This window comes from Melozone crissalis, unplaced genomic scaffold (assembly GCF_028551555.1).
Source record: "Melozone crissalis strain CALT ecotype California unplaced genomic scaffold, PUWL_Pcris_2 ptg000012l_1, whole genome shotgun sequence".
Lineage (NCBI taxonomy): Eukaryota > Metazoa > Chordata > Aves > Passeriformes > Passerellidae > Melozone > Melozone crissalis.
This window is the reverse complement of record NW_026535790.1, coordinates 6,814,348-6,941,305: the sequence shown is the minus strand read 5'-3', so window position 1 is coordinate 6,941,305 and position 126,958 is coordinate 6,814,348. Positions and strand designations below refer to the sequence as shown.

The 126,958-nt window shown below is 39.2% G+C and overlaps 1 protein-coding gene and 1 non-coding gene across 5 annotated transcripts; both read left to right on the top strand.

Annotated features, from left to right (window-relative positions):
• Positions 1-13,834: 13,834 nt before the first annotated feature.
• MRTFB (myocardin related transcription factor B) lies at positions 13,835-81,340 on the top strand. Of its 4 annotated transcripts, XM_054270594.1 has the most exons (17): positions 14,745-14,763; positions 16,852-16,896; positions 30,647-30,820; positions 54,542-54,607; positions 55,589-55,644; positions 56,210-56,285; positions 56,795-56,956; positions 57,471-57,655; positions 61,748-61,888; positions 63,310-63,557; positions 65,129-65,285; positions 67,386-68,408; positions 69,765-69,920; positions 72,225-72,383; positions 72,678-72,815; positions 74,188-74,248; positions 75,911-81,340. In XM_054270594.1, exons 3-17 carry the CDS (start codon positions 30,667-30,669, stop codon positions 76,447-76,449), a joined length of 3,321 nt encoding a protein of 1,106 aa, XP_054126569.1. In that variant the 5' UTR covers positions 14,745-14,763; positions 16,852-16,896; positions 30,647-30,666; the 3' UTR covers positions 76,450-81,340. The 4 variants fall into 4 exon arrangements, with proteins under 4 accessions (XP_054126567.1, XP_054126569.1, XP_054126570.1 ...); XM_054270592.1 differs by lacking the exons at positions 14,745-14,763; positions 69,765-69,920 and adding an exon at positions 13,835-13,870; XM_054270595.1 differs by lacking the exons at positions 14,745-14,763; positions 16,852-16,896; positions 30,647-30,820 and adding an exon at positions 41,482-41,722.
• A 4,181-nt stretch (positions 81,341-85,521) lies between these two features.
• On the top strand, positions 85,522-85,593 carry TRNAT-CGU (transfer RNA threonine (anticodon CGU)). Its single transcript has one exon. It is a non-coding gene; the product is annotated as a tRNA-Thr (tRNA).
• The last annotated feature ends 41,365 nt before the right edge of the window (positions 85,594-126,958 follow it).

Sequence of the window (126,958 nt, the reverse complement as noted above, 5' to 3'; positions counted from 1 at the left end):
GTTTTGTGTAGCATAAAAGAAGGAAACGTTTGTGAATATGTGCATTGTTAAATTATATATTCTACATTGAACTTTGATACAACTGTGTACAAACTGCCATTGCCAAAAGGGTTGGTCCAGTGTTATTCCATGCTAATGTATTTACATTTGTTATTTACAAAACCTTTATCTATGACTTGCACATGTATTTATATGATTCTAATGGGAACAACAGACCAATATTATCTCCTTTGTGAAAGAAGAAAATATTTTTTGTGTTCAGGTTTGGTAAAAACTGTACTGTGAACTTTCAGGTAAAATGTTTATTGTGCATTTTAAGTATGAATTATGAATTGTTAACTTTAATCTGTGGTTGAGCTATAACAAATTTCCAAGGGAACATTTTTCTGCATATGCAAATTTTAGTATTAAATACACCCATAATAAGATTAAAATTTGTTCATTATCTTGTTTTGCATTTGGCTGTATTGATATCAAAACATTTATATTTTTAGTGTGTGGTTTACAATCCAGATCTTTGGGTTTCTATTGCTCTAGATTCTAATTTATTTAATATCAGAAGAAGTCTTTCCATTTTGACTTTTGCTGATTCAAACTAATGTTGTCAGATGTGCAGAGGGTTGAGAATGCTGTAAAGTGGTGCTAAGAGAACTGGAAATCAGAGTAAGATCCAAGTGTCCTGAGTGCATGGCCTTGGAGCCTGATTGAGAAAAGGGCAGCTGAGCAGCCTTGGAGAACAAACATTGCTTGTGCAATGGGCATTATGGTGCTCCATGAACTGTGGCTTTGGGGTTTTTCACAGATGCTGCCTCAGCTGTCAGTGAGGTTTGGAGTTTTTGCATTGATGTGTATGGGGTGAAAATGAAGGGATAGTAATGGGTGATAAAGTTGTAGCTTTGTGTTGTGTGCTAGATCAAAGTTACATCATGAAATTAAATAATTATTTGCTAAACATTTTAATGAAATTGCCTTTTGATTATAGGTGTGGAATTTTCCTTTTTCCTTCTCTATGCAGGATTTGCCCCTTTTCTCTAGAACAGCACAAGTACATGTTGTTGTATGTTATTATTGCTCCTGTGCTTTGGCATTTCACTGCATTAGGTGTGGTGGCCAGTGAGAGCTGTGTCCTCCTGTGTCCTGTGTCCACAATCAGGACTGTGCTCCAAGGGGGGGAGAGGTCCTGTCTCCTGAAACCACTTACACCTGAAATCATAGAGCCCAAGGCTCTGCCTGAATGCAGTCACACACAGGGCTGGGTCAATGATGAAAACCCTCTCTTTGACCAGCAGTCATGGAATTTGTACATCTTGTCATTGCTGATGTTTTAAACTTGTGCTTTTTTATTAAAAAAGCAAACACCCCCTGCCTTCAGTTTTGGAGTGTCTCAGCTTCTTGCTTGTCCCCAAACCAAGACTCCATGTTCCCAGGTCCCTCAGTAGGTGAAGCCTCTCTGTGAGGGGTTCACATGCTATAGAGTTGCCAAGTTGCTCCTTTCTGCAACTTCTCCTGGGCTTGGATCACTGACAGTTCTTTTGGAATAACCACACAACCTTTTAGAAGTAAATGTAGCTTGTATTACCAAATCTATTTAGCCCAGGACCCTTTTATGTGCTTCATAAGTCTTTAATATTTTGTTAACTGTTAGGTACCTTCTTGCACTGAAAATACACATACCAATAGTATCTGCACCTTCTTAATTCACGTCTTGATAAGGTTTTGCAAGGAAATACTCAAATGTTATGAGTTTCAGAGCCATTTTTTATTTTGAGTACAAAATGTTAGGAACTCATCTCCCAGACTTTTCAATACAAAGAGGCTGATTGTTTTTTTAATTGAGTTTTGATCTGTATTTTGAAAGCTTCTCCTCAATAAATTAAAGGGAAGAAATATCCTCTGTCAAAGTCTTGAAAACCGTGAAGTAGCTTGGCTGGCCAAGACTTAGCTGAGAGATGGATTCTTACTGAAGTTAGTGAGGGTAACCAGGGCTGCTGCACTGCTATGGTGATTTCTTGTCTAAACAGAAGATGCTGCTGCAATATGTCAAAATGGGCCTGTGTATGTGCTAAGTTTAGCATCATTTTTTTTAAAGCGTGATAAAATTACCTTAATCCACAACTTCTGTAAAGCAGACTTCCTAGGAATATGTAATCAGGGCTAAATAGGTACCAGTTTCTCAGCTTGCATTTTACCCTTGTTCTGTCTGTGAGAGCTTCCCTCTATAAATTAAAGCATAGTTTTCATTTCTAGGGTCCTCAGTTCCTCATTGTTACTTCTTTTTTCTTTCACCTTAATCATCTCCCATCAAAGAGCAGGAGCCTGGAATTATTAAACAGCTGACATTGTTTCCAAGCTGGCATTTTCAGTCAGCTGTGCAATCTTGTTCTTGCACTCTCAGCTTCCTCCTCAGCTCCCAGAATGACACTTAGACCATTCTTATTTTTATTGGTTTTTGTTTAGGAAAACACGGTGGCTATGTGACAAAATCTTTGGAACTGACTTGCCTTTTTTAATGTAACCTTTCTCATGTAAATTCTGATCACAATCAAAAGTCAGAGTAAAACCACATGCAAGTCTTCCTGTTTATGAGATGCTAAGGTGCTATTGTCCACAGAAACATGCTAACCTTCAAATTTTAGCATCAACATAAAAACCATCTCCCAAGTGATCCAAAGGCCAGGAGTTTTCCCAGTGAAATTGGCACAAGAAGCCTAAACTTGACAAGGCTGCATTTTAGCCCCCTAAAAATAGGCAGCATAATTCTAATCTGAGCTCTTTGCACAGAGCCCTGCAGTTCCATGAGGATACACAGTGAGACATGTGCAGTGTCCCTCCCCTGAACATCCTGGGGTGAAGGGGATGTCCCAGCAGTGTCCCTCCTCTGAACATCCTGGGGTTAATGGGATGTCCCAGCATTGTCCCTCCTCTGAACATCCTGGGGTTAATGGGATGTCCCAGCATTGTCCCTCCCCTGAACATCCTGGGGTTAATGGGATGTCCCAGCAGTGTCCCAGCATTGTCCCAGCTGTGCAGCTGCAGTGGAGATCTGTGAGTCCTGTACTCACAGCATCATTTAGCACGGAATTAAGTAACATTTTACAGTTTCTTCATCACTTTTTTTCTTGTGAAAATGTAAACTCCTGTGAATTTACTTTATTGTGAGATTCTCTATTCAACTTTTATCTTTCTTCTATTTTTCCTCTGGAATTTTCTGATTTATTTCTTTTTTACATCTCTTATCCTAACCATGACTGTCTGTATTCTTGTCCTTTTGTTTCCCCTCAAGAATGCTGCTGAAATATTGTGGCAATTTGTGATATCTGTTGAGCACAAATAACACTGAATTCTTTGCAAGACTGGCTGCACTGGAGCCTTGATCATAAGTGTCCAGCACTTATGATCAAGGGGATTACATAAAAAAAGTATTGTACTTTGCTTTCATTTTGGCCCCAGCCTTGAGGCATGTCACATTTGGAAAACTGACACCAGGGAAACGAGAGCAGCAGGTTGGCAGTTCTTGCAACATTAAATTCTTGGATTTGCCTTACATTTCTTTTGAAACAGATTAAAAGCAGTCCAAATAACAGATACAATAAAATAATAATCAGTTGATTTTATAAATTTTTCCCACCCTGGAAAAATTTTGAAGTATTTTTTACATGTCACAAAATTCTTGGAATCTTATTCATAGATAGCAAAAGTTGGAAATTTTCTTGTGGCATTTATATCTCACAACCATTTTTACATATTGCAGTACTACAATTGGCAAGTTCTCAGATCCTGCAAAAAGTCTTATGCCATGCTTAAGCATTTACATTAGGGTGTGGGAGATCTGCAACAGCAAAAATATTAACTGCATGTCTTCTACTTTTGTCTAATTTTTCTTTATCCCCTTCTCTAACTCCTCCTATTGTCAAAATATGCTTTATTTCTGCATCATCTTAAATCTCTGAATGCTGAGTGTTAGGAAGAACTCCAGTCTATAAAATCAACATGTATTTGTGTTAAGCTATCACAATTCTAACTTCTGGAGTCTCTGTAATGCTCTTGTTTCATTTGTTACAGAAGCATTTGGAAATCTATCAATCCATTTTCCCTACAGCCTACACAATGTCTTCCCAACATTGACAGCAAGGGGGGCAGACACTCCTAACAAAAGCTGGCCAGGATGGAAATGTTCAGGTCACCTTTAGCTATAGCCCAACAGCAAAATCTAGAGACCCTTCAAGAAAAGTCCTGCCCATACTAAATACGAAAAAATACCTGAAATCTGAAGGTAGACACGTCCTGTGCAAATCTTGGTATACGAAACACTGTCTATACAGACAGTCCTTCAGAAAATGAAGATGTCTCAGACAAGCCTTGAACTGCAGCAATAAATCTGGTGTATTACAGTTCATATAACTATTAAAGTTGCCATTTTCTTAAATATTTGCATTATACTGCACATCACTAGCTGACAGAAGTCACAACCAAGTTCTTCTTTTTCACTTTAATATTTACTTGACAGAAGGTCTGAATCACATACTAAGGTATCCAAGTTCTTTTCCACAAAGTACTATTGGTATTAAAATGAGATTTGGGGTTTTTGGTCAGCCCCACCAGCTCCTTAGGGATCTCTGACATATTTCTAGTGGCTTCAATAACTCTTGTGCTATTACCCAAACAGGAATTTCAGCTGGGGTCCACCAGGAATGCCTGACTTTCCTGGGGCCATTCCCACCTTCAGCACCTGCAGGGGCACACACAGAGTGCCTGCAGGAGGGGACACAAGCCTCACATCTGCAGTGACCCTGAAAAAGCCAGCTAAGGCCATCCCCCGTTCTATATTTAAAACTGTTTGTTTAATTGGTGGAGTGCACCAAGAATAAATAATGAGCTAATTCTGAAGATCATTCCCAGAACAGTCAGCTCAGATTTTTTTTCTGCAAGTCAGAACTCTTGCCTCTCCTTTGTTTGGGTTTTCTGGATTTTGGTGGTTTTAGTGGATTCATTATCTGAAGGTGAACAGCTTTATCTAAATGCAATTGTAGGAACAGTACAATATTTCAATCATGAAGCATTCTGCACATGAATGATGTTTTGCAGTGTTTTTTTACTGAATACAAAAATAGTTAAAAGTTCAAATTTCAAATTCTAAAAACTGGATCAAAGATTCTAACCAGATTGGAGATGAAATTTCTTCCATTAACAAAAAAAAAAAAAAAAAAAAAAAAAACACCAACAACAACAACAAACTAAAACCAACCCAACAACAACAACAAAAAACCAGCAAACCAAAACAAAAGTCAGTTAAGGAATACTGCCACCAGAGTTTTTCCAATGTATTGTACAGACCTTCTTTATCTTCCTTGATAACAGTTAAAAACAAGGAGCTTAACTACAAATTTTATCTCAGAAAAGAATTTTAAAAGACTTAAACAGATACTGAAATTCCTTTTTCAAATTTGTCATTACCTTTTTAGCTGTAATGGGTTATAAAGGTTTGATAATAATTTTTTTAAAACCCTTCTCTTGTATTTTGCTTTGTTCCAATGCACCAGCAGCCTCCCCTGTGGTCTCTGTGTCTCAGTGAGAGTACAGGCAGGGAGATGAGGTACAAAGTAACATACAGAGGTCAGAGTGCAGTGAAATGACTGTCCAGTAACAGAATAGGCTTGCTCATGGCCTCAATGATTAATAATATTAATACAGCAATTAATGACTATGGACATAAGTGGGTCTCATTTAACTTGACTTACTGTGGTTGAAAGAATACAAGCTTTAGTCAAATACCAACCAGGCACTGTGAGAAGAATACTGTGTCTCTTTGCTAGGTTATAAAATAAAGAACTTAATTCTGTCATGCACTTGGTGTTGTATTCATTTTATCTCATAAATAGGGAGCCAAAAAAACTAAAGGCAAAGGGTTATGCCCAAGCTGATAAAGCAAGTCCATGATGAAGTGTGAAATTGAAACTCACCACTGACTCATAGGTCAATTGAACCTTAAAACCTTAAAATCTCATTTCCATATGCATTTTTAGCTCTCATATGATGTTGTTTATTACCAGTTGCAGATGAAATCTTTATTTCTGTAGGAGTGTAGTGATACTCTGAGCAGCTTACACTGAAGTTTCTCTTGATTCCTAGCACTGATGCACCAATTCATTCTGTCACATGCAAAAACATTCTGCCACCTCCAGTGTAGCTTTGGGACACCTATTCCATGGCATGAGCTCACCAAAAAACCTGTCTAGAAGCCAGCTGAATCTTACCTTCTGGGTTGTGTCTAACTACCTGTAAGACAGGAAAGCTGGGGATTAAGTGGTAGCATGGAGTCAAGAACCAAGAAGTTACTGTTTGCTGGTAGAGTTTTTCAATTCAAATCCTTTTTCTAAGAGTGGGTTTTAAATACTCAAGAATACTGAGAAATTCAAGCTGGCAGGCAGGACCCAGTTCAGACCTGGAAAATCTGGATTTCTGAGCAACTGTAATTAGCTTGACCCTTATTTTTAGGGTCACACTGCTTAAACTGGCAGATATCAAAATAGGCTGAGGGCCAAATCAGTTATGATCTGGTTTTATTTATCCAAAAGTCTCATACAGACCTAATTTGCTATTTTGTGTTAAGAAATAATGAGTAAGTAGAAAGGATTACGAACACATGTTTGGCATAGAGAGGAAGAGAGAATGCAGCCATAACTTCAATTTGGGAATGTCTTACTTCATCATAAGCTTAAGTTTCAAAGCTGACACAGGGATTTTGGTACATAATGCCTCATTTTCAACTAATTCCATCTTAACTGAACACTGAAACCTTCAATTTGGAAGCTCAAATTAGCAGCTATATGGTGGTAGTTTTTTTCCCAGGTTGTGTGTAGATGCCAACTAGAGGATATAGGCACATGATCAAGTCTTTAAATGTGGTTTTATAAAGTAATAAGAAGAATCAATATATGGTGACAGTTTTTACAAAATAAAACTTCTAGTCTGCTGTCTTATCCCTAGTCAATATCTTGAATAATTTACCCTGAAGTTTTCTCAGCACTCTGTAGAGAAAACCAGTACCCTTCCTTGAAAGTGCCTTGCTATTCAGCTAATTGAAAAAAAAACCAGAACAAAACAACAACAAAAAAATGTAACTGTTCTAGGTAATTCCCATGCTACATTGTGTCCAAACTGCATTTGAAAAGTTGAAGTTCCTCCAGGGAAAAGTAAAACCATCCCTGGTGGCATATACCTGTTAAATATGAATGCAAATCACTGCTTCCTCAACTATTCATGCAAATGAATCCTTCAGTTGGGTATGAGATGTTTATCCTTTAAGCCTACCAAGTTGATTAATGACTTGGTCAACATAAGCCTTGGTTCACAGGGAAGGCATCTGCAGATAAATAAATCAAACACTACTTGTCAATTTATAATATTGTATTTATACTTCTACCCTGTGCATGCTGAATGATGGCAGTGGCACATGAACCAAATGGGTTCTTTACAGCTTCCCAAATGCCACAATCTGCCAATTTCATTAGCAATGCCATAAAATAATTTTTTCAATCTGGGCAATTTCCTAGGGAAATCAAACTTAGAAAAGAAAAGCCACCCCATGCTCTTTGAAAGTATGAAAAAGACATAAGAAGTCAAACCACTGGAGAACAAGGTGTGAGAAGTGAGAAGTTGCAGAGGGGGAGATGCACCAAGGGCTGGTGGTGAACGGCAAACAGAGACAGATGTGTGTGCTTAGTGAGACCATCCACAGACACTCCTCAGTCTGAGACTCCTCCCTTCCTTCCCTCCCAGCCGCTCTGGCTCCCACTCCCTGGGGATCAGCAGGAATTGTGTCCAGCACCAGCTCAGTGCTGCAGAGAACTGGAGCAGCCTGAGCCAGAGCTCTGCATCCCCAGTGTCAGAGTGAGAATGGGGGATGGCAAAGCTGGGTTACATGGCTGAGCCTTCTCACAGCCCTCAGCCAAGAACAAGCACGACAGGGCATGAAAAGGATGGGACTGAAAAGGCAGACTGAACATGCATAACTAATTTTCAGGGACTGCAAGACAATGTGATCACCTTCAGATTTTCCCCATCTGTTGCTAAGCAGCATTCTTAAGTCACAAGCTTTGCCTTACAAAATGTACAGCAGTCTCCTCACATTTTGCTGGTTTTCCATTTTACGCAGTTCTTTTGCCAAGCTTGCATTTTAACTATATTTCAAAATGCTTTAAAACAAAGATGAGCACTAATCTAGCTGCAATCTTTGGGAAAAGGTTTCAGTTACTACCTGGGACTAGCAGTCCCCAAAAAGGAGTTAGAAAAGCCTCCATCTCACACATACCAAAGGAACTGCTTTCTGCCTCTCATCCCTGAGCTTCACATGAGAAATTGAACTTGCATCATGGAAAAGGCAAGAGTATCACACATTTAGGGTTGTATATTCATTATCAGCCTCAATCTGTATAAACAAAATCTTAGAATTTTTCCTGTGGTGGTAGTAAATTAATTGTATTTATTCATTTGATCTGCGCTAAGGACGTTGTTCCAATGATCAAACACCCATTCAATGCTCTGGGCGTTCTGACAAAAATTAAAATCAAATCAAGGAGCTCTCTCTGTTAGAAATTTTCTCTCATTTAATTAGAAGTAAAGGGCTGTCTGCCAGTGTTCCCAAAATAATACCAAACATGCCCACTGCAAACACCCTCTCCACAAATTATTCACAGCAGAAATTTCGGAAATCATCATTCTTGAAGACCAAGAGAAGTAAGTGACAAAGAGTTCAGGATCTTTCAGCAACTGTGGGGAATTAATTCCTCACACTTAGATCCCACATGTCTGCAGTTTAACCACTCTACACTGTTAGCTCAGTTACACAAAATGAGCAATCATTTTAAAGGGCAAAATGACCAGCAGCTCCATTTCCAATATTCATGAAATGAACAAATCATAAAGGTGAATAACATAGGTGATCCTGTGGAGTACGCTCAGCTCTCTAGAGCATGTACCCTCAGCTCTCCAGAAAAACATTTCCCAAAGGGATAGCCCAGAAGTTTCCCAAGTCTCCTTGGCTAACTGCAGCAGCCTTTAGAGCCCCACAGCCAACAAATGCTTCTCACACAGCCCCTGGCCCAAACCCACACACACTGGTCTGTGACTTTTGTATCCTTCCAGATGCCTCAGCACTGACCAAAGCACCAATTCTACCTGGTCACAGCCCTAGTTACAAACCCCAAACTTGAAGTAGCTGCACTGTTCTGCCACTGATTAAACCATCGCTGTTTTGGCAATGAATATTGCTTACTGAAGAAGATTTTTGTTTCACATAAATTCAGATATAAACAGAATAGCTTTAATGTCCTGGGCATTTATATTCACCTACTGCCCGGGAGTGGCTGGGGATCTCTACTTTACATCTACACAAGGATATGTCCAAAGCCAAATTTGTTCCACTAGCTCCAGCTGACAGAGCATTCCCCACTCTTTTTGGTATATCTGTAGGAAAGAGATAGAGATAGTGGCTTCGGGTATTTTTTTTTCCTTTTTTTCCTTTCATCTCTTTTGTCTCTACCAGGTGTTAAGTAAAAGGACAGGGAGCAGGTAACACAACCTGCAGCCTAGGGGTAGGTAGGTAGGCATACTCCTGTTGCCAACTCAATCTCCTCCCTGCAAGCCTCCAATTTCTGCAAAACTGCAGGGCTGTGGCTGAGCCACAAAAGAACAGCAGTCTCTGGCATGGGTCCTGTTGCTTAAAGGAGCAGGCAAATGAGGAGAAAAGAGGCATGAGGAGGCTGCAGAGATGGAATACACACATATTCAAAGGTGAGGTTGCATCTACACGAGAGGAAAAACAGGCAGAAAGGTCTGATGCAGGCAAAATGCAGGACTGATAGAGGGGATACAGGCACCCCATAGGGGAAAATAACAACAACAACAATAACAAAGAAGTTATTAGGAGAATTAGAGGAAAGAAACTAATGGAAAGACCAAATAAAAATGAAAAAATAGAACTTAAATTCCATTAATAATTATGCATTTCTTGTGACAGACTATCAAAGCTTCAGTGCAAGACTGATTTTACAGTTAGTATGAATAACCACCGTTTGGCAGTGTTAAAACCTTATGCAATAACAGTGGTGATCAGCTATATCATTTTCTCAGATGTAACCTGAAGTGTAATGCTGTTTTCTTTTATGAGGAGCCACTGACGACCTGCAGTGAGCTCCATTCAGCAGGGTCAGCAGGACCACAGCTGGCAATGGAAACCAAAACTGCAGGAAAGCTGCTCTCAGCCATCGAGTCCCTTCTGTAGAATCACTGGGTTCAGATGTTGGCAAATTTCTCCAGGGAATACCAAAACCATTATAGCAGAGATAAGGTCAGCCTGATGTTTCTGACACATGGCTGTTTCAATATCATAATGATTTATAATGCTTATTTAACCGACTAATTTAACTTGTAAGCTGGTGAGAGGTTTTCATATTTTTTGCTTTTGTTTTTGGCTATGATGTTGATAAATGCTACCTTTTCCTCTTTCATTTCCTTGTCAAATAAGAACTGGTTCTGTGGTTTACACTCAAAGTCCATCTAGTCCAGCACGTCCCCTTGAAGAGCAGCCACAACAGGATACTTCACAAAGACATTCCTGTCCTTTGATTTCTGTTGAGCTCAAGGAGTTGTTTCCCTGTGAGAGAACCACCCCTTGTTAACTGTGCTGCCATTTTGTAACTGGAGTGTTAAAAGCTTTTACAAATGCAAATAACGCTGTATCAACAACTCATCCACTTCCCCCTCACTTACAGCCCTTTGGAGAAAGCTCTGTGGAGAAAGTAGTTATTTCTTCCTCGCATAACATGTTTTGTCAATCTTTTGATCTCAGGCCATTAAGGAATATATTGAAACATAATAATTACAAATTATATGACTCCAGGAGAAGCTGTAGTAGTTCTTGCCCTACTTTCAAAGTAACTTGCTCAACTGCAAGCCAACTGCACTACTATTCTGTAATCCTGCAAGTTTATGGTGGTCTTTACTCAATGAATTTCATCTCGAAATTTAATACCCCCATGGAATATGTAGTTGACACTAATACAGAATATATTATAGTATGCCTTAAATAATGAAGTCTTTATTAACAAACCTAACCACAGTGTTTACATCTCTAGAATAATCAATTCTTTATATAAAGCCTGTACTAGAATTGAAAAGCATAGGTTATTTCTGAATAATTCCCAAAAGATATTTGCATTGTTTCATTAAACAATCGTTCCCTAAAATATGCAGCCTGCAATTGCATGATTAAATACATATTCACTATAAATCACAACAGATGTTTTTATTTGTGCATCAATTGGAATATTAAAATGCTGATATTGTATCATTTATCTGCTTTTCATGTTCTGCATTTTCTAACAGCAGAACACTGGTTTGAAAGCGAGAGGGAGAGGGGGGTCCATCCTTTCACTGCAGAGCATTGCATTGTTCTGCCAGCTTCAACCACTGTACAGTGCTTCTTACCCTTATTCTGCTATAAAAAAGGGGAATACAGCATCCATTGTTATTGTTGGAGGCATATGCCAAGGGCTCTTGTTGAACTGTTCTGTAAGGAGAAGGAAGTGTTGTACATGTCCATGCCCAAGACAGGAAAGGTGGTGCTCAAAAGTCAAGAACAATTGTGTGCAGCTGGACAATTTCCATGGAGTGATTTTATGGAAGAAACTGTTTATAAGTCGTTAATTGCCACTTTACATGTGTCTTTTTCATTGACTTCTATTTCATAAAGCACAAATACCTTCAAGAAATGAGCACCATCTGTGTTTTATGTCAGACCCTTTAACACACCTTTGTCTCAGACATTTTTTTCCAGGCTTTTCAAGTTCTATAGTATTCTTTAGCAAGGAATACTCCATGTGTTCTGCAATATGATCCATGTCTATTTCCTTCTAATCAATGAATAGGCAATGCCCTCTAATGCAGCCATTGGAACTACCAGAATGATCTAGGCTGCATTGCAATATCAAAGAGATTTCCACCTCTTGCACAATGCTCTTGTACATTGTTGGTTTTAGTTTGCTTCTGGAATTGGATAAAATCTGATTAGCTAACCATAATCTAGTGAAATATAAGTGACATTTACACTGTTTTACAAAGCTTAACAACAACAAAAAAAACCCTTCCAATCCACCTAAAACAATTTGAGCAAGTAATTCTTTCAATGTCAAAGTATCCATCAGTAGTGAAGTGTATTGGAATGGTGTCTTAAAATCATAAGGAATTATAACTGATTCTTTTTTTGTGCCTGTGGTATCACTGCTGAACAAGTGCACTGAAAAACTCTTTTGGAGCAGGGAACTATGTTTTGCTTGGTCAGCACATAGCATAAACTCAATGCAGTCTCTTAGCAAGCTCCTGGACATCAGCAAATTGCAAATAATAAAAAAGCTGTATTAGACCATAGCACCAAGTGGCAGCTTAGTACTTAATTTGTGACCTAAAAAAAAAATACAACCCAAAAGCAGGGTTGCACAATACTGGGCCTGATGCAGTTTGTACTTACAGAACAGGACTGGCTCGGTATTAGTAAAAGTCAATTTGTTAGATATTTGCTGTGAGCACAGTGTTGCACAATATGTGCAATAAATTACTGCATGCATGCACGATCACATTCTGATCACAGAACAAATGCCTCTGTTCTCTATTGCACATTCTCAAGTGTAAATCATCAGGTTTCCAAAACTTCTTTGAAGAATTTTATCCTCGTGACTGGTTTGATGTTGAATCAAGTTCAGTCACTTCAGACACTGACAGCTAAGCCTGAAGGTGAAATACACGAGGTATGAGTCCCATCTTGTTTGTGAATGTTTGCACAGCCAACATTTGAAGCCATACCCAATCCATCGGCTTCGAATTTCAAATTTGTGTGACTGCAGCACCCCGAGAAGAGACGCTGGCACCCTCAGCCTCCGCCCGCCCCGGACAAAGCCCCGGGGTCGGGTCGGTCCGGCCCTCCCGCCAGGGCCCGGTGCCCCCAGGAAGCGGCGGGGCCGCCGCGGCCAAGGCACCGCTGTGAGGGACGGGGCGAATTGCCTGGGCCTGGGGAGTGATCCCAGAGAACTTTCAAAAATACCTGCACCAGGAATAGTGTGGCCAGCAGGACCAGGGCAATGATTGTCCTGTACTTGGCACTGGTGAAGGCACACCTCGAGTGCTGCATCCAGTTCTGGACCCCTCAGTTCAGGAAGGCCCTTGAGGTGTTGGTGTGTATCCAGAGAAAGGCAACAGTTTGGGAAGGGTCTGAAGCACAACTCCTATAAGGAGCTGATGAGGGGGCTCAGCCTGGAGAAAAATAGGCTCAGAGGGACCTTATTGCTCTACAAGTACCTGTAAGGTTGTAGGGGTAGGGGTCCAACTCTTCTCCAAGGCAACCAGCGACAGGACACGAGTACACAGTCTTAAACTACGCCAGTGGAGGCTTAGGTGGAACGCATGAGAAATTTCTTTCCAAAAAGGGTGATTAGACATTGGAATGGGCTGCCCAGGGAGGTGGTGGAGTCACCGTCCCTGGAGGTGTTTAAGGACAGGCTGGACGTGGCCCTTAGTGCCACGGTCTGGTTGACACGGTGGTGCTCGGTCACAGGTTAGCCTCGATGATCTCAGAGTTCGTGTCCAACCTCAACGGTTCAGTAACCCCGCACCGGAGGCAGCCGGGACCGGCGCCCCCCAGCCCGGCTCTCTGAGGGCGCGAGTGCCCGGATGTGCCGCCCCGCCTCCCGCACGTGCGCGGCGCCAGCGCGCGCGGCTCCCCCGCCCCCGCCCGCGGGCCAACCGCCGGGGCGCGCGCCCGGGGAGGGCGGTCCCGGGCGCAGAGCTCGCGAGAGGAACATGGCCGCGGCGGGCCGGGGTGAGCGGGGCAGTGCGGGCGGGGGGCGCGGGGCGCGCGCGGCCGGGCGCCGCCTCACCGGGTCCGCGCCGCACCGGGCGGCCGCGCTGCCGCGCGCTGGAACGGGGCCGAGCCGGGCCGGGCCGCTGGGCGAGAGCGGCACCGCCGGCAGCCATCGCCGCCCGGCCCCGGGGTGGGCTGCGCGCCGCCCCGCCCGCAGAGCCTTCCGAAGGAGGTTGCGGGGGGCGGGAGTGCCGAGATCGGCGGCCGCCCCCTCTCTGCCGGAGGCGGGCAGGGTCCCCGTCAGGCCGCAGCCGGGCACACGGAGGGGCGGCCCCCCAGCCCCGCCGGGCCGCTCCGGGCCCCGAGCAGGTGGAGGTGCCGGTGTCCGCACCGCGCCCTGGGACGGCTCGCTCCGGCCCCGCCGTGGTGGATGTGCGCTGTGTTATTGTTTGCTAGGGAGGAACACTCGCTCCCGCGGGCGGTGCGGGGCTGCGGGCTGCAGGGCGGCGCTGCGGGCCCGGCCCGAGCCCTGCGGGCGTTGAGATGGGAGCGCCTCGCCCGGGGGAGAGCGGAGCCCTCCGTGTCCCCGATCGCGGAGCTGCAGCGGAGGTCACTGGGCTGTGAGGAGAGCCGCGACCCTTAGAGCAGGGGCTGGTAACGAGTTCGGCTCGTTTTCTGCGGCATGCCTGGATTTAGATGGCACTCGGTCAGTCCATTTTAGCGTGGAATAGGTTGCCCAGGCAGGTGGTGGAGTCACCATCCGTACGGCGTTTAAAAGACGATGTGGCGCTGGGTGATGTGCTTTAGAGGTTTCAGTAGCAGTGCTGGTTCGATGGTTGGACTGGGCCATATAAAAGGTCTCTTCCAAGCCTCATGATTCCATGATTCCAGAATGAGCGCTGTTAACAAGTGTATGTATCCCCAGCACCTGCATGCACAGATCCCTTGGCTGGCACTCGCGGCTGTGACATTCCTGGGGACGCGGGCAGCCAGGTGCAGAGCTGTGCTGCCGTGCCGTGCCTTTTCTGCCAGCACATACATTTGCCTTTGTTCCATTTACGTGGGTTTTGTCTTGGTGTGCAAGTGTGCAGTGCAGAAAATTGCTGTTAGTCAGTCTCAGTGCAGTCAAGAGATAACCAGGACTTCTGCCTGCTGCAGGCAATTGGCTGAAATAACGACTACAGGATTTAAAGTGAAAAAATCCTGTTTGTTTAGCTATAAAGTAAATATCAGGAAAATTATCTTTTTATGAATGTTTCAAAAACATCTCCATAAAGTCTAGTGTGTCAATATGTCTAAAATAGTTAAAACTTAAACATCACTCACCTTTTAAGAAAAAAAGCCAAGATTTTACTGTCCTGTGAGTACAGCATGATCTGAAGTTCTTCTTTATGGGAAGGTGTTCACATTTCTTCCTCATGCTACATCTTTTCCTTCGTGAGAAAAAATGCCCAGGTTTTGAGTTAATTGAGGTTTTAAAACTTTCAACAAAGGCACAGCTGGAATTTCATAAAATTCTTCTCTTAATGTGTGACATTTTATCTTGTCCCTTTCTAAAGTTTTCTGTCCTGTGTTATTGCTTAGGGCAGATGTGACTTTGTGGTCTAACTTGCATTTAAAACTTGACTAGATTGCTGCCTGGTAATGACACCAGCAAATAAAAACACCTGGAAGCTGAACATCCTTAGTACATTGTTGGGAGTACAGAATATCTTTCAGGATTTGGCAGTATTTCGAGAAATGTAGAAATCTGAATTTAATGATGCAAATGAGTTTTTAGAAGCAGTCATACAATAACATGGAAATCGCCTTTATATTTACCTTTTGTTTGTCAGATTCTGTTGAATTATAAGGTAGTATCAAACAGCTTTAATAGTGAGGGTTAATACATAGATATTCAAACAAATTTAGTGATTTATATGCATAAAATACTTAAAAATATTGGATAGGGAATATGCTTAGTTGAGGTTTGGGGTTTTTTAAACAGCGTTTAGATTACTGATGAAATGATTATTGGAAGGAAGAGGGAATATATTTTATCATAGGCCATTTATTTTTGTGGGCCTTTTTGGCTCTTTTTGGCATTTCCGTCTTGTAACCTCTTCCTCTTGTGTGTTTTGCTTTGGTTTTTTGCATGTGCAGCTTTTTAACCTCTGTCACTGACATGTACAGGAACCATAACATCAGCTTCAGCCTTTAAAAGAATTAAAAGTAGTCTGATAGGATTCATCTCTGGGATCAAAAGTAAAATTGTGTGGCTGAGCAGTGTCAGGGACGTTCTAAGTCTGATACCTGTGGGTTCAAAGCCAGAACTGGCAAACTCCATTAGTGTTGCTGTATGAAACAGTGTTTGATAAATGCCAGATTTAAAATAACTGTTTTTAAACTTTTCTAAATACAGTGAGCAGTAGGTTTCTATTGACTTAATCATATGTGTCTGTATATGTATATATGTACACACACAGTCTAAAGTATTCCAATAAATGAAATGTTGATGTTGGAACAGGTCCATTTGACATAGCAGAAAGGCAAAATGTGGATAGGAACAATTTCCTTTTTTGTAAACATTCCATTGTATTGGAATCTATAGAAGACTAAAATGCATTTCTGTTGTATAATTGGCACTTGCAGGTGTGAAGACTTGAAGGAACTAGGGCTGAGTTTGTGTACTGCAGTTGAGCTAAAAGGAGCAGATGATGCACCTCTGGTACTGCTGTTCTTGCCAGAGGTAATTGGAAAGACAAATATCATCTTAGAATTTGAGCAGGTATAAAAGGTGCTAAAAGATGCACATGAAGTATATTAAAATCACTTTACTCTCAGGATTTTAACCTAATAACACACTCTTACATCTGAAAACTGCAGAAGCTGAGAAAGCTGAGCTAGTATTCTTAAGAATGTAATGCTCAGGTAGAACAAAATATGTAACTTTTAAAATAACAAATCCTTGAGACATCTTTGTGATTTTTGTTTTTCCTTTTTACTTTCCAACCAACCAGGAATGTGCTGAAACAGACACTCTACAAGGGTGCTAGAGATACAAGGTAAGTGCTGTAGCTTAAAAAATTTAAACTTTTTAAATAAGTTTTTTTTAATAAAGCTGCTACGCTATTTTTTTACTGAGCATTGTATCCCTTTAAGTTGTGCTTAAGGTTTTATAATCCTGTTAAAATGGAAGGTTTTCCACGAGATCTGTTCCTATACAAACAGAAATTTGGTTATATGTAGTACTTGTATTACGTAAACTGAAGAGCAAGTTATTGTGATTTTATGCTTTGGCCTTTGATGTGAGTGGGTTTTAATCACCTCTTAAGAGTATGACTTAACTACTCATATGCTGATTAAACAATATTTTCTCTTCTTAAAGGACTGTCTTGCTTGCAAGCCTTCATAGATGTTAGCTTTTTTCCACATGTGAATGGTTTTGATATTAAAACTTCGGCCTGTAGAACATTTTGTTTACTTTTAACAGTTTTTCTGCAGTGACTCAGGCTTGTACCAGCACAGCACCTCCAGAGGGACTCCAGATCCTGTGTGGTTTGGTTAAATCAATCCAGTTATAGATGAGGAAAATTCTCTCTCAAAGGGAGTCACCAAGGGTGTTTGCCTCTGCTGACAGTGCTGTTTCAGGAGGTGTTAACAAGGGAAGTCAAGCAGCTCAGTAAAACAAGGAACTCGGGTTATATTGACTAAACATTCTCAGTTCTGGACCTGTGTGCTTCTGGAGTTTGGCTGATCGCTAAATGGTGAAAATTCTGATCCTGCCCTTCCCTCCTCATCTTCAGTGTGGGAAAAAGAGGGTGGGACAGGTTGCCTGATTTTCGGGATAACCAAGTCTTAAAGCCTCTTGATAGTTTCCACTGAGGCCTCCTAGATGAACCAGAGCATTGGTTCCACCTCTACAGAAAAAGCAGACACTGCACACGACTGTCATGGCTAGGAGCTGCTGCAGAGACTGGAAGAACACGATGTGCAGAACTGGATATACACAGAAGGGGGTATGTATCTGTACACTGATGTGTTCCAACAAACCCCAGAACTGTGTTAGGCAAAAAAGCCCAACTAGAAACATTTAAAGCTAGGGGAGCTTCCCCTGACCTGAAGGCAAGGTGTGTGTAGGGCTGTGTGCAGGCTCCATGAAGAGCAGGTTTGATTACACTTGGCAAACCAGTTCACTTTGTGTCCTCCTTTAGTGAATCTACAACCTTTGGTTCTTACTGTGAATAAATCTGCTGCTTTTTTAGCTGCATGTCAAAAAAACAAAGATGAACCACTGAAATTAAGACTATTTGCACTTGACAGCCATGAATGTTTCACGTTTGCTTCTTCAGATGAAGAAATGCTTCTTTTTCCATGCTGTGCTGTATTCCTAGCATTGTTTTGAAACATTTTTAGCACCTGAAGTTCAAGAGCCAGAATTGCCCAGTGTTAGTTACAGGATACAACTTTTTTCAAACTTTCCTTCTGTGGCAAAGATTGATGTCTACCACAAAAATCTGCCATATCCTGAAACTCCAAAGCAAATGCACATTACGGAATTTATTGAAGTGTTCAGATTACTGTTATTAAATCCAGATGTTAATGTAACAGTTTTGCACTTGGGCAATAAACTGGATCTCTCTGGTTGTTGACTCAGTAGAGAGTATTTTAAGATTTCATATTTGGTACTTGGCTTAAGCATTAATTAAATGTTGGAGAAGGGGCTTTTACTTGGGCATGGTGCCAAAAGCAACAAAGGAGAGAGAAGTCCTGGTTACACACAGTTTTGATCTTTCCACCAACTAGTGAAACACAAATTAACAAAACAAAAAATAAAGACAAAAAGGACACCCACTGGTTTGCTATCCTTCTAAGTGAATTTATGACATAGGTGGTCCTAGTTACCTACCTGAGAAGGACACGCAGTTGTGTTCATGTTTCCACATTTTGTGTCTAATACTAGAAGCCTGCTGGAAGGCTAGGGAACAGTTGCTGAAAACTTGTTTACAAATTCTAGAGACATTAAAATTAGAATCTTAGTCATTCTTTAAATGTAAAAGAGGCAGAGAAACTCATTAAAATGGGTTGAAATTGTTAGTGTATTAAGTTATTTCAGGAGTTTTTGAATGGAGTAATAAATCACTCTGAACTATTTTTGAGTGTGTTTTTTCATTATATATCACTTGGTACACTATTTTTTTAGGATTTCATTTTTAAAAATAAAATTTTAAACATATTTTTCCATGGAAAGTACAACTAAGACAGGTACCAAAAAAGAAAAGCCTTAATGTTTGGCTAATGTTTTTCAGTATGTAATTTGTACTCTTTGTACAGTTATACTCTTTATAAGTATACTTACTATATTTATAAGGTTTTTGTTAAAGATTTGTAACCTGTATAAATTAGGAATTTATAGAAACAACTGCAAACATCACCATTTTCTACTTAATGTTTTCAACATTAATTTCATTTGCAGTGTCTGGACTGCAGAAGGTATTTAATACCCACTTTATGAGGGTAGAGCTCACTTATGGTCTTTCTAGTAAATACTTAATTAAAGAGAAGTTACTGCTTTATTTTGCAGTCTTTATTATTTCTGAATTTGTGTGGGTTAATTACAGTAATGCTTCTTTATGTTAATGTCAAATAATACAGCAGCACTCAAATACAAAGTACTGAGCAAATACTGTCAGTTTTTGCAAAATATGAACTGTCTCTATGGTTATGGGAATTACAAGTATTCCTGTGTGAATCAAGCCCTAAATAATTCTCTCTGTATCTTTAGGCAGTTTTAACCAACTTTCTTTGCTTCTGTGAATAACTGAGTGTATTTTGTGATTTCTTCTGGAATCAGATCCTCCCTCCTCTGCCAGATGTTCCACCCTTCCCCTGTTCTGCCAGTTAAACCATTTGATGACTCTTTTACCAGGTCCTGCATCAGAAGCCTAATTTAAAAAACTTGTCGTGCAAAATTGGTAAAAGAGAAAAGTGGAATCTCCTGGAAGGGGTGAAATGCAGGTGGTGAGAACCTGCTGTGGCCCATAGTTCATCCTGGCTGTGCTGGGAAGGCTGTGGGCAGGAGCTCAGGTGGGAATGTGGAGCCAGCCCAGCCCCCAGTGTGACCTGGGGATGGGTAAAACACTGGGACTGCCTCCCTGTGCTGCAGGGAAAGCCACACTCCCAGGAGAGCCTTGGGCACTGTTCTGCACCAGCTGCTCTCCAGTACCTGGGGCAGCTGGGGCCTGAAGGCAGCTGGGGCAGGAGAGAATTCCAAGGTGTCTCCCTGCTGCCTGTGGGTTCTTGGCATAGGTGGGAGACTTTGGAAAGCCTAAGCCAAGCCTTGTGCTGGCTGCCTGAGGAACATGGTCAAGAGAAGGTTGTCGAGGAAGGATGGTATACAGAGCATTTTTGATGGGTAAAACTGAGTTCAGGTGATTTAGTGATAGATGGAGGATAGAAGAAAATAGAGAATACAAGAATAGAAATCAGGAAAGTGGGTATTGAAGTAATCTGGGGAAAAAATAACTATTGTCTGACAGTAGAAAAAGAACAATGAAAATAAACCAAGGGAAAAAACTCCTTGGCTACAGTATTTATATCTGATACCAGATTACATTTAACAAATATCTTGTATTTTCCAACAGAGTTTCTAATAAAGCTTTGTAGTATCTTTTTAAAATATTTTGAGTGCTGCTCAAACTACAAGAACTACAGAAAGTAAATGTGTGACAGCTGCTAAGTGCAGAAATTTGTAATCTACTGTAAACAATTTTATGTTACCATCTATTTCTTACTTATTTTTAAACAAGCAGCTTTGTATGGAATGAAATATTGGAACACAATAGTTTAACAGATAAGACTTCTTTGAAACTGGCCTTAGGCAACATAAACTCTCCTGACCCAGAGTTTCTTAGCTACTTTCAGTAGGGAAGATAGAATTCAAGTTCATTTTAGCTTTGGAGATCGTGAGAAATTGGTTCTTAAAATACTGAGGGCATGGACTGTGGATTATAGCATTAAACTGTTTGGAACATCAGAGTTTTCAGGCACCATACTAATAACATACCTTTTCTGATTATTTTAGAATATGGGTGTTGGTCTGGAGATTAGACTTCATGAGTTATGATCTTGGATCTATATTTATAAAGAAGCAGTAAGTTATATTCCTTCCTGTGGTCCCATCCTGTTCCTTGTTAGAAGAAATGTGTTTGATTTGAAAAGTAAAAATTTGGCTTCTGTTAAGTGAAGAGTGTAATTTTGTCTTTATCAAATAACTTGTTATGCTGTTAGTCATAATACTATGTGTGTGGTATATTTTCTTGCTTAATTTCCAGTGTTTAGGAGTGTCAGGGCTGGGATTTTGTTGTTTGTTGTGGGATTTTTCTTCCTGGAAGTCTGCTTAACTGTATGGAATTCAACATTCTTCCAGTCTACATCCCTATTGTTTCTATTAAAAAAAACCCTGACTTTAATTCTTAGGAAGATGCTGTAAGGTGTAAATCTTGTAGAAGTGATATAATTGCATTCAGATTGTGACTCTTTGTCATTGCTGTATAAAAATGAGGCCATGTAACACAATGTGGGATTAGAAGTAAGAAACAGGAAAGAATATTGTAGGTGAACTCTTAAGCACTTGGTGTTAATCAGGTAAAGAATGTGCAGTAAATTGCTGCTTGCGACGTACCGCAAGTTGATTTATATATTTTTTTAATTAAACATGAATGTGTCACCTTCTAAGTTTTCCTTTTGTCCATTAGCAGATTAAATACTAAAAGTTTCATTTTCAGAAGTTGGGAGCAACAAGTTGACTGGTTTCCATGGGAGCTAATTCAGGTTACTGTTTGCATTGTTAATACATCAAAGTAGCTGTGTTGGTCCAGTCAATATGCAGCAAAAGGTTTGTGTGAGAGAGATTTTCTTAGCTTTCCTAAACTTGTGTGTAGAGACTGCTTAATTGAGGACCTTCTGCACACGTCACTGAATTTCAGCTCAGACATAATGATTCTGATTTTTGCAAGATCCCCTAAATTGAAGTTGCTTGTAATCTCTTAATTATGCTTACATTATTTTGAATAAATGTCTAGTTAACACTTATGTTCTTGCTGAATGTAAATAGTATGTTAAATTCTGTCCAATAGAAATTGATTGCATTTTTAAAGACAAATTTAACTGCAAATATTACAATAATACAATAATTACAATAATTAATAATCAAATTTCAATAATAAAACTTTGCTAATCTTTGTAAAGTGTGTAGATATAAAAATAAGCAAACATAGATTTTTCAAGGAATCTCATCTACTAGAAATGATTGTGCAATCAGTCCCACTTCTGATCTGAGGTAGAAAGCAGCACATTCAATGGGAGGCAGTCCTGCAGTTCCTTCCTCTTTGGTTTGAATCCTTGTGCTTTCCTTGCTTTGTTCAATTCAAGGGCTTGGTTTGCAGGCAGTAAAATAAACAGAGTAGCACCTGCAGCTTAGTCATAAATGGGAACATCTCACAGTATCCAAGCAAACAAATGAAATCATGGAGTCATCTAACCTTTCCTGAATTGCCTTAAGAGCTTTTCCAACATTCATTTTTAAGAAGGACCTCTGTTTTGGTTATCAAAGGTCTCTGAACACACAGGGAAAGATCATGATCCAATTCATTGATAAAAGTTATGAAGTATTGTCTGAGCTACCAAGTGCCTTTATTATACAAAAACAAGCACTTGAGTTTTGATTTTTTCCCATGTTGGCAACTTCAATTACATAAATAGATTCTTCTGGCTACACTTTGTGTTTGCTGGCCACAGAAAATCATGGAGCACGTGGGACCTTACTAATTGCTTTCACAAAGTTCTGTCATAGACCAGAAGAGCTGAACTTGCTTCTGAGCAGGTTAATCTGAGTTGATGGCACAATTACTCAAACACTCCTGCAAAGCACTTCATATTAAAACTGAAATTAATAACTTTGGGATTTTTGCTAATTGGAATTCAAATAAGTGGCTTTGGAAGTCATATGTCACAATGTTTCATTGGAAAAAAACATTATTTAAATATGTAGATATTTATGAAGGTGAGAAACTAGGAGAATCATTTGTTTGTACACCACACTAATGCAGATAGCTGCATTAGTTGTTTGGTTGGTTTCTTTGTTTCTTTGCCCTGCTAAATTTAGGTGTAAAACTGACCTTGTGTTGCTTTGTAAACTCAGCCTGAATGTATTTGTTGCCAGTGTTAATGTCAGCTTCTTAAATTAGAGAATTAAAACAAATTTAGAATATTGGCAATCAACATCATCTTCACAGACTGAAAAATAGGAATGTCAAATTTAGATTTTTCTGACCATTTGCATACAACTTATTTCCTTATACAGTAACACGTAAATAAGACACTACTTCATGTTTTGCCTATCTAGTTTTAAGTCTTTTTATGAAGCTCTTTATTTTAATAGAACTCGTGAGGATATGTGCAATGACAGCTTTGTATTTATTTAATCAAGTGGAACCAGCTGAACCACTTAATGTTGCCTTAAGAGGAGCATTTTTTATTAAGAATATCCACAGAAAATATGAGATTAAATCAAATTATGTCTGGTCATATGGTGATTGAAAGTAAAAAGTTGTTGAGGACTGTGCCTGAAGTCCTTCACTTAAAACAAGTTATGGGTCAATGTCTTCTACATTTCAGGTATTGTGGCCAGAATTCTGCTTGCTGCTAAGTGCTCTTAGGGAAGATGGATTTAGTTGTAGAATAAACAAATCATTGTCTTCTCTTGATTCAGAGTTTTCAGCATAAATCTTTATGAACTCTGCTGCAAACACTGCAAGTTAACACAGCACAGGTTCTGTTTATGAAGTATTGTGTCAGTGGAAGGTGAGTTGAAGGCTGTCCTGGGTTACCAGGGTGGGTTAATGGATGTTTGCTTCCGTGCCAGTCTTAAACAGCTCTCCAGAGATGAGCATCTCTCGTGCAGGATGGAATTGCAGAGCAGTTCAGACTTCTCCCTAAAAATGGAGCTTGTTGACTGGGTGGTACCCTTAAGAGGCAGCTAATGTTAGCTTACTTTTTCTTTGGTCCCTCAGACCAATTTATTGGTTTTGGTGCACACTGCGGAGTTTCTCAACTGTTTCTTAAAGGAAGATGACATAGTTGAACAGTTTTATATAATCAGTAAACAATTTAAACATCACTTCTGTCTGAAGGTATGGGTTCTGTTTCAGTGATGACTGTTGTGCATATTGAACCTTTGCTATATTTAAAATATTTGTAAAAAATTGAGCATTTTGAATAAGTTCTATTATTATCATTTTGAAGCCCTTGAAATGTGAATACAGAAGATAGTTGTAATATTTACAATTACTTTAAACATTTGTATGAAACCTTAAGGTATTTAAACACTAAGCTTCACAACATTGCTATGAGGTAGATGCTTCCCAGTGAAGGTTGATGTGTAGCCCAGATTTCACGAACTCTTGTTTGAGCAGGCAGTGATGTGAGAAAAGAATAGATAAATCATCTCCATGGCCCTGCACAGCGACAGGGTAGGCTTTAGTTTCCCCACACTTTAATGGAGCTGTGGGAGGCTGCCTTTATTCCTCACAGCCCCACTCTGCAGGGTAATTCATTTGCACTTAGCAGGGCTCAGCTCCCATTACCAATTACTTTGATTTTTTTTCCTGCCTGGAGGTAGCAGTGGAGGGAATGAATGTATCATCAAGGATTCTCCTGACTCATCCCCAGCCTCTGTCCAGGTACAAGTAATTCTCTATACATTACCTCATGGACGATGTGCATTTGCCACTGTAGCTTATTCATTTTTCATTTTTGGATCAGTCCAAAGACTTAAGATTTAAAGACTTCCTCTGAAGAATTAGTAAAGAGAATCTCAATGTAGCATTGTCATCAAAATATGCAGAAGTGTTAAATGAGTTTCTGGAGGTCTTTTGGTGTCTGTTCAGTGGTATTAATTTAGCTAGAGCAGACAGTTACAAAAATTTAATCTCAGTTATTTAATAAAAGTGGATATTTTTCTGCAGTATCAACCAGTCCAGGAGGACTCTGCTCCTGGAAGAAACACATTATTCCAGGTACTGGAACAGTGAGAAGCGTGACAGGACCTCAGTTTTGTCAGATACTTCTGCACACTGTTTTTTAAAGAAATGAATAGTAATAGTGAGTTTTTCATAATGCATAATCCAAGGTGATTACTCATGGTTAGTCAGCTGCTATTTCTCATCTTTTTCTGCTTTTGTATAATTACCTTCATAAAAATAGCTGTATGATTGGAATCCTTATTGCCCTGTATTTGACTACAAAACTTAATTAATTAGGTTTATCGACATTGTGTTTAACTGTGAGATTGCAGTTTCTCTTTCAATATGGTGATTAATGTCAGTTTCCATGTCCAAGTTCCCATGCTGCTGTAAGGGGGTGTGTGTAGGAAGGTGTCAGCCCAGCAGAGGTGAGGCTGTGCTGTCCCATCAGGGTTTGTGCCCCCACAGCCCTTGCTGTGTTTCTGACTGCAGCAGCCGCTGGGGCTGAGGAGTGTCACCCTCTGGAGCACAGCCCCTCTTTGGGGTTGCTCCAGGAGCTGATGGAGGTGGAGACTGCAGCCAAGGCATGATTTGTTTGTGTAATTCTCTTTACCCCTGGCTGATAGGCAGCATGCCCAGAGGAGCCATCCTTTAAAAGCCTGTGTCTCTTCCTGTCCTTAGAGTGGTGTTCCATGCCCAGGGCTCCTCTCCGGGAAGTGACTCTGGAGCTCCCAATTCCCGCACTGCAGTGAGCTCAGTGTTCCCGACTGCTTTGTTTATGTTCAGGCCTGATGTGTGCTGATCCTCGGAAGAAAGGAGACACTGAGCATTCCAAGGCTCTGACCACTGGACTGGACTCGTGTAGCCCAGGAAGGAAGTTTGCTGTAGGCTTGTGTAGGCATGGGTAGGTCTGCTGATTCTGAAAGCACAGTCCTTGCCCTTCTTCATGAGAGGGGAAGGGGAATTGCCACGTCAGTCTCAGATTGTGACTGCTCACGTCCTCCCAGGTCATTAGTGCCCACTGCTCAAATGGAAGGAATATTTCAAACTATAACAGCCCCCAAAGTGCTTATGGGCCTCAGTGTCAGAAAGCACTGTTCCCACTGCACAGATCACCAAGTCTTTCCAGGCACTGACAGGGAGACTAAAAAGCTTAATGCAATGGCTGCCTTGGCAGCTGTTGGTTAACCTGCTGGATCTCACACTTTTTGAGGATCTCTTTTAGTGTTTTCTGATACATTGAAGAAAAAGGTAAGAAAAACAAAACAAACCCAACTTTTGACATTTCTAGTATTCTCCCCACTGAAGATTCTGGTATATTACAAACTGCTAGAGTTTTAAATTTTGCTGAGTTTTATAAATGGAGAAACTGAATGCTCATGTTCACACCACGATTCTGAAAATCCTGGAGCTGATATTGCTAATATCTGATGACTGTTTATTCAGTACTGTACTGGGTACAGGTTCCTTGCAGGTGTGAGTAAGTGAGCAGTGTTAATGTCAGCCAGTTGACTTGGCCAAAGCTTGAATGCATTGTCATTCTTGAACTGTTATTTTCCAGCAGATTACTAAAATAAAAGCTGGTTTACTACTGAAGTGTCATCCAGACTTCAGAGCTTGTGCCAAATAAAATACCAGTTCTGGTGTCTCAAGTAGCAGGGAAGTATAAGATGATAAGATTTTTCCAAGGAGATACATTTTGTCTTATGAAGATAAAATGTTTAAAAATAAAAGGAGCGTTTGTCTTCAGCAGTTAAGAAGATAGCAACCACCTACAATCTGTGAGAACACTTACATAAGGCTCATACATTGTACAGGAGTTCTGGTTTGCCAGTGCTGGAGCACTGTTCCTGTGTACTTGTCAGGGAAATGTGAACCGAAGCCTCCTAGCAGTGCTGGTGGAGGTTCTATTTTGATAATGTATTCTAAAGGCTAAGTAGGAATTTTTTTTTAATTTTCACTCTACTATTTAACATTTTGCTGTTTCTATGTTAAAAAAAAAAAAAAAAAAAAAAACAACAAACAAAAACCCAAACCAGCTACCTGTAATCATTTAAGACTGTTGGAACAATTGAGTAATGTGATTTTTAGTTTCTGGAAATAAGTTGGTATTATGCTTTGCAACAGTTCATAAGCAGAAATGGAGCAGAGAAATGGCTCACACAACTTTAACTTCAGGTGTCTTAGTTGCAAGGAAGGAAGTGGAAACCCCTTGAGTGACAACTGATTTTTGTCAGATCAGCCTGGTATAAAAGGTGCTTTCTTGGATTATGTTAGTAGAGTGATGATATGATATGCAAGTAGAGTATTGAAACTTTAGTAGAATGGAGTTTTTAAAATTGTATTTCCCTGTACATGTTTTAACTGTTGAGTTTCAGTTATGTTATTAATATACTTTGTGTGTAGATCTGCTTCAATTCAGGGGTTACACAGATAATGGTTACCATCTGTAAATGCAGATGGCAAATCTGAAATAATTCTTCAGGATTGAGGAGGCTTCAAACAAACGAGAAAGGGGAGGCAAATTGTTATCTTTAATATAAAATGTGAGAGTATCATGGGCTTTATTCTAAATCAGAGGTTTCTTAGTTTTGCAGATGGTTGCTGGATAAAGTGTTGTACAGGGTTTGATTTTAAACAAGGTGAATAAATATTTTCTACTACTCATTTTCGTGTTTGGATTGTTGATGTACAAACGGTTGTATTAGAAACATCAGAATGAAATGGCTTTTGAAGACTGAAAATAGATGGGATATATTCTGCATATATTTAGTTGAGTTTTATGTGAAGTAAATGCTGCTGGTTGTAGCCTGCACCTGATGCTAAAGCAGCTGTGTTCATCTGGAGCTGTTAAAATGAGTGTGCTAGAAAATGGTAATGGTTTGTTATCATACATGCAGCAGTGTAAAAATATGTTTACAGAGATGTTTACAGATGTTTTTTGTCCTCTTTCTTTTTTTTTTTTTTGTTTGGTTGTTTGGAAAGATATTTATAAAAGTTATTTTTAAGTTCCTAAATTAGTTTTTTCAATCAATAAGGAAAACCTTATGCCAAAGGCAAACTATTAATTTCATGGATGCCAAGTTCAGAAAGTTGAACAGCTGAATGAATTCTTTATTAGATTCTAATAAGCCAAGAGATAAGAAACAAATTAATTGTTTATATTATTGTAAGTCTTCAATTTGCCATCTTTCTAATATTTTTTAGAAGTTCTGTTCATTGATTCAGTAAGGAGCTGTAAGAATCCTAGTGTATCTATGCCAGATGTTCATGATGTAGGTCACTGACTTTTTTTCCCCCTACAAAAAAACCCTGGAAATGTTGGGTGGGGATGTGTGTTTTCCTTTCTGGGGAAGGTTAAGAGAATTTGTTGTTCTTAGCTCAGAAATATTTCTGTAGTCTGATACAGCAGCAGTTCATAAGTAATAACAAAAAGAAATGAGAGCAAAATGTGATTTGAGATATGAGTAAAGAATTTGAGGAATTTAGACTTTCTGGGAATTCTGGAGTGTCTTTTGTTCAAAGATTATGTAGCAACATAGCAATAGGGTTGTTCTAAAGTTAAAGGATCATTTGAGAACATATCTGGGTTTTTAGCAGCCTATCTAAAAGATTTAGGAAAAGGGAAGTGCAGTATCTGGGACTTTACTGTGAATTGGAAAGTTCAGAATTAGGGTTAGAGTTCTGCACTGGAGAACTTAGGATTTGGAGGTTTCCTGATGATGACATTCATGTATTGCATGAAACCACAGTGAAAATAGGGCCCTAAGAGTCATGATCAGCAGAAGAAATTCCGTGTGAAGCAGGTGGGCAGAGCATTCATGCTGAGGTTACCCACAGGTGGTGAAATCACTCGCTTTGGGGGTTTCAGAAGCTGACAAGGCAAGTTCCTGAGAGCTGGTAATGCCATGAGATGGGGGGATGGACTAGATGACCTCCAGAAGGTCCCTTCCAACCTGATCTATTAATGTTCAAACCACAGATCAAGCACAAGTCAAACTTGTTTTGAGTTGTGCTGCTGTGCTGCAGTCAACATCATTTAATTGCATGCTGTGTTCTCAGTTGGATCTGGACAATAAACCCATATTTCTGTACATTCCTGAAATAAAAATGAAGGGATGGACATGTTACCAATTCCACAGTGCAGTGTAGATGTGGTGAAAGTCAAGCTAGTTGCATTCAAAGCATGATGTTTACTTACCTGTGATGGGGGAAAAATTTAGTCAAAGCTAGTCTGCAGCATAACAAATGCTGAGCCTTAGTACAAGAAGGTGTTTCTATTAATTTCAACTGGTTCAAAAGCATGAATACAGCTCACGTGGCTTCATCTCTTTGAAAAGTGACTCCAAGGCAACTCATAACTAGTAAATTGTGGATAAAATGCTGTGAATATGAACAGAAAAGCAGCTAAATTTTCAGTTAAATTCTGCTCTGAAGAGACCTGCTTGGTTAATAATGTACTTAATTTGTATGAGTGAGTGGGAGTTTGAGGAGAGTGTAATGTCAGGAAATCGAGTGAGAGCTGAGTAAATTATGCTTCTAGAAGCTTAGAACAAAGAAGGAAAATCTTGCATAACAGTAAGTTAATGTGTCTTCATTTAATGTGAAAGCTCCAGTTGGTAACTAGGGAAAATAATGAAAAATATGCACTTAACCATGATAATTGTTCTGTTTAGGTGTATGTCAAGCAGTACTTGCTTATGTTTCTTATTTTTCAATTCACATTTTTAGAACATCATTCTCTATTCTTTTGTAGTGTAGGCCATTCTTTGGTTTGTCATCTTGGTTTTTTAAATATCATGTTAACACTTGAAATATTTTGGTATTGATCATTGAAACATATATTGCATTTTCCAAATTCTGAATACATACCCCAACACATGTGGTATTTATATTCAGAATATTTGAAGTTTAAGGCTGAGTATGGCAAGCAGTTGTGTTTCTTAAGAAAAATAATATAAGAGTAACAAAAAATCTCACAATAATAAGACATTTCTTGATTTTTGTGGATCTGAGTTGTTAATATTTCATATCATTCAAGTTTCCAAGAGTCCAGGGATAGGACTTCATTGATGTCCATATTGATTTATTGAAATTTTAATGACTTGATAGTTCTGTGAGGCATAAAAATGTACCAGTAATTCATACGTCTGTCTCTCCTTACTGTAGATTAAGTACTACACTAATGATAGAAAGGAAGGCTATAGTAAATTGGGACTTTTCTTCAACTATTCAATAAGTAGCTAGTGTGCAGTAAAATTAATTTTAAAATATTGATGGCCAAAATTCTTCCTTACTGGGGAGAATGAGGATTAACTAGTTCTGATATACTCCTTTGGTGGTGTGAAGTCCTCTATAAATACTGACGTTGATTTGGGATCTGAAGGAGAGTTGTGCAGAGCTTGAAAATATTAAAAGCCATTTGTATGTTAGCATAATATATTAACTCAGCATTCTTCAATGGAAGCTATTGGGAAAAAGGGATGTTGTGCTGATACGCGGGTGGGGACACAGGGTGGGGCACAGGAGCTCCGGTGAGGGTGAGCACGGGGTGATGTTTCTGTCAGTGTGAGCAGAGGAACTGTCCTGCTTTCTGGAAATTGCCTGGGAATCCATTCCCTGACTGTATTTTTGCCAACCCCGAGATCGGTAGGTAACGTCCATAATTCTGAAGGTGAATTTTGGGTGCAAAGGAACTGCCCACAGCCCAGATGTGAATGCAGAGCAGTGTGTGAAGCGTTTGTCGGTGCTGCCGGAGCACAGAGTGACCAGAGCCGCGTTGTTTCCGCAGAGCGCCGAGGCCAGCCCAGGATGGAGCCCGCGGGGCCGGCGGACGCCGAGGACGAGCCCGGGCCCCCGGCGCGGCTGGCGCCCAGCCCGCACAGCGAGGCCGTGGCACACGAGCTGCGGGGGCTGTCGCTGCAGCCCGGCCCCTGCCTGCCGCCCCTCACCGAGCGCAAGAATGGTGAGTGAGGGGTGACCCAGTGCCCGGGGGGACGGGCGGTGACCGCCAGGGACCCTCCTCGCCCGCTCTTACCGCGGCCAGGTGCTGCGCCGTGCTGGCACGTCCATCCCGGGAGCTTCGCCCGCCAGGGCAGCTCTTGGAGCAGCAGCAGGCACTCTGGAACCTGCGATGGAGTTGAGGAGATTTTTAAGTTTTAGTTTAATAACTAAGTTTTAGTTTAAAAACTGCACCTGGTGTATACTACAAGTATTGATGAAATATTTTTGAGAGTTGTATTACTATCAGACAAAAAGGGATAATTTTCTATAATGGGGTTTTTTTCTGCATAAATAATACATAATTTATGTTTTTCATTCTATCCTACAAATTTTAATTCAATATTAGAATACTTCTGGAAAAGGTGTTTTTTCTTAGTTTCCTGTAAAACTGAAATGGATGAGGTAGGTGTCTGTGTCCTGTCAAACCTCCAGAGCAGCCAACCTATTGCTCATCTATAAGTTCAGATTTAGTAAATTTGGTTAATTTGGCTAGAAACAATTTTTTGTAGAAATGATGAAAGTCAGAAGCAAATTTGAACTTTGAACTTGATGAATTCACATTTAAAGTAGTTTAAATAATTTAGTATTTTTACTTTTTACCAAAAATTGGATATTTGCAAGAGTATTTTAGCCTGCCACTACTTTATAAAGTCTATAAGTGTAAGAGATTGCAGTTCACAGAAATGCAGTGGCACTTTAAAAAATTCTGAAATGTTTAAAGGTATTTTTGGTAGGATATTTTCATGCAGGAAGCATTATGCTTACTGTGAGCTCTGGTAGTGATCCTTTAAACCTTTTGTTTACTTGAATGAGTCTTTTGGCAGTAGTCCAGTAGGAGGCTGAACTGTTCTAGTGTTGTTTCTGCGGTGTTGTTAAGCTGACTTGCACAAGTTAGTACAGAAACTTTGTTTCCAGCTTTTCCAATGTCACTGCAAGGGTAGGAGGCTTCTGCTCTGGTTTGGTTTTGTTTACCATGGAGGTAATCACAGCATGCCTGGGTGAGCCAGCAGTTACCGGAGCTGTTACTCCCTTCTCCTTTTTCACATTTTCCTCCTCTCCCCTGCCCTCTGCCCCAGAGATTTCAGTCACAGAGCAAAGCAGGAGTAAGAATTCGGGTGAGCAGAGCCCGGTGGGTTTGCTGCAAATTCTCATGGTTAGCCTAAGCTCCAGTGGAATTACTGTCCCTTGAGTTTACAAAGGAACATTTATATGCTGTGCCAACTCTGTCAAAGAGGTTTTAACTTCCAGCAGAGGATCAATAACAAAACAGTTGGAGTGCATTAGCAGCTTAAGATTTTCTAGTCACTCATTACATGCAGGTATTTACTCCCTGAACAAAGACAAATGGATAATTTTGAGAGGTGGATGTTACATGTCAGTTTCCTGGACTGTCATAATTTTAAGGTTCTTCTATTTCATTTGAGCTGTTTTCAAGTTCATGGCTGTGGGCAATACTAATGACACTAATTTCAGGTTCTCATTAGTCTGCATCTTTCTGGATAATTAGGCAGTACATTCAGTGCATTGATCATGTAGGCATGTGCCCTGTGTATTGCAGTGCTTTTCCATGCCTGTTCTCTGGAGACAACTCTTGCTCCACTTGCTAAAAAGCAGCAAAAGTTCCTATTTCATTGGTTCTGCTCTTCACACTTGCCACCTCCTGAGTGATGACAGAGATGTGTCTGTGATTTCATGGCAGCCATGGGTGTATAGTCCCTCTCATGAGCAGTGGGCCTGCTCACATACATGGAGTTTGGGACAAGGCTCTGCCTTTGCATCCCTGCCTGAAGGAGGCCAGGCTGGGTCCAGGATGTGCATTTTAGGCACGATGCTGTGTCCTTAGGAAGGACAGCTTGGAGGAAAAGTGACATGGCTGAGGCTCTTTGGAAGCAGGAGGAGAAGACTGATACTGGATGTTGAGTTGGGCTCTGGTGGAGGAAGCTGACAAGAGGAGCAGCAGCGTGGCACGGCCCAAGTACCAGTCAGAACAATGTGCTGCCCACACACTGTACCAGAGTTTCATGAGCTGCTGTCTGAGAGCCATGAGGTGGCAAGGGAGGGAAGGATGGGCTGTCTGCTGCTGACAGCAGGAGGGTGGATGGGAATGATGCTGCCTGCAGCTTTCCAACCTGCTGTTTCAGAGCCAAATGATGGGAAGGGATTGCACATGTAGATACCATCAGAAAAAGGAAGCAGTGCATGACCAGAGGTTTTTGCATGCTGAATTAATACTTTTCCAGAGCTGGTGAGCATGCCACTTTGGCTGGAAGAGGGAGCTGTGAAGGGCTGGGTGTGAGGAGCCATGCAATCATTATTTCCAGGTACACATAAAATAGAAAGCTCCTTGTGTATTACAGCAGCCTCTCTTGGCTCTGCAGTGGCTTCCTTGACTATCTCATTGTGCCAAACTCTTCTTGTGACAGTGGCTACTAGTTTCTGAAAAAGAGACATGTAAGTTGCTCTTGTGCAGTTGTCATCCACAGGTGGGAGCCTGGTTATATTTTTGTAAAATGAGTGGGTAAGTGGCTGGCACCTGTCAGGGCCATTGAGGGCCCTTTGGCTCTGCATTTTGGCCATAAATCCTGTCAGAAGGAGAGTGTGTCCATTCCCTGCCCTTTGTGTGGTGTGGAGAAGCAGTTCTGTTCCAGGCAGTGGGATCTGTGAGGTGTCTGCTCCTCCAAACTCACAGCCAGCACAGGAATGGGATTGCTTCTGCTTCCCTTTGGGGTTGTGCAGCTGTTCTCCAGCAGAATTGGGCTAACTGAGAGAAGAACCAAGAGTCTTGGATATTTTGTAGGAAAAAAGCCTTGGGACAGTGAACACCTTAAAGTAAAAGTAAGACTGGTAAAGTCTCAATTAGGAGAAAACTGCCCCTGGCTGTGTAAGGACAGGGACACTCAGGAACAGAGACTGTGAGGCACCAAAGGTCAGGTGAGAATCCTGTGGGGCTGCAGAGCTTGTGGGGTTCTGTGGGGAATTCGGGGGTAGGTGGAACACACACACACAAAACCCAACACAAACCCAAACAAAAACAAATACTCCAAGTGGTGTATATTGAGTCCTCCTAAGGGACCAGTCAAGTCAACTGGGAGACACAGTTCTTAAAATAACTGAATGAAATCCACATCCCACTTAACCTAATGGTATTACTTAAATAAATTTGATGATCCAAGGGATTTTTTCTGGCATCTAAGAGTTGTGGTGTATTATTTTGCCTGTTATCTCTTATCTTCCACTCCCCCAGTATGGAGCACTGGTAACGTGCATTCTTGGCATAGTTTTATGGCTTCTCAACAAATTCTCAATCCTCTGTGCAATTCATAGATTTGAACTGCAATTTTGATATTAGGGAATCAGGTGAGATTTGGGACATTCTTCTTGCATCTGTGTATGACAGGTTTTTCTCCATTCCTCTAAGATCAGTGATTAGGTGTGTTTTTCCCCCTTGTAATGATATATAGGTAGGTCACTGTGCTTAGAATTTTTCTTTAGAGAGCTGGGAGAGACACAGTGTAGAAAAGATGGCTAGTGGAAAGACTAGAGAATAACAAATGGAAAACTTAGTTCTAATTAAAATAATAGCTTGGCAGGGAATGTAATTGAAAAATCATCTTAAAGTCTGCAGTTTCATAATCACTAAACTGAAAGCAGTGAGATCTGGAAAACAGCATGCAGATATTCTGATTAACAGCATTAACAGCACCACCAACAACAATAACATCAACAAGCCAAACATAAAAATCCCCCACAAACCAGACCTCAAAGGAAGTGTATCCTGAAAGGCCAATCTAGATAAAGAAGTGCACAGTTTCTGTAAGCTTACAGCAGAAATGTGTGTGTGCATTTATAGTGTAGTCATAAATAATGTGTGTGTACAGTGGTGGTCCAGAGAGGCTGTGCAATCTCCACCCATGGAAATACTAAAAATCAGACTGGGCACTGTCCTGGGCAAGCCTGTTCCAGCTGACCCTGCTCCAGCAGGACTTGGGCCAGGGGATCTCAAGAGGCTACTGCCAGCCTCAGCGATTCTGGGATTTGTCTTTCCATTAAGGTTTTAAAAACCCATGGAACATCCATTGCAAATATTCTATGAAATAATCTTTGCTAAGAACATGCAGCATATTGTAATTAATGTATATTTGTCTTTATGCTTTGGTTTTTTCGGTAGTGCTCTGTTTTTGGGGGGAGTTTATTTTTGGGGTTTTGTTTGGTTTTGTAACATGTCAGTAGAGAAAAGCAGAAGTCCCTTTGTCTCCCTGTAAATATCTGAATGTCATCCTATCTGTGCCGAGAGGAGAGCGCAAACCGAGTAGGTACTGATTTCCCAGTAGGTCTGTCTTTGTCACTGGTACTGCCAGTTCCCACAATCCTAGCATTCCCAGGCCATCAGTCAGTGTCTACAAGGAACAATTTTCAAATATTAAAGCATGTGAAAAGACACACAAGCCAAAACTCAGAGATCTCTAGGGACGGTGACCTCTTAAATGGAATATATTCTGACATTTTCACAGGCTACATGAAAGAATTCCAGCAGGGTCATTCCATTTGGTAAACTTCTAAACAAACATTCCATCATTTTAGTTTGATTTATAGATATTATTTTTTTTAATTATCTGCTTATTGTGAAGAGATTAACACAGGAGACATGACCTGTGACTGACTCAATTCAAGGCATCTGGTATATGTGAAATCCTGTTTGAGGGCTGGCATTTGAGTGATTACAGGAGATACAGAAAGCATGTTTTCCTTTAAAGAGATCACTTGATCAAACTGTCTTATTCTGACCTTTTTTCTTGAAATTCCTTGTGCATAACTGAATGCATAACTAGAAAAGAATGTTGAGTTAATTTTAAATTCCATTGTATAATTGTTTTAATTTGTTAGAACTAAGTCCTAAGTGCAGATGTTGTCGCTGAAGTGTCAGTTTGTGACAGAGCCACTACGAGAAGGTAACAGGGAGCAAACAGAACTGGTGATTGGTGTGCAGCACTTACTGTAGGCAACTTGTGCAAATCAGAGGTAGCACAGTGGATGACTAAATATTGTCCTCTACAGGATATATATATGCAGTTAAATGTAGATCTGTATAGTTAAACATATACAAAAATGCATATTTTAATGTACTCTATATACACATTTTAAAAATATTTATTAATTCAGATGTGTATATGGGTAAGACCAAATGGAAGGTGGTTTTCATTTAAGCAGTGAACACTGCCAACATATGTCCTCCCTTAAAAGGAATTTGTGTGGGTTTTAGTGGGAGTAGAAGAACATGCAGACTTATAAATTTGACATCACTGTAAGTGGTTGGTATTTTTCTGGGAAGGGTGACTGAGGTAGATAGTGACCATTATTTGTGTTGTTTGGGTCTTTATTGCCACAATGGTGGAGAATTTAGGCAGAACAGATCTCCCCCAAAACAATTCCCCTTAATTAATAATTTGAAGTAATGTTCTTAATGTTTATAGAAGTAATAGAATAAGTTATAATAAGGGTTATGTAAACTGATGCTTTAGTTTGTGTAGTCAGAGCACTATTTTCCTATGTGAAGAAACTATTACACCATGATCAAGAACTTGATTATCCTAACACAATATAAAGCACCAAGATATTCATCAAGGTGTATGTAAAGCCAAGGTGAAATAGATATTTGAGTAATTAGGCTTCTTTCCCACTTGAAAATGTTATTATGGTAGTGAAAGAGTTTAAACACCCAAGGGCATTTGGTTTGGTTTTGTTTTTCTTTTTGATGGGATTGCAAAGGAATGAGTTCCATATGATGTGAAGAGTTGGAATGTACTGTTAAAGCAATTGTTGCTTAGTTACTTGGTGTTTAATGAGGCTGTGAAGCAGCTCCCAGTCAGTGATGTCACTCAGCACATCACTGATGCTTCACCCAGATAAGGATTTGTTGTGAGGGGCAGACAGGCAGGCACTGGGAAGGTACCTGGGGCTGCATTTCTTCCTCCTGTACTTTGGAATTTTAGTTTATATCTACTAGACACTTTCACCTTTTAAATAACACTTTTGCTGTAGGCTGAAGGTTGGCAGAACACTTGGAGTCTGTGCTGCAGAAGAATGGAAGGATCAAGTGCTGATGACCTTAGATGTAAAGCAAATGTTTGTGAAAAACTTGTGCAATACATTGCTCTTAAATGAGATTCTGGCTTATGAAACTGACAGAAATGTTCCATTCTGAGGCCTTTTTTCTTCATTTCACCCACTCTTATGCAGTATATTCAACTGTAATTGAAATTCAAATGAGAGGTACTTCTGCCCTCTGAAAATAATGCAAATTCTAACATTTCATTTTCACTGAAACCAAGAGCTTGTTGTGTGTCTTTTACTTCAGCTTCTGGTTTGGATACACTTATGCAGTTTGTAACAGAGTTCAAACCTGTAACTGAAAAATACAACATGCAGGACTTAAGATTTTCTTTTAGCTGAAAGAGATACTTTGGTTTTGTTGTTTGATAGAAACCAGTCTCTCAGCCACAAGTTTTGTTTCTAGGTCATTATAGGTTTCTCTGTGATTCTCAGTTTCATTTTGCTATTTGTAATGTTAAAACCAGCTCATTTGAAACAGGTACATGCTCAAATTGCAGAGGTTTTATGTCCAATGTTTAGTTTGGAAATGAGTAGTTCTCTCTATTACAAAACATTTTCCATTTAAATAGTCAGCAGCAGAAAGAGAAAAAGAAAAATTTGCAATTTGAAAAAGTTTTCTGCCTGTTTTTAACAATGCCATCAATTTCTAATGACAATCCAAATTCCAGGTCACTTTTAGACACTGAACACAAAATCCTTTCAAACTCTGAGTGGAGTTGTAAGATCCCAAGCTCTTTCTGTCCCTGATTTATATTGTGCAATTCATGGGTTGTTCTATTCACTGTATTACTGCTAAAATAAAGAGTAGTCAAAGAACAAACAAGTTGTTGTTGTTTCAGTAATACTTACACTAGAGGATTTTTTGTGGTAGGCCAAAATGGGTGATTTGAGTGGGAAGGTGTTAAGTTCCCACCTGTAAAGTCACAATTTTAGAAATCATGGTCCTTTAAAACCAACAACAAAAGTAACTGAAATACAAAGCAATTTTATCTGTCAAAACAATCTTCAAGGCAGATACTGCCCAAACACCAGCAGTGTGTTCAGTGTGTTAGTGTGATGGTAGTGGTTCATGACAGAAATTCTGCTATTTCATAATTGCCATCAAATTTGAAAGTGCATGAGTAAATCTCAGGAGTCATTGTGGTGCTTTAGCAGTCACAGGTAAGAACATATGTGAGCCATTCTAGAGGAGTTCCAAATTCATTCCATTTGGCAGGGAAGGAGGAGTCCTTAACTGGCAGGTGGGTGAGCACTGGGGGCAGCAGGCAGCACTGCCTGGGTTCACATGGACCTGCTCATGGAACACCTGGGTACTGGTAGGGAGCAGGGGAATTTGGTACAGGAACATGCTAACAGTGTTTCTGTTCCTTCTGGTACAGCTCTCAGGAATGCTGACCAAGTCCATCATAGGAACAGGCACTTTTCCCATGTTGCAGTGCTGTGGAGCTGGGAATTGTGAGATGCCTTCAGGTGCCTGTGAAGCTGTCCCAGAGTTTTAGACTTTTCCAACAGACACATTGAGATGATGATTAGTTTTTCTTTGAAGCCTTATCACTAAAAATATAAGAACTATATTGTTGCACACTCAAATAACCAGTAAAACCAAGTTATCAATTGAGCTTGGATTAAGGTATATTCAAGACTGCTGGGAAAACAAAAGGTTGTTGGAAGAGGAATATTTTTTCATGATGTGGGAGATAAATGTTATTCTTCATATCCCTGCATATTCTTCATGCAGGGATTTAAGAGAAACTTATCCCTGAGCAGAATATCGAGATATTCTCCATATTCACAGTATAACTGAATCTGGAGCAGAACTATTTCCTTCTTCAAATGCATCTTTTCTTTGTCTTCATTTGTTATGTCTGCCCTCACCCAACTATTCCATATTGTATAGCAAATATTGGCAATGGCAGTATTTGGTTACATGAAAAATGCACAGCATCATTTTAACCTTTCATCTCTCCCAGTCTGTACAAGAATTTCCTCATTCTTATTTTTCATAAAATCTGTAATTCCCACTTTTCATACTAAGGATTTTGCATGTTACTGTTGAGATTTTGATCAGACTTCTTAAAGGTCTTCTAAAATTTTCATCTCTGTTTTAAGCTTGTATTGAACTAAGAGGTGAAATTGAAGCAAAATATGAGGTATAACTTCAAGTAGCTGAAGCAAAAGCACATTGATCTGCTGTGGGGTGGCTACCCTTGGAAAGGGGGAGGAGTGGACAGCACCAACTCCTAGCTAAGATCAACTTTCTGAACAAGAGAAATGCTCCTGAAGGCTTGAACTGCTCCCACCCAGCTGCTGTTACTGTGCTCAGCTTTCACCTGAGCACTGGGCACTCTCAATTTATATCAGGCAGTGTAAAGGGATAGGAATGGACAGAACTTCCTTCAGAAATACGGTGTTTGAAGAATGTCTTTCTCTGGCACCTTTAATTACACACTTCCTCATTAGGGCATGGAATTTTTTAAATTTCAAAATACTGTTTTTTGAATCAATGGGAAATCAGAGTGTGTGAAGTGCACTGTACCCTTTTCATAAAACAATTTGTGCTGTTATATATTGTTACACTGTTAGAATATAATTAATCAATCCAAACAATTAACTTCTCTCTTGGTACAAGAAAAATGTGGAGTTATAATCTGTTATATCAGTAAGTGTGTAATACTCTGTTTATTGACTGTGTCAGAGTTTAATGTGTGTTTAAGTAGTATGTGTTTGTATTCTGCTTGTCTGTTTTATTTTCTGAATGTGTGGAGTTTCTCACCAGTAGTTTTGTTTCTTATGCACAGTAAGTGTTAAGCTGCAGGCAAGTGTTCAGCTGAGGAAGTTAATTTGATTTATGAAGGAGCTTTTCCACAGTATTTTTTCCTTGTGTTCAATAAAAATCACTGCAAAAGCAAATGTATTGGAATAGTCTGTAACTTGTCTTTAAGCACAACATAATTTAAGCTGATAATTTTTATACAAATGATGTGCAGACAACTGATTTTTAGGCTGGGAGAGTGGCCTCAAATCATTCATGCTGCAAAGAGTTTTTTGCCTGTATTGTCAGCTCCTTACATGTCAAGAGGTTGCTAAAGCCTGGTGAGCTCACTACTCCTTGGAGTGTGCTGTTCTGAGCAGATCTAGGTCTCCTTCTCCCAGCAGCAGGCAAACAGGGAGAGGCTTCCAAATCCTGCTGGCTGGGCCAGGCAGCTTCACAGCCCATGGTGTCACTTGCCCTGGCAGTGCACTGTCAAGGTGAACAGTCAGTGCTCAGTGGCTGGCTTGTAGAAACATCCAAAGAGGAAAAGATGGGGGTTTTTTTCTAGTTTCCATTTCTAAAATTTCTGTGTCTCAATGTATATAGGCATTTTCAAATGTGATTCTATGGAAGTGAAACATTTTATCTGAATGGAGATATCCTTTATAATTTCAGGTTGAAGGATTTAAAATACAAAGTAGAGGTGCAGAAATTGTGTGCAATGATAGCATTTTTAGGGCAAAGGGAAGGGAAAATACACCTGCCAGAGTTCCTAGCTGACATGTAGAGACTCTTAAACATTATGTATAGTTTCTTTTCTCTAAGTACAGGAAATTAAATGCAGACTCGTCTGCTGTTCCCTTATGGCCAATGCCAGGTAATTAGAGGGGATCCATTTCCCTGAAATCTTCCAGGTTGACACTGAAGTTGATGACTCATGTAAGATAAATGGGATATGCTGCAGAGAATGGCAGATCAGAAGCTGTGGGAGGAAATACTCCTGAAACTGTTGGGAATAATGAGATGTGTAACTAATGCAAAAAGGAAAATAATAAAATACTCGGGGCTTAGATTTTTACAACAAGGAACAGAGGCTCTCATACTGCAGGAAAGGCATGGAAATAATCACTGGTTTGCCCAGTTACCTCTGCTAGGTACCTGTCTCTGGAACCAGTCCTGGGGTTGATGGGTGGGAGGGTTCCTACCATAACTATAACATTTTCAAATTCCGCTGCGCAGCTTTATTTACGGGTGAAACTTAATGAGTAATGAATGTGCCGGTCAGGCAAAGATGAAATATTTCTGCTGCCTGCAGCAGTGTTCTGAGGAGTGGGGGCAGGGAAAAGGAAGGGGGGAAAGGGAGAGGGACCTCAGCAGTAGTTTGTCTTAGGTATCAGCGAATGCTCTCCAGCAACTGCTGGATTTATTTTTAACCGCTTGACTCATTCTTTGTCAGATGATTGACCACCGAGCTGCACATTGAACACCAATGTGCAGAGGAAGCGAGCGTAACTCCAGGCTCAGGAGGAGTGTCTGCCTGGGAGGAGAGGCGGGCTTTGGGAGTTCGGCTTCACATGCTCGGTGCCCGCGCTGAGAGCGGGCTGCGGGCTCGGAGCGGCCACAGACAATTGAGCCAAGCCGGGCTGGGCTGAGCCGAGCCAGGGTGGGCTGAGCCGAGCCTGGCCGGGCTGAGCCGAACCACGGTGGGCTGAGCCGAGCCGAGCCGAGCCGGGGCAGCGCCATGGGCGGCGCGGCGGTGCCCGGGCTGCTGCTGCCGTAGGAGCCCGCGGCCGGCCCCGTGCGGAGCGCGCTGCACCGCTGCCCACCGCGGCCTGCGATTTTTTCGGTGCTGGATGTTGCCATTCTAAAGGATTCCCACCATGATCGATAGCTCCAAGAAACAGCAGCAGGGCTTTTCCGAGATCTTACCTGCAGGAGATCTTAAGCCACTGAAGGAGAAGGAATGCCTTGAGGGGAACAGCCAGAAAAGTCTCAAGGAAGGTCAGTCGCTTGCTGCTTGGGGGACAGAGAATGCAGAAGTCCTGGGCACGTCCAGTTCACCAGCATGCCTGATTTAATGCTGTAGGTCAGAAAGAGTTTTTGTACATTAAATGAGGTATTGTTTTCCCTCTAAAAAAAAACCCTCTAAAAGCTGAATTTATATTTTACCTGGGACTAGAAAAATAATGATGATAGTTTGATAGGAATTGTAGTATGAAGAAAAATGAGCAATCAAGTAGTCTTTTCAGGGTATCACTTAGTGCTGAATTAATGAAGGACTCTGAAATTGTCCTGTAAATATTGCACAAAGCGCTTCAAAATGTCTCTTGAAATAAATCTAATGAAATAAACATCATTAAATATGGCATGTCAAAATAAAACCCCCCACACCTTTAGTATTAGACATATTGTTACCTCATTTTCAACAGTGCTTTTCTCAGCTCTTTTCTTTCTTTGGAATTCTGTTCTCCCCTTATACTTCAAATTAGATTTGATTCTGGTTTTGAGAAGTGTGCTTTTCAAACCGCATTATGTCTTTTTAAATTATTAGATTTCAGCTGGGCATTAAACTGATAAAATGCACGGGCATTAGTTTCTAAAATAGCAGTAGTCTGAGAATATTTGGAATATCATTCAAAGCTAACAAATAGAACTATATGAGATTCGTTTGAAGTAATCTCTGTTAGGCTGAGGCAATAATGCTGCTGAGACAGGGGAATTGTCTTACTCCTGCGGGCAGGATTCCTCTGCTGGCCGGGCTGAAGGAGGAGAAGGCAGAGACCTCTGGAGGGCGGCTGCCGCCCTGCCCAGAGCCGTCGGACACGGCAGGAGTAACACACCAGGCTCTGGCAGCTCTGGGCTCAGCTCCAGCTGCTTAATCAATAGGACACAAACTGTATTTGTAGTAGACAAAACTCCTGCTTTCCTTTTACAGCACTCTGCTTTGGCTTTTCCTCCAGATATCTCTGGATTGTCTGGTGATTCAGAGATTTCTCCCTTGGTGTGGTGGCAAGAGTTCTATATGAGCTACTGCCTTTATCAGAATTTAAATGCTGGGTTTGTTTGGGGTTTTTGTCCATTTCTTTTTCTAAATTTGGATCTTAATAGTGTTTAAATTGGCAGAAAGATAGCCCATATTCAGTATTAAATTCAGTACCTGACAGGTTAGTTTAATGCCCCCCATTACTTAGCTTTAAGTTTGAGCTAGAGAAAGCCCTGATCTTTGTGCAGGGTACTGGTAGTGAAGGTGTGTTGGTGATCAGGAAGGTACTGAGAGGTTGGGAAGGTACTGTGAGGCTGGGAAGGTACTGTGAGGTTGATGTTGTTGCCTGTGGCAGTGGCTGAGAGCACAACAGCTCTGCCCCCCTTGTGGCAGGGAAGTCCTGCCTGGGAGACAGTGATGAAAGAAAGGGCCAGCAGTGCCTCTGGCTCGGAGTGCTTTTGCCTCCCAACTCAGGGCAGCCCAGTTAAAGCCCTGCTGCTGCTGCTGCTGCTGCTGAGGCTCTGGGGACAGCAGCGAGAGAAGGGAGCCAGGAGGGTCACAGGGGTGGGCAGTGATGTAGGAAAGAAACAAAACCTGTCTGAGGTAAGCTACCAAAAAATCAAGGGCAAAAAAACATGGCAAAGGCAGCAGGGTGGGTAGTGTAGGTGGGCTGATGAGTAACCACAGCAATGATTATCTTCAGGCCTCTTCAAGCATGTCAGTTATGGAGAAAGTGGATGAAAGAATGTACATTACAGTAATGATGGTCTGTCAGAGTAGCAAAAAACCTGCAATTATGGGATACTCTGCCAGTCTAAATTCATTAATATTTTAGAGCTTAAATTATTCACTGCATACAAGAAGATATGTTTTCCATAATCACTATCTTTGCTTCCTTTTCTGTGTTTAGTACCTGTTCTCCATTTTCACTTTCCCCAGTGAATATATCTTATTCTTTTATCTCTCCCAAGTTTGGCAATGTAATGATTAAAATAATGAACCTCTTCTTGAGAGTTTGATTGACTACAGGATCTCCTCTTCCAGCCTTTCCTCCTTCTAAAGCTTAGAAAAACAATCATTTTCTTTCTTGTGGTATATAGAATGAATTATTGAAAACAATCCAAATCTTCTTGATTTACATCTAGAGGGACTAAAACAGAGCTTCATGTTTCCAGTTCATTATGTTATGAAATATGTAGTTCAGACATTTTATAGATTTTTAAAAATTCAGTTGCAGTTGTTAGTTTAATCCTATTTAAATAATACTACAGGTAACAGATTTTACTTTTTGAAAAACATAAATTGTAGGACAACTTATTTTACAGAACAGTATCTTCTAAATTAGCTTGTGCTATTCTGTCTCTCTTTTTTTTGCTCTCCCCTTTTCTCCTCCTTTCTTCCTCCTTAAAATGATGTGGCTGGTTTTGCCACGTGAATTCTCAAACATTTCTTCCTTAGGACACAAAAATACTTAAAAATATGATATATGAATTATAAAACTTGGAAAAATTGTAGAGATCCAATTCAAAAGGTGCCTTTGTTTCATAAGCTACTTTGCACAGGTTTGGTAAATGTAAAAATCCTGAGATAGTGCAGTGCTTATTTCAGCAATGAGTACCTTAAGAGAACTGCAAGATGCAATATTTTTTACTTAGTATTTCTTAATAAGAAAAGGGATTTTTGATGGAAGCAAAACCAATAACACTGTCTTCAGCAAATTAATATTAAGGAGATTAGCAGTTTAGATTGCAAAGCTGAACTTTTTTCTTTCCTTAGGCTATTGATACTCATTATAGCATCCTGTAGCATGGGAGGGAATCCTCTTAATTATCCTACTTAACTTCTTGTAAACAGCTCATATACTGTCGTTGTATATTGTCTTTTTTGTGAAAAAAGTTCTTACTTTTATCTGTCTGATCAAAATTACCTTTTGTATGAGCAAGGAACAAATATATTTTCTGTCTCTGAGGTGAACCACACAGTGCTAACTAAACAGCTTTTTCAGAAATTCCTGTACCATTGACTGTACCTCCTGCAGCATCTTGTAACACTGTCAAGTAAGCAACCAAAACACTTGGAAAATTCAAGTGAAAAGCCTTAAAAGTGCATACAGTTACTAAGGAATATTCAGTGCCATCAAACAGTGCACCTATTGGGACCTGGGAATATATCTGGACTGCAGATTGAAAGGTTTCCAACAGCACTGGAGAGAGTTGAGGAAATCTTGTTTTATACCCTGAGTTGTTTCAGTACAAAGATGGATGAGCTGTATGACCATACAGAACTCCTGAAGACACAGTATTAAATTGGTGAAACAGTTCAGTCTGGTGATTAGGTGGGATTTAAAAGAAGGCTGAATCCCAGTTTGTTTGCACCATATTTTTCATATCATAATCTGAGCTTGAAAGTTACCAGTTGCCTGCAGGCTACTCTAAATTAAAAAAACTAGCCAGGAAGGAAATTTTATTTCCACCTTGAAACACAATTTCTTTCCGGGATTTGTAATGCATTTTCAATTTACTGGTTTGTGAGGAGCTGGAGACTGGCAAGTGCTGGAAACAGGATACAGGGTGCAATGAGTGGATTTCTCAGGTGTGCACTGGAATTGTCTTTGTGCTGCCTGAGTAACAGATTACCAGGTGTAGTCAGGAAGGATTTCTTCCCCTCATCCCTTGCAATCAAATCTGTGTTGCATGAGAATTGTTTATTCAACAGGCTTCCTGCTATTGCTGGCATGTTGAGTATTGATGATGCTCTTGACCTCTTCTGCTCTCCTGCCCTGGCATGATAAAGATTCTGCTCTTGGTTTATTTGGTTTGGTTGGTTTTTATAAAGAAAAAGCTTTAAGTTGTGTTATCTGGTGTTTAGAGGTGTTTTTATGACCCCTTATTAGTGGTAGTCCATCAGGTATGTTTCTTGAGACACAGGTAATGAGAAAAATACTGATGAAAAAAGTGTTATTCCTTTGTTAGTAAAGGAAGCACTGTAAATTCTGTGTAATGATCCTGCAGGGCTGTGCTAAACTCTACCATAAACAGTCTCTTTAATGTCATGGGATAATTGTATGTCGTAAAAGTAAATCAGCACTTACTCCACAGAATTTTCTTCTTCAGTGTAGCACTTAAATTAATAATAAATATATTGTAATACCATTATAATAAACACATGCTTAACTACTTCAATAAACCAAGACTACTATGTACTAATTTGATTTTGTATGTAATCTGTATACAATTAGAAGACGATGGTGGCTAACCAAGAGCTTTTAAAAAACTTGCTATGGCAACTATAAGATTTCTTGAAATTTTTATAGAAGGATTAGGAGTGCTGCTGCCAAGGGCCAGGGGTATTCCCATCCAACCTTACCCTGCTTACTGCCAGCCTCCTTCTCCTGTTGGCATTAGGAGTCACACACTGCCAGCCTCTTTCTCCTGTTGGCATTAGGAGCCCAAAGTCAGTGGCTATTGCTGAAGAGCATTTATTTCATGGTGCTGCCAGGCCAGAGAACAGACCTGGCAGGAGGCACCCCTGCCAGTGTGAAAGCAGCAGAAGCAGCTGGGAGTGGAGGGAGGCACAGACCATTGGCTTTTCATTGGTAATCCTGTGTTAGATCATATTGAGTTATGAAACCGCTCTCTGAAACCACTGTCTGCTTTGCTGCTCTGCTGGGGGATTCTTCTTTCCTGTCACATCCACCACAACACGTGGGAGCCTCAGCCTCCAGTGCAGGGTCCTCCCTAATGCAGCAACTTCTCCATGCCTGTGATCAGCTGGACTCACCCACAGAGCATCTGCAGAGTCTGGAGCTGTCTGCAGCAGAGGTGACTCAGTACCATTGCTCACACCCCCGGCTGCAAGCAGGCAGCTCAGTGCAATCCACCTTGCTCTGCTTTGAATTATTGTGTACTCTCCTGAGGTGGAGAATCTGCTTGGGTGTGCATTTTGTTTGCTGTGCCTAGGAGTAGCATGGACAATGGAGGGGGCTTGGCTGGAAATCATCTGTCATCATTCTGTGTAATACACTCCAAAATATCACAAAGGAAGCTGTAATAGATGTAGAATTTAAACTCAAGTTTCATGAGTCCCTTCACAGTACACTTTTTGGCTAATAGTGGTATTTGAGGAAATGCAGATTATTTTTAAAAAATCAGAGGTCTGCACTAAGCAGAGTAATACTTGCAGATTTAGAAAATGTTATTGTTAATATACTGAAGTTATGCAATTTTACAGAAAATGGTAATATAAGCTTTAGTTTGTTAAGACTTCTCACCCAACATGATGATTTTTCTCATTTTAAAGACATAAACAGAATAATGAAAGGTATAGATTTTGCTTTTTACATATCCATGCACATATATATATGTATATTCATCCCAGCAGACATCCCAGTAATTTGTTTGAAGGCTTGTGTATGTTCTGGCTGGTTTCTAAGCAACATGTTCCATAGCAATAGGATACAATACAGATTGTCCTATATCCTAGTCATTTAAGCCTCTCAGCTAATGATATTATCATAGTTCATGTGTTTGTTTGAAATGTTCAGTTTACATGCAGCTCTCTTTGCCATCTAGGTTTTCATTTTGTGCTTTCAGTGGATGCTGTTCCTGCTGGAGCACTCATCTGAGCATCAGCACTGGCTGCAGACAAAAGCTTTAAATCACAGTGGTGTCATTTGAGAGATCTGGACGTCCTGCAGGGCTCTCCTCCAGAATTCTGGAGAGATGATCTGAAATGGCCCTCAGTAGTCTCCTCTCATGTACTTTACATTTACACAGTACATTTCTAAGCTGAAATGGAAGTATGACCGAATAATTGTTTAAAATGAATATGCAAAAGAGCTGCTTCAGCTTTTCTTAATTATTTTGGATATAGTCTTAGCAGAAAAATCACTTATACAATAATGGAAAAAAGAACATTAAAATTATATAACAAACCAGTAAGGTTTTTTTTTAATGAAAGCAAGATAACTAAATAAAATAAAATAGTTCCTTTTAAAAATTATATCCTGGCATACATGGAAGTTGTGAAGGCATTCACTCATGGTTAGATGATGTCTGATACTTTTTACAAGATGAATTGGTGAGAAATGATTTCTGTTTTAAAATGAAGAGTGTTTAATATGCTGTTGTTACCATCTTCAGGCTGATAGGGAATGAGTACCACAATTTAAAATGCATTTTATCTTAAAATTCCATACAGCTTACTTAGAATCATTTTCAACAAATTAAAAGTAGCTATTTTCATGGTTTTCTCACATCTCCTTTTTTGACATGCCATATAAATGAAGTTATCATTATATTAACAAATTTCTGACTTTGGACTGGTGGAATGTGTAATACCATGTGCAAACTACCATGTTCCATAACCTTCCTGAATTATGTACCTCGCATATCACCTGCTCTTTCTTTTACTTACTACACAAAATATACTTTCTACTATTTTTTTATTTGCAGAGCAAATATTAGTGGGAAAAATTAACCATTTTTTAATAGATAGAGTACAATACCTCATCATAGAGCTGAGGGAGAAATCTCAGCTCAGGAGAAAGCAAAACCTATTTCTGGAAGATTAACCTAGCATAAAGTTAGGGTGTGTAGAAAATCCAGACTTTGTCATGTGAGCAGACTGGCTGTGGGGTGCAGGGCAGCAGTGCAGGATGCCCACAGAGCACTCGGTGCTGTAGGATGTGAGCAATGGGGTGTGGGGTGCAGCGCAGCAGTGCAGGATGCCCACAGAGCACTCGGTGCTGTAGGATGTGAGCAATGGGGTGTGGGGTGCAGGGCAGCAGTGCAGGATGCCCACAGAGCACTCGGTGCTGTAGGATGTGAGCAATGGGGTGTGGGGTGCAGCGCAGCAGTGCAGGATGCCCACAGAGCACTCGGTGCTGTAGGATGTGAGCAATGGGGTGTGGGGTGCAGGGCAGCAGTGCAGGATGCCCACAGAGCACTCGGTGCTGTAGGATGTGAGCAATGGGGTGTGGGGTGCAGGGCAGCAGTGCAGGATGCCCACAGAGCACTCGGTGCTGTAGGATGTGAGCAATGGGGTGTGGGGTGCAGGGCAGCAGTGCAGGATGCCCACAGAGCACTCGGTGCTGTAGGATGTGAGCAATGGGGTGTGGGGTGCAGGGCAGCAGTGCAGGATGCCCACAGAGCACTCGGTGCTGTAGGATGTGAGCAATGGGGTGTGGGGTGCAGCGCAGCAGTGCAGGATGCCCACAGAGCACTCGGTGCTCAGGTTCTGCAGCTCTGGAGCTGCTGCCCTGTGAGGCTGTGTCCCAGTTCCAGGGCAAAGGTGATGCTGGGATCACTCCCGGTGGAATTCTCTGCTCTGTGCAGTGCCACACGCTGGTGTCACCCTTGCCTTAAGGGTCCAGCTGCTTCAGCCCAGGGGACACTTCTGTGTCCCCCCGCAGTGCCGGTGCCACTGCAGCCTGTGCCGGGAGCCTCTGCCCGCTGTGCCCCAGCCTCCAGGGGGCACGGGCTGCAGAAAAGCTGTTGGCAGCTGGCAGAGAGAAATGGAGGCTTTCAGTGTCCCAGCTTTGCACTGAAAGGAAACGGCCGCGGTTCCAGCACTGTCTGTTTCCATGGCAGCCAGCCTAGCAGCCTGCGCTGGAGTTTCTGCCGCTCTTGGAAATTTCCAAGGGGTTATGGAGGAATGTTGGACATTACATTTTCTCATTTCCACTTGCAGTTTTAAGTGTTTAAATAGGTAATATCTGTTGGATTTTAACTTCAGGAGAATAATGAGATTATTACATACAGAACATTAAAAAAATCTCGATGTGTTGTGTTTCTTCCTGCTGCCATTTGAAAGGACTGTGTGGTGTCTTCGGGACCCTGTGTCCACGGCGAAATGTTTGTTTCAGCTGTGTAATTGAGAAATGGCAACAACTATTTGCTGTTTCATAGTACCTTCTATAAAAACATTAAAATTTGATCTTAAGTTAATAGGCTATGTAATGAACTATGTTAGATGTGGAATTATTAGTGCTGGAACTGCTGGAGCTGTGCGCAATATGTGTTCTGGTTTTTTTCAAGGCAAGAAGCAGTGGTGAAAGCTTGTCAATCAGTGTAGATAGCATTGTTCCTGTAGGACAACTATTGATTTATTTTTGGCCTCTTTACATTCCAGTGCTTGTGATTATGTAGTACTACTTTGAGACTGCTCTTCTATAGGATACACGTTACAGATTCGTAACAGGCATCACTTGCTTAGCTCTGATAAAAGCTGTTTGTCGTGGGTGATTCAATAATACACTTTATTTCACTCCTTCTGCCACTCACAGCAAGTAAAACATGCCCAGAGAGCTGTTTGCTGCCTTTCCAAGGTGTACAGAACGTGCTGTGTCTCCTCAAGTGCCTGCTTGTGGCACTTCTCCTGCTCTCACCCCCAGAGCGCTTCAGCAGGAGATTGAGAGCTGCTGGTTCTGGTTATCCTCAGTCTCTGCCCTTTGGGGCACACTGTGTGTGAACCTGAGCAGGACTCCTGGGGTGAGAACAGGGCATTCATTGGCTTTATAAAAGTTGCTGCTTTACAGAAATACACTTCCACATAACCAAGTGCATTGGTTAATGGATGAGCTCCCCTTTCTGCACCACCATCTCCATTCCCTGGTCAGAAGTGTTGATTCCCTGGTGTGCTGACACTGGAAGGAGCTGCAGAGTGGAGCACCAGCCTCTGGCACTCAGCTTTTGTGCTGGCTAAACACTCTCCCTCCAGTGCAGTCACAAGACTTCTGCTGACTCTGAGAGTCAGATAACCAGATGTTCTTACTGTGAGCAGGGATTATGCTTTTTTGTTTTGTCAGTAAGTATTAAATAAGCTATTCAAGCTTTAATGATCATTTTATTGACTTAAGAAAACACATGGAAATTTTGGAATCTCTCCACCTGGTGTTCAAGTGTTAAAATCGTATGTTTAGTTGAAAACAAAAAAGAATATCCTCCCTTCTCCCTCGGTCAAAGAAGGAATTGGTCTGACCTCTCTGTGCATGGCTTTTATTCAGAAGCAGTTCACAGACAATTTTTAGAGTTGCAGTGGTGTGAAGGAGGATTCCTGCCAGATAATGTGAAGTGCAAAATATTTGTACTGTCTTTTAACAACTACATTTGCTCAGTGGTGTTAACACTGCCCTTCTTTTACATATGTACTTTAAATAGGAGGAACAACATTAACAACATTAGTCGTTTTTCAACATATGTAAATATTTGTTAATGCTGTGCCTTCATTTTGGAGATCACTTATGATTTTAGATGTTATGAAGGTAACTTCCTGATTTTAAAAGTGTAAAAGTGAAAGGTAAACTATCTGGCAGCAAGCTGAATGGATTTACTCTGATAAGAACCATCTATAAAACACAATGTTTGAGTAAACACCATTCCAAGGGCAATTTTTCTTTGTAGTACCTCCACCTCCTGTCTTTCGAGTTCTCCCTTCCCCACACTCTATGATGGTTTGTCTGTAAATGTTTCTTTAAAATAAAGGGGAGGGAGAAAAACAAAAGAAGAAAAAAAAATCCAAACCCCGACCCACACTAGAACAAGAGTAAAATATATAGATGCATATATAATATATATGTATGTATATATATATATATATATATATATATATATATATATATATATATATATATATATGTTGTATTTGGGTAATGCTTCAGTGATTTTTAGATTTTTTTTTTGGTGGGTTTTTTGTTTGGGTTTTTTTTTTTAGGCTGTGTCTTCTTATCTCAATCCAGCTTTACTAGATTTAACACTCTGTGTGTTACTGACTGTTCTAGAAATCTCTTGCTCTATGGATTTTCATATATATCATAAGTAAAGTTTGTATTAGCTTTAATTACATTAGATTTAAACCAACCTGTGTTCTGTTCTAGATAGTTTCTCACAGAAATAAATGAGCAATTCTTTGCCATAAGTGGAATTCTCATATGGCTCATCCTTGTCTCTGAAGATAATTTCATTATATTTTCCCTATTGAAAACGTGTGATTCAGTTTCCATGACTCCCATCCTCCTGTCAGGCTGGCTGTTCTTGTGAGTCCCCATTTCCTCCTGAGCTTTTCACAGACCTCACTGCTGTTCCCTTCCCTCATACCCACAGCAGGCTCCCCTGCAGGATAGAGACACATCTGGCTGTACCTGCAGAGACAGTGAAGGGTCACTCCTGCCTGTGCTGTGACTCCTGCTCTGACACCCTGACCTGTAACCCAGGTGTGCTCTGACTGTGAGGTTTTGCAACTCACAGACAGGTTCTTCTGCTTCATCCTTATAAACAGCTCTGCTTTTTACTTTGTGTCACTGTAGGGGCTGAAAGTATTTTAAATCCTTTAGATCCTTGTATGTTTTTCATAGAGATATCAATATTGGCATTTTTTCTGATGGATTTGCTTTGGAATAGCAAAACCTTTTTAGCTTTCCAACTTTAAAAAATAATACATTTAGGGGTTTTATTCAAGATTGCTTTCTATTTGAAAATTTTCTATTTAATAATGCATTTGACTGCTCAATATTTATCTTTTTAAAAAGTGTAGCTGTGAAACACTTTTTCAACGTTAGTTTTGGAGTTGATTGCAAAAGCAAACATCTGGTTTTCATCCAGCTTGGTTTCTGTTTAACCTCCTTGCTCTGGTCAAGTCAAAATCTTCAGTTATTATCTTATACCATCTTTCTAACTATGAGTCATCTCTTCTTTAGCATTCCCCTGCAGTGCTTTCCTATTAGTCATGCTTCAGGCTGTCCTTTCCTTATTATGTAATATATAAGTTCATGATATTTATCTAGTAAGTGAATAACTACATGTTCTATATCTTCTATATCTCTAATTTTCTCACTGTTTCTATGACTTGTCCAGATACAGATGAGAAAACTTCAAAATCTTCCCTTATTGCTTTGTAGTGCCCAGTGTAGATGAACAGATGGTGGGCAGACAAGTAATGTTATGAGAGATAAAAAGGTTTGTTACATTTTTTCTTAAAAAATGCTGAAGCTTCACATGTGAGCACACAAGGTTTATGTGCAAGTACATTCTTACTGTTCTCTCCCTTTTGCTCTAGTCCCATGTATGTTCCCTTTTTACACTGTACATTGTTTAGGATATGGCTCTGTTTTTAGTCTTTCTGTAAATCTTAAGCCAAATATCTGACCATAAATGAAGCCACAAATCATAGATACATTCCTAAACTACACAGCAGGGCTTCCTATCATTTATATTTAGATATAATGTTCAGTATAATATATTCAATAATAATGTTCTTTCCCACTTGTGATTAGTAATATTGAAAGCACATCCCTAGCAATGCTTAGGTAGTTATAGCTGAACCAGCTCCACCTACAAAACTGGCTTTATGAGAAAGCTTGGTGAAGAAAAAATTGTAATAGAAAATTGTAAAGTCTGAACAGATCTGCTGTGCCACAGCCCTGAAATGTTTGTATTTGAACTCTCAATGTTTGTGTGACGCAAGAAAATAATGTCCTTGTTTTCAGGACTTGCTATTCCCGGTCTTAATGCTTTAGCCAGAGGAATATCCTTCCTGTACTGCAGAACAGGAAATAAGCTGGTTCCTTTTAAATTCTGGAAACAATGAACTTTGTCCTTAGCTTAATTTTTTAGAAATTACATTCATTTTGATGTTTTGGACAATGCATTAGCTTGTTTTGCTTCCTTGTGAAATACAATAGGAACAGCATACCATAATCATACACCCATAATAAGCTCTCAAGTGGGAATTTCAGCATGTAAATATCACATCTTTAATGTGATTTATACTCTGTCTCTTAACTGTCCCTTGTTCAGAAGATGAAATTTCACTTTGGGGTAGTAGCTATATGTGTCAAGGAGATAATGAAGCATTATGATAAATTGATACAGAAACAAGGGGATGGGAGGGGTAGAAGAAAGAAACAACTTTTTTTTCCCCCTTGTTTTTCCCGCTGGCAACAAAAAGCCATAATCTTTAAAAATATAAATCTTTTATGTCTACCTCTTCCCCCAGGTTTTGTGGTTTCTGGTGTAGCATTTGATATATGTCACATTGGTTGACACACAGAAATGTGTGAGAAACATTTAATTAAATGTAATGAAATGTAAGAAGTTACCTCTGAAGCTTTATAAGCTGTTTTTCCACATTTGACAGTACTGGATATATTCTGTCCTTTAAGTAATTATGATAACACATATCTCAGTCCAAAAAACCAACATTTTCTGATGTTCAGAGAGAGAATAAGGTGTGTTCCTGATTGTAACACTTTTTTGTTGTTTTTAAATAAGGCAGATAAAATTCTGCTTATCTTCAGTTTCTTGTGTTTCAGCAAGGTTTATTTAATGTACAGTCAGTCTTTATATTTAAAAAAAAACCTTAAGAAGAAGCAATCAGCAAGACACACACAGACCTTTTCTTCTAAAATGCTCTGCACAGTTCATTTCTATTTCAGCCCAGTGAAGTCATGTAAGATTGGCTTAGGACAGGCAGTAAGGCTCTGTAATCATTATGGGCTCCAGTTTATGGTTTAAACTCTTTCTACCTCACGGTTTTCTTGATGTAAGCTCAACACTCCTCATGAGGCCTGACTGGTGGGAAAAGTGGATGCACATGGGAAATACAGTCCTGGCATCAGGGATGAGATTGAGAGCAAACTCCAGGGAAAGTGGGGATGGAAGTCATCCCTGGGAACTGTTAACAGCAGCTGTTCCTAGGATGGCTCCTGGGGGTTTCTGTCAGGGCTGAAAACACAGCAGAAAGGATTTCTAAGGCTGCAGTACTTGGCATCATTGGAATGGGGGTTTTGCACTGGATGAGGAGACTGTGCTCACACAGGAATCAATGTTTTCTCTTGTCAGTACTTCAGCTGAGGCTGCAACAGAGACGGACACGAGAACAGCTGGTGGACCAGGGCATCATGCCACGTAAGACTTACACCTATAATTTGTACTTCTGTAGTGTTAATTATGAATTGAATATATAAAATGATGAAGATAAGCATTTCTGTGAGATCATTAAAAATAACTTTAGCATTTGAAAAGACTTGTGGGATCCTTTTGATAACCTAAGTAAGCATGTAGTGAATTGACTGTGCTTCAGTGAATTCAAGTGCATCATGTTTCAGTTAAAATAGCCATTGTGACAGAAATGCAGGGATTTGTAGACCTAGTCTGATTCTGCTTTTATTTTCTCTACTTAAATAATTATGACTGATTTACTAAATAAACTGAATTACTTAAATGAGTTGGCATTATTAATAAAACCAGCAGTTTTTAAAGAGTAGAATGACAAAGGTTTCCAAACAAATGAGAGGTGCACAGGAAACATGGAGGATCTCTAAGTGGATAGCACTAAGATGGAGCACTCTACAATTTATGTTATTGCTAGGTTAACAGTGGTTTTTTACTCTTTTTGGTTATTTAGTAGCTAGACATCATTCTGTTTTCTAAGATGAACATTTAACTCCTCCACATTTTTCTATATCATTTTTAAATCAACACATAGTTCTAAAGGGAAGGTCCAGTTCTCTCTAATAACAGGAAGTATGAGGTATGGACAGCCAGAAAATTCAGTGGAATAAATTAAATTAAATTGACATTTTGGCATTCTAAACCTTACCTCACAAAATTTCCACTGTGGGACAGTTTTGATAACTAAACAAACACCTTTGTAGATGGTGAAAAAGTTAACCATTACATGGTAATAATCTGTTAAATATTCCAGGTATTCTATAAAGGAGTATTGCTCATCTCTGCTAAATATAGGTGGATACAACTAGCACAAATCAAATGTAATCCTGCAAACACAACTCTGGGGTGGTGTTAACACTCATACACACATTATGGTTAGCATATTTCTTTAGAAAATTACTTCCTGTCCATTTAACTCTTCCTCTCCCTTCACAGCTTTGAAAAGTCCAGCTGCATTCCATGAGCAGATAAAGAGCCTGGAGCGAGCCAGGGTAAACCACTTTGTGTAAACTTGTGATTAACATCTGGAAATGGAAAGTCAGTTTTTTGTGATACTAAATTCTCTGAGTATATGGAAAAATTCTTACCATTACAGTAAAAATGTGTGCTTTTATTTTGAGAGAATTTGTTAAAATAAAATATCAAATCTGAGAGGAACTTCTCTGAGCCTTCACAGATCAGTGGGGATTAAATTTATGGGGGGTTAAAACATATGGGGGGTTAACCTCCAGTTAAGGATTGGATACTTGGGGAAATTATGCTTCAGCAGTTTTTTTCTATGGCAAATCTATACTAGTGTGATTATGTGGTGGTGTGGGATCAAACCAGAAACATTCCCATCTTGCCTGAAGAAGTTGGAAATCCATCAGCCCTGCTTAACTGCTAGGAAAACAGAACAAAGCAGGAGGAACCCCTCTACTGCCTGTGTTCTGACAGTGCTAACCCCCCATCTGAATGAAACTGCAACTACTCATTGATTGGACGTGGCTGATTTGTCAAACTGCTTTGAGTTTTTAAGTGAACAGTAGCTAATGGTGCTTCCTCCTCTCTTTTAAGACTGAAAATTTCTTGAAGCACAAGATCCGGAGCCGGCCGGACCGCTCGGAGCTGGTCAGAATGCACATCCTGGAGGGTACGTGCTCACAGCTGCATCTGGAGCCTGCTCAGGCTGCTCACAGCAGGGCCTTGCTTTGCTCTGCCTTGTCTCACTGAGTGACACTGGCTGGGAATTCATTCTAAAGGTTTATCTGCTCTATTTCTCTGCTTCTACAGTGTCTGTGGTGGTCTGTATTCTAAATCTGTGTATTAACAGATACATCTATGGCAGTGAAGGTATTCCCAGCAGTGTGTTTGTTTGCTCTTGCATATTGTTCTTGATCTATAATGGTAATTATAGTATCAGATGTGTACATGGAGTGTTTCTATTTCAGTTTCTACTCATGCCCTAAAATGACCTGACAGCCTTATGCTCTCCCCTGGCCCTAAAGGGCCTTTAATAAATGTGACTGTTATCCTGTTATCTGTTATACCTGGCTGCTTTTGATACAAGTGGAATGGTTATTGCAAAGACAAGACAATGTTATTTGTCATGAAATTGGGGAACAAGTGGAACGGAATATTTGAATCAATGTATCCTTTTAGAGACCTTTGCAGAGCCTTCACTACAGGCCACTCAGATGAAACTGAAGAGAGCTCGCTTGGCAGATGATCTGAATGAGAAGATTGCTCAAAGACCTGGCCCTATGGAACTGGTAGAAAAAAATATTCTTCCTGTAGACTCCAGCGTTAAAGAAGCCATTATAGGCAAGTAGAAGTCCCACAGCTTCTGTTTGTGATCTATGTGGCATTGTGGAAAAGAAATAATTTAACTCTTGAGGGTGAAGTTCACTAGAAGATAACACATGCTAAGTTTATTACTACTTACTCTTTCAGCTTCTGAGACCTAAACTTTGTTATCATTTAAATAAAGTAGTCCTATTTTTACATGAAACTTTGAAAATACATTTTTTAAAATAAAAATCATTACAAATAATCAAACATCTGTAGCCATCCCTCAGCCTGTCGTAGGTGTCTGCGTGTACCCCACATCTGTTGAATGTACCTTTTAACCTCTTACTAAAACCACTGCTGCTCCACACTTGGTTTTATTGATTTAATATGGCTCTCATATTAAAAACACAATAAAAACTTAGGTACCATATGTTTAGACTGCTGAAAACTGATCATTTTCCAGCAATTAGCTAATTCTGCCATAAATGTCTAAATTCAATTTGTGCAATTAAAAAAAACATTGTTTCTTTCTATGTAAACATTTTAGCAGTTGGACAAGAGAATTACCCTCAAGCTTTGGATGATTTTTCATTTGATGAAGACAGCAGTGATGCTTTATCACCAGATCAACCAGCCAGCCAAGAATCCCAGGGTTCAGCAGCTTCCCCTGGTGAGCCAAAACCAAGTGACTCACCCTCACCAATAACCCCAAATGCTGCTACATCAACACAGGTACAGTTTTTAAATTTTAATATCTTCATAGTATGCTTTTGGTGTGGCACTGTAGAAGTGGGGCATGGTTTCAAACAGAATGAATACATCTGCTGCTACAAAGGGCTGTCTGGGACTCTCTTTTCTGCTTGGGGGTGTATAGAGTAGAACTCTGGCTTAGCTGGTGGCAGTGATGAAATTCCCATAGGCTGCAGTGAAGCCATAAATTCCCTGAAATTCATTATGACAAGATCTGCAGCTTTCCCAGAAGTTGTTTAAAAGGTCATGGCCATGGTTTACTCCAGCTGTTATTGATTACTTAATGTCTGTCTTCCTTCTGGGCAAGGTCTTGAACTCATTTAGAATGAAACTTTACTGAAACAACAACAGTTGATGTCAGTTCTGTTACCTTCAGAAAAGTCCACAAAAAAGGTTTCCCACATAATTTAAATATTCTTTCCTATATTATTAAAATACTGCCTAAGGAATTTACTATTTAAGAAATCAAAATAACAGTTATGTTGATTTTTCTGAGGTTTTTAGTATTTCCTCAAGGTACTTACAAAGAAAGGAAAGTAAATGTGTCGTGGCAGATAAAATGTTATCTCTATAGCAGAGCATCTAAATGTGTGAGGATTTAGAGAGCTGAGGAGTTGCTCCTTACTGCAGAAAGTAATGTAAAAGTCAACTGTTAAATAAGTAAAAAAGAGACAGCTCTTGTTAATGCTCCAAAGTCTGTAATGTCTTTATGACCATGGACACCTGACAGCTGAGTGGTTCAGGATCTGGCATTACTCTCCTTGGTTTTCTTATTATCACAGGAGATGGAAACAGTATTGTAAATTTTATATGTAGAAAAAATGCTGGATGCAAAGTACAGCACATCCATTGTATTTCATTGTTCCCTAACATACAGATTAAGATATGAGTTGGGTTTCACATTGAGAGAACATAATTTGTGTTGAATAAATTGAAAAGAAACCACATGAAATTAGATTCTTGAGTAAGGAATTAGGTTCCTAATGGAGAGTTAAATAAAAATACTCAAAGCAATACATGCCAAAAGCTTTTCAAGTAGGAAGCATAAGAGAGATCTGTGATTGCAGAAACAAAAAGGCACTTGAACTTGATTGAAAAAGCGCTTCAGAAAAAACTTTAAGCCTTTGCTTATGGATTTCATATCACATTACAGCCACTTCTGTGCACACATCTAAAATGAGAAGTTGTTCTTCTGCAGAATAAAACAGATGCTCACCTTGTTGTTCCTTTTGAATTAAAGAATAACAGCACAGCAAGTCTCTAAAGGAGACATGTCTGGGAATGGCTCCTTTATTCTTTTAATTTCCTCTGATAAATTTTAAATTTTATTACAACAAAGTAAATACAAAAAATACAAAGAAAGTTTTGAATAAAGCAGAGTGCAGCCAGAGTTTTCGAGGCTTCCTCCTCCGCACATTTCCAGACATCAGAGGATGTAACAGAAGTTTCAGAACCTTCAGCTCTTGCTGACTGATGACCTAAAACTCGCTTTAACCCAGTGTGCTTGCATCTGGTAAGGATTAGGCATTTTAGTCATACTCTAAACAGATCAAATTGGAGTATTCACAATTCAGAAGATATTAAATAGTTATCTTCAAAACAGCTGAGGAATTTTGCTTGATGGCACAGAATGACTGTTTCCCTAATATATTCTCTGTAGCTTGTTGACCTGCTAGATTCTTGTTGGCATCCAGCAGAAAAGGTGCAGAAATCATATTATTTGGAAATAGGGATCCGTTCAAATTAAATAATGACTAGTTTATGAAGCAATCAGGTGAAGAAGTCAAGACCTGTTAAATCTAAGTTTTTGAATTTAAAAATAAATTATGTGCATGGTTCATTGCCTCATCTAACACTTGCAGGTAAAATTGGGAAGTCTGTAAAAAGCTTTGTGTGTAGGTTAGGATAATGACTAGTGTAAGGAGAAATAATTTACTCTCTGGCAAGAGGAAAATGTTTAACACCATGATTTTCATGCAATGTGAAAGGAGGTAATTTGGGGTTTTGGCGGTGCTTTTTTTTGTTGTGCAAGTCCAGCAAAAACAGATACTGTGTAGATATCAGATGCTTTCCAGAGCAAACACTTGGAAACTTGGAAATAAAAATAGAGACATTTGTATCTTTAGCCTGCCACCATAAACTGACAGGATCCCAGGCCAGGCATGTGCACAGTGTTTCAGTGACAGGGAAGGCATGGTAAATCTGCATTTAATAAAGCAAGCATCAGGAGCTGTTCCTCTGTGGCTGCAAGACAGGCATCAAACCCACTACTCAGTTTACTGGGTTTATGGGCTAGAGTTGCCTCTTGGCAGCTGATGGTTGGGAACACAGTGAGATGTGTAAATGAAACATGAAGATAAAATGGAAATTTCTTACAAATTAATTGTGAGCAAAAGTCAGAGAGCTTTGTTCATGCAGACTGGCACCTTGGGAACTGCTATCCCAGAAATACAAAAGAACCAGGACATAGAGTTGCAAAATGTGTACCAAGTTAAGTGCTTTGTAGTACAGAAAAATACAGGAAAGGTACAGGAGGAAATGAAACAGAAAGTACCTGTCAGACTTCATTATAATGCAAGTCTTGGAATTAATTTGGAAGAAAAAGGATGTTTACTGATAGGAATATAAAGAAGGGGCTTTTATAAAAGGAGCATTGTACTAGAGGATCTAATTGCTTTCTTAAACAATGGAAGTGCAACTGATGTCATCTGGCTGGATTTATTACTGGATGATATTAAACACTAGGAAAATGAGGATGGAGATTACTAGAAATGAGCCAGAAAGAGGGAGGTGCTGGCTGAAAGGAAGCTGGTACCAGTGCTCTGTGGGAGCTGATCTGGGACGTTCTGGTTTCATGTTACCGTTAACAACCTTGACGTAAGAACAGGTCACCTAACAAAAGTAGGAAGGTGTAGTCAGCACACAGCTGGATTGTTATTATGCAAAAAGAACTGGTTGATTTGGCTTTTAGGAGAGAAATGCAATTCCAATAGAATGAACAGTTCTTGGAAAGAAAAATACACAATGCCCCTCTTTCCCATGACAAAGAAATGTGGAAACCTGGGGACTCTTGACTCAAGAGAAAACTGAGGAGGAAGAGAGCTGGGGTGCAGTGTTCAGCAGTGGAGTCAGGGAGCTACTGTGGACATCCTCTGTAAAACTGCAAGCCTGTCAGAAGAGGTGGTTCCAGGAGAAGTGCTAATGCCACTGTAAGGATGCAGTGAGACTCTATGTGGAATATCCTGAACATTTTCAGTTACTTATATCCAAGAAAGACTAATGAAAACTGTTAACACAGTTAACTGTAACAGGAAGATAATCAGAGAATGAAAAATCTGTTTCTGAGTAAAGAGTAAAGATTTCTATGTATATCTAGGAACACAGGGGCTGAGATCTGTTTATGTAGAGTCTGTATTCCATCAGAGGGATATTCACCACAGAAGGAAATAATAAGGTTTCTTTAAGACCTAAAATTACAAACCAATTTCAGCACAATAAAAATTGCTATGACAAATTTAAGATGAGCAAAGTTCGGGTTTACACTTCTGCTGGCATAAGGTATAGAAGAAATGCACCTCCTGGCACAGTCAGAGGTGGGGTTCTGTGAAAATACCACAAGAAGGGTGAAAATGCACCTTCTGTCCTGCTGCGTGATCATTCTGAAACAAGAAGTTTGTTTGCCTGTTGAAGTTTGACCTTTATGAAAGCAATGCCTTTCAGTACTTGTTTGGGTGGTAAGATTCTCCTTGTATACACAGAAATCTGACTTCACAGACAAAAAATACTGAAGGCCTCAATTTTATAGTAATAAAGCAATATTTTCTTAGCTAACTAAGAAGTCAAAGTAAGAAACCATTTTATTTTATTTGCTGTGTTTGAAGTGTGCCAAAATGTGCCCTTATAAAGTACTTGTACACACGTACAGGAGTTCTGTTTTCACCATTCCTCCGAAAAAGTATTTTGTGAATTTGATGTGATAGTCAATTGTCTTAACATTTTCACATTTTTTCCAGTCACTCGGGCGGTCGACGTTTTTAATGTTTCTCTTTTTCCTTATATTTTTTTTAATACCAGTATCCACCTTTAACCTCTCCAGTTCCTGAATTCCTCAAAACTCCCTCTCCAATCGAACAGCATGTGACTCGTTCCACTGCTGCAACCACCCTGACCACAAGCACTGTATCTGCAGCAAAGCCTGGGCCAACCTTAGTGAAGGTGAGTACCTGGAAGTGTGGCCCCTGAGGACAACATTCTTCATCTGTGTGCTAAATGCACAGGGCTGTGTTCAATGGAAAACTGCACAAGTAACCTTACAGTGCCTGTAGCTAAGAACAACTTCTGCTGCAGTTCAGGGGAGCATTCTGGGCTGGTGACTCAAAGTGTTTGTGTGCTAAGGTCAGCCAGTAGCCCAGAGACCAGCTCATTATTCCAAGAGGTCCTTACAGTACAGTTGACCAAAGTTTTCAGGCAGAATTGTGCATTTCATTGCTATGGAAGTTTTTAAGAAATAAGGACAATAGGTTTTTGCAATACAGAGTTTCTACTTTCTATCTGCCTTCTAATCTAGTTTTATATGGAGGACAGCTGAATAGAGAGTCACTGCATTCATAGTGTACCTGTAACCAAAGTGGTGAACAGCACTGCTCCTTTTCCACAACTATTTTCTTAGTTGGTTTAATGTATAAGCAGAATGCATTGTGAGGGAGAAGTTCCTGTATCCTTGTTGGGGATCAGAAGAACATACTCAATTCTCTTTTCTGCACTGACTTTGCCAGCAGCATTGAAAACCCTTTCAAATACAGTTAGAGAGGGATTTCTTTTAGATGTCCATAATGTTTCATTTCAATAACCTCACTGTCTTCAGTTGTGTTAATGAATATTTGTATGTAGACTTCTACTTACCTACGTGAAATGAACTCAGTTAAATGTACCAGGATGACCTCTGGCAGTCATTTTCTAATATAAATTTGGCTATATCCTTTGAAATCACTGGATATGTACCAGCTTACTTAATGCAGGACCTTAATTCAGATGTACCCCAAAAGAGGCTGTGTAGTGAACAGGCATGGATCAACACAGCATTTCTGCTTTGATACCTTCTGTATGATTAGGTAACTGCCTTCAATTTTCCCCTCAGAATAATTTCAAAGAGCTTGTAAAGGAAGATAGTTTTAATCATTTGAGTGTTGCTAATGAAGATGTTGCTGCCTGTAATTTACAGGAGTGTCTGTCCATGCTTTCAGTCTAGACCTCTAAGTACCTCAGATGTTTACAGATGGAATTTAGAATACTGGCTTTTACTTCCACAAACTGCTAAGTGGCTTTGAATTTGGCTGCTTAAGAAGAATGCCTCTTTGCAGTGACAGGTCATGACTAGTAGAATCCCTTAGCTGTGCCAGCTATGAGAAACCATTCACAAACTGTGATTTGATGACCCCTACGTGTGCAGGGGATAAGCCAGCTGGAGTATGTTAACCTTCCAAGGATGGTTCATTTGGGGATGTTTTCAAGGACAGTTGTTTTCAGCAGCTCTCTACAGTAAAAGTGCTCTGGTATGCTGCATCTCTGAGCCATGCATAACTGCTTTAAGTGACATTTGTTGTGGTTTTGTTTCAATCTTTTCCATCCATAAACAGCAAAGCCACCCAAAGAACCCAAATGATAAACATCGGAGCAAGAAATGTAAAGAACCTAAGCCAAGGGTGAAAAAATTGAAGTACCATCAGTATATTCCACCTGATCAGAAAGGTGAGAAAAATGAGCCACAGATGGACTCCAACTATGCTCGTCTGCTACAACAGCAGCAACTGTTTTTGCAGCTGCAGATCCTGAGCCAACAGCAACAACACTACAACTACCAGACAATTCTGCCTGCACTGCTGAAGTATGTGAAGCATTGTTTGTGTCCTTTTAAGAAAAAACATATACATCAGTTATAGGCTTAGGGCTTTAGAAGTAAACATGGTTTGCAAACATTAAAGAGACAGTTGGAACCCAAGAAAACTTTAAATGGTATTTTGCATCACTGTGGGTACTATTTGCCTTATTTAACAAGGTGTGAGGTTGTTCTCTTGTTAAAGTAACCCTGAGGTCTGAGAAGCCTTGAGGTGGTCCTAGTTATTTTTATGTGACATGGAAACAGAACATCTTACCTGTCAGATGTGTTTTTTCTGACTAAATGCACATTTGAAACTCAAATGTATTTGTGCAAAATCAAGAAAGTTTTGACACCATTTTCACTCAAATGTGAGGTAGGTAGGCAGGAGAGAAGCTTGCACACCATGTCTTTAACAAAGACATGCACTATTCCTGTGGGTTTATTTTTTTTACATCAAATTCACAAACCACATCCTTGCAGTTTACAAATAAGACATATCGGTCTTTTTAGATATGATAAGATCTGTCTGTTGTTTATAGCCTCATCTCTAATGCTGGTAAAAGTTCCTCATTAGTACTGATCTTTAGCACTTTTACCAGTGAGAAGTACACTCACTGATTTATAGGTAGAAACAGTCAAAAAAATAAATGTTTAAAGAGTTGCCAGCATCCCATAACAAAACAAGAAGTTGACTATCTGCAGAGTTTAATTCTCATCATCTAAGACCAATCTTTTCCTAGAAGTGCTTAAAGTGTAGCATGCCACTGTCACACAAGCCTAAATTCAAATTGACTTTCAGCTATTTTTTTAAAATGAGTTTTCACTGAGTTCTTTTTCTTCAGCAAGTGAGGCTAGAAAAGTTAAAGCTACCATCTGTGGTTGTATTTATAATTACCATGTATCCTAGCATTTGGACTGGCGATGTTTCTGCCTGCTTGCCCACGCTTCTTATGTTCCATTTACTGACATTTCAAAAACATTTCTTCATAAATCAGCTGAACGAGATAAAAGAGCTGACTTATGATACCTAGTGTAAATGGTGGCATTTTTAATTTTTTACAATTACTTCAGAATCCTTCTATGAGATTCTTGAGTACAGCTGATAAAAATGCATCATCTTCAAAGTGAACTGCTTTATGTCAGTCCATAGTGTGTGTGAACATTGGACATCTATGGAAGGGTTGCATCACAGAGTTCAGTATTGGAGGGTGGTTATTGATGCCAGACAAAAAACTAACTAATTGCCCTGGCTGGTGATTAATTTGTGTAAATAGCATTTGCAGTCCATAGTGTTCTTCAGAGATACCATGACAATAATCAAAACTATGAAGCATAAATAAGTATGCTTAACTGCAAAACCAAACCAAAATAGCAACATACTACTCTCTGTTTTCCTGTTTGTTTTGTTTTACTGAAAATACTTAACAGTAATGTGTTAGGTTAAGCATAGATTTGTAAAAAAAGTTAATTTGTTCATTAGTTTCACAGACATGAGATTCAGAATCACAGCCTCTTGATTGAAAGCATAATATATTTAGCATTGACATTCTTGTCCCTCTTTTTCCTGTTACTTGAAGGCCACTGAATGACAAACAGAACAACAATGGGAATTCACCACTGAATACTCTGAACAACAACAGTACACCAACATCAGCTGCCAGCTCACCAAGACAGACCAGTAATGTTCCTAGCAGGAAACCAGGCCCTCTACCTTCAAGCTTGGATGACTTGAAGGTAAAAGATAAGAGGGATTTGTCCAGTCCTGTGCATTCCTGTAATTCATAACTTGTGAACTGTTACTGGTGAGAATATGCCTGGCAATTTGTACCAATGAAAACTGTCCTTTCCTCCTAACTGGTTAGAATAAGAGTGTCTAAGTTTTCATACACAACTCTCCTGGACTGAAATGTTTGATTCCTCATATGCCTGTGTTCCAGAACTGACATTTCTTTCCCAAAGAATTAGAAGAGGAGGAATTTCAGACACATTGCAATGGTCCCTCACTATGACACCTTGGGTAAAATGTGAGGTTCACTTCATGTGAAGTTTTTCAGCTCAGGCAGATTTAAACACAGGAGCAGTAATTTCCTCATGACAATTTCAGTGTATCAGTGAAGAGGTTTAGTTAAGCAATATAAATTAAAAGATGCCCTAATAAAAACATATTCTGAGAGGTCGCTGCTATAAATAGAAACAGATAAGACTGTAAAGAGAGAACAGAAAAGATCTTCTTACCAGAGTTCAACACCACATCTGAAAATGAATGCTAAATTCCAAAATTTAAGTTATAACTAACTCTAGACTGTTCAGGTTGAACTATGAGGGCATTGCATAGGATCTTCTTCCTTCTGAAATAACTGAGAAGGAATAAAGACAAATCTGAAGCAGCTTGTGGGAGTTTAGGATTCAGCAGCTGTAGGAATGTGCCAAACTTCAGCAGCAGCATAGGGACATCTAGTGGGCAATTAATTCCTCTCTCTCTGCCTTTACCAACGTTTGTGAGGGGTGGGAGGGAGGATTCTTTCAGATTTGAAGGGATAAAAAGAAGAAATTTCTGAAGACTGGATTCTCAAGGTGGTAATATATTGTGCTAAGTTAAAGCCAATCTTTTAATATGAAATAAGTCTATAAAATGCAATTCAAACAACAGCATTTGAAATGAGTTTTCCAGTCCTTAAATTTTTAACTAAAAACTTGTGAAAATTTTAAAGTTAGTACCTGGAATTGTGCTTTGCAGTGATTACAGCTGTTCACTTATCTATTTCTTGGCACAATTTATTGGCATTCCTGCGCACATCTGCTGGTGGTGGTTTTACCACTGAATCAGCTAAATCAGTTCTGAGTTCAGAAATGAATTGTTGAAAAAGAGAAAAATTAGAACACACTCTCAAGTGCAGAGGGTACCAGACTGGGGGAAACAGCTGATAGTTATTGGCTAGGGAGTTATTTAACATAAAATTGCTGTGGGTTTTAGAGATGTGAAATATATTGCTGTGATCTTCTCATCATTTCCAAATCAAAAATACCTCCAACTTAAATTCTAGGCTGGCTGAGTACTGAAATACTACTGAGGTCACTACCTTTTGTTCTATTAGAGGTAGCTCTAATATGCAGCTCTAATATGTGGTGCATGTTTATGATAAACAGAAGTCATTCTTTGTGACTGCTTTTCTTTAACTGATATTTTGAAATATAGAATCAATTTACATTCAACATATTTGCACTTTACTTTGTCTGTAAGCTTATTGGAAAAAACTGAGAACGTTTTTCTGTCAGAAAGCAATTTTGACTGCTTAAACTACTTTTGTAAAGGAAACACAGATGGCACATAGGGTGACTATTTGGTTGCTAATTAGCAAGAGAGCCTTTTGGGTTTGATGAGTCTATTAAATCATCAGCTGACCTGATAAAGTTTCTCAGAAACAGATCTGTCTGTCCTGATGGTGTAACAAAGGGGCTCAGCGTGCTGCTGCTCACTGCTTTTATCTGCACTGCTGCCATTGTCTGCTGGTTGCTACAGAGGTTTTTAGCTCAGAACTGGAGCTGTAGGTGCATTTTTCCATGTTGAATATTTATGAAAAAACATCATCAGTTTGCTACTATTCACTGAACAACTGAACACTGCTAAGATTTTGGCCACCTTAATACTAAAGTAAGTAGGAGGTCATGGCAATGTGTTCATAGATAATGCATGCTGTCAGAACCCAGAGGTTTAATAACTAGCAAATATGGGAATGAAAATAATTTTCATTATAAAGATGTAATAAGAATGCCTATCAGTAAGTTTTAATATTTTCCTTTTTTATTATAGTGTTTTATTTTATTTTATTTCAGGTAGCAGAGCTTAAAATGGAGCTGAAACTGAGGGGATTACCAGTGTCTGGAACAAAAACAGACCTTATTGAGCGTCTGAAAACCTATCAAGATCTTAACAACAATGGGGTTGCTACAAGTACCTCTGTGACAGTGACCACTTCTAGTGGGACCACAGGTAGCACTGGGGAAGTGACTGTGGCATTTCCTGTTGCAGCAGTAAATAAACCAGTGGCTACTACGATATCCAGCTTCCCTCCAGAAAAAACATCTACTGCACCTGTCAGCAAAGCAGTAAATACTGAAAATGTCAGCTCTCCCCTGCCTATATCTCCCTCTCCCTCTGAACAGTCCAGTCTGAGCACAGATGACACGAGTATGGCAGACACTTTCCCAGAAATGACCATGATGTCACCATCCCAGTTCCTGAGTACTTCACCCCTGAGGGCAAGTACAAACGAGGATAATCAGAATCGCAGCAGTGGCAGCATCTCAACCATGGAGTTTGATGTAGCAGAAAAGGACCGCAAGCTTCAAGAAAAAGAAAAACAAATTGAAGAGCTCAAAAGAAAACTGGAACAAGAGCAAAAACTTGTGGAAGTATTGAAAATGCAGCTTGAGGTTGAAAAAAGGGGACAACAGCAACAGTCTCAGACTTTTGGTAACTCAGCTGCTTTGGAACAGAAGCAGTTCAGTGGTGCTGTCAAAGATGAAAGTGCCCCTGCTGACTGCTCAAGTACCAGTCAGTCTGTCCCTGTAGCCGGCCGTTCCTTAGGACAGCCCGTGTACACCGCTGGCCAGAATCCAGTTGCCAAAAAGGCAGTTGTTATCAAGCAGGAGATACCTGTGGCCAAAGCTGAACCTCAGAATGCCATTTCTCAGTTTTATGTTAGTCCACAGAGGCAGCCACAAACTGCAGTTGTTGCCCAGCCTCAAGCTTTATTAACTACCCAAGGAACTGCCCAGCTGCTCCTCCCACTGTCCATCCAGGGACCCAATGCTGCTACTGCAGTGCAGTTACCAGTTGGAAATATCAAGTTGCAGGTAAGGGTGTTTCTATTTTTTTTATCACATAACCTGCATGGCAGTATTTCATAACTTAGTGTAAATAGGTAAATGTGCTGCTTGTAAGATTAACTTAAAACTCAGGCTTAGCTTGTTCCTGCTTAAGGGAAACGGTACAAAAGCTTGAGCAGATCTTGTAATACCTGCTTCTAATACTTATTTCTTTGCAACTTTGTTCCTAGATACTCTTTCCTGATAAGCAATTGCCTTACCATGTACTGCCTCCATGCAGAATTTGATTTAAAGCAGCATATACCATCATTTTGTTAACTGCAAATTGTAATAGATAGCTACAATCTCAGTGCTTTGAGATAGCCCTGTTTGCAAAACATATGTGAACTACCTACTATGTGGTGATGCTTCAATATATTTAAAAATGTGAATGCCGGATTGTACAACTCTCCTGTGGACTTAGAAAAAGAAACCATGGTTGTGCAAATATTATTTCTAGGCTGATTATGGGTAGTGAATAAATACAGCATTAACCAAGACAGGCTATAAATGCAGATGTACAGGAGTAATCTGACCAAGCTGAATCAGTGTAACCTGTTGGTCTGAACTAGGAATGGTAGAATTAAGCAGTAATGCACTTCCCACTGGCATTGTTGGAACATCCCCTGCCACCCATCATGGCAGCTAAGTATTCTTCCAGCTGCAGTGAGTCCCTGGCTGTTGTGCAGGCTGTGGGCCCAGGCTTGCTGCAAGCCTGTGCAGCAGCACATCCAGCAGCCTTCATGAGGGGTGGAAAATTCTGGTGAGGATGGGCCCCAGTCTGCAGTGCAAGAACTCTTCCTAGGAGCCATACACCCAGATCTCCACATGAATTGTTCTAAAATCCTACTAGAATTCTGTCACAACCTTAAGCAGCTTGTCCTGGTATTTTACTTCATTTATACTCCAGAAAGTTTTCCACTATCACTTAAAATTGTTTTTAATGAGTTGGACATACTTCTTGCCTTTCACTGGCCATGAAGAATTACCATGGTCTTAAAAGCAACCTTTTTCTTGCATTATCAGTTTTGTCTTCTAATTACTCAAGCCAATTCTTACAGTCCTTTCTTACTGATATCTGCTCTCTCTGTGCCCTGTTTTTTTTAGCATTTCCGCTGGGCTCTCTCCAGTTTGTCTTTGTCTTAAACTCTGTTGGCAAAATAAACATCACCTTTTAGCTGGGAACTCCCCAGTACCAAACACAGTAACAGTTTGGTTTCCTGTACAGTTCCCACTCATTCCTCCCAGAATACATGTTACTGCTATTCTGCATAAGGTGTGCAATAGATTATGTAACTTAGTGTAAGATACAAATAATTCAAATATTTTATCTTCATCCTTTAGGCTCAATCACAAGCTGGAATACAGACCCCATCACAAATACCTGCTCCTATTTCTTCCTCTGGCCTGGTGCAGACAGCACCTCAGATGCATGCTCCACAACCAAAACAAAATACCATCACGCAGCACGCACTTGGTCAGAGCCAACACATCAGAAAGGTTTGTGGACAGCAATAAACATGAAGATAAATAGTTGTATGATCTAGTTCTAGGCAGTGCTTTGAGAATCTTTTTTGTGTCATATACAAATGATCAAGTCCCCTAACATCTGTACCATATTTTTCTGTGTGATACAATGGACTTGTAACTCCTTCTTTTCCCAAATTTTTAGTCTGTGCAGGACTTTATTTTTCAGTTGCAGATAGATACATAGTCTAAAGACTTTTTATCTTAATGGTACACTTAGGCCATGACTCCTACTGCATCCTTCCTCATGCTTGGCACAAGTGGTGTGTGCCAGGTATATCCCAGTCAGCTTCTCTTATTTGCCACTGGCTCTAAATGTGAGATTTTCATAGACAGTTCTTAAGAGAAAGCTTTTACTTAGGACTTCAAAGATTTATTCTTTTATAGAAGTTAATTCTGGTGTTCTGACTTTCCTTGTTGATTTCATCCCTCCTTATGAAGAAAGCGATGGACTCAGATACTGTGGATGGTAATTCCAGTGAGTCCAAACCCTACCATACCTCTTCCTAAGGAATGCAGGGGATGGTTCAGAGAGATCCTTTTCTTCCTCTCTACCTAAACAATCAGCTCTGTAATGTCCCATTCCAACACATGTTCTCAGCACTGGATGTACAGTTGTGACTGCCACTCCAGTCATGTTCATATGGGAACTGATACCAACCCATCAGCACCAGTCATCACAAAAGAAAGGCTTTCTCCTCCTCTGAGCCTCTTCTAGACTGACCCCTGTTATTAGGAATGTGGACATTAGTTTTGGACCTTTATTGCATCCTTATCAGTAGACAGCAAGGTTTTTCAGCCTGCCCCTAGAGACAGATAATTCAGAAACAACTCAAATTCCAAGATGAAGAGGGTCATTTTTACAGTATATTATGTAACTGTTACATCTCAGCCTTCAAAGTTCTTATTTCAGTTTACAAAAGTGCATCATGAACCCCATGTTCTGCTGTGATTTGGGGATTGTCCCTGAGTAACCTTATCTGCCTGTGCTTGGGCTCTTGTTGCAGATAAGAACTTAACTTCGAGGATGTACAATTGTGCATTGCCATTCTCTAGAGAGCTGGGTAATAAAGGGGGACACAGCTGAAAGAGCATCAGTACTCTTCACACTGCTTGTTCAGTCTATGTGATTTCATGGACATTGAGGTTATCCTCCAGGAGTCAAAACTGACATACATCCAAAAAGCAGATTTAATGCAAGTTCTCTGGGCTTTGGTGAGGGGCTAATCTTAGCATGTTAATGTAACAGGTCCTATAGAGAAATTTTCCAGTCATCCTGAGGCATGTACTTGTACCAGAGACTGGCAGCTTGCTGCCATTGCTGCCTCCAAGTTCCTTGAAATGTCTGTAGGACATAATCAAGATCTATACCCTCCAGTTCTCCCTGCTATTCAGAACAGTTGTCATGAAGACCACAGTTCCCAGCAGAGTTTGCAGCCTGCTGTTGCATTGGTTTTAATATCAAAATGAAAATATTGATGGGGTACAACAGATCAGGACACCCCTCATGCATTCAGCATTAGATCTACATCCATGACCTAAGATTTGTCACCTTTGTTATAAAGGTATTTGGGAGTGATACTGAATTTACAACAGCCTTACATGCTGATGCATTCATAGCTTCTCTTAATCTCCCTGCAACTCAAAAGTATGAGAAACAGGATTCTGCTGGGAATCATTTGCAATGAGTATGTGGACTACCACTTGAAGAAATAAAAAGTTTCATATACCAGTAACCAAACTTATAGTTGATACCCAGTTCATCAGTTTTATCTTTTGCCTCTCCCTCAATCCTCATAGATACCTGTAGTTACTTTCTAGAAGAAAATTAGAATTATATGACAGACAAACCATTCTGCCTTAAAACTGGCAGGAGAGGGCAAATGTGGATATATGTACAGTTTGTGTCAGGTCAGAAATAAGCTCATGTTATTGACTGTCCACTAGATGGGGAAATCATGGATATGCTATTGAACTGTTCCATACACTTTCCTCATGCTTCCTGGAAAACTGCAGGAAAATGTTTTTAGTAATGAGTGATGAAAGAAAGTATGTCAGAGCACAAAGCTTCATTCAGAAACTAACTGTTCTGAATTTAAAAATTATTCCACTTAAAGGAAAAAACAGTATAGATAACATTCACTTAATAGGGAATTTAAGCAATCAAGTGTTTTAGAAAAAAAGTTCTTCTATTTCATTAATGTAATATATCCAATGTTACCTTTTTTTAAAAATAAAAAACCCACAATCTGAGACTGATCTGTTAATCTTTTTCAGGTTTTTCCACCTGCCACATCAAATGCAGTATTTTCCTATCAGACCGCACCAGTTTCAACACCTTCACAATCTTTTATTAATAAAACATCAAACTCTAACATTCACCCTGGTGGTAATCAGGTCCCTTCTGTGCAGAATGGACCTGCTGCTCCCAGCAAGGTAAGGATATCCGAACAATCTTCCATAAAGTTCACCTTTACATTATTATTCTTATATAACATGTGACTGTTTACATATGGCAGTTCACTCAAGGAAGAATGTTTTGTAGATTAAAATAATGCTGATATGTGCATATGTGTTAGAGGGAGACATAAACTTATTTTATTTTATCCTCTGATTACACTAATACGTGGACTGATGTGACAAAATAGAATAATCTGTAGAGCTTGATACATCCTCAGTTCACTAAATCACTAGTGAATAATTTAGTCATTATTTTGTTATTTCATGCAGCCTGGGTCTCCATCTCAAGCCCAGCCTTACATTGTTCAGCAGCCCCTGTTCAACAACACAGTGTCCAAGACAAAAGATCCTCCTCGTTACGAAGAGGCCATAAAACAGACCCGCAGTATTCAGCCGTCACAGCGTGAGGTACTTGCCTTCTTCAGGCTCTTAAAAACAAAGCTTTTCTCTGTAATTACCAAAACCATTGCTTGGTTTAGGTTTTGATTTTTTTTGTTTGGTGTCAAGATTCTCTAACATACCCTGTCACTAGTTTCATAACTGTGTTTAACTACAGGACTCCTGTTTCATTGTTCTATTATTAAAGCAGCATATATGTAAATAAGTCTTACAGTTCCCAGTGTGCGATACATCTAGTTGGGATAATGCTGCTGGTACTAACAGTAACTAGCCTTCAGATGACTTGTTTTGAGAATGTGGGATACCCAAACCTCACACTTAAGAGAGGAAATATGTTTGTATTTTCCAAAGTGAGTAAACGTGAGGAGAATGTGTGTGAATGTGTTTATACACACAGGCAAACACGAGCATAGGTGCTTGCTGGAAAAGAGTCTGTACTGAGTGATCTTGGTGAATAATCCCGTGTAGTGCTCTGCCAGTATGAGTAATAATGAGTATTCCTAATGTTGTGCGTTTCAGAATGCAAAAAAGAATTCCAAAAGATAAAACCTTGTAGCCCCTTGTGTTGGTTGGGTTTTTGTGGTGGCAGATCTGGGGCACAGCAGTGGGTGCCTAATGCCCTTTCCTGTGTCCTTGGCACATGTGGGACATCCCCACAGGGAGGGCACACAGGTTGTCTTAGGTCACTCTGTCACTACCAGTCAGCCAGGGGCTCCCCACTGGATCTCCTGATGACAAATCACTTCCATCCCTGGAGTACAAGCAATGGTTTAAAACACTTCTTCAGACCTTCATGAAAGTCTCCACTTTTTCTAGACTTTTTGAATGAGTGGGTTTGTGGGGGGTTTTCTTACCTTTTGCTTAAGGTTCAGTTATTTAGGGGATGGCTGTTTAAAACAAAGATGAGCAGTTCCTGAAAGCTTACCCCCTCCCCCTTAAAAAATAAAAGAATATAAATCTAAAAATTGGGAAGAAATCCCAAAGACACCTAATGAAATGCATCTTACATGACTGACATTTACAGGCTATCCCTGAGAGACAGCAGAGCAGGGTTTGCAAGCCCAAAGTGCTGCAGTTGTTACTATCCTGGTACAAAATGGGGTTAGTAACTCTCCTGATCCCTGGCTTCCTGCACCTCTCTCCTAGGTTGCCTTTATGAAGTCTTTGTCATGCTTTTTCCCTATTGCTTTGTATTGAAACCAACTACAGAGATTGCAAATGTCTCTCCAAAGTATCTGTTTTCTAGCTAGACAATTTCCTATTAAGGATTTTAGTCTTTATTATAGGTTAGTACTTACATACTGTTGATAAAAACTAGGAAAAATAAGCATAGGAAAAAATCCCACATGAAAGAGAATAACCCTGTTCTCCTGCACTACAGATTTCCAGTGCACACAGTCAGCAGATGGATGATCTTTTTGATATTCTCATCAAGAGTGGAGGTAAGCTCATTGACAGCTGTGTGATGGAAAGATTTAAAACCTGATAGTAAAAACTCACTGCTATCATCAAATGAGAATTCTTTTAGGAACAGGAGTTAGAATCTAGCGAGCCTGAATGAAACTAAATTTTTGAGAGTTTGCTTGGTTCCTTATTAAAAAAAACATTTACCAAAACACATACAGTCAACCTGCTGTGGAACTTCATGGTTGCAAATTAGCTCAGGCAGACCTGTACAATAATCTCTACAGCATTCAAATGATTAAAATAACACCTTAGGTTAGCACAGACATACTTTATCAAAATCGGAAAGGTTGAGCAAGTCCATAACATGTTTATTGAAATTATACAAAGAATAGAGTACGGTAAGAGTTCAAGCATGTTGATAGTAAAATTTCATTAAATATAACCCTGTGTTATCAACTATAAACATCAAAGGTACATTACTGGGAAAAGTGTGCATGAACTACATGGAGGCATTAATGAATAACAACTTTATGTCAGTTAAAATAAGGGAGCTACCAGCAAGGCACTGATAAAACTAAAGTAATAAACAGAGTAGCTCAGCAGTAAAAGGAAGAGGCTTTCAGCCATAATTAGGCTTAGGAGCCCAAGAAGCCATTACAGCAGTGGGAGATGTTGTGCCAAGTGATTGAATTAAGGGAATGGATTGTAACTGCTGTCATGTAAGGATCCTGACAGGAGGGAATGCCAGGGTAGAGGGACTGGTTCTGGGCTACTGGAACACTTCAGCCATATTCTAAATATCAGAGTATTTTTTTTCTTTTTCCTTGCAAATTGCAAGGTCACCTGTAGAAAATATGAGTAGACTGAGATAAGTAACTTGAGTATTCAACAACTCAAGCTAAATTAATGATCATCTTTGTGAAAAAAACAAAGTAAAGCATTCAGGGCTGTTGCAAGTAATGTAAGTAAGCTCTGCACTGAAAAATGTTTCATTTACTAATGTACTTCAGGAGAGTGAGAAGGCTGTGGGTTTTTGCTTGGAAAACCAGCACAAAATATATTGTCAGGTATATTTTTTCTGCTAGGAACATCACTTGTGCTAGAGGGTTTATTTGCATATTTGTCTGTCTTGTTTTTGGGCTTCATTCATGCCTAAGAATAAATTGGAATTTAGACTTTATTTCCCCTTATTGTTACTGCCACTGTCTTATATGGAACTTCTTGACAGAAGTGTAGTTTTAGATTCTAGAATTGGGAATAAATGCTTCTTAATCACATCATTTCATCTCATGGGCTCTTAATTAACAAATGTGGACAGTACTAAACAGGAATGAAACTGAAAATTGGTTCTATACAAGGAAATGTGTTAGTTCCATAATTATTCCAGTTAATGAGAAGAACTATAAACATGAAGGAGGTTAAGGTAACATCTAGAGATACATTCCTTTTTTCATCAATACTCATGCTAATTTGCTGAGCTATCACTGAAAGCAGAACTTTGGGACTTGTTTAAAATACTCTGTGGTTCATGGAGGCCATGCCAAAGTCTGATACATGTGAATATGACTGGAGCAGCACAGTGACTGCTACTGCACTTAATTCACTATGGATACATCCCAAAATGAGCTGGAATTTCTCTGTAGGAGGCTATTATGTCATTATCTGTTTGAATTCAATAGTGGGCTTTTTTATTGCAGAGATTTCCCTTCCAATAAAAGAAGAACCATCTCCCATATCTAAAATGAGACCAGTAACAGCCAACATCACTACAATGCCAGTGAACACAGTGATATCCCGTCCACCTCCGCAGATCCAAATGGCCCCCCCTCCTGTGTCCTTAGAACCAACAACCAGCTTGTCTATCAGTTTGGAAAACCAACTTGAAGCCCTCTTGGATGGAACTTTACCATCAGGTAATGAAATTCCTCAACTGACAAGCAGTAATGAGGACAGAGAGTCATTTTCTTTAATTGAAGACCTCCAGAATGATCTGCTTAATCACTCCAGCATTTTAGATCACTCTCATTCACCCATGGAAACATCTGACCCACAGTTTACTACTAATAATTCTTGTCTGTCTCTTGACCTTCCCGATACAAATTTGGACAATATGGAATGGCTGGACATTCCAATGCCCAGCTCCTCATCTGGACTCACCCCTCTCAGTTCTGCTGCCCCGAGCGTGTTTTCCACTGACTTTCTAGATCCACAAGATCTACAGTTGCACTGGGATTAAGCTATAGCCAATGAGAACACGACCTGCAAGTCTCTCTACAGCCGAGGTCCATTATTAAACCATTCTGATTGCAGTTAATATAAACTAAGACAGTAATGTTGGGAAGAACAAATGCTTGAAGCTAATTCCTTATTGATTTTCAAGTTTACAACAGTGAATCACTTTATGCACCTATCAGTAATGCAGATCAGGGCCCTCTGGAAGCTGTATTTCACAAGTCAAGAAAGGATGATTTTACTTTGTGATTAAAAGTACCCCAAGGTAAATGTATCACAAATATTTAAGAGAGAAGTTACATCTCTGACTTTGTAATGCTTAAATGAGCAACACAACATGACTAAACTAAGAGTGAGATGTCAGTTCTCTGTATTGACCCAGTGAGCAAATGGCTGGGGGAGGGGAGGTATCACTGCACTTCATTGTTCCTGTGGAAAGCCTGAGCCAGGTTCAGAACTAATTGTGAGGGCAAAGGCAAATAGAAGCACTGGCTGGTTCAGTGAAATTTCATATCTCTAGTCTCTTAATTTGTTCAAATTGTTTTTATATTTTGCTTTTGTGGATTTTAAAACACTTCCCCCATTCTTTAATCATGAGGGAGGAATTTACCTGCATCCAAAGGGATATTAAGTGTAACTGCAAGAAATCCACTGTAGCTAATGCCAGGTAATATTGAGAACACTGAATTTTCTATAGCAATGCTCTGGATTTAATAGCTAGGTTTTAATGTGTATATCAGACAGTTATTTGTATACTCTTTTAACTTTATATAGCTTATTTTTGTGAACAGAGGGGAACACAGTGGTCTTCAAACAAGAGATTATTATAATGGAAGTAAATATCCTATTTTGCTTTGTGTTTGAGGATATTTGTTAGATCATTGAATCCAGTATCTCAGCATACTAGAAAAGTTTGAGGAAGTAGAAAAGTTTAATTAATAGTGTTGTATACTACAGTCCTGCAAGCATCTATGCATAATAGTCCCAATGCCCTCAATAAAAGATGTTTGTAGGATGAGATCAAGTTGCAGGGGACAGTGCTGACAGGACAACCATAATTTCTCAATGAACACTTTGTCTGTTAAACAGCTTTGTCTGCCACTACATAACATCAGGGAAACCAACAGAGAAGCTGCTCAGTGCAAATCCTAAACACCAGGATCAGAATGTACTGTTTGTGATAAGAAGGCATACTGCATATCTGAAACAGAGAATAGCAAAAATTAAGCTCTTACCTCACAGCACAGCACATGAATATTTTTTTGTTGTTTTAAAGCCCATAATTGTTGTTTTCAGAGTCTATTTTGAAAGGAGTAAGAAAAACAAAAAAATCAAGTAGAACTAATATACTTTGACATTCTATGGTTGTCTCTCAGGTAATAGCTGTTAAATGTTGCCATAGATGATGGAGGCTTATAATCAAACACAAAATTGGAATTTCCTATTAGGGAATTCCTAAATTAAGATAAAAGGAAACACTCCCTGTTTCCAGAAATACAGAAATATTGCATGTTTTCTAGTCTGAAAACTGATCTCATTGCATGGTTATTTCCTCACCAACAAGTTTCAAAAATAAAGTTTTGTAGGATTGAATGAAAAAATGCCCCAAAGCTTTTGCCTACTTCTTAGAATAATGCTATGTATCAAAGAAATACTGAAAACAGTAAGTAGCTGTTAGCCACTTAGCAACCTTCACCACATTTTTCAAAAATTAAAACACAACACAATCATGTTAACATCAAACAAATACTTTTGTCAGAAAATGTTACGGAATTAACTGAAAATTTGCATCTCCAGATATAACACAGTCTGGTTTACTGATATGACAGAGTTCCATTGGCTTCAGATAAAATAATGGATTCCATTGAATGGATTCAGGGTTTGAACTGATACCATATGTTTGCATCATATCAATTACAGCACTTTAAATCATTATGTACCTTCACTGGTTTTACTGGCCAGGAATTACTGTAATATGAAAGTAATACAAGAAACAATCTTTGGAGATTTTCACTACACACAGTTGAAAGACAGAATTCCTTATTCCTTCTTGCTGTGCCTACAATACTTGAGTACAATATTACATGAGGACTGTCTGCCTTAAGTTTTGATGGTATAGGACTTTTCAATAACAGTGAACACTTCACATTCAACTTTTTGCATTCCTGTTCATCATCCAATCTTGGGAGCTGACACTCTGAGATACGAAGTGCCCCCGGCTGTTACGAGAATAAGAATTAAGGACTCTTGGTCTGATAGGAACAACTCTGAATGAAATTTAGTGTTCTGCAGTACTGTCAGTTTATTATGTGTGATACACCAGACATCATACAATATATGTGTGGTTAGAGTTATCCCTTTTTGACCCTGCCTCCTGATTAAATGAGAGGCAAGGAAATTAATTTTTAGAGGACAAATTAACCGAGAGCAACTGTACTGTCGTTTTGGATGTGCATGTAAATACAGCTTGAAACTGGCAAAGTCATCTTGCTACAAAATTACCCTTATTGGCAGTGTAGAATGTTAATTAATCCATAGGAATCTTTGTGCAGAAATAAACCCAAACAGTTGGGATGTCTTGTTATCAGTACGGTATAGCTTTCTGCTCTGAACGTCTATTTGAAAAAAAAATAAAAATTAAGGGATCATTTTAGTTTCTGAAGTACAAATATTCTAGTGTAGGGAATGTGTGATTACTTTTCTGTACATTTCAGAATTGTGTATTAAACCTTATATAAAATGGTTTGCTTTAGACTTTGTTCTGAAATGTGATATGTTTGCCATAGTTGTATATGCCTGTTTATGGCAGAAATAGGTTTTGCTTAGACTTTTGTGTGTGCATGTTTTACATGAAAATTTTTGTAGCACAAATACATCTTAGAAATTTAATTGTGCCTGTGCAGTTTGACTGCACAGAACTGAATCTTTCTCATTAAGAGAACAGTTGCAAAGGAATGCACTGGCACTAAATTTGCCATTTAATGGCTGCAGTATACTAACAGAATGCATCCTATCAAATGTGGTGTTAGTGGGTTCTTCAAAGTAATTAAGAATACCTTTTAATCAGTATGAAAATCAAAAGTTGGTTGTTTCCACATCTAGACAGAGAGAGCTCAGACAATGTTTTCCTAGGCTGGTGTTACTCAGGAGGAGTCACATCCTGTGTTCAGTAGAGAAATGGAATTTGCTGCACACTTGTAGTGCCCTTCAGCATCAGTTACAGCAAGGAAGTTTACAGGCAAAATTTTGTTTAACCTTTGAAATAGTTAAAAAAGCACTGTCATACTCTCTCTGACAATAAAATTAATTTTTGGCAGTTGTTCTCTACAGAAATTTAAAGTGTAATCCAGCAACATGGGCTTGCAGACCTGCAGAATTAGAACTTCAGAAAGCTGAGGCCACAGCTTTTAGAAATGATCACTACTTAATACTGACATTTATTTCCCAGGTATTTCTAAATTCACCAATAAGAGTCATGTTCAGAGAAGATGGTGATCCAAAGAGAAGTGTCAATATTAAACTTTTTCTCTTACATAATCTCAAGCATTCAGGTGCCTCAAAAGTGTAGGCACTGTAATCAGAACACAAGTACAAGCTGCTGAACTATTTTCAAGGCAGAGAAACTGCAATTACAGGATACATTGAACTGGAAGGGCATTATGTAATCAAAACACAGGAAAGTTCACCGATGTAAACAGTTATTATTTGGATGGCATCTTAAGTGTATTGTAAACTTAAAGCAAACTCTATTAAAACTGGAAAAAAATCTTCCACTTATCTCTAATAAATGTTCTGTTGAAACTCTTTGTATTGTGGTCCATGAAGTCACCTTTCAGTGACTTCTAGACCATACCCCAGGAGGTGTTTTATGTGAGATCTGTGGAACTGAGTTACACATAGTACATACATGGCCAATAAAGAGCATCCATTAAAACCTGAGATAATCTCAAATATTCCTTTGATACCAGTTTGCTAGGAATAAAGTGCAAAAAAGAGACACCTACATCATTCTGTAGTGTCCAATACTGAATAGAAAGTGTTTTTAAGTTAAAAGTTCATAAATGTATTTGTAGAAATCTAGCCAAAAAAAGCCATTCTAGCTATGAGAGCAAATTCTCAAAAAGAAAGCAGGGAATGGTTAATAACTATATAATCACACTATTTTTATAAAATTATACAGCTCAGATATTCAAAAGACAGCCTAAAATAAATTATAATAATATAAAAATTTAAATAGGAACCAAAGCATTGCCATTTATATTGCCAAAGGAGGCACTTTGTATTTTAAAACATAGGAAATTAAGTCCCCAAAAGTGTTATCTGTACTTTTTTAAAATTAAGGATGTAGATATTTTCAAAGCTGTTTTTGATGTTTAACAGTACAGATTTGTTTTTGTTGTTTGAGGAATTTGTAGTAACTAATAGCACAGGCTTTTTTTCCAGATAGGATTTTCTTCACAGTACTGCTTGCAGTAGAAATAACGCTAACCCGAGTAGGTGTTTCTCTTCTTATTTTCATAGTCATAATTATGTCTTAGCATCTCATTTTGTGAAAAGAAGAAGATAAACACCTGTCTCTGGGGCCCTCTTCATTTAAGCACTACTTTACTAAATGCAAATTATGGCAATCAGGGCGTCAGTTTATGTATTGCCTTTCTAGAACCATGATGCCTTTGTATTTGCTGTTTGCACCCCTAAAATCAATTCCATATGTTTGAATGCCATATGTTTTGCACATTGTACTGTATATATGTAATGCATACTGTATTTTTATATGTGTACTACATTTATCAAATATTTTGTACATAGTGGCAATATTGTAGCTACTGAGGAAATGTTTGATATTTCAGCATTTTTGCTAAGTGTCTCAAAATAAAAAAGGAAAACTGTGTTCATTTGTCATGGTTACTACTTAAAATGAAAACATCATTCTGGCTTTTTTGGGTCTGATATATTTGGCCTATGTTCTAAGTACCTTTCTCACAAAAAGGAGTAAGAATGAATCTGCACTTCGACAAACTCCAACATAATTATGGTTTGTCTTTAAAATCAGAGCCAAAATCTATAAGAACAGAGACTTCCTGAACCCTTGAAGTTTAGGTTTGGATTTCCATTTTTTTTTTTCAGCAATTTTTAATATAGCATCATTTACTCATAGAATGGCCTGGGTTGGAATGGACCTTAAAGTTCATCTCATTCCCTGCCCTGGGCTGGGACACCTCCCACTGTCCCAGGCTGCTCCAAGCCCTGCCCAGCCTCGCCTTGGGCACTGCCAGGGATGGGGCAGCCCCAGCTGCTCTGGGTGACCCACTCCGGTATCTCAGCACCCTCACAGTAAAGAACTTCCTCCTCATACCCAATCCAAACCTACTCTCTTTCAGTTTGAATCTGTGCCCCCTTGTCTTCTCACCACAAACCTCTTGGAATGCACTTTAATACATGATTTTCCCAAATTCTTCCAAGGTTTTCAAGATGTGTAGGGTTGTGAGATTTTGTATTTTTGATTTGCATTCTGCTCAGCTTCTGGAACACCTGAATGGATTTTTTCAGGAGTATGAGCTACAAGCTGTTTGCATAAGCTTCTTTTAAAGATGAAGCTGTTTCATTTAAATATTTAGTGTTACACTTCCTCTTGTGAAGGCAGTCCTGTACTAATCACCCACCCTTCCTCATTAAAGTCTGTTCTACACTGATAACATCAGAAATTTTGATATTTGGCCAAATATTAAAAACTCCATAAAGTAGTAAGCAGTAATTAAGTGAGTAAAACAGAAAAAATTAAAACCTACTACTACTGCCAAACACTGTAAATTTCATATAATACCTTTTCTCTGTGAACTTTAACCATTGTAAAAGCTTGTGGGCTGTATGGGCCACAAACTTACCTTTGATATCACACACCAAACACAAATATTGCAAAACAAGTGCAGCACTTTTTGACCATGTATTTGTGCATTAAAGAAATTACAGCTGGAGTATAACAGAGATAAAGCACTTGTTTGGTGCCAGCTGACAGTCTGGGGGCTTGATTGTTTTACAGTGACAACATATAAACACATAACCTTCTTTCACAAGTTTGTGTTCATATTACTATTTGATGTAAACACAAAACAAGGCTTGATAAAACTTGAGATTATGCTGAGTGAACTTCTTCCACAGGCTAAACCTTGATTTTCAGTTAAAACTCAGTTTATTCAAACATGCTCTACAGATGGCCATCAGCACATTTGTCTTTACTCTGTTGCACATTCAATGCCATTTACTCCTGCCTATTGGCTTCTTGTTTATTGTACAGATGTTGCTAGAGGAACATATTCCTTAGAGTATTTTGAGTGTCTCAAGTAGGAGATGTTTCTTTGATGGCAAAGAAGTCACATGGATTTCCCCACACCTCAAAGTATAGTGCAACTTTACCAAGACATTCTTAATGCAAAATCAAAGTAACAAATCAGAGCTGCTGAGAGCCAACAGCCAGCACCTGGGTTTTTTTTTTCTTCAAGTGTTTATCCATAAATGAAATGAGAAACTTTAAGATAAATACTTCACTTCTTGTAAAAAAATTACCTGTGAGTCTCCAGTGTTCTGTGCAGAAAAAGGACTGCAGGGCCATTCTGCCATCTACTGCATCGTTCCTGAGCCCCTTCCAAGACAAGTGCTGTGGATTAGAAAGTAAAATAGTGAACAGAAACATTCTTTCATACAGCTAAGACAAAGTCAAAGCTCAAGTAGCTGCAACAGCTCCTCAGCATCCCATAGCAAGTCTTTATAAAACTCAATTGCACCACATCTACATAAATAGGATTGTTCCCCTGAGTGTATCTCAGAAGAGTCAGGGAATGTGTTGAAAGGCCATGTTTTGCACATGGAAACAGACACTAAATCAGCAATAGAGCCCTCTAAGACTTCCCTTTTGAAAAGCCACATTGTATTTAAAAGAAGTTTGTGTCAGAGGAGAACAGCCCTTAATGCACAAGGAGGATTCAGCATGGAGGAAAGGCTTTAACACCCAGCTCAAACAAGGTAAGGGCCAGCATGAAAGACACTTCCAAACAAAAGTATCCAGACACTGAAAGGGCAATTACAGTTTTTTAGATCAAGTTAACTTTTTTTAATTATAAAAACTATTGTGACAAATCAGCTCACCATTAAACACTTTGTTTAGATAGAAACAGTTTCTCCAGGCACACTAAGGAAGTTAGGCCCAGAGAGTAGACAAATTTTTTAAACTTTAATAAGCATTTCCTCTTAATCTAGTTAGAAGATCTATGTGAATTCAAATTGAAGTTTCCATCTCCCCATACAGTTATGGAAGAACTTGATCAATAGAAGTTGATTTACCATTAAATACTGTTCCCAATGCCAAGCAAATACATTTATTACAATGTAGTGTATTTGAAGACATAAAACCAACATGAATTCCACCAACAATTCACATATTCCTTCCACTCACCACAAAATTACCTCTCAGCTCATAAGGATCAAAAACCATTAATAAACACAGATGTGAGCTGCACAGGAACTGTAATGACAAGTTACAACTGGCAAGTATGGCACATAAAAGAGCATATTTTGTAATAAGCAAGTAGGCCAGAAATGGTATATCATCAGTCAAACATGAATGGTTAAAACAACTCCTTTCTGCTGCCAGCTTGGTAATACTAAGAGTAACTCCTTCAGCCAGGGGAGATAAGTGGCTCTCTGAGGTCACCCGTTCATAAACTCACAGATGTGAGAGCTGAGGGAGGCAGCTTCCACTCCTACACACCATCACACTTTGAAATGCTGCAGTGATTACACTAAGACAAAAGCAGAATACAACAGTGCCATTCTCATTTCCTAGCTTTCCATAGTCCAGATAAGGGCATGTGATGAACAAGACTAGCAGAAAAATTCCAGCAAGCATTCAGATTGCCAGGCCATCAGTTATGCCCACAGGGACTGGAAAACCAGGTCACTTTCAGGGCAGCTTTACAAGGGCTGACTATCCAGTAAGGTAATTTAAATTAAACCCTCTTCACTGCAGGGCAAGCTCATTCAAATCACTCTGTTTAAATACAGGCAGGCATAGAGTTATCACAGACAACCTAACAAATCATAAGTTTTAAAGAACTAAAATATTTTCATACATTCAAGGCATCAAGCATAACTTTCCATGATGACAGTTCAAAGAACATCCCAAAAGGATACATAAACATTCCCCTCCTCACTGCAGGTTGGTTCAACTAGAGGACCTTTGAAGGTCTCTTCCAAGTGAAGTTATTTTGGTTCTATATCAGCCTTGTAAGGCACCTGCATTACAGCACTACCAAATCAGTGCTCTGATCTAAACCTTTACAATGGCACCTCTGCAATATGTTCACACGCTTCTTCCACAAGGAAACCAAAAGCACACCGAAAGGAATATAGAACTTGGGATATCAAGCAACAGTTTCATGGAGAATTTAAACAGACCTCCACAACACATTAAATTAAAACTAAAACCTTTGTTTTCACGTCACACTTGTAAAAATCTAGGAGATCCTGTCTAGAAAATATCTAGTATCTTTTCTGCAATTCACAACACTGAGTTTTTTGAGGGAACAGCTACCAGGCAGCAAATGTGTTTAATTCAGTATTTACCATTTAGTTATCCCAACGTTTCGCATTCCTGCTTCTCTTCTTGGAAGAGGAAAACTTTAATCCCGCTTTTTTCCCCCTCTCTAAGCCGTGCCGGCCGATGTGAGGCCTCGAGTGCCGCCTCCGGGTACCGCGCCCTCACAGCCCCGGGGCGGACGCTGCAGACGCCGCTGCCCTCAGAACGCCCCTACAGCCAGAGGGGAGGCTCCTGGCAGCTCCAAGAGCGAGAGCCAGAGAGAGACGAAGGGAAAGCGAGGGCCAGAACGATACCGGGAGCGGGGGCAGCCCGGGTCGGTCCCTCCCTCCCGTTCCGCCCCCTCAGCCGCCGCCGCGCCCTCAGCGCCTCAGGGCCGCGCGCCCCCAGCAGGTGGCAGCCCAGGCACGCACGGGGGCGGGCCGTGGGCGGGCGTGCGGGAGTGGCGCCAGCGATAGAAAGGCGTCAGGAAGAACCGTTAACGCAGGCGCGGTGGCCAAGTGGTAAGGCGTCGGTCTCGTAAACCGAAGATCACGGGTTCGAACCCCGTCCGTGCCTTGCGGGTACGTGCAGGCGGGAGCTTTCCCCTCATTTTTAGGGGAAGGCGGAGCCCCGGCCCCGGGACCCTCCAGAGAGCCCCCGCGACCCGCCCGGCACCGGGCATGGCAGCTCCGCAGAGCCGCGGCCGCCGTAGCGCGCTGGGCACCAGTAGCCCCACGCCCCCGGGCGGGTCGCCGCTCTCCCCGAGCGCAGGTAACCAGCCACGGCGCTTGCACCGGCGGCAGCGGCTCCTGCGGCTCCTCCGGCCCCAGCAAAAGGTTCTGGTCTGTTCTGGTGGATGTTGTGCCAGCCCTGCCTCCACCTCGGTCATTCCTGCCCATCCCTCAGCGGCTGCATGACCGTCCTTCTCATATCTGCAGGAGCAGAACAGTTTTCCTTCGTTTTTCCTTGGATTGTAATCCTGCTTTCAAGAGACCCTCAGCTCAGCCTGAAGAAACAAAAAATAGTTTGAAATGCGAAAGGCCAAGATGAATGCTGAGGTCTAGTGGAAGTTATGTCAAACGCTTTTTCCACACAACACTATTGAGGCAAATGCTGGTGCCTACCTTATCACGCAGTCATTCCTGGGAGAAACAAGTGGAGCCTCTGCAGGATCTTGTTTGAAGAGATCTCCAGCTCCTTCAAACTCTTGTTTGAAGAGAGCTTTCTCCAGAGGCTGCAGCTATCAAGATCATCCTGTAATCCCCCAGGTCCCTTTCATTGGTTCACCCCACCCTACCACCATGAAATTAAGTATTTATTAATTTGGTTCTTTCTTCTGATTGATAAACCATGAGGTTTCTTCATCTCTATCACTAACCACTTAGAAGGATTTGCAATCTGATTAGTCTGTACTTTACATTTCCTATTTTTTAATAGAAAAAACCTCCCTGTGACACTGAAAATGGGTAAGGAAAGGGTGCAGTGGTTATCTCACAGGAGCCCAGCAGTGCTCCCCTCCTCCAGTGAAACAAACACTGAGTGCTTTGGACACAGGTGATCCAGCAGCACCACAAGTGGCCAGGAGGTCCAACTTAGTGACACTGATGGCACCAGGCACCAAACCTTAACACACAGTTAAGGGTTGACAGCACTTAAATGCATCCTAACAGTGTAAATAAGAAAATAATTACTAATTGAAGGAAATCTTTATTGATTCATGTTTGATATTTACTTACCATTTGAAATTTACTGATCACTGTGTCTACACAATCAATTTTGTTCTCTGCCTGACAAATCTTCCTCTCATATTCTGCACCATTGTTGTCAGGAATATAAACAGTATATTTGTAGTATGAACAGAAATAAATGTCCTTAACTATTTACACTGGATTTTGTAAATATTCTTACATATTTTTACTTAGGAATACAAAGGACAGTGAGGTACATCCATGTCCCTGAAACTACTTTCATAGGAGGGTTGTAAAAACTAAATGAAAAAATCAAACTCAAGGACAAAACACATATCTGATAAATACTGCTTTCTGTTTACTACAGTGTCAAGGATAAGCCTCTCAGGGAGGGTGGAGATGAGCCACCTTGCCACTGATGAGTAAAGCTTTCATAAATTTGTGCTTGTTTTTTGGAAATAATATAGGACAAAGCCAGGTATGCACAAGAGCTGTGGCTGTGTCCGACCCTCTTAACGATGGTTTGAGGCCTGTGAGTCTGTGTTAGATGACACAGAAATCAGGTAACACAGCCTGTTTTCCAGTTTGCAGACAGAACTTACATTCTGTTGAGCAACATTGCTAAGTAACATTTTAAGACATGTCTTGTGGTTATCTACTTGAAATTAATTTTGTAATTAGAAAACTATCTGTGCACTCAAAGCCTAGGAGAAACTTGTGCAGCCCAGAAACAGTAACTCCAGCAAGAGTTAAGAGGTAGAAATAATTAACATATCACACGGGTCTACTACCACAATGGATTCATTTACTTGATGTTAGATCTTTTTTCAGTGTTGTGCTATTTGCCTTCAACTTTCTTCTTTTTAGACGACACAATGCCCAAACTTAAAAATCTCTCCTTTTAGGCCAGGTTTTCTACACCTCTAATCATCCTTGCTACAATCCCCCCAATCCTCTGCAGATGCTACATGTTACTGTTGAAGTGAGCAGCCAGCGAGGCTTAGCAGCAGAGCTCAGAGAGGGCATTTCCACCCAGCAGGGCTCCCAGGCAGAGGCTGAGCGGGAATTGCATCACACGGCCCAGCAAAGGCCGGGCTGCCATCGCCACCGTGCCCACAGGGGCTGCCCGGCTGCCAGGGCACCACAGCACACGGGTCACACACTGAGTGGTACACGGGTCACACTGAGCACTGAGGCACCACAGCACACGGGTCACACACTGAGCACTGAGGGGCACACGGGTCACACACTGAGCACTGAGAGGCACACAGGTCACACACTGAGCACGGACTGGCACACAGGTCATGCACTGAGCACTGAGGGGCACACGGGTCACAGTCTGAGCACCGAGGGGCACACAGGTCACACACTGAGCGGCACACGGGTCACACACTGAGCCCTGAGAGGCACACGGGTCACACACTGAGCACTGACCAGCACACGGGTCACACTCTGAGCACTGACCAGCACATGGGTCACACTCTGAGCACTGAGGGGCACACGAGTCACACTCTGAGCACTGACCCAGCACACGGGTCACACACTGAGCACTGAGAGGCACACGGGTCACACACTGAGCACTGACCAGCACATGGGTCACACTCTGAGCACTGAGGGGCACACGAGTCACACTCTGAGCACTGACCCAGCACACGGGTCACACACTGAGCACTGACCAGCACACGGGTCACACTCTGAGCACTGAGGGGTACACGAGTCACACTCTGAGCACTGACCCAGCACACGGGTCACACACTGAGCACTGAGGGGCACACGGGTCACACACTGAGCACTGACCAGCACACGGGTCACACACTGAGCACTGAGGGGCACACGGGTCACACACTGAGCACTGACCCAGCACACGGGTCACACTCTGAGCACTGAGGGGCACACGGGTCACACACTGAGCACTGACCCAGCACACGGGTCACACACAGCACTGAGGGGCACACGGGTCACACACTGAGCACTGACCAGCACACGGGTCACACACAGCACTGAGGGGCACACGGGTCACACACTGAGCACTGACCCAGCACACGGGTCACACTCTGAGCACTGAGGGGCACACGGGTCACACACTGAGCACTGACCAGCACACGGGTCACACACAGCACTGAGGGGCACACGGGTCACACACTGAGCACTGACCAGCACACGGGTCACACACAGCACTGAGGGGCACACAGGTCACACACTGAACGCAGACCAGCACACATGGCCCTGTCCCCAGACCAGATCGGGGGATATGAAATTTAAACTCCAAATCTCTGTGGCCATGCGCTTGCCAGCACCGCACCCCCTGCAGCCTTGGCTCCCAAGGGCACCTGCAGCTCACTGTGGCACCCACACGCCGGGCACAGAGGGTGACCCAGCAGCAGGGGACCAGGGAATGCCAGGGGAGAATTTGTACTACAGTCATGTGAAATGAGTTCTCTCCATAATCCAGTTTCTATCATTGCATAATTAAAAAAAAAAATCCCTTACACTGTGCAGTGTTATTGGTGAATGCAGAAGGTGAAGAAAATTTAATTTAGTTTCATATTCTTTTTTTTTTTTGTCACTCTAACAGCCTCTTGCCTGCCTTTTAAATTCAATTTTACTTGTGACAACCAGTATGACCAACAGAGGACAGCACATCCATTTCTTTTAATGATTAAAAGATCCTGAGCTTGAAGCTGCCATTCACTTTTTCACTCAGGAAATGAGAGTGACAAGCAGAGTGGAGCAGTGTGCCGTTAAGTAAGCCAGCCAGATTAAAAAGGCCTTTTTGCAATTAACTAGAGCTGTTTTGAATTCCCGGAGATTACTTAAAAGTAAATCTACTTCTAACCAGGCATTATTGCTAACGAAACACTGTGGGTGCATGTTGGTGAAACCTGGGTCTGTATTTTGCCGCAATTGTTTACTGAGCACTGCAATAACAGTTAAAACACACTTAGGAGTAAAAGCACACTCAGGAGTGTCAGGTAAACTCAGCTAATTCCCCTTCAAAGCTGCTGAAAGACAAGGTGTCTGTAACCAAGTTTTGATTAAATGTGAGTGTTCATAAAACACTGAAGTGAAGCCAACTCCCGTGTTTTTATTGCATTTGATTTGGGGGCAGAGAAGACAATGCAAGTCATAATGAAATTCAAAGAACAAACTCAAGGATTTCATGTGGCTGAGGGGAATTTCATTAAGGAAATCCAATTAACCTGCAAGAGTTGCACACATTGAAATCTATTATCTTCCCCTAAAAGCTGGTTTTGTGGTTTTTATAGCAACCTTTGGTATTCCTGGATAAATAATGCTTTATTACAAATGCACTGACATCTTTATATAATTAAGATTATAATAACATCTTCATTTCTCTCTGCTTTGCAAACATTCAATTCTGCTTCCTATGAAACATATGAAATAGTGTTTTTAAAGAAGATATGAGTCAGGATTGGGTGTTAGACACTAGCACAAAGCAAACAGAGATGTAGGAGACACACGAGGAATAATGTGGCTCCTGACAGCGTGCAGGTCTGCGTTTGTCGGTCAGGGCCTGATCCTGTCAATTGCTGAGCTGAATTAATTAAGAGCCTAAGATACCATTAGGTCCATGGGGACTGACAGTGCTCAGCAGTACTCGGTGTTAAAGCCCTTAAATAAAAGCCAAGCTACAAATTCCGATTCATGCGAGTAAAAATATTGCACACATCTACAGTGGGGACATGAATTATTCACATCCGTGTAGCATGAAAGATGCAAACGGCAAAGCCTGTTTAAAATAACACACAAACACTCCGTGTTTCTGTGATATGTGGGAGGGTTATCATTAGGCCCATTTTCCACTCATATGCACATTCCTTTTATTTGCTGCGTGCATAGGTCTGACATGAGGATGTGGAGAAAATAAATACAGGAGATAGACATCTAATAAATATTATTAGAAAATGAGGAAAGGAGGTTACTGATTAGCATTCTTCCCATATAAAACTATTAGATTGTATCAGAGAAATGTGAGTTAAGTGTTTTACCTTTCTTTTTTTTTAACCATTATCTGATCAGAGAAGCATGAAAAGCACTTTATTGCCTTTTTTTTATCCCTGTGCTAGGAGCCCTCTGCAGGAAGTGAAGCTGAATTTCACAAATCTTCCCTTTCTGACGTCTCCCGAATTTCTAGGAATACCCCTTCCCTGTTACTATATTTGGTGGTAGTTTCTAGGAAAAAAAATAATTTTCGGACGGTCTTGGACTCACCACACCTCCTCGCAGAGGACTGTGCGCCCCGGGTCTCCTGGCACGGCCCCCGCGGAGTTGAGGAGCTCACGGCTCGGGCTCACAACTCCCGGCGCAGACTGCACGTCTTTGTAGCACTGTTGGAGGAATGAGCATGGAGAAGGAGTGGGAAGGGGAGAGGTGTCTTTGTGGCAACAATGAGTGAATCTTCTCTAGTTTTTTTTTCCCGGCTGCTGCTCTTTGTTTTTTTGGTTGGTTTTTTTTTTTTTTCCTGCACTTTTTTTTTTCTTTTTTTCAAGGAAAAGGATCTTAATGAAAGAAAAAAAACCCTCAGGATTTTTTTTTGCTCTCCGCTTCCCCCCTCTCCCCCTCCCCTTGATGTGGCCTCTTGTTTAGCTCGTGGCGTGACCGTGATGAAGAAATGTTTCAGGGCGCCTGGCAGGGTGATCTTTTTATGTAATGAGTCAGGATTTTGCCAACGGAAGGAGCCGGCTCGGAGCGAGGACCGGAGGGCTGTCTCCTTTCAAGAACAGGGACCTGCCCGGCGAGCGGCTCCCGGCGCGCGGGATCCCCGCTCGCTGCGGGCGCTGATCCGTTCCCGGCTCGCCGGGCACCGCCGCGGGCACTGACAAGCGGTGAGTTGCGCTCTCCCTCCGCGTCCCCGCTCCGCGCCGCCCGCAGGGAACAGCGCGGCCCCGCGACGTCCCCGCCGAGGCTGCAGGTGCGGCCGCCGCCCCGCGCCCCCTTCCGCGGGCAGCCGGGGCCGCGCCCTGCGCGGGGATGGGGCGGCTCCGCGGCGGGCGGGCACCGGGGCGTGCGGGCGCGGCCGAGGCAGCGCGGGCGCGGAAAGGCGCCCCGGGAGCGGCGGCGGCGGTGCCGCGGGGCCGCGCATCGGCGGGCGCGCGGCCCCGGGCAGCTCCCGGCGCGGCCCCGCGCCCACCTGCCGCAGGCCGCGCAGGGTGCGCGCCGGGCGGGGCGCCGGGCCCGCGGGGAAGGGGCGGCTCGCCGCCGTGCCGGCACCCGCGGGAGCTACAGGTGTCCGCTCCCCGCGGTGTCCGCTCCCCGCGGTGTGCGCTCCCCGCGGTGTCCGGCCGCCGCTCCCGTCCCGCTGCCTCCGCGTGGCTGCTGCGGCGACTTTCGCCAGGCACAAATAACTCCAAACGCGCGTGCGAAGGGGGTCGATACGCACCGTCTGATCAGGTCGTGTGAAAGCCAGAAAAACCTCCTAAATCATCACAGCCGTAAATAAGTCGGTTAAAATGTATAGTCTGTAGAAAGAGGAATTATTTAAACATTTTTACTTAGCCAGAATTTCCATCAACTCTTCTGCGTTTTCCTTTCAGGATGTATTATAAAGGTGTTTATAAAGCAGTCCAGCTAGGACAGCATTCTTCAGCTCCGCATTTTGATTATCAAACGTAGAATGAATGTAATAGTGGCTTTTCAAGGACAGTAATTAGTTTCTTTTAAAGTAACTGACAGCATTAACTTACTTCAGCCATCCAAGTGTAAACTATAATGCTTTTAAACATGGATTTTATATAGAAGCTCTGTTGGAATTATAAAGTGAAGATTTAGAATATATGTTCCTTTTGTCTGTGAATTTCCACTATTCCTCTCATCTTTGAATGATCTTATGAAACAATATTGAGGGTAGTAAGATGATGATGTAGAGCTGAATGCTTGAGACTATCATTGTTAGTAGGAAGAGACCTGCTTTCAATTAAAGCGAAAATAATTTCTAGTTTATTGTACAAATAACAAATTTAGAATAATGACAGCTATTTCTCTATGATGTGTCAACTTTAATCTGAAATACAGTGAAACATAAATAATAACTTGTTACACACTTTGAGAAGTCTTAATAGATATATTGAGTGCTGGGTCTAATAACTGTTATTCTGTGTCATTTTATAGACACTTAGAAAAGGTACTTCTTACCTCCTTGATAAATAATTCATAAAATATTAATAAAATCAATTAGTATCTGTTAGCAATTCCTGCTGTCCAGAAACAGAAGGAGGATGTATTGCGACTGGGCTGTAACGTTCTCTTTTGATTAGTGTGAAAATTACCCACTCTATAAGCAGTGACTCAGTTGATTGGGCATATCTCACAAAGATACTTTACTTACAAATTGAATCTTGGAAGGCTGTGGTTCCAGAGTCGGGGTTTTGGGGGCGAGATGAGCTTATGTTTTATCCAACTGGCCCACAAAGTCCCGCTTTTGGTGGTCACTTTGTTCTGCAAAAGAAAACAGCACATTATGGCTCTTACATTGGACAGTAAACTTAGTAGTAAACTACTGCTGCACTTAGTAAAGGGCTATTATACACTTTAAATAAATAATCATGTTTTAGCTTTAAAATTGTCTTCAGCAATAAAAAAGTAGATAGAAAATAAAATAATTCTGAAAGTTAAACATAAAAGTTTTCTAACTATTGGTGGTGTTTTTCTCTTAAAAAGACAGCAAAAGCTGAAGAAAAAGTCACCTTTCAAAGGGTGCAATACAGGTGAATTGGGAGAAAAGATGGTCCCTAGAAAAGAGAGACAGTTTAAACCTTGAAAAAATCTTTTAAACACTGGTAGCATTTGTATTGTCAATCCCCACCTCATTTTTTTTTTTTTTTTTTGCTCACAAAGTATTCAGTTGTAATGTATCCTTTCTGTGTGTCTGTGTGTGTCCACATGTGTACAGTCTTTACCTATTATTCAATTTAAAAACTGCTGATTTTTGTACTGTTAAAAGTTGTGAAATATATTGTTGTGAGTAAGGCAGTGTAAACCTGAGCTTGGTAGAGCTGTTTAAGTTCGTGTTACTATTTACATTTTGGTATCAATATTGCAAAGAATTGAAGTATTATTTTACTTAAAAGTTACATAGCTGTAGTTTCTTCATGGGATTCTAGAAAATGTTGAAAACATTTCTCATGGTTCCAAATACACTGCACAGATATTTAACACTGAATGAACACATGATACACAATGTAATTTATACAGGGTTTCATTTATGCAGCATATTCACACAAAATACATGCAGGAGCTCAGCTAGTGTAAATGTGTCTGTCATAGTTTTGACATTTAATGCCAGCTAATCACCTGCTTGAGCTACACATAAACATCCAGACATTCACATTGTGATCACATTGTCACTGCAGTCAGGTTAATTTTAAGAGTTGACCTATACAGACTGAATCAATTTGAGTATTTCAAGAAGGCCTGGAAATTCAGCTGAAGTGAGACAGTGACACGCTGTTAAAGCAAAGTTGTTGGCATGTGATCTATCTGATGACCATGTACAGGATCTGTACATTTATGCAAATGAATAGCAGGATGAGTTATCAAGTTTTTCTGTAGAATTCTCACATTTTACATTTTACAGAAAAATAATTGCAACAAAAGTGGAATAGGATGTGGCCAAAACTCAATGCAACAAATTCCTCACTTGTTTAAGACTGAAATCTGATTTGGAGGAGCTTAGGTCAGAACTGTGGTGCTAATATGCTTTTTAGCTACTATTTTCCATGAAAATTATACTGTTCAGAAGCAGCATTTATGAAAGGTTAAATTTTCATAAGCCAATTAAGTTAAAAATGTAACTGTAGAAATTTTTTATTTTTGACTTATACTAGAGTATATTGGTACTTATTTTGTGAATACATTCCAGACTTGTCCAGTCTTCCTAGTTGTCAGATTTGGATTGGTTTAATTCCTGTGGTCTCTTCTCTAGTATTCTGAGAATGTAAGAGCAGAGAATCAGAGATGAGAAAGTGGATCAATGTGAGGATCTTGCTTTAAGGGAAAAGAGAAACACATCCAAACATCAGCAAAGATCAGCTCTGCTCTGCTGAAATACCACAGTTACTTCTCACCAACTGTTACTTAAAAGCTCTTAAATTAAAATGTAATTTTGTGCAGCTACTTCCAGTAAGATGTAAAGATCACACTTTGTTAATCAGCTATTTTTAGATTATTTTTTAAAATAGATTCTATCTGCTATCTGGTTCTCTACTGAGGATATATAAAATTCACTTGCATTGCTTCTAGCACCAATAACCTAGCTATAGAATTAATACACTATTTAAATTATTAATGAGCAGTGTTAAAGAACACAGTTATGCTTCTGTAGGCCTTCCTCATACAATATTTTTATTCACATTTTTTCCCATCAATAACTTACAGAAAGAGCTCCTGTTTGTCTCTGGTGTGCAGTAGAACAGACAATTTTCTGCTGCTATAGATATCATGCATATATTTTAAACTTTGAATGTATGTTCATTTTGTATGTGTTACTTAAATTAATGATGATTAGAGAAAACATTGATAGATTTCCTAAACATCTGTGTTATAAAAATTTGATCTCTTTCCCTCACACTGGTTTTCCCAGCAGCTTTGCGTGCAGCTTGGGGTGCTGGCCTCAGAGCTGAGACTCCTGAAGTGCACTGTGTATCCACAGTATTAATAATTAAATACCTGGGATCAGTCTATCTTGCCATTTGATCTGAAAAAAGAAATTTACAGAAGATAAAAAGTAGATGGTATGTTTGTAATAAAAATTAAATTTTCTTCAGATAAAAATGTCATTAATTATTGAAAAAAAATTTAGAAATATCAACCCCAATTATTTACTGCATTTATAATTTACAAAATTGAAAGTCCAACTAGCTGTCTTTCTATTTAGAAGAAATTTAAAACTACATTTTTAGAATTAATTTTCTGCATTTTTAAGTAAACCTTTAAAAAACCAGCTCACAAATACACTGAATCAGCAGAGGATTACCAAGTGGCCTAATCTGTTTACTTTTGAAATTTTATTGAAAGCAGTGAAAAGATCAGGATCTCCCCTGGAATCCTGTGGCATGGTTTGGAGCTGGCTCTGGGGCCTGTATTTTCTGCAGCAAGGCCTCAACCTTTGACACGTCCTGATCCTGTGTTGCAACAGAAAAGTTTTGTGACTCCCCTCTGATCCAGCCACAGAAAAAGAGACAGAGAGCTACTGACCCCAAGTTTGGAAACTCATGACCTGGAACAATTAAAATTTTGCCTTACTAAAGGCTGCAGAATCAGTTGTCCTTTCCTAGGAAATTATCCAGAGTTTTTCCAGGGCAAGAGCACAGACCCCTGAGGTCTGAATTTTAAACTGTCCCTTGTTCTTTGCTCCCTGTTGCAGTGTTACACAGCAGCCCTGCTGCCCTGGGAAGAACCTGGAGCTCATGCCACAGGAAAGGTCTATGCAGACACAAACCAGTCTGTTCAGGCATGTTTTTTAAGGACATTACTCAAAAGATAATTTTACCTGCCTTGGAAATCTTGTTAGAAGCCTATGAAGCAAAAACAAAACAAAGAAGTGGATTTTTGTAAACAGGTTTAAGAGATTTGGGGAACACCACTGCTGTCACCTGGAAGCTGCAGCTGTAGTGGAAGACATGGTAGAAAAGTGGTTCAGACCCTGTGGCTTGAGCTTCTGGTGGAATCAATGAAATTAAAGCATCATTTGCCCAATTCACAGTGCACATCAGGTAATAACTACACTAATCCCTTGCTGCAATGCCATATGCTGTTCTCAGTCAAACAGTGCAAACATGTAGGGAATTTGGTAAAGGTATAAACATGGAAAAAAGAAACAAAGAATCAGGGGAGTTTGCCTGTTGTCAAAATGCCCAAATAGTTCTTGTTTCCAAGGTTTGGGGGCAAGGGCAATAATTCTGTATTCAAGTGTGAATGGATAGGCCTTATTCAGCTTGGGAATTTTTTTCAGGACCTTTCCTAAAACACCTACAGAGTAAATAAAGATAATATCAACAGAAATAAAGCCCCATGCATTAGAAAGGTAACTGGCTTTGTGAGGTTGCTGACAGGGCTATACCTTAGCAGTTGGTTCCAGGTTACCCCTGATCTCTGACTCCCTGTTGGATACAAGGCTCTTTAATTACCAACATTTTTTTAATATTGGAATTGTAATTCTCTGCAGATATGCTCCAGAGTTTTGTTGTTTGGGTTTTTTTCCTGTTTGGAGTATACCTTCTCCTAGCTCAGCTCAAAAGAAGTCTCAAAAATTTGAGTCCTATCTGATTTCCTAGTATGCTGAATACTTACACTGTTGATATAAATGAAAAACTTCTAAGCAAAACTATTTTGATATTTTCAGTTAATACTGTTAAATGTAATTCAGCTGTTAATGGGGGAGACTACAATTCAACAGTATAAAGTAGTATTTTTGCTATTTGAAGTATCTCAGCTTCAGTCAGACAGTCCAAATCTTTTACTGCAATCATGGCCTTTCTATATGAACCAATATAAAATAGTATCTGGACACTAATTTTTTAAGTGGAGATTTTCATTTGTAGTTCAGGACAAGAATTAAAAAAGAACACACACACCCCCCCAAAAATATAAAATGTGTTTTGTCATCTACAACAAGGCATATATTGGCAAGGCAAGGTTGTAGGACAAGGTGAGAAAAATAATTCCAGGATGTTTCAAGACTGGCCCACATGCATCAGGAAAAATAAGTGAATGCAGTAATTGTACTGAAAGGGCATTTCTAGATGTTACACATTGCTGCTGTTAAAAATTTCTGTTTTATGGTCAGTAAAATCTGGCTTTCTGCTTTGATGCTGCTGCTGTTTGTATTAAAGCTTTTTTTTTTTAATCAAAGGCCTATTTCAAAGCACACAAAGTACACACAACTCTGTCAGTAGGTGCCTGGATGCTGCTCTAAGTCAGAAGTATCTCCACTGAATTCACTGATTTACATCCATAAAAAATGCAAGTGAGATCATGTTAAAGTTTCTGGAACCTGAGAAAAGAATTTAGTTAATTTTTCATATTTAACATGAACAAAGGACAAATGTATTACACAGAACATAGTACTAAATAACATGAGGAATTGAGCATTGCTTTTTTCAACAATATTATTGTTATATTTTATGCTTTGTACTACAAGAATCTGTGAAGGATATGCCTGTTAGGTGCTATTCAATGGAGATTGTTTTAAAATAATAACTTTTCACTGGGCATGCCAATTGAATGGGCATAACTTAAAGTTCAAATGTGTTACCTGTTTTACTAGTGATATTTATAAATATGGATAATTCAGCCTACTAAATTGGGATTCCCCTTTGTATTTTCACTCTGACTGGTCCTTCTGTATGTATGGAAAACTGCCCAGACAGTTCATTGGAAAATATCTTAAAATTCTTTAAAATTAAAGATGTTCTATAATTCTATTATGTATAACTTTCTTCTATAAACTAATATTCACTCTGTCAATGAAGTATCCTTAAAAATGAGAAATGCAGGTCAACAGTTAATGATGATTATCCTGGGGTTTTGTTTTGGTGGTTTTTTTTGGGTTTTTTGGGATTTTTTTCGAGAGCTGAAAGAAGAAATCTTGTCCTGTCTTGTCTTCATGCAAAATGTATTTTGCTTCCCAAAAATAGTATTTCTAAGATATCTGCCTCAAAATTCACTTTATTGCGTGGACAGAACCATTTTCTCCATCCAGAGCTAATGAATTAGAGGATCCTTGGAAAAACTACAGTTTTACTATCCAGTGGATTAACAGAAAATGATGAAATCCTGAGGTATTGTTGGAAAGTTGTTCTAACTTAAAAATCTTTTCTTTATAGTTTCACTCTTGATGTTCCACAGCATTCACCACTTCCTGCATGGCTTTTAACCGCAGGGAAAATGAGGGACTTTTGGGGGCAGATGTGTTTCCATTACACTATCATAATGCCCCTAAAAATCCTTATTGCTCTTGCAGTATTCTTCTGTATTGCTGGGCCTGGTGAGAACTACTTGAAGACCTAGCTTATAAATACAACTTTTCTCTAAAAACACTTTAAAAACACCACTGAGTTTTATTTTGCTTGTCTTATATTATTTTTAGTTGTGTTTACTGTTGCTTAAAATATAAATGGCAAGATATGCAACCACCTGTTGGTAAATAAATGTCATAAGTCATAAATCCAAGGGACATGCTGATAACTGCATGGGATTATGAAGAGGGGTCTGTTTTGGCTTGAGAGTGAGAGCTTCATTTTTTTGGTGCAACTAACTTGTTTTTTACATAAGAATTTAGCATTTATGTATCTGAAAATATGACAGTTGTTTTGCAAGCTAACTCAAATGACTTCTGTGAGCCTCACTTAGAATATTTACTGCTTTTGGAAACACACATCAGGTCATTTATCAAATGCATAGATCTGTCCAGTACATTTATTTAAATGCACCAAAATATTATAATCATGTTTTAATACAGTCTCAAAATAAAATGATGATTATACCTGCAGAAGACATTGTGGGTTGTCGGGTGTTCTGTGCCTACTCAGCTCAGAAGGCCTTTGTGTGGCTGTACCTCTTGCTGAGGCTTCTGAGGAAGGCCCAGTCCATTGGGAATGCAGTCCTGCCCTGTGGCTCCTCCCAGGAAGGGAGAGATGCCCAGGGGTGTCCCAGGCACAGTTTATTCCTGCTGGGTGGCAGGTTCCCCTGGAGCCTGCAGTGTTTCAGTTCTGGAAGGAGAAGGCAGAACATACACATGTAAACATGGTCTGTTGTTGTCTTGGTCTTGCAGGGCAATACATCATCAGTTTGACATGTGCAGTGCTGGTAACATTTATTTCAGTAGCTGAGTGTGGGGCACACACAGTGCTGTCACTGCTTTGTGTTAAATGTACTCTTGACTTCCCTGACTTGTTTAACAGAAATTATAGATGGTGTGCCATGGTCCCTCTGACAGGATCTGCTCCTATCTTTAAATACCCTTCAAAATATTTGGTGGCATAGGAAAGAAACTAACTGGGTGGATTCACCATACCACTTTTATATTAAAGTTTAATCTCCAGGGAGATGCTCTTCTTCATTCTGCTGTAGGAATGTATCTCATTTTTCATGCAGCAAAATACCTCAGGTCATGTCCTCCAGGTCACAAAGCAGGCTTGCTGCTATGACTGAGGCTCAGAACTTTTCCTGCCCAGAGAAATACTACAGTTACAAGAAAATTCCTTTCTAGAAGGATGGAATGAGCAGTGTTGAACAATTTTATATTCACAGGTCAAAACACGCTGGAATATGTCCTTCAAATAAAACAGTGCAAGATGCAACAGCATTTCAAATTAATGTATAGACAGAGAATAGGAAATGGTCATTACATTAATTTGAAATCTTCATATCAATATTTCAGCACTCCTGTTGGACTACTGATCACAAGATGATCCCTTGCACCTTCTGACATAAATGGAAAGTGTAACACAGACTGGCTTGAGGTTTACCCAGCCTTTATAATTACAGTTAGGTATAAAGTATGAAACTAATTGAACTATTAACATTAGTCGTTAGTAAAAAACTCATTAGAGTTTTTTGCCTGTTTTTATTCTAAACATGCCAAGGTGTATGTTCAGCATTCTTTTTATTTCCAAATGACACTCCTACGTAAAGACTCTGCATCTAATAGAAAATGTTTTTTAAAAAAAGCACACAAGAGAAAATAACATATAACTTTAATTTAGTTTTACGCACTTTTATTGCTGAAGAATAAGCATTAGAAAATGAGAGTATAGCATAAGGTTTGAGATGTGTACTTAAATTTCTGAATTCAAATACTTGCTTCAAATAATTTATTTTAAATATTCAAATCATTTGGTACGAAACAGTATGTCACAAAAATCTTTGGATCTGATATAGCCTCAGAGGAATGACTGCAAAACTCATCTGTAAAACTGTCCACTGCAGCTAATAGCACATTAGGAATAGGCTGTGAGTAGGGTTCAGTGTCAAACATTTTGTAAAAGATAATATTCTTTCTCTGCTTGTTTTCCTAAATATTAGCAAAGCACAGATTTCTATTAGCCTCTTCTTAGAGAGTTTAGTTTCTTTTAATTTAGGGCCAAGAGACATTGACAAGAAGAAGCAAATTGCTCTAAAAGTTAGAACAGTAGGAAGTAGGTAATTTTTCGAGTAGAATTTCCACAGTGGAAAAGATATTAAGTATTTGTTATGTGCCAAGAAATGAGTAATACGAGAATATTTAGATTCTTTTACAAAATGGAAGAGCATTAACAACATTTTAGTTTTTATTATATATAAAATGAATATAGAATGTAGAATAATATATGAAATATAGAATAAAGCAGAAGAATGTGGCCAGAAGTAAAGGGGAAGGAAGGATTCATCACAGCCTGCAATGGAGCTTTTTTCACTGAATGCTTAGTTATGGAAGCAGAAGTGCATACAAAAATAAGCTCCATGAATAAATGGTCACTACTACATTTGTCAATTATATTAAATTGTTTCAGACTTTGTTAATTTGTTGCCATTTACGGCTGATTAAAGATGGCTAAATGGTTTTATTTTTCCTTAACTTTTGAATGTATACAATTTTATTCCCATATTTAAATAATTAGTGCCAAGGTTCTGACTAAAGTGGATCTTTATCATTGTATTATCAACAAGTGCAATTGTCAGTTATGAAGTACATGGCTGACATAATTTCAGCTATAGCTGGGAGAAAACTGTGTACATACACTTTAGCAACACAAGGAATCAATGAAATTGAATATAAATCATTGAAAGAAACAAGATATTTTATAATCAGACTTTTATCAAGATATGACCTATTTTATACTTAAGAAATTAAAGTAGAAGCTGAAATGTTTTGAGATTATTAATTTCTTCAGTAGTTAGACTTAACAGGTGAGATTACCCAATAATTTACTGAAAAACTGGAATTCTTAACCAAAATTAATTTTGTTGACTACTGGGGCTTGGTTTTTTTTAAGGAAAAGCCGCTTCAAAATTTTCCTTACTTTTCCAATGACAGATTGTATTTTAATATTCCTTTAAAAGCAAAATCTACAGCCTTGCTGTGACTACTGTTTGAGGCTTTTGGAGATCTCAGCTGTGAGAACAGTGTAAATACCAAACAAGATTGCAGCAGGTTAATTTTGCTTCAGAGGAAGCAATAAGATATTCCTATATGAATCCAGGGAATCTGTGCTAGTCATTTTTGGAGTGCTGAACTAATCCATAACAAAATTATCCCATGACTGCAGTTGGCAGTATGGAGAACTGAGGGAGCCCACAAGATCCCCAGACTGTAGTTTGAATCAAATGTGGACTTTGTGATATAATCTGGGCTCATACTCAAATAGTCTAGCTTTAGTATTTTGATAATTCACATAAAATCTTGTTTTATGGATTTATTCTAACTTGTACCAGAACGTCACCTTTTTATTCTTTTAAGACTCTGGGTGTGTCTAAAACAAAAAAGGAAACAAATCCCTTCTTCAAACATATCTGAAATGAAAACACCTCCAGAGTTCTGGTTCCAGTCTGACATCAGGATGTGGATGTTTCAGCAGGAGTTCTGTAGTCAAGGTCTAGGCCCTGATTTGCCCTCTGGACAGTGACAGGGAGGTGCCAAATGCCTGAGTGGAACCCAGGTGAGGTCAGGTGGCATGTGCCAGCCTGTGCCATCATGTGCCAGCACTTCACCTGTCAGAGGGAGCAGTACAGCTGCCACCCAATTCCAGAATGTGTTTTGATCTGGAATAGTCAGCTCTGGCCTTAAACACCATATCATTCTGTACCAGCTCCATTCCTACCTCATCCTTTCCAGATTAGCTAGTTCATAAACAGAAAGTTCCAAGAAGTCAAAAAACCCACCCAAAACCAGAGGTAAGTAAAGATGGAGCCACAGCTGCAATTTCCTGATAACAGCCCTTGCAAACATCCCAGAGGGGGCTGTGAGTGAAAAAGTGACACCAGTTAGGCTGCTCAAGGCTCTGGATTTTCATGTAAAGCAGGACCCAGCCGTGCCTGTATGTAGTGTCCCAAAGGCCACCTTTGCCAGGCTGTCACAGCACACTGCAGTGTCCTGGAGGCAGTGTCCCAAAGGCCACCTTTGCCTATCACAGCACACTGCAGTGTCCTGGAGGCAGTGTCCCAAAGGCCACCTTTGCCAGGCTGTCACAGCACACTGCAGTGTCCTGGAGGCAGTGTCCCAAAGGCCACCTTTGCCTATCACAGCACACTGCAGTGTCCTGGAGGCAGTGTCCCAAAGGCCACCTTTGCCAGGCTGTCACAGCACACTGCAGTGTCCTGGAGGCAGTGTCCCAAAGGCCACCTTTGCCAGGCTGTCGCAGCTCCCCCAGATCCGGGGCTGGGGCCGTGCCTGGCAGCCCCCGGAGCCGGGACACCCCGGTCCCTCAGCAGGGCCACCCTGTGCCTCTGTCCTTTGTGCTGCAGCTGGGCTGCTCGGCAGGCACAGCACATGGCACTTCTGTCACTGCTGTTTTATCGTTTCACTGACTTTTTCTCAGATGTCACCCACAAGATAGCAGAGATGGTGAACTGCTGCGTCTTGAGTTTCATCTCAACCAACTCCCAAAGAGAATTTCCTTTATCACTGTTAATAATGGAACTGGAAAACTGCCTTCAACTCTGGTTGGAAAACAAAGCAGTCATACTTTAATGACACAGTTTTAACTGATTTCTCTAGGAGTTCATACCAGCAGAGTATTATATATTATATATTATATATATCCTTGAACAGCAATTCCACAGAGTATATTACAATTCCTGTAATAGCAAGTTTTATCTCATTGCACAAAAAACCCCAAAACATTTCTGATGAAGTATGATATTGGGTGGTATTGACATTATTATAAATTTTCATTTTTTTATGGAGAACATAAAAATATATTTTCCTATTCTGCCTACAGAACACTTGAAAATAATTAAGTATTTTATGCTAAGGCACCAGACTATTGCAGTATTACAGCAGAAACATGGAGTTTTAGATATATTGGGAGACAGGGACTTTATTTCTATTCTGTGTGATGATTCTGCATCTCCCAGTCCTGATATATGCATTTAACACTCAGGTGTTAAAAAGTTGGAAAGAACAAATAATAAATTCAAGGTGCTGTACCTGATTTTGGAATATTTTTTAGGCTGTAAATTATTGCTGCCAATCTTTAGCATCAGGGATACAGAACAATTTAAGCTGAGAAAAGGCATGAGAACTAAAAAATAGAAGAGTAAAGCAAAGTTTCTAGACTTGCCAGCTGCTCCTTACATCAACTTTCAGTTCTGCTGCTTGCTTTGACTGTAGCAAAAAGATAAACATGTTCTTGTTGCAAGTTAACAAACACTGCCATGCGTGACAATTTGATAAGGGGTATTAAGAGTTGTATCAGGAGTTTATTAGTTCATTTGAGCAAAAGATAAACATGGTAGAAAGTTCTGATGTGCTGCTGAAAAATGACTGGTCAATGCCAAAAACAGTTCTGCTGAAAAAAGGGTTTCTATTCTTAGTGACTGGAGCTTTCATTGCTATAGACAATTTTTCTTTCTGTTTGTAGTAAATTCCTCAATGTGTCTGCCTCCTTTATAAACTTACACCACTGCTCTGTGGGTCTGTATTTTCAGGTGGTACAGATATAGCAGACTGAATTCTACACTCACAAGGAACTTTGTTAAAGTCATTGCACAACAGGCAGAATTTGGTTTAGTGACATTTTCTGCTTGGTGTCTTTTCATATTAACAGTAGGTGTTGAGATCTTGTCTCCATGTTTTTGTCTGTTGTAGTTATTGAAAATTAAATACAGTGTATTTAAGTATCCTTTAATTTAGCACTTGCCTAATTAAATTCTTGCCTGATTATTTTTATGATGTAGGCATACATGCCTTGCAACAAATTGATAGTGTTTGACTCTTGATATTGTCACCAAATCTGTATTTGAACTAAGACCTGCCAAAACAAATATTAAAAATCCTGCCATACATCCCCAATGGCACTTTTAGTTTGGCAATGCAGTATAATATAAACAAGGAGAAACAAAGACATAATACAGTGATGTAGGATCAGAGTTTACTGGCAAAACCTGGATGTGGTATATTAATCACAGATGATAAAACAAAAGCAAAAAGTCTTCCTAGATTGCAGGAAGAGACCTATATCCTACACTGTAATGACTTTTTTGTATCATTTGTTTTATTGAACAGTTATTTTACAAAATTTTTGGGGTTTTTTCCCTTACAAAAGTAACCATACTATTCTATAGTCCCTTTCCCCCACTAAGACAGACTTTAAGGCACCATTGACATTTGTGGTATGCCAATTTTTATGGCTCTAGACAAATAATAATAACACATCTAGGAGAAAATTCTGACATTTTATCTGGCAAATGTTGTTACACTTTGTCAAAGGCAGACGAACTTACTTTAATATCCTGTCTCACAATATGGGGTAAAAGGGACAAGAAAATTAGGATAAGATCAAATGTACACGTTGGCAAGATGTGATCAGTGACCAGTCAGGTAATATTTTCAGTTATTTGCAAGACTTCAATGATTCCCAGATGCCTGAAGTAGGGCAAGGGTAAGGACTAGGAACTTCTGGATTTGATGGTTGCTTGGCACTGTGGAATGTAGGTACCTTTGGCCATTGTATAAGAATTGTGTCCTTTGCCTTGGCTTCCCACTGGGAGCTCAGACTGAATACACGGACAGTCTTTCAGGGCTTCCTTCCTCCCTTACTGAGGGCACAGGCACGGGAGATGCATGTGCAGGATGTTTATGGAAAAGAATAAAAAGTTTTATAGCAACTGAATGCTCATGACAGAGTGTCACACATGCAGATATTTGGTGAAAGTAAACAAACTCCTGTCTGTTTTGAAGGAGAAAGAGTAAGGGCTTTTTCCCCCTCTGTATAATTAGACACTAAATCACATTCTGCTAAAAGGCAGAAATTGTTTATGTGCAGATGCTTGGCTTCCTAGAAAATATTAAATTTTCTTGGTAGCATGTTTATTCACCATATTAATATTAGTCAGCTAGGGGTTACTATTTTTGAATTTGAACTACTCTGAGGCTAATAGCACAGAAGTATTGCTATTGGCATGTTAAATATTTTCCATTAACTAAATAAGTTCAATAATTTAATAAATTAATTTTTTACTCAGTTATTTATGAAATTCACATATTCAGTTGCTTATTCTGGCTTCCTCTGATTCTCCAGTCTCGAATATTAAAACTTAGACAACAGACCAGACAGTGACACACATGTAAATTGAGGGGTGGGATATGGCCTTTATAGAACAAGGCACTAAACTTAGAGGTCTCTTGGTGAGACAGTTCCACTATTAAACAGCTGGTGCTAAGAGCAGTTCTAAGATTCAGAATGCGAGCAGTCTGAGAAAATGGTCTATAAGGTGTACATTTCAATTTAAGTATTTTGTGAAGCTTAAAGCTTCTTGCAGTGCAATGAATTTCCTCCAAAGGGTGTGGTGTTTAACAGCAGCACACCTTTGTGTGACAATCAGCAGATTTTGTCAAAGTCTGTATTGTGATAATCAGCAGGTAACACATCTTATGAAACTACTCTCTACCTTGACTGTGGCATGAAGGAAGCAGGATGCTAATAGATCATTATGGGAATTTATGCAGGCCTGTATCATAAATAGTCACCTGTGAGAATGCAGGAACAAGGAGAAACGTCCCAGATGAGCTGGCTGGCTGCCTACAGGAGCATCACACTGCCCAAAGAATCAACTCTTTCAACTTCACACCAACTTAGCTGAGGGTATTTCCTAAGATGAATAGATCACATATGGCAAGCACAGAAAACAGACAGATAGCATTTGTCTTCTGAGGTTTAAGAATATTTTGCTTAGTCAGTGCTGTAAGGAGCTAATAAAATGAAGATAAAATGGAAGAGAATATTGTTTGATAACATTTGTCTTATATTGGGTCTGACAGATTCAATGTTTAGGGTTGAATAAAGCTCATATGTCATAAAAGACCACTTACCTAGCACTTAGACTCATTTTCCTGCCTAAAGCAGATTTTTTTTACTTTTTAAATTGGGTTCTATTAGATTAGGTTGAGTCTCACACATCATTGCAAAAGTAATCTACAAAGGCACTTCAAGGATCCCTTTATTTAAAACAATAGGCCAGCAGTAGGGGTTTTTTTTTGTTGCTGTTTATTTGCTTGGTTTTTTGGAGGATGTATATTGGAAGCAGGCTCTGATTCAGAAAGTCCTGATTTCAGAATGTGCTGTAGAGAATTTGGAGGTGGAGAAGCTGTTCTGAAGTAATGGCTCTGATGTGCACCAGGAGCACTGCACAGGAATTCATCCCAACAAGCTCTGATGTTTATCTCTGCTCAGATAACGCACCTAGTCTGCTCTTACATCATGTATTCCAGTTGTGGTTAGAATTACATAAAGTTCCTTTGAATTTTAAAAATACTATAGTATGAATTAAGAATCCTCACAGATTATTATGAAACAGACATAAATCTTGCAATATATAAATTGCAAGAAATAAATAGCACCTTTCATACAAAGATGCTATTTAGGTGTACTTGTAGCCTTACTCACCTTGTACAACCCCAAATGTAATTTGATCTTCTACATTTAAAACTGTACATTTCCATATTGAAATTGTTTTAATAAGAGATGTGTTAGTTAGGCATTGCTAAACACATATCGTGTACCTGAGTAACAATTCAGTATTTATTACCGCAGTAAAAGAGCTCCAAGACACAAGAACAGGGTAGCAAAGAGAGGATCTTCCCAAATCCATGCAACCCAAGTACTGTCATAATCATTCTCTAAGTATGTGTTGCTTCAGTATGTGGTTTTTAATCATTAAAAAGTGAAATCTTTTGTAACTTGAAGATAAGGACTTTAATGAGAATTTTTGTGAATGTGTTACAATACTTGGAACGCTTTGTTAATCCTGTGTGCCCTAAACCAGGACATCCTAGCAAAGCAGCAAATGGAATGTAACCATGAATGGAACTGAAAGACCATAGTCCTTCTCTATGGAAAAAAAATACTACAGAGCTGATTGGTAAGTTCTTTACAGAGGAGTATAAACTGAGGGGAGTACTAGAAAGCATTCCTACAGAGCATGACTAGTTTAGTTCTTAGTGAAGTAACAAATTTTAAAAAAATTAATGAATCTTTCCTAAGTGATCTTTGATAATATGGTAAGTACATTATATTTAGTCCTATAAATGAAATATCTATTTCTACTTAATTTTTGGATTTACAACCATATAGATTGTTAGCCAAGGTCTCAATGTAAGTGATTAAAATAATGGGCAAACATTTCAGAATGCAGGTAATGCATTGTAATTGGTTCTGCCTCATGGCAACAAATGATCATTTAAATGATCATTTAACCAGTACCTATTTAGTTATATATAGCTATATATATATATATATATATATATATATATATATATATATATATATATATACACACTTACAGTTTCCTTTAGGAGATCCAAAGGAAATACCTCTTTTCTATAGAACCTACATTTTAATGTTTGTAGGGTTTGTAGGGTGACTTAAGAGCTTAACCCCCCTCAGGATGGTGTCCAGTTTTGTAGGTAAATCCATATTCAGAATAGAATCTTTCAAAACTTAGCAAATTCCTCTTTGAGTCCTGCCTACCTTAGAGGCTTATCATGTGAGGGGATGAATAACTCTTTGACAGTACCATTACTCTTCCCTGATAAATAGTCCTCTTGTTCATCATGGTGCCTAGATTTTAGATACCCAAAGTAAGGAGGGATTAATTATCCTTAAAGTCACTATGTTCCTTAGAGGATTAAAAAAATCAAAAGTCAGCACATTATTTTTCTTACGTACAAGATCAGAAGAAATCCTGAAAAAAAGGAGTATTCTAATATTGCCTCATTGTGGCTGCCTATTCTACATATGACACCACTTTATAAACTGCACAAATCTATTCCTGCAACCTACAGGTACTCTGAATGACAAAATAAAATTGAGCATCAATATAGGAAGCATAATGCATTTATCATGCAGAAATAATTTCCACCTATAAATACATTCTGAATTGAACTAGACAAGGCTAATATCACATGAAAAAAATAAAGCAACTACACATTTAACTCATAGAAAGTAACATGATCAAAGATAAAGTCTAAATGAAAAAACAGTCAGTCATTATCTCCATAAAATTACTGGCAGTAAGATTTTATGTCATTATTATCATATTGGTAAAACTTTCTACAGTATAAAAGTGTACACTAAATATTGTGTTGTAAAAATCCCTGTGGTATGAGTCATAAAAAAATCCCAGCAGAAACAGGTGTCTCTATTACCTGACAGCTCTACAAAGCTTTGAAATCAGAAACTAATCTGCACAACCATAATTTTAGCATGCCTTTAAATAAGTAGATTTGTGGGACCATTTAACTTATAATGAAATACAGTAAAATGTTATTTTGACAGAACATTTTATTCTGAGTCCCTATTTCTATATTTCATCCTAAAAATCACTTTTATAAATTACAAGTGTCACAGAGACTAGTGTGACTTAAAAAACAAATCTCAATCTATGAAAAGAGTCTACATTTGAATAGGCTGTTTTGCTTTTAAATCAACTGGAAACCCAGACCAAATTCTCTTTAACATGTTCAGTGTGCCTAAGCTGATTTTGGTTTCCTTTCAACACAGCAAATAGTACTGGTGACAAGCAAGAACATGAAACTCAAGAGATTTTGGCCGTGATTCTTGCAGAATCTGGAGAATTAGTAAGTCTGAAGTATGTGAAACCAGTACAAAAGTGAAGGAATTATCCATGCTAACCTTTTCATGCCCAGTTATTTACCAAAGTGAAATTTTTTTGCTATATTCATAAAACTAAAATCCCAATTTTTACGACTGTACTGAACAGGAAGGGTCCCTCTCCTATTAAATGCAGAGTGATTGAACATTGGAGACTGGAAATGCAGGTTGATAAAAATGGCTGGTGCCTGTCCCAGAGGAGGTTCTCTCTGAACACAGACTCTGATATCTGGATTAACACACTGAATAAATAAGGATGATGACTCTTTAGATAATGCTACTGGCAATTTCTTTGTACTAATTCCTCTGCAATACTCCTATTGGTTTAGGAGGAGAGGACACAACAAATTAACCATAAATCCTATCCCTAATTCCACATTTAAACAGGCTCCTTTGCTGCAGTGGGAGGTGCCACTGCAGAGAGAAATTGTGTGTGAGAGCAGTGTCCCATGGCTGTGTATCTGTAAATCTCTTTACACAAAACACTGCCTGGGCCAGGCTGTGACCTCAGGGAAGAAGGAGATTGCTTGACTTTCATATAAAAAAGCATGTTGCATGATAACTGGACAATTATTTTTTCATTATTCCAGCAGTTGGACCAAATAAAGAGCTATTGTGATGTAATCCCAGACACACATCTCAGGTACTTGCTTTGAGCTGCAGAACATTGTCAAATGAGTAGCATAATCCAGAAATCATCTAGGAAAACTGCATTTTGTCCTTAAAACTAACATTCAAAAGTATTGCTTTAGGTGTTGTTTCACACTTTGCACAACAAATATGTTTCATTTATACAAATGTACATTTTCACTCAATATTTACACTGTTCATACACATGCATTATTAATGTAACCCTTACTCCCTATTGTAGAATGGATTTTTACCTGTAGCATAAGGTTTATCCATAAACAACTGCTTGGCTAGAATGAATAATGTAAAAAGCATATTTTCAAACCATGACCTACACAAGGAATTTCTAGTGGTTGGTGACAGAAAACAATGTGGTTATAGTTCCCTGTAAAATCTTTCAAGTATTGGATTGAAGTTTTCTAGCAAAATGTTCACTAGCTTGAATTAATTGTGATAACCACTTATTCACCAAAACAAAGTACACAGACACAATTCCATCAGAATTCCTCAAGTCTTTAGCAGCATGGACAAATTTCAATAGGAAATCTTTTCAGGATTAACAGGAAAAGGCAAACTCAGTTGTTAGCCTAAGAGTCTGTCCTAAAATGCAATAGTTTAGTTAAAATACATAGGAGAAGCCTTCATGGTGCTCTCTGCGCTTGACTTGACTGCAGCCAATACTATTAATCCTCTAATGTCATAAATACTGTAGGAAAGACATGCTAATAAAAAAGACAGCACTGACACCATTTATCATGTGTAGGAGTATATAAATAATGCAGAAATCTCTCTCGCTTTTACAAGAAAATCAGCTTTACAACAATTTTCTGAGAGAATTGACTATAATTTCACTGCAAAAATATTTATACTCTGAAAATAAAAGTCTTTTTAAATAACCACAGGATTTTAATTGTCATTATTATATCTATGTCAGCTTTTAATGAAAGACTTATGGATGTGTCATTAATGTTCCTGCTATCTGTTCTGTTTGTGGGAAGGTTTGATTTAATAATGAAATCTGCTCCATTTGAAAAATGCATTTCAGCCTAATGTCAGAGCTTTGAAAACCTGGATTGGTTTGATATCTAAAATGACTTATAGTTGGGGAAAATGGGTTTTCTCCTAATTAAGACACAATACAATAAGATTGTTCAAATCAACTACTGCTAACAAAAATGCCCAAGTTACATATATTTAGGAAAGGTTTAGCAAATAGCTGTTTTCTGATACAAGCTTGCTGCAGAGCACTCTGTAGGGAACCCCACTGTGTGGAATTTAAGGGCTCTGGTGGAATTTACAGAGTCCATACACCGCATTCCTAAGATGTTGATAAAGACTGAGTTTCGGTTACATCAAATTTTTAAAGATTGTCAAAATAAATACTGCAAGGTAAAACTCAGCAAAATGCAGCATTGTTTCTACCATAATCTCTATTTTCCAGGTATTTGTAAAATTGAGTTGTTCAACCCATTTCCTGTTACGAAGAAATCCTTTCTAATTCTGCGTTCTGGATAGTGGCAATACCCATTAAGAAGCAGATAATAATTATAGCCTTCACTTTGGCTCAAAATCTAAATCCTAAACCTGTATAACATTGTAGAAGTAGGGTTTTTTTATGTTATATAAATGTATTATTCTTCCCTGTGCAAACTGTGCTATTGCAAGGAGCCCTGTAATCTTCATTGAACATAATTCAGTGATGGAACTCCCCAGAGGACCAGGACTGCCTGGATACAATGCCATGTAGAACTGAGGAATTTTTATTCTTTTTACTCAACAGAAAATAAATAAAAGGATATTTTGCTATTGTTTTACAATGCTTATGGGAAAATTCTAAAAAATCTAAATTTTGTCATAATCCTTGTTTTGCTTATTCTTTTCTTATGGGTAAAATATTCTATTCTGTTATTTAAAGCTATGTTGAAAACTGAGGTGATTCATGTCTGTGCAAGTGTCAGGATTATGTACATTCTGTATATTTCGATATTCATAATGAGTATAACTTTGGAATGAGAATAAAATATAAATGAAATACTTTTCCCAATACAAACTGTACAGATTTTTGAAAGACTACATAATCCTCACAAAACTTCTAGGGCCCACTTTTGTCTGTGGCAGACACCTTCTGGCACTTACACTGATTATAGGAATAGATGCTAGTAAATAAAACATCTCTAGCTAATAGTACCAAAGATATAAAGTATAGTAGTAATGGAACTTGCTGTATGTACTGCTATGGATTATAGTTTCCATTGTATTACTTTTTTATTTCAACCACAACTCAACAGATGGTGAAGAAAAGTGTGAATACACAGAAATGTGAGATGTTGTGACTAAGCACAGGAGTGTAACGATGGGAAATTTTTCCTGCATGAAGCTTTAAAGGTATTTCCTCCACAGAACTCAAACCAACCCCCTGATGTAATATTAAAGTGAGCGGCCTGTCTGTGTGTGTCCCTTATATCATCATTCCTTAAAACTGCTTTGTACATACGACGGCACAGGAAGATGTTTGCTGTGACCCCACACCTGCAGTTCCCACAAAAGCTACCACTGAAACCCTCAAATGCCGGCCAGAAATCTCAGCATTGAGAATTCTAAGGAATTTGCCAGCGTGGTTTTAAAGGAAGCCAAGAGGATCATCAGTTACATACAATGATTACATTTTTGCCTGCTGATATTAATCCATTTTTAAAAAGAAATGTAAGCAATATGTGTTTTACTTTTCTCATGCTTGTGACTGCAAATTTCAGTTAAAAAGTGATGATTTAGGTTACAGCTTTTGTACTTCCATTTTCCCCTTCAATTTGTCAAATGCAGTGAAAGCACTAAAAAAAGGAGAGAAGAATAGAGGTGGCAAGCCTTCTAAATATAACCAAGATTGTTTATGTCAATGAGCTCTGCAAAAGGATAGTGGGTTTATGTGACTGTCTCAGTGAGTTGGTTTGCAATGCTCATTTATGCTGTGCATCCCTTATTGTTCATATTTCAAAGGCCTTTTTTTTTCCAAGGCTCTAAACATACATATCAAAAGTTTAATTATTAACTCAGTTGTGGAAATTGAAGTATTGAAGCTGACTGACTCTGTCAAGTCAATATTTATTGTTAGAAGAAGGATTAGATTTCATGTCATGCCTCCAAATCTTACATCCAGAATTGTCCACCTACCACACTGTGATAAATGTTCATGTGTTTGGGTTTAAGTGCTTAGATCCCATGGAAGAGCAATCAGGAAAATTACTAAAAATTTCTTAAGGATAACTCAGATGTTGAACATGAAACCCCCACACATTTCATGTTACAATTCTCACTGCCATTTCTCAGGAATGTTCTGCTTCATGCCTGTGGAACACTTTGTGTGCTGCAGTTTAACTTTGTATTTCTGTCATGGTACCAGCGATGTGCCAAACCAGCCATTCCTACAGCCCGCGTGTTCACTCCTCACCAAACGTGTCCTGTCTGCTCCCATCCCTGCTGTCTGTCACAACTAGAATTTTTTGTAAGATAAGAAAATCCCATTTTTACCACTGGAGAGCCAGGCTGCTTAGGTCACAAGATTCTCCTGGCTTAATGCTGGCGTATGAATCATGAACTTTCCCTAATAAGTACTGGCATTCTTCAGATGATCAAGCTAGCTTACCAAGGCTTCCAGAGCTTTCCACATTCATTATCACCATGGTTAAAGGATCCAAAGTAGCAGCTAATTAAGAATTATTAAGACTGTAAGTTGTTTATTCTTACTTTTCCTTTGTGTCCTCTATTCCTCACTCTTATTTGGGTTGATATTATAAATGGCAATAATACAACTCAGTTAAAAGATAACAACATATGAAAAGGATTATGAAAAATATAAACTGAACTGAAAATTATCTATATGGAAAATTGGAAAGAAATTTGCTTGCTTTCTACACTAGAATGGGTCAAAAGTAAGCTATACATGACCACAATTTCTGTTCTGAAAAAGCTTTTTTCTCACATTAATGATCAGAAAATTGTAAGATAACCAGACTAATAGTAAACCTCTACTCTGGAAATAAATTACTTCTGCAACTTTTGCAGAAGCACACACACTATCAAGAAGTCATAGTAAATACCATGTGGTTAAGTAAGTATTCTTTTAGAAATAAATAATATCATGACTTTTAAAAGAAAAAGAAACTATTTCTTAGCATTTGAAAGTGGAAACAGAACATTCACTCTAGATTCAGAGTACAGAAAATTGCTGAAATAAGTCTGGACTTCTGAGTACTTTCAATCTGGAAACCTGACAATCTTGGACACCTAAGGAAAAGATTTATATTCTTGCACTAAATTCAGATACTAAGTCTAGTAAAAGTAGAACAATTAAAAGCCTATTATGTTTAGCTACCAAAATTATATTTTTTTATCTTATAGCAGGGTGAGCGTATCTAAATAAAGATTAGGGAAATTCCTCAAACACTATTTTAAGTGTGGCACAGCGTGATAGGGAAAAAGTGTACTTTATATTTGGAAAAAAGAAGATTTGTACTTAACTGGCAGTTAATTAACAACATGCATAGGTGGATCAATTCTATATGTATGAATAACAGGACACACCCAAGTCATAGTCAAAAATCCTTTGGGAACTTCTGTGAAGACAGCAAATATTTTTACAACAGCAGTGATTAAGTCTGAAAATAAAGGGAGAAAGCCCCAAAAGGAAATCAGAAGTGAGTCAAAATCATTAGTGGTTACTCTCATATTTATCATCCAAAATGAGTCAAAATCAGCAGGCGTTACTCTCATATTTATCATTGTATAAACTGTACTGTAAGAATGCAGTGAAGAGGAAATGAAGAAAAGAGATTAAGAGAGCAAATCCATCTTTAATATTCTTTCCAAAGAAAGAATATTTGAGAAGAGTACTGAAATTTGAGAAGAGTACTACTAAAAAAGCACTAAATAGAAAGTTCTTCTTTAAGCACTCAAATGAGTTCTGTAAAAGGACTTAGACCAGTGGAATAACATTCTAGTTTATGTTTTCCAGACAAATACTCTTAAATCAAATTCAGATACTCTATGTAAATATTTAAAATTTTTTTAAATGCATAAAATTATCATAAAGATTCAGTATAGCCCTTTTTTGAGGCATAATTCAGTAAGATACTTGAACAAATGAGTAGCCGAACATGAGTCTTGTTTCCAAGGACTTGCATAATTTAGCAACCAGGTTCAGGAAATGACTCTAAGTAATACCAGCCTGATTCAATAAACTATTTGAAGACACAAGGTACTGAGCATTGAATGTAGTGTTTGCTATGTCTGTAAACAGATAAACAGAATCTTGCTCCAGAATGAAGGTGTCTCTGCAGAAAAAGAAACATTCTCTAGTTCTAATAAATGTTTTCCTGAATAATACAGTATACAGAAATCAGGCAGAAAATCTAGCATCTATGGGTAGAGATCTATGCCATCCCTGTCTTAAAAACCATTATTTTTTAGAGATAAGCTCAAGCCACTTAAGTAAGAGCTGCAGAGAGATAAGCAACACTTCTGCTAAAAAAGTTACTGAATTTTTTCCAGACTTAGTGAAAAACACTGCAAAGTCTTATAAACACTTCATAGCATCATGCAAAAATTTAGATTAAAATTTTAAGCTATCTCTATGCTGAATGTTTAGAGAAGAAGTTTAAAGTTCTCCAGAAGCTGTTCTGTTTGATTATTAACTCGTTTTGTCCTGTTCCTCACTACCTCTGAAAATATTTTGGGGATTTTATGGAATGGTATGAATCTGCAGAAATTGTTTCACAATTCATATTAAAAAAACCCCAACTCTAAAGCTATGCTTTCAACAAAACACAGCATAACATCTTAATCTAATAAAGTACTGCCCTACTTTCTGATTTGCAGACTTCAAAAAAGGAGTATAAATATTTTACTTTGGCATTGGGGCAAAATTACTTCCTAAGAAAAACAAAAAAAGAAAAAAATTACCTTATCTTGGTACTCCTTTCAGTCCTAGAAACTGCAGAACCAGACAGTTTTGAGACGTGACAATGTCCATGATGCAGATCAGTAACAGGAGCCACATTCAATTGCTGCTCTACAATGGCATTAAGTAATCAGAAAGGACAACAGAAAAGAAACATTTCCAGTCCTGGTTTTTTCCTTTGGATGAAATGAGCTTGTGTAGAGTTACAAAAAGGAACTAAAATTATAAGGCCAGAATATAGGCATGGCATGATCCTAAAGAAGAATCTGTTTCTATCTTCCATATGCTGTACAAGCACAAAATAATGATGTATCTGAGCAAAAATACTTTCTATTTATGAAGAGAAAATTATTAATAAAACTATTTTGAGATCGCATTAAAAGCAACAATGAAAACAAAATAAAGGTAAGTATATAGCAAAACAAGATGGTTTTGAATGCTAGACAGATATAGAAATGATTTCCTAAAACTTCTATCAGTTACTATTAAGTGTGTCATTCTTTGTGGCTCATCTTTGTCCAGAGAGCTCCATCATTGATCCAGTGCAGATTGTCCATTAATTCTTCATATCATTATATTAAAATATAGGAAAATAAAGATACATAGGGTTTACACCATCTTTCTTTTCAGTCAGCATTTACTTCTCTTATTGGTTTTGTTTAATCTCTCAAAGGGACAAAGGAAGGAGAACAATAGATTTTCTCTGAAAAATACTGCTCTTAATATATGATATCTACTTCCAAGTATTAAATTCAACTTAATATATGCAGTGATCAATAGATATGGACTTCATGGAGCAGTGGGGCAGTAAGGCTACAGCAATTAAACTCTATCATAAGTCACAAGGACTGCTGGTGTCTGTTCTCTTTCTAAGGGTTTTCTCTTGCTTGATATACCAGTAAATTTACATTATAAACCTGATTTTTTTCTTATGCATGTAATATATTTTAATATATAAGTTCAGTCAATGGCAATAGCATCCGTTTAACATTCAATATTTATCTCTTCTTCATGATCTTAATTTATCTACCTTATTTATTATCAGATATTGCACATGTATATGCATAGGATTCCTACCACATTACATTCCTGCTTATGATTTAAAAGCAAATGAGTTTATTTTTTCTTCATAACAAAGAATGCAGCATGTTATTTTTATGTACCACTAGGAGAAAACTGATAAAGAGGAAATGAAGCAGGGGAACAGAAAAACAAAGTGAGAAATGAAATCCAAGTTTCTAATGCAGCGATGTGATGCCAAGAAACTGCTCCAGAGAAAATGAATAACTGCCAGCTTTTCTACCTGTTGCCAAGAAAATGTTGCTGTATTCACTGATCCTGTAATTAAACTGAGTATGTTCTGAAACAACTTCTTCTGAATTGTGCCATCTTCTGGGAAGGGGGAGGGAGCTTTATTCCTATAATACACCAATAGAAAGATGGTTCTTCTCTAAAAAATTAGGTAGAAGAGCAAGCTTGGTTTAATCATGTACACACATTCATTAAAGAAAAAAAGTAACATTTGGAAAGAGAAATATTATTGCCTACAAACCTTTGAAGGGAAGCACAGAACTGTAATTTGCATCATTCAAAATACTCATGTGCAGGGCAAAAAGTTTTAATAGCTATCCTTTAATGTCCTGAAAAAACAGCTGCCTTGCTGACTTCTACTGTTTTGTCTACATTTTAAAATGTGACTTATTAATTGTACTGTCTTATAGCAATTTCTTACTACGATTTATAATAAATTGAAGTTATTGCTATTACCCATGCTGGTCAAGGTATTTGTATACAAGTATGTCAATAAACCAGATCATACAGTATACTTCTGTTGCCACATTTTATCTTGTTCAGCCCAATGTTGGTTAACCAAGATTTCATAAAGGCTGACTATATTCTCTTCACCTCTACTATGGTCTCTGGGATCTTCTGGTAAATCTTTATTGTACTCTGCACAGCTTTTCTGCATTCCTCATGCTTGTACACCTGATGAGTTAATGAGATGTTGCCTTTTCTCAGCTGAGGCATTCTTTGCTCTGTGGCTGGCTGTGCTAGGCAGGACAATGGCCCTCTCAGCCATTTGTCACACAGAAGCATTGAATAGCTGAGATTGTGCAGCCCAATCCCCCTGCTGCAGCAGGTCCACCTGGAGCAGATTACATAGGATCACATCTTGATTGGGTCAAGAAATGTCTGGATCAGCTTATAGAAGTGTCAGAAAGCCCTGGCTGCCAAACCAGTTCCCCAGTGCTCTTCCCCACATACAGTGATAACAACTGTCTGCACATGCAGGCTGACGGCTTCACTCTGGAGCAAGAGCTGGGCACAGCTGGCACCCACACCCTGCTTCAATTGCAGGAGAGTTGCTTTGTTTTAATTCTGTGTTGGCTTGTTTAGTTGAGGAGTAACAGATCAGAGTCATTCACCAGACAGAAAACTCTGCTACTAATCTACCTCCAAAACAAAACTCAGAAGCCGAGCCAGGTCACCCTTACTTTCCTGGCTTGCATCAGTCCTGCTCCCTCTTACTGATATCAGCATTATCCACTGACTTCAGTGGACATGAATATGCCCAGGTGGTCCATTGCTGATCATTGCTTCTAATCCTGACATCAGCTAATTAATTGTTGTGCTTCTAAGCCAAGCTTTGGACAGTTTGGTGTAGAATGAACAGTTAGCTGTTGGTGCTGATTCATTATTGCCTGGTATTTCTCAAGCTGTTAGCATTGATTCCAAATACATCTCCTCACATTTTCACTGCCGAGCAGTTCCACTTGCTGTGGACCAAGAAACAAGAGGTTTCCACAGCTGATAACTTGAGTACTTTGATAAACTTGATAAAATGAGTGTAATTTTGTATATATAGTTATATATAGTATATCTATACTATATGTATATATAGTTATATATACTTATATAACTATAAGTAAACTTGATAAAATGAGTACATTTCAACCACTACTAAATGTACAGCAAGAGTAACACAAAAATGTATGTATGTATTTTGACCTGCTGCAAGAAAGGCCAGAAGATGGATGCACAGTTATATTGCACCTGTTCAAAGGAGACCACATTAATATTGGGTTTTCAGCAGCCTTTCCCATTGCCATCAGGAGAGCTCATAAAGCTGGCTAGCAGGCAGAGCTCAGCTTCTGGGAGCTGTTGTTTGTTACAGTGCTCTGCCCCTCCATTTGTGTCTGTTCTCGTGCCTGCCCTGCCAGCAGGGCTCACTGCTCACTCCCAGGGATACATGTGAGAAGCCACCACCTTTACAGAGGTGACATTAGCAGCACAAAGCATCTTGTGTGAGATGTGACATCTCACAACTTGCACTAGGTTCTTAATCATAGAATTTGGAGAGGGAAATTAAATCTGGCATACAGCCCTTAATGTTGCCAATGTATGACCTAGATTGTATTTCCCTAGATGGTTTATGAGAATGTTATTTGAGAGATTTTTCAAAAGGGTTATTAAAATCAAAATATAGAACTGCCTATCCCTCATTCACAAGAGCTGCTACCCTGTTGTAGAGGGAAATCCAACTTGATTAACTTGGTGTGTTGTTCACAAATCCATCCTGTTGCTCACTTCCTGCTTATCTTCCGGATGACAGCAAATTATTTTTCCTAGTTTATTCTACATTTTTTTATTTTTATACTTAGTGAAAGAGAAATTAGTTGGATTCTTGAATAAAAGTAGTATTTGCAGTTAAGTTATTGTAGTCTGCAATAGTAAAATACATCTAATTTGATCTAATTTGATTGTTTCTTCATTTTTCCTCTTAACCTTTTATTGTCTTTAACATGTCTGACTATCCTTTACAACTCCAACAGGATAATGATGTAGCAGCTTTGTGTTCTGTCTCATTCTTTTTTGACCATCCCCCACAAAATTCAGTTACATGTTATCTATCCTATTACTAACCATTTTTAAATCTTCCACTTTTTAAATAAATACATTATTAATGGCATTATTATTAAAATATGTTTCTAATATTGCTAATCTTCAAAATAGTTTAAAAATACACAATCAATTCATGCCTAAAATCCTTTGCAATAATATTGTCATGTGAAAACTCTTCTTTCTATTCCAATGTACAGAAGCAATACCTTTAAAGCTGCACATAGCTTTAAGAAATAAAAGAAATAGCACCTTGAACTTTTTATTTATGACATGTTTTGAAAATTCTGTCAAGCTCTGCAACAGGTGAAATTGCCTTTGAGACTGAAGGCCAAACCAAGCTCTTTTAGAGCCATGAAGACATTAAATCATCTTTTTGTGAGGCAGATTGCATACTTGCCATTGTTTTACTGGTCTTATGGGATAAAATTCATTTGCAGGGAGTTTTAGATTTCTTTTTAACATCAATCTACAAACTATAAAAACTAAAGTGGTTTATCTCTATGGATGTTTATTTTATGTATCACTACATGCACCATTTGGAATATAACAGTAAGAAGTGCTTTTTATGTACTCAAATGCATTAGTTTATAAGGAAAGACTTGACACAGTGTATAGGTAAGTTCAGTTGCTTACTTCACTGCACTGATTGCAAAATGCTGAACTCAAACCAGCTCACACAGGATTTGTTTTAATTTCTCTCTGTTGGAAGAAATAAAACAGATTATTTGATCCAAATTCCAATGCTGTGCTCTGACTTTTACATGCTATCTAAAATGTACTAATAATGCCAAAAAATGAAACACTGAATGTTCTTCTACTTATTCTCCATGTATCATTTTCTCATTTGGGGAATCAGGCTCTGAAGTGCTGGCAACTGAAATAATCTGAACCATAAGCTTTTGAAAGCTATTCCTTAATATAGACCTTGATTACCTTTGTGGGTGGTGTTTCTTTGTACCTACGTGAAAAAATAAAATTGTCATGACTCTTTTTTTTTATGTCCCACCTACAACTCCCTTATTCTTACTAAAGATTCAGATAGAAGGCTGTGTTTTTCTCCCTAGATTTCCTGATAAATATGAAAAATCCATTTCATCTGTTTAGAAAGATTAATAGGCTTCAATTATGACAAAGTAATATTGGCACACATTTTTGTTGGGCCTGAATTGTAAGGAATTAACTATTACATTTATAAAGATTTCTAGACTATTACAAGTAAACACTTTGCTCAATGGATTTAGATGCCAATTTACTAAGTAAATCTGCAGGCTTGTTCAATTATATTTTAGAGTGAATTTAGAGGGAAACAAGGATGAGAAATTCTTTCTGGACAGTGCAAAAGAAAAGGTCTTTCCTTTTTTAGTTCCTACCACGTATGCGTGTTTCACACAGGCTTTCTAAAGAGGACTCTGCCAGCAGAAAATACTAATTGGAAGACTTTCTCAGTGCTTTCTATCATTGTAAGAAAACAAGGCAGAAGAAGCAGGACCATTACTATCATGATTTGGGGGAACTGATTTTTTGTAGGTATGCCAATAAAATTGTTCCTTTAAATCTGCACTGTCTGGACAGTCTGGGGAAAGATTGAAAGAAGAAAAGCTGCCTTCCAGAAGGCAGCTTTGTTACAGGAAAAAGCCTGTAAAGGGCCATTCCCTGGGAACTGCCTTCAGGAACTCCAGAGTAACTAGCTGAGACTAAACAGCCAATATTTAAAAAGGTGGAGTGAGAACATTGTTACAGAAGAGATACAAACTTAATCTCTGAGTTAAACAAGGATGAGAACAATCAGGTCACAGAAATTACCCGGGAGCTGGTCCATCAGAAATGGATGTTTGAATACAACTCATAGCTCTGAAATTAATACTGGTTTTGGGTGTCTTTTCCACAGAACTACAGACAGCTGCAAACCAAATATAAGCCTACAGGCAATGGCCAGTTTGTATGGTGTAGCACATCATGCAGCATTGAAGACTTTCACATCAACATTGCTACTAGGAAATTTTTTGTAAGCATAATGGTAGAAAAAAATTATTTTAAACTAACACTTACTCTTTGAATTTGCAGCTGAATGCAGCTTTCATCTGAATGTGTGTAGTAACTTCACCTCCCTCCAAAAGTCATGTAAAGGATGCACCTTGACTTATCAAAAAAATTGCTGAGAAGTTTAGAGTCACATTCTTCACAAGTGAGAAACATTCCTTAACCTTACATTTAAACTTTTGCATTAAGACAATACATAGGAAATACCTAAGATAAATACATGCCACAGTACAACTGTGATTTTAAATCCACACATGCATATAAATAAATGCAACCAAAAAGATTGGTAACAGTAATACCATGTTTTCACACTGCAAAGCTTGTGCCTAGAAGTTTAGAAATCTCATATTAATACTGTAAAAAATTCAAATGGCACAGCCACATTCTTAGTCTGTTTTGGACTGCTGCCTTCAAACTCTGCATAGTCTTAAAGAACAATTTTCATTATCTGAGAATTCTAAGTTCCTCTAAGAATGGCACTTCCTTTCTAGTGCTTTGGCACTTTAGGGCTACTGTTGTTTGGCTTTAAATCACAAAGCTAAGAGTGTCTCAAATATTCTATGTCATTATTTAATCTATAAATTTTATCAAAGTCTATATGCCAGGAAGCAGCAAATCTGCTTTTAAGCACCAATATATCTCTGAAGCCTTAGGTGTTATTTCTGAAAATTACATGCTTACATGATGATAACACTATTTTAAGATGCACCACCTTCTGAAGGTAGCCCCAGTATGATTCAAGAAAATAATTGTGATTACTTATGAATGCACACTAAAAGGTACCCAGCCATCCTAACCTTGTCCAGCTGTATCCATTTAAACAAGTTCCTTTTTACTTTCAGGCAACACAGCCACTTTCCTCTTGATATTACCTCCCTGCTTTGGTAAACTTCTGACACTTTTCTTTCTGTTCTATTTTCCTCTCAGCAACAGCAGCTCCTTCACTCTGTTTAATTAAAGGAGAATGCTGTGACTAACACAGTGCATGAGCTTAACATCATCCTCAGAAACATCAATTTCAAGGACTTTTATATGTTAATGTGATAATATACTATTTTAAAGCATATTGCACACATTCAAGGACAAATAAGATTTCTATTAAGATAATGGATTGAACTACATGATGTGAAAATTGCAAACAGGAGGGAAGGAGCAGTAATGACAACTGGCCATCATTAGACAAGGCAGGGAGCAGGTACCTGTTCAGAGACAGATGCCCTTGAAGTACAGAAAGCCACAAAATAATAATAGGGCAGGTAAAGAAACAGAGCAGATAAACATGCCTGTGGCAGAAGAGCAAGAGTTACCTCATGGTATTTAGCACAGCATTTATTTCAAAGTAGCCTGGATATGTCAAGGGGCAGAAAACCTGAGATTATGTAGCACTTCAGTGCTGGAAGCCTCCTGAACCCAAATGTTCCATTTCCTCCTGAACTGTGTGGGTTGGTACAGACAACACAATTATTTGCCTAAGCACAGGATAAGCTACAGGGCACAGATGAGCAGCTCAGGTTTCTGACATTTCCTAGTGCCAAGCAAGTACCTGGGAATCACCTTGCTAAATTCATAAAGGTGTAAAATGCTTCCTGCTGCTCTGAGTGATGGAGATAGAAAAATGTGTCAAAAATTATCCTTTAATATGCAAATACTAGTTTGCTGAAAATGTAAGATAATAAAAGCTTATAGTGATTCACAATTGCTCCAGGAGTTCTTTGGACTACTGGGAGTAACTTGAACTGTTTTTTTAAGCAGGAAGTCAGTATTTCTCAGTAAGCATTCCTGATTAGAGTCATAGCTTTGTTTCATTTTTTTTAAACTTTTTTGACCTTTTCTATCTGGGACAACATATTTGTGTTTTGTGAGCTTCCAAGGATGAAGGTTTTATTTCTTTTTTTGCTTTCTCCCAATTCTTGTGTGAGTAGGACAAATTCTTTGGGAATGAATAGAAGCTATTTGGCCTGCAAAACTTATCCTTTTTTGGTTCTATCTTTCTCCCATGATGTCATGCAGTTATTTTTCTGAATGACTTCAATGTGTTTGCCTCAACAAGTCTGCTATTTTATAATTATTATTGTACTTTTCATCTTTTTAAAAGGAAAGTTCTACCTTTTCATTAAAAAAACCCTCAAAACCTACAACAAAAAAAAATCCCAAACAAAAGAACATTTCTTTTTCTTTTTTTTCCCTTTTGGTTCATCATAAAATCTAATATAAGATGGTAAGTACTACATGTGTGCTGCAAATATAAACTCCTGCTACAATTTCTGTATTGAGAATCTCTGATAATATCAAACTGACTGTAAATAATTAGTAGGACTCATATAATTTTAATCTTAGTTTTCCAATAGGTTATTGTCAATGCCTCTCTACTCCATTCTAATATTTAATGATGATGATGATGATAGTATGTTACATTTGATACAATTATATTAGTAGGATTTTTTTAAAAATTCCCTCCCACTCCCTCAAAACAAATTAATAAAATTTCCTAAAAGAATGGACTCAGTAGAAAGGAAAGGAAATTATAAAAGAATTATGAAGACTTCTGTAAAAGATTTCTTTGATAATTGGAAATGTACAGACATCTCCCTCTCATCTGACTGCAGAAGTAAAGGGGACAAATTCCAGATTGCTAAAATGGAATTTGTCAATGTAGAGTTTGGAACAGTTAAGTGGGATAGCAAACCTGAATCTGATAAGAAAATAATTTGTGACACTGAGTACCTTTCCTGCCTAGCTTCTTGGTAAAACAAATTTGTATAATCTGATTGTTGGCCTGTCAGTGCTAAAATAGGTACAAAGTATTTCCTGAGAAGCTTGAGGAAAAGCACTGTGGTCCTAGCACAGCATTTTTATTTTTTTTTTACTACTGAATTTATAACAGGTTTTTGTCTCTTGGGAGTACACTGGATTTAACAGCTACTGTGTACACATTCTGGTACTTTAGGGTAGATACAGTCAGAAAAACCCCAGCCAGGTGCCCCAGCATGTGTGCCAGCAGCAGTTCTCAGCTGGGGGACAGAGGTGTCCCTTGCACTGTCCTGGGATGGCTGCTCCTCGAGAGGAGGTGACACACGGAGGGGACTCAGGGACACTCTCATGGCCATGGATGCAGCAGTGTGGAACAGAACTCTCCTGGGAAGAACACCAATGGCTGCACAAACCTGTCCTGAATATCTCCTGTAACATTGCTTCAAAGAGGGCACATGTTATTTATATAGTATTTACAATCCTCACAAATATTCAGTTGCTGTTAGCTTATTTCTCCTTTATCCACTCAAGTCCCTGACATACCACAGCTGTTAAAAATTCATTTTCATATCTTAAAACTTAATTCAAAACCACACATATTCACTCATTTTTTGTTGTTTCTCACTATCTGAAAGGCTTGTGAAACTAAAGTATAACCATTATGAATTTTAATCTATTTTGACATTGAAGATATATTCTTCTATACAATTGATCACTAACAAAATTACATACCTTTGGCCAAGTCCTTTAACTAGCTTTTAGATTTGAACAATTTGAAATAAAAACATCTGAATTAAACACTCCACAAAATCCTGAGTAATTTCAGAAGTTTTAAAAATGACTTCTAATTCTTTTTCCATAGTCCCAAATCACAGGTACAAAATAAAGCCCCTAGGTTAGAACCTCTGCTTTCTGAAACTCTCTGTACACCTCTGTTATGTGCTGTGCCTTTATTTGGATTATCTCACTGTGCATTTATAATACAGCAGGTAAAGGTAATGAGGAGCTGTAATAAAACATGAGAAATAAAATCTTTGTGCTTCTCTCATGTTCTTCAATACATCTCTAGGAAAAGCCCAGAAGAAATCCACATTAGAAAGCCACCTAGAAAAGCTGTCAAGGACTCAGAGGAGGCAAAAAAAGAACCAGCAAACCTAGTCAAACAAATATTTGCACTGCGGGAATGTGGTCTCTCTCTCTCTCTGGTTATCAAGATAAATTACATTATAACTGCCATTTCTTTCATTCTCCAAGTTTTCAATGAAATTCAGCTGGTTAAAATCTAACCTTTCCAATCAAAGCTCAGACTGTGGTCTCCATGAGCCAGAAGTTGCTCTATTAAATAACTGCAATTGTTCTGGGGGGTTCTTTTTGGGTGGTTTTTTTTTGGTTTTTTTTTTTTTTGTTAGTTTGTTTGTTTTGTTTTGGGTTTTTTCTGTTTTGTTTTGTTTTTTTTTAATTCATGCACTTTCATTGCCACTCATGCAAAAAAGAAAACATCCCATTCTCCAAGGGAAAACATAAGGAATGGAATTCAACACTTACACTATTTTTATTCATTTATAAGTGATGCTTTTGGCAGCAATGCATGGGATTGTCTATGTATTTCTTTTTTCACTAAATGGAGACCTTCTTTATTTTCTTCATATTAAAATACAATTGTCCTCCTCACTACCATAAACTACCATTAACATACAAAAAACCTGCTTAGTTTCTTATTGTACTATATATCAAACTATTTGAATACTTATATTGTGGAGTAGGGAGACCATGGAATAATTCCTCACTAACTGGAATGCTTAAAAAGAAAAGCAAAAGCAAAACACCCACTTCATTTTTTGTCTCTTCAGTTATAATTTTCTAATAACTTGCCCATACAGATCAACTGATATAAAGGACAAATTGTTAACTTCTTTTGAAGTAACATTATGTAATTTCAGTAATTTCATATTTCAACAGTAATTTCATATTTTTAATTTATAAATAATATTGCTGTTTTCAGGAAATACAGTATTATGAAAAGATCTTTTTAAAAAGGGTGAATTTAATAGATAAGATTCAAAGGGCTGCAGCAAACTCACTGGAGTTTAATTATGGCACTGTCTTATTAAAAAACAGGTTATCCAAAATGTTTTGAGCTATGAGAA

Coding starts and splice junctions, on each gene's coding strand:
- MRTFB (XM_054270594.1), top strand. CDS start 30,667: ATGGAGCCCGCGGGGCCGGCGGACGCCGAGGACGAGCCCGGGCCCCCG. Junction 56,286..56,794: donor CAGAATGCACATCCTGGAGG/GTACGTGCTCAC, acceptor GTATCCTTTTAG/AGACCTTTGCAGAGCCTTCA. Junction 72,384..72,677: donor GACCTGCTGCTCCCAGCAAG/GTAAGGATATCC, acceptor TATTTCATGCAG/CCTGGGTCTCCATCTCAAGC.